The sequence below is a fragment of the Bos grunniens genome, chromosome 15 (genome assembly GCF_055505025.1).
Source record: "Bos grunniens cultivar Pamir isolate PY7600 chromosome 15, Bosgru_T2T1.0, whole genome shotgun sequence".
Lineage (NCBI taxonomy): Eukaryota > Metazoa > Chordata > Mammalia > Artiodactyla > Bovidae > Bos > Bos grunniens.
Genome location: NC_141179.1, coordinates 83,694,031 through 83,824,176, shown reverse-complemented (window position 1 = coordinate 83,824,176; position 130,146 = coordinate 83,694,031). Strand labels below are relative to the sequence as shown.

The 130,146-nt window shown below is 47.4% G+C and overlaps 4 protein-coding genes, 1 long non-coding RNA gene and 7 other non-coding genes across 30 annotated transcripts; 7 read left to right on the top strand and 5 right to left on the bottom strand.

The window, feature by feature from the left end:
• The first annotated feature begins 11,317 nt into the window (after window positions 1-11,317).
• PATL1 (PAT1 homolog 1, processing body mRNA decay factor) lies at window positions 11,318-45,323 on the top strand. 19 transcript variants are annotated; one of them, XM_086341855.1, is made up of 20 exons: window positions 11,318-11,456; window positions 13,343-13,454; window positions 19,231-19,448; window positions 19,695-19,775; window positions 20,593-20,787; window positions 21,169-21,240; window positions 21,720-21,821; window positions 22,281-22,370; window positions 22,610-22,830; window positions 24,409-24,498; window positions 26,639-26,819; window positions 27,280-27,403; window positions 28,202-28,299; window positions 28,739-28,798; window positions 29,821-29,969; window positions 31,397-31,556; window positions 35,128-35,283; window positions 37,148-37,239; window positions 37,335-37,484; window positions 37,798-39,443. In XM_086341855.1, exons 1-20 carry the CDS (start codon window positions 11,442-11,444, stop codon window positions 37,817-37,819), a joined length of 2,388 nt encoding a protein of 795 aa, XP_086197981.1. In that variant the 5' UTR covers window positions 11,318-11,441; the 3' UTR covers window positions 37,820-39,443. The 19 variants fall into 19 exon arrangements, with proteins under 19 accessions (XP_086197981.1, XP_086197980.1, XP_086197985.1 ...); XM_086341854.1 differs by having other exon boundaries at window positions 21,148-21,240; XM_086341865.1 differs by lacking the exons at window positions 11,318-11,456; window positions 37,798-39,443 and adding exons at window positions 11,564-13,252; window positions 45,107-45,323.
• Window positions 45,324-56,369: 11,046 nt separating this feature from the next.
• Window positions 56,370-86,485, top strand: OSBP (oxysterol binding protein). The gene is made up of 14 exons (XM_086341871.1): window positions 56,370-58,243; window positions 62,724-62,932; window positions 65,092-65,342; window positions 70,309-70,504; window positions 70,973-71,075; window positions 71,381-71,435; window positions 71,617-71,748; window positions 76,046-76,291; window positions 76,559-76,679; window positions 81,182-81,285; window positions 82,316-82,411; window positions 83,133-83,314; window positions 84,152-84,372; window positions 84,459-86,485. Exons 1-14 carry the CDS (start codon window positions 57,876-57,878, stop codon window positions 84,599-84,601), a joined length of 2,427 nt encoding a protein of 808 aa, XP_086197997.1. The 5' UTR covers window positions 56,370-57,875; the 3' UTR covers window positions 84,602-86,485.
• A 5,995-nt stretch (window positions 86,486-92,480) lies between these two features.
• On the top strand, window positions 92,481-92,553 carry TRNAF-GAA (transfer RNA phenylalanine (anticodon GAA)). Its single transcript has one exon. It is a non-coding gene; the product is annotated as a tRNA-Phe (tRNA).
• A 4,515-nt stretch (window positions 92,554-97,068) lies between these two features.
• On the top strand, window positions 97,069-97,141 carry TRNAK-UUU (transfer RNA lysine (anticodon UUU)). The gene has a single exon. It is a non-coding gene; the product is annotated as a tRNA-Lys (tRNA).
• Window positions 97,142-97,884: 743 nt separating this feature from the next.
• Window positions 97,885-97,957, top strand: TRNAF-GAA (transfer RNA phenylalanine (anticodon GAA)). Its single transcript has one exon. It is a non-coding gene; the product is annotated as a tRNA-Phe (tRNA).
• Window positions 97,958-98,799: 842 nt separating this feature from the next.
• TRNAK-UUU (transfer RNA lysine (anticodon UUU)) lies at window positions 98,800-98,872 on the bottom strand. Its single transcript has one exon. It is a non-coding gene; the product is annotated as a tRNA-Lys (tRNA).
• A 4,963-nt stretch (window positions 98,873-103,835) lies between these two features.
• Window positions 103,836-115,184, top strand: LOC147358876 (uncharacterized). Its single transcript, XR_015142446.1, has 4 exons — window positions 103,836-104,196; window positions 104,497-104,652; window positions 104,824-104,943; window positions 114,771-115,184. It is a non-coding gene; the product is annotated as an uncharacterized LOC147358876 (long non-coding RNA).
• TRNAL-UAA (transfer RNA leucine (anticodon UAA)) lies at window positions 104,561-104,643 on the bottom strand. The gene has a single exon. It is a non-coding gene; the product is annotated as a tRNA-Leu (tRNA).
• TRNAR-UCU (transfer RNA arginine (anticodon UCU)) lies at window positions 104,999-105,084 on the bottom strand. The gene is given in 2 exon segments: window positions 104,999-105,034; window positions 105,048-105,084. It is a non-coding gene; the product is annotated as a tRNA-Arg (tRNA).
• TRNAV-UAC (transfer RNA valine (anticodon UAC)) lies at window positions 105,363-105,435 on the top strand. The gene has a single exon. It is a non-coding gene; the product is annotated as a tRNA-Val (tRNA).
• LOC147358875 (olfactory receptor 4D9-like) lies at window positions 110,789-121,038 on the bottom strand. Its single transcript, XM_086341848.1, has 2 exons — window positions 120,632-121,038; window positions 110,789-112,572 (listed from the first exon to the last, which is right to left on the bottom strand). Exon 2 carries the CDS (start codon window positions 112,539-112,541, stop codon window positions 111,606-111,608), a length of 936 nt encoding a protein of 311 aa, XP_086197974.1. The 5' UTR covers window positions 112,542-112,572; window positions 120,632-121,038; the 3' UTR covers window positions 110,789-111,605.
• Window positions 121,039-122,655: 1,617 nt separating this feature from the next.
• On the bottom strand, window positions 122,656-126,593 carry LOC147358874 (olfactory receptor 4D9). The gene has a single exon (XM_086341849.1). The coding sequence runs from the start codon at window positions 125,645-125,647 to the stop codon at window positions 124,817-124,819; it is 831 nt and encodes a 276-aa protein (XP_086197975.1). The 5' UTR covers window positions 125,648-126,593; the 3' UTR covers window positions 122,656-124,816.
• Window positions 126,594-130,146: the final 3,553 nt, after the last annotated feature.

Genomic DNA, 130,146 nt, shown 5'->3' with positions numbered 1-130,146 from the left:
CTTCCAAGGAGCAAGCGTCTTTTAATTTCATGGCTGCAATCACCATCTGCAGTGATTTTGGAGCCCCCAAAAATAAAGTCTGACACTGTTTCCATTGTTTCCCCATCTATTTGCCATGAAGTGATGGGACCGGATGCCATAATTTTAGTTTTCTGAATGTTGATGTTTAAGCCAACTTTTTCACTCTCCTCTTTCACTTTCATTAAGAGGCTCTTTAGTTCCTCTTTACTTTCTGCCATAAGGTTGGTATCATCTGCATATCTGAGGTTATTGATATTTCTCCCGGCAATCTTGATTCCAGCTTGTGCTTCATCCAGTTCAGCATTTCTCATGATGCAGTCTGCATATAAGTTAAATAAGTAGGGTGACAATATACAGCCTTGATGTACCCTTTTCCCAACTTGGAAACAGTCTGTTGTTCCACAAAGGTACTGATCTTATAATTTTATGATCAACCCTGGGCTGGTTTCTTTCCTTCCTTCCCTCTGTCTTTCCTTCCCTCTCTTCTTTCCTACTTCCTTCTCTTTCCTTCTCCTTTTTTTCTTTCTTTCTCTCTTATTATTTGTCAACTTGATGGTTTTACAGCAGCAACTATTTATCTGGTTTCCATTTGCTTATTAATTCATCTTTTTATATATTTACAGCCATTTAAATTTGTGTGAGTTTTTTTAAGATGCTTAAAGAACTTTAAGATTTATTTTTGTCTTGGTATTTTAAGTCAACACTTTCTCATATGTGTGAAAAATATTTTAAAATTTTGTTAATGATTATATATATACAAATGTATGATATGTTTATTATTATGGAATTCTGTGTTTAAATTTTGAAATTTTTCCATTTTTACAGTAAAGACATCCTGACATTTTATCCTGAAATCATACAAATATTCATTCATTTTTGTTCTTGCTGCTTCTGTTTAAAATTTCACAAGGAACTGATCTATCATTCTGCTATGTGCTGCGTGTTTATTCTGGTTTATGCTGTGCTACAGGGTTAACTTTCCTCCCAAAATAAGTAACCACTTGCTTTAGTGTAATTTTCTTTTCTTTTCTTTTTTTTTTTTTAGTGTAATTTTCAAACCATGTTTCCTTTATCCGTTGAATTGAGCTGTCATCTTTATCACACAGTAAAGGCACATTTATGTTATGTTCTTGGCTGTTTACTTTGCTCCATAAATCAGTCTGTATATTCCTGCACCGATACCACCTTATTTTCATTCTATTTTATAATCATTTCATTGCAACCCCATGGACTATAGCCCCACCAGGCTCCTCTGTTCATGGAATTTTCCAGGCAAGAATATTGGAGTGGGTTGCCATTTCCTCCTCCAGGGGATCTTCCTGACACAGGGACAGAACCCGTGCTTCCTGCCTCTCCTGCATTGGCCAGTGGATTCTTTACTGCTGAGCCACCTGAGAAACCCCATTTTATAATCATTTACATCATAATATTAGAATCTGTTCATCTCTCCAGAAAACTGCCATGACGAAAAGGTCTGCAGTTTGCCTTCACATAGGCTGTGCTGGTTTTAAAATACATCTACAAATTCTTTGATATATCTCTCTTTACAAGGTGGGGCTTAATCCCACTCTCTTTGAGTGTCGGAGTGTACTTAACTTATTTCTAGCAAAAAGAATGTGGCAGAAGTGATGACAAATGACTTCTGAGGCTGGGTCATAAAAGATATTGCAGCCTCACACTCACGTTACTCACTCTAAGAGGACCTCCTGCGTACTGAGGACAATCAGGAAGCCCCATGGAGACGTCCACATGGCAAGGAACCACAGCCTCCTATGAAGAGCCAGGGAGGAATCGATGTGTTTGGCCAACAGCCGTGTAAGTGAGCCATCTTTGGTCCAGATCCTCCAGCCCCAGGCAGGCCTTCAGAGGACTACAACCTCCTAAAACAATGAGCCAGAACCACCCAGCTAAGCTGCTCCCAGACTCCCAACCTTCAGAAGCTTTGTGAGATAGTAAATGACTTTTGTTTTAGGCTACTCTATTTGGGGGCTATTTTTTATGCAGCAATAGATAACTAACATGACATGACAAATCCCAGTGTCTAGGGAGTGATTGAAATGAACAGGGCAGCCATTGATAGGTTGGGTTTCAGGAGGATTTTATGTGCCCCTTGCCCATATGCCACCATGGAATCAGGGCATACACCTACCAGAGATTTAGTAAGCTCCCAAATTACAAAGATTCCCCAAGCCTCCTCCGAATATATCCCTTCCTCACACACAGTTATAGTAAACACAGGTAGCGGTCCTGGTGGTGGTGGTAGTGACTTCATAAGGGCGGAAACATATTTGCCTTGTGAGATTTGACTTCTGTTTCCAGAGGTTTCTGAGCCTGTCTGATCCAAAGGGCCTGAGTTCCTACCTCTTAGTCCTTGTGACAGATTGTATTTTCCAAAAATGACCTTGACGTCACATCCCTTCCCACATGTTCTCCTCACATGATAATGTTGACACTTTTCCCCTCCAGAAATGGGGTCCGTCTTTCCCTCCAACCTGGATGGACTTGTAACTAAAGCAGAAGTGATGTTTTGTGACTTTCTAGGTTGGATCATAAAAGAGACACACCCCCAGCGGACCCTTCTGGGACACTTGCTCTTGGAACCCAGCCACCATGCTGGGAAGAAAGTAAGAAACTGCAGAGAAAGCCCACAAATAAGTGCTGTGGCTGAAAACCCCACTGGGCCCCCAGCTGACTGGTAGCATCAAATGCCAGACAGTGAGTGAAACATCAGATGATTCCAGCAACCAACCACTGAGTCACCCCCAGCCTTCAAGCAGTACCAACTGATGCCACCTGGAGCAGAGACGGTCCTGGCCAAACTGCAGGTTCATTAGCCAAATCAATCATGATTGTTGTTTTAACCCACTAAACCCAGGATGGTTTGCTACGCACGTTGTATAACCCCCAGTTCACTATCAAATCCTGAATGTCCTGTGTCTTATACCACACGTCTTGTGTTTTCTATTATAGGTATCCTCTCTTACTCAATAGGGAAGAAACGAAAGAAAACCGCAATGCAGACATCTTCCTGGTCAAAATGTGTTCCTGTCCACTAACAAGCGAGGGAAACAAGTGTGCCCGAGTGCTCAAGCACCCTAGTAACTTCATTAGGCTTCTGTATGATTGTTCGTGGACACCGCCAGGCTTTCAGTAGTAGTCGTGCAACGCTGGCAAATTCTCAGGCTTTGTTGAACAAGCTTCTCTTCCTTTTGTGAATTTCGCCCCCCAAAAGGAGATCCAGCCAAGGTCCCTCCAGTAACAACAGGCTCATGAAATAGTCTGAATCTCTCTCTGCTTCTCCCATGTGTCCCCGGAAAAGGCTGGAAACTAGCAGCTAACCTAGCCCTCCTCATTTGTTGCTGTTGTATAGTCACTGAGTCCTGGGACACTCTGTGACTCCACGGACTATAGCCTGCCAGGCTCCTCTGTCCGTGGGATTCTCCAGGCAAGAGTACTGAAGCGGGTTGCCATTTCCTACTCCAGGGACCTTCCCGACCCAGGGATCAACCCCACGTCTCCCGCGTTGGCAGGTGAACTCTTTACTGCCGAGCCACCGGGGAAGCCCAGCCTCTCTCATTTAGGTGTGGGGAAATATGGGAGTCTAATGCCAGAAACATGGTACCACTAAGCTCGGGCCTAGGAAAGCCAAGGTATCGGACAGGAAGTTAAGAGTAGGAGCTGATTAAGCTTTCATGGGATTTGCTCCCTCTCTCCTGACCCTCCCCACCCCCATTTCTTTAGCCCTAGCTATCGCCAGTAAAATGGGCAAAGCTATACTTTGAATGGGATGCTGCCATCCAGTCCAGTTCTGACGATTCTGCAGAAACCACAAGAAATCAAGGGAAGGAGGTAATACTAAGGGGCACTTGAAGAGCATCTGGACCTACAAGGTAGACTGTGTGAAGACACTGCCTATGAACCATCTCTTTTCTATATGTTGGTTTACAACCAAAAAGAAGAACTCAGCAGTGTTTGAACAATTACACAGTTAGGTGCTGAAGCAGGTGCTGTGGAGAGAATGGAATGCTGAATAAGAAACAGTTTCCGGGAATTCCCTGGCTGTCCAGTGGTTAGGGCTCAGTGCCTTCACTGAGTTCAACACGGGTTCAACCCCTGATCAGGGAACTAAGATCCTGCAGACCAAGCAGAAAAAAAAAAATATCTATATCTATATCTATATCTATATCTATATCATTCCTTTCCTGAGTGGTGTAAATCGGGGCTCCCAGCTGGACGGTCCAGCAGGAAATGACCAGCATCCAGTGAGGAAGCTGAAGCTTTGTCTGTGTTTGCAGCTGCTCCCCAGAGCTGTTACCACTGAGCTCTGCCTCCCATCAGATCTAATGAGAATGTAACGCCTGATCGTCTGAGGAGCAGCTGAGGCAGGGATGCTAGTGCTGGGGAGCAGCTGCAAATACAGATCATCATTTCCAGAGAGGCTTGACTCACAGGGACCACCATAAACCAGCTGCTTACACGCTTGTATCAAAACCCTATCAGTGAGTGCGAGTGATGGTGAGTTGTATAATGATATCACAATGTAAGAACAATAAAGTACACAATAAGTAATGCATTTGAATAATCCCAAAACTCTCCCCCTCTCCACCAGTCTGTGGAAAAACTGTCTTCCACAAAACCTATCCCTGGTGCCAAAAAGGTTGGGGACCACTGGTGTGAATGATGAGGGGACTAGTACTCAGAGCCCCACCTCTGCTCTGCAGTGCTCAGTGTCAACAGGAAATAACAGGAGCAACAGCACTGTAAGCGCCCCCTTCTCTCACCAGTTCGGTAAGAGAAACATGTACAGCAAGACTGACTTTCTGCTGTCTTATCCTCTAATGCCATGGTCTACCCCAGCAAACCATCACATTTCCTCACCTCTAAAAGCCAGCCACTCACAGGCTCACACAGGAGATGTCCCTACAGCCTGTTCTTACTGCCAAGGCCTTGTCAGCACCAAGCTGCCCCTTCTGGGACCCATGGCCGGAGGGCGCGGGAAGCCTGCCTGTTTCCCTACTCATTCTCGATTCTCCTTTCAACGTCCCTCATAGTTCCACCTAGTGAAGTCTTTTTTTCCATCTTTAAATAGTATACAGAACCAACACTTAAATGTTAAAATGTTCACTATACCACCAAAACTCATTTTGGATACCCAACAATGGTTCACATATACCACGTGGGGCAGGCTGAAAACTGGTCTCCCAAATGGTTCCCCAGGTCCTAACCCCCAGAACCTGCATGTACTTTATACAGTAACAGGGATTTTTGCAGATGAGATTAAGGATCCTGAGATGAAGAGACTACCCTGGATTATGAATATGCAGACCCCCCGCCCACTGTTATCACAGATCACTTTATAAGAGGGAGGAAGGAGGAAGGGAGAGAAAAATGTGACAACAGAAGGAGAGAGAGACAGATGGAGAGTCTGGGAGAAGCCATGCTCCTTGCTTTGAAAATGGAGGATGAGGCTACAAGCTAAAGGATGCACCAACCTCTAGACACCAAAAAAGGTAAGAAAACAGATTCTCTCCTAGGCATCTCTGGAAGCAAGAACACAGTACTACAACAACTCAAACTACATTTGAGACTCTGACCTCCAGAACTGCAAGAGAATAAATGAGTGCTGCCTTAACCCATTCAGTTTGTGGTAAGTTGTTACAGCAGCCAGTGTAAACTAATACACAACCATTCAGCACTTACCTCATACCTAATAAACCACTCAGGCCATGATCAAAACACAGCACATAACAGATTCTCAGCTTCTTACATAATAAACTGTCGAATGTATCACAAGCTGTTGCAGGTCGTCACTAAGAGGACACGATCATCCGGAACTGGCCTCTGGAGACCGGATGCTCCACATCCCCTCCTCTGTACTCAGAAGGTACCTTCTGCCCACCTTTCCCACAGTGGGAGCTATTTTTAAGGACAAGAGAATAGGATGTTGTTGAGACCACCTGGACGGGATGCATGACGGGACTCTGTTCAGAGCTCTACATCTTTTAAGATTCTGGAAGGTGAGTGCAGTGACCTATTTGTCTTCTGACTGCCCAAGACAGACTCGGTATGTAAGTTCTCCTGCTTTGTAGGTGCTTCCTACCACCTACCAACCTGCAGTGACTCTCTTCAGTCTCTCCTCGTCCTCCGTGTCTGGGGACCAGTCTGTGAACCAATATGAGTATGGGCCATTTATTTATCTCATTAATGAGAAAACCAGCAGGATGGTAAGGCTGGTTTAAAACAAATACAAGAAAACATGTACCAAACCGAGTAGAGAAAAGAATGCTGAATAAGGCTCAAGTGTTAAATATACCAGTTAATATCTGGGGAGGCAGTTAAACTGTCCCCTTTGGGATTACCTTTTCTATCAAAATGAAATCATCTCAACTGGACAAAAATAATTTGCAATTTAGCAATCTTCTACAAAATAACATCTAATTTGTACCGAGTTTGGCACCTCACTAACAGTAAATACTAAGTCAAATAAAATTACCTCCCCAAGAACTTCAAGTTATCCTTAAGCAGGCTCATTAGACAATGTTCTTGTTACAACACAGAAAGGGCACATAGTAACCTTTTCCCTTATTTCCAAGTTTGGTGTAACTTTTCTAAAGAGAATTCCCAGGTACCTATTAGTAGTAATAAACCACTCCAGAATTTTGTGTTTTAAACAACCATTTTATTGTATCACCACAGTTTTATGGGTCAGGTATTTGGGAAAGGCTCAGTTGAGTGATTCTTCTACTCCACATGGGGTTGAATGGAGTCACTCAATGATACTCAGCTGGTAGTTGAGTTGGTCTGGAGAGTCCAAGACAGCTTTACTCATCAGTCTAGTGCGACTGGTGATTTGGTTACAGCTGGACCCCTCTTGCTCTCCATGGAGTCTCAGAGCCTTCCCATGTGACCTCCTCAGCAAGGTAACTAGGCCTCTAACGTGGACCCACAATGTCAACCTTCTTAGAGACTAGACACAGAGCTGACACAGCATGCCTCCCCCCACCTCTCCATTGGTCAAAGCCATCACATCCAGTCCAGATTCAAGGAATCGTGGAAACAGAACTCACCTCTTGATGAGAGAACAGTCAAAGAATCTGTGGGCTCTTTTAATTTACCACAAGTTTTTGTCTTATACATTTTTATTTTCATTATATTGCTAATCTTTTTGTCTAAGGTCTGCCGCACCAAAGGTTCCCGTAACTTTCTAGGATGTCCGTTACAACTTCGTTGACTATGTAAGCAATGACCCTCTGGGCAGCCCACCACTCTTTTTCTCCCTCTCTATAACCCTCTGCAAGCACTCAAGGGTAATAAAGCAGTGGTTCTCAAAGTGTAGTCCCAGAACCAATAGCATCAGCATCACTTGGGAACCGTATAACTGTAATCCTTAGGTCCTATTTCATAACTTCATAAACTCTGGTGATGGGGCCCGGCAGCCTGTTTTAATAAACCCTCTTGCTGAGGCTGGGAACCACGATTGTAGAGCTGTACATTACTTAATGAAAATGAATACAACATCTGAAACTAGTCTTACAAAAAAGTACATTTTTACCACCATGTCTAGAGTCTGTAAATACCACAGTAGATTATTTACAACTTCTGAACAAGGACAGACAATGCCAAAGCATGGCAGTTTTCACTAACTGATGTCCTCTCTCTGATGTCAAAAGCCTTTTTCATACACCTGGCATGAAGGAGAGACTTTTATTCCATCCACTCAAGGGACACTCTCCAGAGACCTCATACTGTATTTCCCCAGAATTACTTGTGAAAATAATTTGTACCTTCTCCATCTTAAGAATGGGCTTGTTGGGACTTCTCTGGTGGCCTAGTGGATAAGACTCTGTGCTCCCAAGACAGAGGACCTGGGTTCAATCTCTGGTCAGGGAATTAGATCCCACATGCAGCAACTAATGCGCTGCAAATCCAAATAAATAAATATTTTTTAAAAAGAAAAGAATGGGCCTGTTATGTAGTTCAAAAAATACACTATTCACCTAAAGGGATTCTCATGAACCTCCATTAAAGACAGGCCTCACAGTGAGGAAAAACAGGTAATTTTATCCATGGTCTCTATGATAACCTTGCTTTCTTTCACTTCTGCTCTTTATAATTTTTTTCCTTATTCTTTGAGATTATCCTATTTTCTATATAAACTGCTTTAGCTGTATCCCCCTTACTCCTTGGAAGGAAAGTTATGACCAATCTAGATAGCATATTCAAAAGCAGAGACATTACTTTGCTAACAAAGGTCCGTCTAGTCAAGGCTATGGTTTTTCCAGTGGTCATGTATGGATGTGAGAGTTGGACTGTGAAGAAGGCTGAGCGCCAAAGAATTGATGCTTTTGAACTGTGGTGTTGGAGAAGACTCTTGAGAGTCCCTTGGACTGCAAGGAGATCCAACCAGTCCATTCTGAAGGAGATCAGTCCTGGGTGTCCTTTGGAAGGACTGATGCTAAAGCTGAAACTCCAATACTTTGGCCACCTCATGAGAAGAGTTGACTCATTGGAAAGGACCCTGATGCTGGGAGAGATTGAGGGCAGGAGGAGAAGGGGACGACAGAGGATGAGATGGCTGGATGGCATCACCAACTCAATGGACATGGGTTTGGGTAAACACCAGGAGTTGGTGATGGACAGGGAGGCCTGGCGTGCTGCAATTCATGGGGTCACAAAGAGTCGGACACGACTGAGCGACTGAACTGAACTGAACTGAAAAATCTCTCTATGTTAATAAGTTTATAGCTTAGTTCTAAATGTTTCCTACTTCCCATTATGTTTTCTCAAGCAGATCATTAATTAGAGGCAGAGTTTTTTTAAATTTCTGATTTCTAATGTAATCATCAGAAAACAGGATCCACAACATCAGGAATCAGCAAACTGTTTCTGTACAGGCCAGATAGTAAATATTTCAGGCTTTGCTAGCCAAATGGCCTCCACTAAGTATGCAACTCTCCCTTGGTTCCCTAAAGCAACCAAGAATATGTAAATAAATAAGGACGGCTGCATTCCAACAAAACTTTACTGACAAAAGCAGGCAGCTGGCCAGATTTGACTGTGGGTCACGATCTGCCAGGCTTCCCGGGTGGTGCAGTGATAAAGAATCCTCCTGCCAGTGCAGAAGACTCAGAGACTTGAGTTTGATCCCTGGGATGGGAAGATCCCCTGGAGGAGGAAATGGCAACCCACTCCAGTATTTCTGCCTGGAAAACCCCGTGGACAGAAGAGCCTCCTGGGCTACAGTCCATGGGGTTGCACAGAGTCCGGCACGATTCGGCACGCATGCATGGGTCTACATGCCACCAATTCTTTGATCATTGTTAACCCACTCCAGTGTTTTTGCCTAGAGAATCCCATGGATGGATAAGCCTGGTAGGCTGCAGTCCACAGGGTTGCACAGAGTCGGACACGACTGAAGTGGTAGCAGCAGCATATGAAATTGTGTAATGTTGTATGAATGCTTGGATTCTAATTATCATCTTATACTTAGCCTGCTCCATTTCAAGCTTTAGGTCTGGCCCATGTAAACATTCGCTTGTAAAACCATCACAGTGATTAAGAGATTGGATTTTTGGAATCAGAGACCTGGTTGCCATTGCTATGTGTGGTTTATTGTTAGTCTCTCAGTCTTGCCGACTCCTCTTTGCAACCCCATGGACTGCAGCCCAGCAGGCTCCTGTGTCCATGAGATTTTCCAGGGAAGGATACTGGAGTGGGTTGCCATTTCCTTCTCCAGAGGATCTTCCTGACCCAGGGACCCAGAGACGCGGGTCTTCTGCACTGCAGGCAGATTCTATGCTGACTGAGCTACAAGGGAATGGTTTAGGATAAATTATTTGACATCTCTAATCCTCAGGTTCCACATCTATACAGAAAATAATAGTACCCATCTCACAAGTTCAGAAGGTAAAGAATCTGCCTGCCAATCCAGAAGACCCAGGTTCGATCCCTGGGTGGGGAAGATCCAAAGGGAATAGCAAACCACCGCAGTGGTCCTGCCTGGAGAATTCCAGGCACAGAGGAGGCGTCAGCTGTAACATGGGTTACAGTCCATGGGGTCGCAAAGAATGACACAACTGAGCGATTAACAGTATCACTATCTCACAAACCGCAATCATGAGGAGTAGTATTAGAATCATCGTGCCATTGAACCGCTGCTCTATGAGACAGGTATCATTAAATGCACTTTACAGAGAAATTAAGCCTCAGACACGTCTAGGTAATTTGCTCCAAATCTAATAGCCAGTGACAAAGCACTGCCTCCCACCCAGAACTTCCTGTTCCAAATTCACAATTTCCACTCCTCAGACTCTGATTAAGCTGGTCATCCTAACAGCAAGGAATTTATGCCACTCCTAAGACGAGGCTGCACTCTGAGACACCAGGGGAAAGGAGTTGCGAAACGCCCTCCTTAATTCTTGGAATTAATTCTTCGCTGTGCGAGTTTAATCCTCGAGGAGAGTCCTGAGGCCGAAAGGGCAGGGCGGGCCGCGCTAGCTGACGTAAATCTCCCCAACAGGCTCCCGGAAGCACGGCGCCCCGGGCAAACGCCTTCCCGGGCTTGATCCTCTCAGGAGCTGGTGTCACCCAGCGGCGCACTCAGCCTCGAAGACCGTGCTGCCCACGGCTGGGCTGCCCTTCTCTGCTCTCCCACTCCGCGCGCCTGGGGCCTAAAAATACCTCTCGGGTGGAACCTCCCTAAACAAGTCCTCGGCCTTTTTTTTTTTTAACACCCTCACCACTTAGACACACATAAATCACAGCCCTGGCCTGCTGTCGGCTCAGCGGGTGACATGCCGCTGCAAGTGGCGACGAACGCAGCCCCTTCCATAGACCTGAACGTCTCCCCCCGCCCCTCCCCCGCATTCGGCGCAAACGGTCAGTCGTGAGGAACGCCCGAGCAACTCGAAGACGGTGTCGGACGTTGGAAAGACAGTCTAGGAATCTCCGTTTTTCCAGCCCAGGCTAACTTAAGCCTGGGACTCTTCAAAGCCCTGTCCTGTGACAATCACAAGGCTTTTCTCCGCCCCGTCGATGACGGAAAACTCGTGACTGGAACCTGAGCGCCGGGCGAACGCAGAGGAGCCGGAGGGGGCGGAGCTACAAGCCTAGACCTCGAGGAAGCCCCCGACGGGCGGCGCGTGCGCAGTCTCTCGCCGCGGGACCTCCTTCCCGCCGCTGAGACTAGGAAGCGGGACGCCAAATCTGTCCCCGCGCAGCCGCCGCCGCCGGGTGCCGAGCGGGGCGGCCGCCCTCTCCGAGGCGCGCCTGCGCACGTCCCCACGCACGCTCCGGCGTACGGCGGCGGCCAGGGGTCGCGAGCCGGTGGAGGACCTGCGCACGGAGGAGCCCGGGGAGTCGGCGCCTCTTCCCTCCCTCTCCCATTCCCCTCCCCGCTCCCTCTCCCCCCCTCCCCAAGAATGTTCCGCTACGAGGTGAGCCGCCGCGACCGGAAGTGACCCCTCCCTCGGTCCCGCACGAGCCCAGCTCTCTTTCAGTCTCTCTCTCACGCGCGTCGGTCCCGCGCTCTGGGGAGGAGGGAGCGGCCGGGGGAACCCGCGGGACCCCGCGGAAGGCGTCGGTTTGGGGTCGCGGGTTTCAGCCGCGGGTGGAGAGCCAGCTTTGGGGAGGGGGGGGCGGGACCGCCCTGTCGGTGGCCGGCGGAGAGAGCTGACCTCTGTGTTGGGCTGGGGCGGGCCGGTGAAGTACCGTGACCACACAGTCCCCCGCCCCCGCCTCGGAGGAGCGCCGAGTAGAGAGCCTTGCACCCGCAGCCGGTGATTCCTGTGGAGGACTCACTCGGGAAAGGCCAGAGACGCGTTTCCCGCCCTGGACACGGAAGCGTCTCCCCCTCACAAACGGGCGATCGTCAGGTCCCGGGGGCCCGGACTTGCCTTCTGACTGGGGCCGAGGACTGTTGACTGAAGAGGACTGGGGGTTGGGGAGGGGCGTGTCCCGCAGGAGTTCCTTGGGGGCGAGCGGACGGAGACGTGGGCTGGGGGAAGGTCCCGGGAATGCAGGACCAGTCGAGAGTCTTGGCGCTGTCGCTAACTCGCCGTGTGACCTCTAGCGACTCCTGATGCCTTGGACAGGGTTTCTGGGACTTGTAGAACTGACAGGGTTGGTCTAGGTGATCCCTAAGAGTCTCTCCAATTTGAGAAGCAGTGATTTGGTTCAGTAGACTTTCGTGATTTGCGAGTGCTTGGAGAAGTTGCCTCTCATGTGGAGGCAGTCGCTTGCTTGTTTCGTGTTGAGTTTGGGAGGACTTAAGATGGGTAGACTGGCCCTTGAACCTAACTTTTCGTTTGGGAACAGCCTCGCTGAGAGGTGGTCAGTCAAGGTATATCAGAAATGTGCCTGCAGAGAGAGTGGATTTCCGACCCTGAGTCTTTGAAAACTGTGGACACATAGACCTTCTATTTGATAGGAATAAGCGATGAGATACAGTAGGCAAAATTCCCAAGAAAACTTGGAAAATTAATCAGTTGAAAAGTGAAATGAAGGGGGAGGGAAGGGAGTGTTTAGAACACACCTAGGTTGTTATGGTGATATCTAGCATTGTTTAGCGGTATCCCGTGTTTGTCTAAAACTTTGCCTCCTTTGAGCCTCACAACACCTCTGAAGGAGATGGTATTGTCCCTGCATTACCACTTAAAGAGACTGTGGTTTAAAGTCTAACACAGCCTGAGACACAATAGGTGCTCAGGAGGTATTGAATGAATTAATCAGAAGGGGTGTGGCTTGTCCAGGTTGGCATCGCTTGTAGGAGTAGAGACTGAGCTTGAACTTGTCACATCACAGTTTTTCAAGAGTTCACTGTGATTGAAAACTTAGCTTTCTCTTTTACCACGGAGTTTGAGCCTATAGGAAAACAAAATGTGTGAAGGAAAATGGAGAGAAAGCTTAATAGTTGAGAACATGACATGAACATGGGAAAGATGAGAATTTCAGTGAAAAATAACTCAGGCAAAAAAAGTGTTCATTTTCAGTTGTCATTGTAACAAGTGATGGAAAGGAAGTTGCAGGCCTAATTTCTTGGTTGCATGAGGAAATGCTATTATTAGAGCCTTGATAAATAGAGAAATGGAAGTTTGGGGGAAGAGGTTAAATAAATAGGAAAGGGAAGCTGAAAGAAAAGGTACTGAATCTTCCAATGTCAGGGAAATTGGGGGATAGAAAAAATGCCGTCTGTACAGAAAGTCATAATGAAGCTATTGTGTAGATTGGTAAGGTAAGAACATTTTTAGAACATTTTGAAAATGAGGTTGTGAACTTCCTGAATACCTAATCTTTTTTTCTCTCTCTTTTTTTTTTTTTTAAGTCTTTGGAGGATTGTCCTCTGGATGAAGATGAAGATGCATTTCAGGGCCTGGGAGAGGAGGACGAAGAGATTGATCAATTCAATGATGATACATTTGGGTCAGGTGCAGTTGGTAAGTGACAGCTTTCTTTTATAATGTCTCGGTCTCCTGCTCTTTTCAAATGCTGTCTTTTATCAGCATTGATACTTTTGTCTTAGCAGGAATATCCTCATTCACAGAGTTGGCAGACTTCTATTCTTCACTCCAAGCATCTACCGTGCTCCTCTGGGCTTCTGTTTGCCTCACTTACAAAACCAGGTGTTTTTCTAAGCCGTGTCCCTCCCAGCTTTATGATCTGTGGCCCTCAGTTGACACTATGAGAAAATCAAGTGATTAGAGAAGTACACATTTTATAAAGGCTGAAAATAATCCTGCTGCTAAGTCACTTCAGTCGTGTCCGACTCTATGCGACCCCGTAGACGGCAGCCCACCAGGCTCCCCCGTCCCTGGGATTCTCCAGGCGAGAACACTAGAGTGGCTTGCCATTTCCTTCTCCAGAAAATAATCCTAGAAGAAGTAAATATTTATTTGTGGAACATACAACTTAACTAGTGGACTAGGAGAAAACTCAGGTTCTGATATGTATGTTTTAAAATTTAGTTGATCAATAGTATATAGCATGATCCTCTGTTGTACTGTAGTATATTCAGTTAAATAGAGGTTTTGATTCCAAGAATTTTGGTGATAGAAAGTCTTCATAAATTAGAAAAGTGCTGTGTACAAATGAGATTTTCTCATCCCTGGAGATAGATAATATTTCAGGAATTGGAAGAGGTTAAAAAATTAAAGAGCCAAACTAAACTAGAGGTCACGGTTATAATTACTGAGATGAGAAATTTAGGGGGCAAGTTTATATGATAAAGTTTGAAATTTGAGGTTCTAGAACAAGCATACTAATAAGTTAAAATTAAACTGCACTTAAAAGATGAATAGGTGAGGGAATTCCCTAGTGGTCCAGTGCTTAAGGCTGAACTCTCGCTGCCAAGGGCCCCGGTTCCATTTCTGGTTGGAGAACTAAGATCCAGCATGTGCGAGGCCAAAGAGAGAGAGGGAGATGCGGCTATCTTTGCTTTGATGGCGTTGAAAAACGACAGTGACCGCATTTACACTGGGATGTGTGAATGTGTGGAGTTTCTTTGAACTCTGTCTAAGCAACAAATATTCAAACTTAAGTAATAAGGAAGAAGAAAAGGAAACTTATCAGTATTGAGTAACCCCAAAATGTTGAATATCAAAAACAAAGGAGGTCTTTAAAAACGTCGTATTGGTTACTGGTTTTGCAGTGACCTAAATGACTTGTTTATTTAAGCTTAGACCGAGTTAACTGGCAAAAATGAAAAAATGTTCTCTGTTCAGTCAGGGTTTAGAGAATTCACTGGAGAGCTAAAACTGCCACTTTTGGGAGCAGGAAGAGAAGTATTTAAGGTGGAAGCAAGGCTCATTACAAAAGGGAACTGAAGACCTTTTGGATTCCAGCCGTAGTTTAAGGGAAGACCTCGTCCCAGAGGATGATCTAAGATGCTGTTCTTTCTCCAGGGAGATCACAGGGAAGGAGGGGAAGAACAGAGAATGGCGGGAGCAGGGGGCTGATGGAAATTGCAGATTATATTTGAAACTTTAGTAAAAACCTATAGAATACAATAAAGCTCCAAACAAGTGTGTGCTTGCTTCTGGAACTCTTTCTCTCTTAAAATAGTGTACCGAATGTTACCATTTTGTAGCAAATTCGTCTGTATTAAAATGAAATATATTAAGACAGGACATAGCAAATGTCCTCAGTTTTGAACCTGGACTGGAGAGAAATAGTCTTGCCTTCTCCCTGACTTCCAGAGTGCTCGACAGTCTTTTTTTTTCTGAGTTTCTCCCAAGATAAGGAAAGTATTGCCCTAAAAGAATTTTAAAGTATGCAGAATTGTATTTTATGGGATGGAAAAGCAAAAAGTGCACACACATTGAAAAAGCCCCTAGGGTTACACAGTAAAAGAACAGGTGGTAAAAAGGTAAGAGCGGCGAAATCGAATGTGGATAGGGCAGCCCGTTTCTGTACCCTGAGGCACAAGGATGGTTAAGGACTTCTTGGTCTACAGAGTCTGTAGTTGAGAAAAGATTTCTAAATGTGAGCCCTTAACATTGAGACAATTGTAAGGTTAAAATCCTAGTTCCTCCTAACACCTTGATATAAATAGTATACAGATTTATAAAAAGAACATTTCTAAGTCCACCTGTGACTTGTTTAATGTACTTCCACAGATGAGTAGAGAATTTAAACAAGGAGGTAGAATGTTAGACCTATGACATATGTTTTGACTTGATGGTTTTTAACTCAAGGAGTGAGTGTCTTGAGTAATACCTGTTAATACAGTAGTTATTTTAAGTCACTGGCTACAAATGCTCTGATGTCACCTTTCCGTAAGAAACTAGTCAGTGTCTTTGCATGGAAAAAAATATTTGCGTCATCTTTGAGCAATAAATGGGCCATAGTAACCTCAACTCATTCTCTAAAAACGAAAGCTTACACTTCCAAGGTACTTATTAGATGCTCGGGACCATTCTAAATGTTTTACATATATTATCAATCCTGATAGCAATCTTATGAGGTAGGTACTATTATTATCGTCATTTTAGCCAATGAAGAAGGAAAGTGTCAGAGAGGTTAAGTAACTATAAATACAATCAGTGTAAACTACAAGTTATGTTTAACAGTATTTGGGGAATCCTTGGAAATCTTCTGCCTCCACGTGGAAGGATCCTCATTGTTTCTTCCTCCTTTTTACTGATAACTGCTGAAATCTTTAGAGACTGAGATTGCTCTAAAGTTAAATTAACTCTACTTCTTTTTATTTTGTTTTTATTCAGATATATCCCAGAGACAGATTTGAAGGGAATTGCCACAACAAGTACGTGTTTATAAAAGCAGACAGGATTTTAGTAACTCACATCTGGGTATAGGTTAATTTTTTTTAACATTTGTATTTATTTGGCTGTACTGAGTCTTAGTTGCATCACATGAGAATCTTCACTGTGGCATGTGGGATCTAGTTCCCTGACCAGGGGTTGAACCGGGGCTCTCTGCACTGGGAGCACAGTGTTAGCCATCAGATCACCAGGGAAGTCCCAGAGTATAGGTTATAGTTAAAGGAAAATAGGTATCTCTTTCCCTTCATTTCTCTTGTTGTTTTCCCCTACCCTTTATCATTTTGGCGAGTGTGGGTTGAGGTCAAACAAACAAAGGCATGTTTAAGTAACTATATTTTTCAGTCATTCAAAGAAGATACAGAGTGAAGTGTCTTTTTACACCAAGGCCATGTGTGGCCTCTGACGTTGCTTCAGGTGATTTTTCACAAAACAGGAAATACATAAAATGATGATGATGGTGTTTTGTGGCATAGATTTCTTTACTTACATGTTTGAAAAAGTAACAATTCACAACAGAGCCTTTCTTACAGAATATGGCTACTAATCAGTGTTTTTTAAATTAATTACTAAGGACAAATAGATAATCGTCTTTGATGAGACATATAGTAAAGCTTCCCTGGTAGCTCAAATGGTAAAGTGTCTGCCTACAATGCGGGAGACCCAGGTTCGATCCCTGGGTCGGGAAGATCCCCTGAAGAAGGAAATGGCAACCCACTCCAGTAATCTTGCCTGGAAAATCCCATTGACCGAGGAGCCTGGTAGGCTACAGTCCGTGGAGTCGCAAAGAGTCGGACATGACTGAGCGACTTCACTTCACTTCATAGAAAAGTTAGTAAATAGGATTATGAGAAGTGAATGGAAACTCTTCTACATTAGAATTAATCCATTAACAAATCAGTTTCTTAAATTTGGGTAATAAATGTTTTTAAAACATCCCATAATTAGGGATCATAGACTCTTTTTTTTTTTCCCCCTTTTTTTTGGCATTGTTGAGTCAATAAGGTTGGAAAAAGCAGTTGGTCCTTCAGAGCATCCTAGCTTACTCTTCTTTAGCAAAGATGACACCAAGTATTAATGTCACAGTTGATTTTTGATTATGCTATTCCTTGTTTTTTTTTAATAACTGATAATTTAGTACTCTAAATTTTCATCTAAACTAGATTTTTCCCTTACTGTACATAGTACATTCAGATCTATCACAGCCCTCCAAGACTAGACAGTGGTTCTGATCGTATCAGATATCCTACTTTGTGTTTCTACTTTTAAAAATTTAACATTCCTGAAGAATTGTGGGGAAGTTTTGCTGAGTTACATATTTGTATAATGTTTAAAATTTTTTTTTTAGCAAACATGTATTTGTAAACAGGAAAAAAGAGTAAAGATACTTTTAACAAGTTCCATATGAAAGTCTAAATCTTTTTTTGAAGTAGCTACCATTTATTACACCCTTAGTATATACCAGACACTTTTTTTTTCTTTGCATGTTGTTTCCAGTCCTTCTCCTTTCTTTAAATGAGATATATAGAAAAATAAAATGGGGAGGATTGTCATTAAGGACAGTTCTTCAGAATTCTGTGTTGTGATGTTAGTTATAAAGAGAATTACCTATTGTCTGTGTTGGATTTGCAGAACATATAAAACTAAAATAAGAATAAAAATATGTATCGAATGCAAGAGAATACATGGGGTTTTGGTGGGTTAGATGAGGCAAAGGTAAGAATTGAAATGAAAAGATTATTTAGAGAAAGCTTCAGTGAGGAGGGAAAGAAAGGTGTCTGAATTTGAATGCTAAAGGTGAAATAGTAGCGCTTTTATGATGGAGGTAGAAGGGAATGATGAGTGATGTGGTTAAGGAGCCTGGAATGAAAGAGGTGATGGAGATGAGGTCTAGTTCTGGAGAAGCTGATAAAGGCTTCTGTAGATTTTCATCTGTGAAATAATCCTCTGTCAGCATAAACAATGAGAAAATAACCTAGGATCAGTGATACAGACTCCATAGTAGTGTACAGAAACGGAGACAGTTAAAGAAGAGAGCTGAGCCTCACCTTTCCCCTGACGTACTGCAGTAGCCTGCTAACAGACCTCCATTCTTCCCGTAGTGCGACCCCCTTCTCCCCAAATCTGTTTTCAGCACAGCAACCAGATCAATTCTTTCAGCAAGCCCAGCCACATCCTGACTTCTCGGGGTCCCATTTCAGAGCAGCTCTAAAGGACCCCCGAGAGCTCCCCCCAATCCACGCCAACCTCATTTTTCTTCTCCCTTCACCCGTGTTCGTTCCAGTCCAAACGCAGTCCTTGCTGCTTCTGAAAATTGTCAGTCTCTCATTTTAAGTCCTCTATACTGACCATCCTTTGCCTGAGACACGCTTCCCCTAGATATCCACGTGGCTAACTTTTTAACTCTTGAATTTTTGCTCAAATGTCACTTCCCTTGTCTGTTTCTTACGGTGATGTATGCCATGCACCTAGAACAGTGTTTGTCACATGATAGATGCTCAAAACACACTAACTGGATGAAAGGAATGGATTTAAAAGCTTGTAAAGAAGATGACAGTTATCTAAGAGAAAGTCGTATGCTAGCATGAGTTTTTGCCTAAAATGTCACAGAATCTCAAAGCCACAGGTTGTAGTACACATATATATCACCAATTTAGAAATCAGTTTCAGAATATAATCTAGATGCCATTGCTAATGTATTAATCTGTTACTCTAAAAGTTTGAATTTTATTCCTGATAGGATGTTTGTTCTCAATAGTGAGAAGCCCACTTTAAATGTGCCCCCTTAATTTAAATCTTATTTCATGCGTCTAGGTGGAAATTTAACTTCCCACCTGTCTTCTGGAGTTGGAATTGTTTATTTGGTTAACAGAAGAATTTCATGAAACTTTTTATTCCAATATGAACTCTGTTTCTTTTTCTGATTTCCTCATAGATGATGATTGGCAGGAAGCACATGAGCGCCTGGCTGAACTGGAAGAGAAGCTACCTGCAGCAGTTAATGAACAAAGCGGCAATGGAGAAAGGGATGAGATGGACTTGTTGGGTGACCATGAGGAGAATCTGGCAGAGAGGCTCAGCAAGATGGTGATTGAAAATGAACTTGAAGACCCAGCTATCATGAGGGCGGTACAGACCAGGCCCGTGTTGCAAGTAAGTGGCTGTGAGGTGATTTACCATACTGAGAGAATTACACATGCCATAGAAATTTGGTGATATTATTCCTTATGATAGCAGTTCTAGAGATGAAGTTGGGGTATAAGGTATTTTCTAGAATGCTGTAGTTTCTTTATCCTCAACAGTTGCAGCTCTTTGAGAGCTTTGTTCACTACAAACTGGTAAGTTCCCCAGAGAGCCTGCACTGTTCCACACTTTGTATGTGTTTTCCTTTCTTGCTAGCCCCAACCAGGAAGTCTCAATTCCAGCATCTGGGATGGATCTGAAGTTCTGAGGCGAATCCGAGGACCACTGCTTGCTCAGGTATTAAACGTTTTCTCATTATATAAAATTCCTAGCATCCGCAGCCTGGCTCCTGTTATTGCCCTTCCCTTACTGGAGTGATGTATAGATGTATGTTCTCTGCTGGCCTCGTGTTGGTCACATCGTCCAGCAGCCATAGCTGAACCTCAGACTCCATGGTAATGCTCACTTGATTGTGCTTTCCTTTGAAATGGTTGAAAGGGAGCCATTGGAACATGAAAATTTTGGCAGCTTATGATCTCAATTTCAATTAAAGTCATTTTAGGGGCTTCCCAGGTGACGCTAGTGATAAAGAATCTGCCTGCAGTGCAAGAGTTGCAAGAGACACGGGTTCTATCCCTGGGCCGGGAAGATCCCCTGGAGTAGGAAATGGGAATTCGCTCCAGTATTCTTGCCTGGAATACACGGACAGAGGAACCTGGCGGGCTACAGTCTGTAGGGCTGCAGAGAGTTGGACACGACCAAGCGACTGAACGCACACAACACACACACACAGTCATTTTTAGGCACAACTGTCAGGACAGAGCAGACCGATGTTGGCCAGTGGTTGAGGGTGACGGGAGAGGTGACTGCAAATGGGCAGCGCTGAGGCAGTTTGGGGAGTGACAGAACTGCTGAGTCTTGATTTTGGCGGCAGGTCCGTGACTCTGCATTTATCAGAATTTAGTCCTATACGCCACAGAGGGTAAATTTTATTGGATGTGAAATAAAACTAAATAAAAATTTAAAAAATAATTTCTCAAGGTATTGGGCGTCTGTAAAGGTGATGAAGAGATTTCAAGCTAGCTAATTTTTTTAACACTACTTCCTCAATTAGGAAATGCCTACAGTGTCTGTGTTAGAATATGCCTTGCCTCAGAGGCCCCCCCAGGGCCCAGAAGACGATCGGGACCTTTCCGAGCGCGCATTACCAAGGCGGTCCACCTCGCCTGTCATTGGGAGTCCTCCTGTTAGAGCTGTCCCCATAGGCACCCCACCTAAGCAGATGGCTGTGCCCAGCTTCAACCAGCAGGTACCTCTCCTCAACAGGCACTCAGCCCAGGATACTGGGAATCTGGGCAAAACTCTTTGGGAAATGTGCTACTGGGAGGAGGGTGGAAGTGTGGGGTAGGCATTAGATTAGAAAGAAAAATAGCCGATTAGAGGAGAAGTTAGCACAAACAAGAGACACATTCCCCAATGCCCTTTGCTGGTGCTGCTCCTGTTGCTGCTGCCTTTTAATTGGGGGAGAAAAAGGGTAGTTAACCACATTTAGTGTAAATATCCGTTTTAAAGTGTTTTACTGGCTGCCCAAAACCTTGGCAGAGAGGTAGCTGAAAGCTGGGGGGAGTGGGGACACACAGCATTGTCCACATCCCTTTTTACCTTTAAGATATCCCTGCTTTCCCTAGAGCCTGTGCAGTCCTGTTCCATAGACTTCCCTCCACCTGAAACCAGCAGCTGGAAAGGAAGGCCAATGTGGAAGGTATGGGGGGAGGGTGGTGTTGGTATGGCCTAGTTAGGCTCAATATCCTCTGAAATGGTGGAGTCACAGTGGACACAAAAGAGCTGAGCATGGCGGCCATATCACAGGGGCTTCAGAATAGGACTTAGTTAATCCTCCAGCTTTCTTATTCCATCTCCCTCACTGCTACCAAAACATATCCTCTTGGAGAGAATTTGCAAGTCAGAGTATCTGCTGGTACCTCCCTCAGATAGCATGGAAGGGTGGGGATAACTGGAGAATTAGCTAAATCTTCCTCAGTTAAAAAGTGGCACGTTGCTTGATATTTGTGAGAGGAAGTGACCGAAGGTTCTACACGTGGACCAAAGCCATAGCAGTTTGCTTAGAAGTAGGGCTTCGCATTGAGTTCTGTGTCTCTGCCAGTACTCGAGGGGAGGGGGTACAGGTGGAGGGAAAACTGGCTTCACTGAGTGCAGTTGTATGTGTGCTTGTCCTTGTAGATTCTGTGTCCAAAGCCTGTCCACGTTCGGCCCCCAATGCCGCCACGGTATCCTGCTCCCTATGGTGAGAGGATGTCTCCAAACCAGCTCTGCAGTGTCCCGGTATGCCGCTCTGCAGCCTAGTGAAGACGTGCAGTGTGTGTTTTCTGATCAGTGCCTGGTGTATCGATACCTCCTAAATGATACATGTTTTTCATAATCTCCATACTTGAATTTCTGGATCTTAAGAGTACCCAGGTCAGGAAACATGGTTCATTGTGTTCAGCTATTTCTTACCTCAACTCATTTCATATCTTTAAAGATCTAAACTTGATATGATCTGGTTTCGTGCTGTTACAGTCCTTCGTTCTCCTGCTTCCTTTTCCCATTACATAATCCTAGTGGTTCGTAACTCCTAGCGTCACTCTCTCTCACGTCCCTTCAGTGGACAGCTCAGCTCTACCCTTTGGGAGTTTTCCTGTCCATGTCTATTCTGCGTTTCTAGTGCGTTCCCCTGTTATTTCTCTGTTTTTATGGTATGACTGTAATGTTTTTGTTTCCTTTTTTTTTTTTTTTTTTTAGAACTCCTCCCTGCTGGGCCACCCTTTTCCCCCTAGCGTCCCTCCTGTCCTCAGCCCCCTCCAGAGAGCACAGCTTCTTGGAGGAGCACAGGTAAGCGTAGGATTAGCTCAGCCCGTAAAGAGCTCACCTAACTTTCCTAGCGTTCACTAGCTCACATCCCCCCCGCCTTTTTTTTATTCTCGCTACTAATCAATTCCTACTGCCTCTTCTTTCTTCCCCCCATTACTTTCTCAAGCAAAGTTATTGATGGAAACAGTATTCACTGTTCTGTGGATGAAAGTAAGGGGACCTGCCAATCAACTAAATCCAAGATCTTGTTCTTCTTGCAGCTACAGCCTGGACGGATGTCTCCCAGCCAGTTTGCACGGGTCCCTGGATTCGTGGGCAGCCCACTTGCCGCCATGAATCCCAAGCTGTTGCAAGGGCGAATTGGGCAGATGCTCCCCCCGGCGCCAGGCTTCCGCGCCTTCTTCAGCGCCCCACCCCCCACTACACCGCCCCCTCCGCAGCAGCACCCCCCTGGCCCAGGACCCCACCTGCAAAACCTAAGGTATACAGAGAAGTGTGACTGTCTGTCCCTGGTCCGCTGAGTCTCTTGATTGTTGACGTTTAGTGATAGAAGGTAGCAGTCTCCTTGCTATTTTCAAATGATGTATTTTGAGCTGTTATTTGATCCTCAAGTTGCCAAACACAGAAATGTTGGATGGTCTCCAAGGTTTCATATGAATCACATTTCCCTCCAGTCATGTGCTTCCTGGGCTTCCCAGGTGGCTCAGTGATAAAGAACTGCCTGCCAGTGCTGGAGAGGTGGGTTCCATCCCTGGGTCGGAAAGATCCCCTGGAGAAGGAAATGGCAACCCCTTCCAGGATTCTTGGCTGAGAAATCCCATGGACAGAGGAGCCTGATGGGCTACAGTCCTTGGGGTCGCAAAGAGTAGGGCACAATTCAGCAACTAAACAACAACAAGATGCTTCCTACTTACATTTGCACGTTAATAATCACCTTTTTCATTTCTTCTGAAGTTTCTTATGTCTCACGTATCCATTCGACACACACACATACATGCGTGAAGTGCTGCTCACCTAACAAGACTTGTCTTACACTACGGAGCAGAGAGGGGAGTCCCTGATGGTCCCGTGGTTAGGACTCAGTGCTTTTACTGCCATGGCCCATGTTCAGTCAGGGGAACTGAGATCCAGCAAGGTACATTGTGCAACCAAAAAAAAAAAAGAGGAACAGAAAAATAGATGCTGAGTTGTCAGCTAATCTCAGTGCTTAGCTACTTGCTTGCTTCCACTGGGATTTTACGATAGAGGTTTAAGTTCCTGCTTCAGTGAAATTGTGTTTTATTATATATCACGTTGTCTCAGGGTTCTCCTAAGAAGCAGAACCAGTAGGATATAAAGAAGATATTTACTTTAAGGCATTGGCTTACATGATTGTGGGGCTAGGAAGTCCAAAATCCGTAGGGCAGGCCAGCAGGCTGGACATTCTGTCGGAAGTTGTGGTTGCAACCTGAGGTCTGAATTTGTAGGGCAGGTGAGCAGGCTGGAAACTCAGTCAGGCCTTCCCATGTTCCAGTCTTGAGGCAAAATTCCTTCTCTGGGAAACTGGTTTTCCTTTTAGGGCCTTCAGCTGATAGGCAAGGCCCACCCACGTTATCTAGGGCCATCTCTCTATCTCTTAAAGTTAGTAATTGTAAATGTTAATAGCATCTACAGAATACCATCACAGCAACATCTAGATGAGTGTCCAAACAACTGGGTGTCTGAGACAAGTCGACATATTAAATCAACTGTCACAGGTATATTCTCAGTGTCATTTCCAAATGTGAACTTGAGTACATTAAATTTAGTTAGAGACCTCTCTTTAACAGTTAGGAGCAAAGAGAATTAAACTCGCTTACTGCTGATTCAGATTTTATGATTGTCTTCTTGGGAGTTGATAATTGTCTTTTGTGGAAGATATGAAAATACAGCTATGTCTTCCTTATGAAAGATCTTCTTAGAGTAGACACCAACATTCTCTTGGGTGAACCTGTGTGAAGTTATCCAGTTATTGACCACATTCTTTAAAGCTTCAGGTCATCAGAAGGACAGAACTGAACATCTTTCCCTTTTTTCTTAGATCACAGGCTCCAATGTTTAGACCAGACACAACCCACCTTCATCCACAGCACCGTCGACTTTTGCATCAGAGACAGCAACAGAATAGAAAGTAAGTACTTAACCTTCTCTTTTGTGGTTTCTTAATTTAGGTTTCATTTTTGACCTATCTAGCTTACTTTTTAAGTAAATTTAATCAATATTGAGCTTATTTCAATTGGCTAAGTCAGGTTATATGTGCTATTTTATGTAACGCACAAGCTTTGAATGACTAGAGCTTATCAACTTATTTCCAAGTTAATATAATTCTGAAATGCAGTTTAGATCTGGGGTGGGGGGTGGTCAACATATTATACTCACTCCTTATCAAATTCTTCCCATAGTTTTAACTACATTTTTATTTACCATCTCGGCTCAGAGGTAATCTTGAAGTATAGTCTCTAACATTACATTGGGGTCTTATGTAAAGCCAACAGCCACTTTATTTTTGCCTCTGTTTCATCCTCATTCAAATATATATTTATATATGTGGCCCCAGCTGTGTACCAGCTACTGTGGTCAGTTTGGGGGATTAGAAGAAGAACAAGACATAACAAGCCCTTGCTTTCATGGAGCTTATATTTTATTATCATTCTTATACATAAAATAAGAGAATTAAACATAACTTTGAAGTTTTTACAGCTTTCCCTTTTATGGTTCTTTGTGTGTAATTTCCTTTTTCTTTCAAAAAAAAAAATTCTGGAATATTTTTTGCAGAGGTAAAAAACTAGTATGGGCCTTTAAGACACAAAAAATAAAAACCATAAAGGAAAAGATTAATAATACATTGACTGTTAAAATACAAGCTTCTCAGGCCTGCAGTTGACATTATGGTATTGTGCATTTCAGAATTTAAAAGGGTAGATCTCATGTTAAGCATCTTATCCCCCCAACTCCTCAAAAAGGGAAGAAGAACAAAGGGACCCAAGGAGTGGGTGTATCCGTCTAGTGCCTTTTTTATGCTGATGGCATGACAAGTGTTTGCATTTTTCCAGACTTACTGATTTGTATACATTGAATTGTATGTTTCTTTGTACAGTAGTTATCACTGAATAAAGGTGTTTACAAATATTTTTTATGAAATTGTAAAAATATATTAAATTTCTGTATAACAAAAGGCATCAAACACAAGCATGCAGTTTTCCAATAGAGGAAACCTACATGGCTCATAAAAATGCAAAGATTTTCAGGCTCACCTGTATTGAGAAGAGTGCAGATTGAAATTAGATAATCATTTTATATCCTCAGACGGCAAAACGACGTCTCTCAACACTCTCGTTGTTAGCAGGAGTGGAATATATGTAGCCTTTGGAGAGAGAATTTGGCAATAAACGATAAGGGTGACAATGTAGGTACATTGAATCCTAACAGTTTGACTTTCTGAACATACCTGGGGTATGTTGTCACTGTGGACAAGCATGAAACACATGATGCTGACTAAGAGTCAAGGAGCAGAGGTCCATGCCTGACTCCATTTGTGTGAAACGGAGCACTGCTGTGTGGCATTTAAGGTGCATGTACCAGTGATACAAGTGTAAAATATTTCACGAAGGATATGTATCAGAGTTGGCATAGTGGTTCCTATAGGAAGGAAGGGAAGCTGGAAACTGTGCTCTCGAGGGGCACAGGTGTGCCTTCAACTGTAAATGTAGCACTGTGTTACTTTAATATCACTTTTTAAAAATCTGAAGCAAATTTGACCAAATAATTTTTTCATTAAGTCCAAATGGTGAATAAATGGATTTTTGAATGTTTGCTGGACCTTTCTATGTGTTTAAAGTATATCATAATTTTCAACAAGTTTCTTAAACGTATGTAGACTTGGAGTCAAGTTGGCCTGTGCTCAGACCTCACTGCTGCGAGGTGTATTGCTTTGGGCAAGGCACCTGATCTCTTCTGAGCTCAGTTTATCGTCTCAAGTGGGGAAAATAAACCTACGGACCTCATAGGGTTATTGTGGGGCTTACACACAAGTCCTTGGGGGAAGGTGCTTAGCTTATGGTGAGGCACCCAGATCTTAGCTTAGTCCTCTGGTTAGGTATTGCATAGCTCTTTCCTCTCAAATTTTGTTAAGATTCTATTCTTTTTCACTCCTTTTTTAATAAAAGCAAAGGGGAATTTATTTTTTAGTTGGCCTGGTTTACTCCAGTATTGTTACAAGGCGTAATTCATGTGTCCTCTCGGAGTGCATGTGACCTGTATTTCTTTTCCAGTCAACATCGGAATCTCAACGGTGCAGGAGACAGAGGGAGTCACCGGAGCAGTCATCAGGATCATATCCGAAAGGATCCATATGCCAACCTCATGCTGCAGCGAGAAAAAGACTGGGTCTCTAAAATCCAGATGATGCAACTGCAGAGCACTGATCCCTACCTGGATGATTTTTATTATCAGGTATGTACTCTGTGCCAGTCTGAAAGATAAGTTTAGTCACTTACCCTGGTGAAGACTCAGTTAAATACTGGTAGAATTTTCTTCTGAGGTAGTCTTCAAGTGGGTAAGAATTTTATACCGTTTTTCAAGCTGAAGAATCTCTCACAATATTCACTGAAAGGTTTGCATATATGCCTTTTATTTCTAAACTTTAGAGACTCTCAAACCAATATTTTCAAATCTTTTTGGCATCAGTAATCTGGTTCTTAAAATTAAGAATCTTGGCAGTCTAATGATGTTTCCATTGATGCTAATTTTGAAGGCGGGATTTTTTGATAAGTTCTTCACAATCTGACAAAAGTTAAAAGCCAGTACATATAGAGCACGAGCAGCATCGCTGCCACTGGTATAAGCCGCTTCATGGTAAAGAGCGGCCGTGTGCTGCGCTTGCTGCAACTGAAACCGTCTTCTCGTGTGGTAGAATTACTTTGAAAAACTGGAGAAACTGTCAGCTGCTGAAGAAATGCAAGGTGACGGCCCAAAAAAGGAGCGCACCAAGCTCATCACGCCTCAGGTGGCCAAGCTGGAGCACACCTACAAGCCAGGTGAGGTCGCGTCCCCACGCCCACGGCGGGGAGGCGCGCCGTGCTGCTGGTGGGACAGCGCAGCAGCAGTGTGTGGATGATGGGATGCAGACGTGTGAGACCGATGGCACACGGCACCGCTGTCCTTGACAGACGAGGAGGCCACCGATTCAAGTGCGGAGTGGATATTTTGACAGATGACCTTTTAAGTCCATTTCTACTTGAGATTCCGTGACTTTTTAAAATGTTATAGTTTCTAGTATCCATAAAATAGATAAAGGGGAAGATACTTCAGACTTTTTATTATTACAACCAAAAAAAAATGGGAAAGGATAGATTTTGTTAAGACATTGCCTTAGATAATACATAGATTTTTGTAGTGAATTTTTAGGTCTGGAGTAAAGACTAGAGAACATAGGACCTCCCTGGCAGTCTAGTGGTTAAGACTGTGCTTCCACAGCAGGGGCTTGAGTTCCATCCCTGGTCAGGGAACTAAAGTCTGCACATGCAGCACAGCGGGGCTGAACCCACCTCCCGGTGCAAGGCACAGAGGAGACACGGGTTCGATCCCTGGGTCAGGAAGATCCCCTAGAGAAGGAAATGGCAACCTGCTTCAGTATTCTTGCTTGGGAAATCGCACGGACAGAGGAGCCTGTCGGGCTGCAGTCCATGAGGCCACAAAGAGTCGGACACGACTCAGCAACTAAACAACAACAGGCGGTGCAGTGGGGCCAGAAAAGAGAGACTGATGATCTTCTTTGAATGCTGTCTGCCTGTGTTGCTGGGTTTTTACTTGTTGGCAATTTTTTGTCCTTGCAGTGCAGTTTGAGGGCTCTTTGGGAAAGCTCACTGTCTCTAGTGTGAATAATCCCCGAAAAATGATTGATGCTGTTGTGACGTCTCGGAGTGAGGATGATGTAAGTAGCCACAGAATTGTGTGTTTAAGGAAGTCTGGGTCAGCACTGCTTCTTTGACGGTCCCTGGGTTGGAATCCTAAGGCAGCCAGGCAGGACCTGGGGTGGCAGGAGCCTTTGAACTGGGTAACCCTGGCTACAAACAGCATTAGCTGTTTATTCCAGTTTTTAAAACTATCGTTTTCTGTGTGTTTAAGATTTTCCTATGATATCTTCATTTTCCATTGCATTCTCCAATACCTTTTGCTTATCTGTGAATTTAGTTAATAGTTTATGTGTGGGTTTATTCAGTCAACTCCGTGACCTTTGTCCACGTTACTTTTGTTTGATTATTAATCTTCACAGTCCTGTCACAAATAGAATTACCTATAGAATTTACCAGCAGTAAATTATTCTTAACATGGTTAAAGAGTTCATATTGAAATGTCTTGTCTTTTTTTAGGAGACAAAAGAAAAACAGGTTCGGGACAAAAGACGAAAAACCCTTTTCATAATTGAGAAAGTAAGTTTTAGAATTGCTAAAGTTGCTGTAGTTAGTTTCAATTAAGCGAACTGTGAAATGTATGTGTACGCAACACGTGGGAAAGGAAACAATCGGTTAGTGTCCTGTGATCTTAATTAATGTACATGGTTGTGTAAAGTACCTATTGTGTACAGGGCGTGCTGGAAGGGAATGTGGTTTACCTCACCTGTGGCCTCATGGAGAAAGCACTGCAGTTACAATTAGAAGTCCTGGGGTTTTGTCCAAGCTTGTTCAGTTAACAGCTGAGTGTTTTAGGGCAGGGCATCTTTCTAAGAAAATGAAAAGAAAAATTGTTCTGCCTGTGAATGGATTGTCTGTTCAGTCAGTTCACGTGTATTTGTTGACCATTCCCTGGGTGCTGGGCACTGTCCCGGGTTCTACGGAGAATCAGCAGTAGGCAGCTCGTGTTGGACCATAAACACCGTGTTGTGGGGCATGGAGTATAGGAGTTAAGAGCGCAGACTCTGAGAACAGGCTCCAAATCACGTCTTTTTCATTTCTCACCAAGCCTGTGACTTGGGGCAAGTTATTTAACCTTTCTGTGCCGTCTTTATCTTTAAAAATGAAAATGCTGAGAGTCTCTTCTCACTGGGCTGTGGTGAGTACTCTGTGAGTGAGTATCTGCACGGCGCTTGGAGCGGGGCCTGGGACCCTGTAGTCGTTAGCTGTTACGTGTTCACAGATAGAGGCATCACGGGACGCAGTGGCGCCTGTTCACGTTACTAACAGTGCCGCTGCTGGAAAATTTGGAAAGTGGAGAATCGTTTCCTCACCATCGCCTGCTGGATTAGCGGTCAAGAAGGGACAGGGAACAATACCTGAAGGCGGTTGTCTTTTTTAAGTTGTTTCACAGTGTTTCTCTGGGTTAAGAGAGCAGGCTCTCCTTCCCGCTGTCACTTCCATGAGCTTTCACTCTTACGTTGTTGTCTGCTCGTCCTGAACGGCCAAGCTGTTCACCTGATGTTCCGAGTTTGCTGAGGCCGGCTTTGTCTCTCCCTTAGACCTATAGTTTACTGCTTGATGTGGAGGATTACGAAAGGCGTTATCTCCTAAGTCTGGAAGAAGAGCGACCTGCCCTGATGGATGAAAGAAAGCACAAAATTTGTTGCATGTATGACAACTTAAGGGGGAAATTGCCTGGACAGGAGAGGTAAGAATTGTGTCCTTTGGTAAAAACGTTAGTCTTGCTAGATTCCTTTGGGCTTTATACATTCTACCCTTACCCTTCTTTACCATTTCAGTAAGCTCAGAGTCTTTCCTTTTGGCCTAACTCAAATGCCACTCCATATAAAACATTTTAGAATCCTTTTGAGCCGGGGAGGAAAATCTCTGTATCTTGAGTTCATTTATTTAGCAAGTACCTCTTCAGTATCTGTTAGGAACAGTGCTGGACACTGGAGACAGTGGGAAACAGTATTTAGTTTCTTTTGTTGAGCTTAGAGACTGTATCTAGTTTATGCTTGTGTGTAGTGTGTGTGTTAGTCACTCAGTCGTGTCCGACTCTTTGCGACCCCACGGACTGTAGCCCACCAGGCTTCTCTGTCCATGGAATTCTGCAGGCAAGAATACTGGAGTGGATTGCCATTCCCTTCTCCAGAGGAACTTCCCAACCCAGGAATCAACCATGTAATCTTTATGTATTTTGTTTCCTACTAAGATAGAAAGTGTAAACATTCATACTTTCTTGGGGTTGCCATACAATTCTTATTTGCTGTGGAAGCCAATCAGTCTTCCAGTGAAGACTAAGCTTCTTAGTATGATTTCTCTGTCTGTCATCTCTCTCCTACCCAGTATCTGGAATAGAATCTTGCTAATGGTAAATGTTCTAGAAATCACAATATTTATTTGATAAATGCAAGAGGACACTCCCTTTGTCTTTGCCCATTCAAGAGAATTGATGATTCTTTTAAGCTAGGACATATGCAAAACAAAACTTTTTGAAAAGGACCTTCTTTTTAGCACATCTTTTCCGGAGTTGGACTGACAGGGAGCTTGGTTGAATAAATCTGGGTTTCTCCATAGATTGGACTGTTAGGCAGCCAGTAAAATCTATAAAGTATTATGTATTGCCATGGAAAAGTGTTCATAAGAAGTTGTCAAGTGAAAAAAGTCAAGTAACAAGCCATATAAATTATATGGATCCCCCCTTTTTAAAAAATGAAAGATAAAAATATATAATACACAGCAAAAATGCCTTCAAAATGATAACACTAGTAAATTATCTCTGAGATTATGAATATTATTTATATATATATATATATATATTTCCAGATTTTGCTGTTTTAACTATGTCATTTGTGTAGTTACTTAAAAGTTAGTAAAGGAAATCAATGCCTATAGTTTGATTAGTTTTTTTAATGTACAGTTTTTGAAATGATTTTCAATATTCATGAAACTCGAAGAATTTACTTTTTATTATTTGGTTGAGAGTTGGTAAAGTAATTCTCACTGCTTTGTAGTACAGATCATTGCAGAGTGAAAATAAATGCAGTGTGTTCATCTAGTAACATGTAAGAGGAGAAAGGGGGTTTTTCTATTGTTCTTGCTGACCTAAGTTGGCATTTTCTTCCCCCGCAGGCCGAGTGATGACCACTTTGTACAGATCATGTGTATCCGAAAGGGGAAGAGAATGGTAGCCCGGATTCTGCCTTTCCTCTCCACAGAGCAAGCAGCTGACATTCTCATGACAACAGCCAGGAACCTCCCTTTCCTCATCAAGAAGGACGCACAGGATGAGGTGACCCGCCACGTGGGGTCCTCTTTCCTTTGGGTCTTCACAGTGGATAAGATTTCTAGAAGCCAGACTTCTTATTTTTCCCCCTTATCCCTTTTGTGTTCTTTTACCTAATCTTTGGCTCAATCATTTGAGTATTTAAAGCAAAAACTTTACTCCAAGCCTGTATTTTTAATGCCACTTCTTTATCCAACAGACCGTGTTCCTAAACATGAGGAAAGCAGTAATTCCATCTTATGTGGCACAGTTGTTAAGCTGTGATCTGTATTAGAACTGCTTTGGAAGCAAATAGTTCAGCCCTACCCCAGACTTGCTGAATTGGTGTTTACAGAGAGAAGACCAGGCCCCCAGCTGGGCCTGACCGCTCACTATTTGCCATTCATGATCCTGGTTACCTTATTGGATATAAAGTATCACTCGTGGGCTGTTATTAGTGGCTTAACACTGACCTGTAGACTTGAATGGTGTCCCACAAGAACTGGGCCAGTGCTTTTAAGCAGTTTAAACTGGGCTAGAATTTGTGGGTTTCATTTTCTTTATTATTAATCATAGTATTTTAAATTTTATTTATGTTTGACTGTGCTGGGTCTTTGTTGCTGCACGGGCATTCCTCTAGTCGCGGCAAGCAGGGCCGCTCTAGTTACGGTGCTCAGGCTTCTCTTGTTGCGGAGCACAGGCTCTCGGGGGTGTGGGCTTCAGTAGTTGGGGTTCACTGGCATAGTTACTCCAAGGCGTGTGGGATCCTCCTGCACCAGGGATCAAACCCACGTCTCCTGAACTAGCAGGCACAGTCTGTACTGCTGAGCCACTGGGGAGCCGTGGGCTAGAATCTGAAGCATGAGTATCAAGTTTGTAAGAACTGTTCTCTGCTTATTCCTATCACGATCCTTGAAAGATTAGCAAAATTCGAAACAGTATTAGAAGTTCAAAGCAAGAAATTGATACGGTTAGCGCAAAGGGCTAATATCATTAAGTATGAGATTCAAAGTAATAGAATTCATGTGAATGAACCCGAGTGAAATTTATTCTTTTACTCATTTATGAGTGAAAATTATTCTTTCTGAAATAATAGAATTGAAAGAATTTCTTCACTCAGCAAATACTAAGCACTTCTATGTCCCAGGCACTGTTATATAGATCCTATAAGTATAGCACCTAATTCTTGGTGCTAGGAGTTAGGAACCCAGAGAGGCCTGCTGTAGTGGAGCTTACGTGCTAGTGAGGAAAACTTGGTTGAATATAGAGGCTAAGATTTTACCTGTATGTGTTAAAGAGTAATAGACCACATCTCTAAATACTGTTTGTTTGAAGTGATAGCAGGTTCCAGGTCTGAGGCATAAAATGTACAAGATAATCATGGAGTATCATGTCAGAAACCAAGAAAGCTGAAAGATTACTATGGTTCTGTGTAAAAGACGCACAGACCAACTTGAAGGAACCTCCTTTCTGTCACAATGGGATAATTTGTGTCAGAAACAAAAATTAACACCAGTGGATTGCTGTAGATCGGATATGTTTAATGAGTTCATAATGATATGAAAAAAATGTAGAGATTGCTTGGTCATCAACTCATTATTCTGAAAAGTGGGAAGTAAAGAAAAAGAAACATTTATCCTGCCTCATTACAGCCAAATGTCAAGGAGACTAGAGTGTTGATATTAGGAAGTTCTCCTTTATAGAATTTCAGCTAATAAATTCCAAAGAAATGAGAAAATTGCCGTTTTACAAGCTCCTAATGGAAAAAACAGTCTGTCTCAGCAGCAGCCATTACTGGAGCTGAAAGCGTGGGCCAGAGGCGAATGGGGATTTTCTCATTTCTTTGGCTGGGGCAGGCTGGCCACACCTGAACCCCCAGACGACCGCCAGCCCCACTGAGGGGAGCAGTGCAACTGCGTGCTTCCTGACCCCGCGCGGAGGGAGCGCTCAGCTCTCCATGGGTGTCCTTGCTGCGCACCGCCCTGCCCCCTCTGCTGAACTCGAGTTCAGTCAAACCTCTGATCCTAATTACTAGTTTTTATGGGGGAAAGACTGAAGATTGGGTCATTGTTAAGTGATACCACAGAGGTGCCATTAGCGAGATTCAAACAATGGGACAAATGACCCAGTTTCTTCAAATAAAATGGCACGAGAAAAGGAGATGGGCAAGTGACAGAAGACCTGTTAACAGATTCTAAAAGCCTTAGAGCCACCATGCAGCGTGTGGATCCGATTTGAATCATCGTTAGAACAAATCGGCTCCTAGACATTTCTGAGACAGTTGGACTAATTTGAGTTTGGAGTGGATATTAGATGATCATTAAGGAGTTAAACTTCCACAGGTACAATAATATTGTGACAGAATTGAACTATTGCTATTTATGACAAAGATGATGTGACATGGGAAGAACATAGATTTAATGAGGTTGGCACCCTGTTACTGACTGAATTGTTGAAGTTGGGTTGTGGGTACGTGGACTTCACTATACCGTTGTGTGCACTTCTGTGTGTGTTTGAAAATGCTCTGGGCTTCCCAGGGGGAACTAGCGGTAAAGAACCCGCCTGCCAGTGCAGGAGACGTGAGAGACACAGGTGCAGTCCCTGGGTCGGGAAGATCCCCTGGAGGAGGGCATTCTCTCCTGGAGAATCCCATGGACAGAGGAGCCTGGTGGGCTACAGTCCATAGGGTCGCACAGAGTTGGACACAACTGAAGTGACTTAGCACGCACGCAAGAATGCTTTAATTTTTAAAGCTCTGTTTATTTAGAATAGTCTATCATGAAAAGGAGTCTTCTCTATTCTTGAATGCTACTTAAAGTAGAACCAGCCTTCATTTTTTATGCTGTGGTCATTGAGTGCTGGAAGCACCCTTGATTTCAAGCGTCATAACCCAGTTACACCAGTAGCTCTGTATTTTAGTTTCCCAGCCTGGGCCTTATGGCAAAGCAGAATGAGTGAACTAGCAGGCTGGAATCCAACAGCCTTGAATTCTGGTTCTGGCTACTAGCTTTGTAACCAAAGTCTGGGTTTCTGATCACTTAGCTTCTCTGATCTATAAACACTGATTGATCATTTCTCTGTTTCCTCATTGAGCTTTTATATAAAGATAAATCAAGATACCATTAAGTCTGAAAATACTTCTCAGTAACTCTCTGACTCTAGGAATTTACCTATGTTAGACTGCCTCGCACAGCAGTTAAGCTGGCAGTTTACTCACGGCTTCTCTGTGTCTTGGAGCCTGAGGGTCTGTCCTGTTCACCATGTGCTTTTAGCCCATAGTGCCGGTACAGTGTGAGCATCTGAGTACTTGTACAGTGAATACCGATGTTCTGTCATGTATCTTGCTCTGTATTTGAGAAGTGATTTTGCCCCCTTGCTTCACACAAGTAATGATGTTCCTGTACGAGTGGAAAAAATTCTCAGCAGTTACCGTGGAATCTGCTGCTGAGATGCTGACAGCATTTGCCAGACTTGTCAGGCTCCTTTGTTACATCTTGCCTGGGGCAGTGGGTACCCCTCCGTCCCTGCCCACTAATGGGTATAGCTGAAGTAGCAGTTAACCAGACTGTGATGGCCTGTCCGTTCTGTTTTTCGGTAGGTGCTGCCATGCCTATTGAGTCCCTTCTCTCTCCTCCTCTACCATCTTCCACCAGTGACCGTCACCAGCCTTCTGCAGCAGCTGATGAACCTACCTCAGAGTGCAGCGGCCCCAGCTCCGTCCAACCCGCACCTCTCTGCCGTGCTCCAGAACAAGGTGAGCCCTGAGCCCTGCGAGCCTTCTCAGTCCGAGGTATGGGTACAAATGATGGCCGCTGTGGCCGTCTTGGCGGGAAACAGGAGGGTGAGGGGGTTGGAGCTGTAACCTCAGCGGGGAGCTCCATTAAGCTCGTGGTGACAGAAGCTGGAGATGGTAGTGATTTTCACAAGACAGGGTGCTCTGTACCTCACGTGGAGAAAACCCGGTGTGTGTCGGGGTACAGACTCCTTTGGTCCCCCGCTGTGCCATCCCAGCAGCAGCTGCCACGCTTGCGTCCTCAGTGGGTGTGGAATTTAGGGCTCCACTCTGCATCAGGAGAGGAGGGTTTAGAGGGCTGAAGGGTGTGGGGGAGCTGGCCTCCTCACTTGGAGCTCTAACCACCAACTTCTACTTAATCTCAATGGCCAGCTCTTAGTCTCACGCCACACCTGAGTGCAGGGAAAGCTGGAAACATCTCTGAGTTCACGCCATTGTCACCACGGGTGAAGTCAGATCTAGTAGGAGGAGAGAGGATTAGGTAGGTAATGAGCAGTCTCTGTCATCAGACATCCCAGTTCATATTTCGTTTATATCAGATTAAAGATCCAGAGACTCCCAGGGGAAGCATAAATACAGAAGGAGAGTGATAAGCTTTTAGACAGAGCAGGTTTCCACTCCTCGTCGGCCGCGTCCTAGGTTTGTGACCATGAACAGATCATTTTGCTTCGCTGAGCCACGGTTTCCTGATCTGTAAAGTGGAGGTGATGGCAGCGTCACTTAGATGAGCAGGCAGCTGTGAATATTGCAGTTTAATGCTGGGTACACAGTGGCGCTCACTCGGGACCATCCGTTAACAGTAAAGGGAAAAGGAGACTGAGGCGGGTTTTCTTCTGGCACCTGAAAACCTGGAGAGCCTGGCTCGAAGGGCAGTGAGCGCCTCAGAGACTGAGAGGGTGGCGGTGCCTTGGGACGCAAGACAGGGGTCCCAAAGTTGTGTGCCTTCCTCGTTATTTGGTCTCTTAGCTTTAATTTTGATAAAGGCAGTCAAAAAGCCTGAAGTCAGACGAGATTATGTAACCTGTTGTTTTTCTGACAGTGACATGAAGGGAACTTTGTGGAAAGGCAAGGTTATCCTCTGTGAGGTGAACTCAGAAGGGGGATGGAGTCCCAGAATCTGCCCAGCTTCTCGTCACGGGCCGCGATAGCCACGTTTCACGCATTTAACCTCAGTTTTGGCCATGTTTGTGCCCCTTTAGAGTCCACGTTTTCTGCTCTTACTGCCCACGGAGTAAAATAAATATTTATATATCTCTCTGCAGCATGTTGCTAAATTTTAACAGTCCTAGATATGGTAGATGAATCTGTTTATCCTCTCTCTTTTTTTATCTTTTAAACTCTCATTAACACCCTCTAAGCCTTTATATTTCCAGATACGTATGTCATTTTTTAAGGAAATGTTTTCTTTATAGCCTAATCCTTCCATTTCTTTTTATTTTCCCACAGGGCTTTAACACCTGTTTTCTTAATTCAAACTCTATTTTTTTGTTTGTTTTTTCTATATACTTTAATTTTCTGTATCAAAATTTGTCTTCATGTAACTTTCCCTTCTATTTCTGTTCTAGTAAATAGGAGAAAAGCTACCCCCTGCCCATCTTGTGGCAGGGAAGAGTCCGCTTTTCATCGAAGGGTGGGATGGGGGAGCCGTTGCCCTTGAGAGAGCCTGAGCTGCTGAGTCTGGAGGGACCCCTCTGGGCTCTGCACGGGCTCGGCGCAGCACGGCGAGGGGTGCCTGCATTCAGCGCCGCCCCCTCGACCGCCTGGCCCCCCGTCGGCCGGCGCGGTGTCTCACGCCCTCTGTCTCCTCTCCTTTCTCCTCTCGCAGTTTGGCCTGTCCCTGCTCCTCGTCGTCCTGAGCCGCGGGGAAGACCTACAGAGCTCAGACGCCGCTTCAGAATTGGCGCAAAGCAACCCATGGTCAGTCTGGGCCATGTTTCTTCTTTGAAGTTCTTTCAGGTCCTCTTTTTCATTCCTTTTCTTACATTATTATTATTATCGGTTTTCCCTGTTAGGACGGAGGTGATGTTTGTGGCAACCCGAGAACTTTTGCGGATTCCCCAGACGGGCCTGGCCAAGCCAATCTCTATACCCACAAACCTAGTATCCCTCTTTTCTCGTTACGTTGACCGACAGAAACTGAACTTGCTGGAGACAAAACTGCAGTAAGTTGGAAACAGGAGAGTTCCACATCTCACTGAAGTCGGCACTTTAGAAGTTACGTTGAGGAGGCTGGGGGTGGAAGGGGCATAAGACGTCATGAATCCAGTGGAAGAGATTAAAGACTTCTGTGAGATACACGAGTGTCTGCTGGGTGTAAAGCACTGTGGCCACAGCAGAACCCGCCCAGTGAAATTCCAGCTGGGGTCCAGATCTCTCAGTGACCGATAGGAGAGGTCACACGGGCTGGGGTTCTGGTGCAGATGACTGCTCTCTGAACTCATTCACACGGGTCTCCTCTCTCTCTTTGTGCCGTAGGCTAGTTCAGGGGATACGGTAAAGGCCTCCACGCACGCCCTGTGCCTCCTCTTGGCTGCCTCCCGCTCTGCTGCCATCACCCATGGAGTGTTGTTTTAAACGAGGGAGGGAAGGGAGCTCACTCCCCAGAGCGTCTGGTGGGACCGAGTCCCATTCACAGGGGTTGCCTCTGAATGCCAGGTACTCCCCACTGCTCTGTGAAATGTGGCTGGGTTCACACTTCTGCTGGTTTTCTTACCTTCCGTGTGACAGTCCTGCATGTCCCACCTTACTCGATTCTTCTCCATACTGCCTTTTCTTTGCCCTTGAGACACAACCATAACCTCTCCCTTCATCCCCCACCACCGCTCCAGCTCAGAGTAGGTTGTAGCCTGCCACAGAATTCCTTCCCTCATCGCCCCTTATTAATATGACTGTAGGAAAGCTGATGAAGTAGAAATATAAGTATACATGCGCGCACACACACCCCGATACGTATGTTTATGTGGTCTCCAAAGGGTCCTTAAAGAATGAGTTTAGACTGAGAAATTTAGTTGGCACACCATCCCTTCTCTAACCACAAACCAGCTGATGTGTTTTTAATCTGTTCCTCATCCATCTTCTGATTAATTTGGTGGGTTCTACTTGTTCTAATAAAATGTAGGGTATGCAGCACGTGTAATAAACTCAGAGCTCTCAGTTGGCCGGTGCCCAGCTCTCAGCTGAGCCGTTCCTTGTCTCCTCCCCACTCGGGTTTCCTTCGGTTCTGTCCACCGCGGTGGAAACGGCACACAGTTAGCCTGGGTCCTGCTCCAGCCGCGGCTACTTGAGCCCGTGCCTTCAGGTGCGCGGAGGCTTGTGGGAGACGGCCGGCCTGGAGCCTGCTTCCACCGCGCAGCTTCAGCGCGCTCGTTCTGTCTTCCTGAGACCGCTGCAGTAAGCCATTCTCTGACGTCTCCTTCCCTGTCTGTACTTGGTGTCCTGGGGGGACCTCTGCACCTCCCAACGTGAGCGCAGGCCGTCGCTCCGCCCCTCAATCCCTCTGCACTGCACGCGGAAGCGCTGCCCTAGCCCCTTGGTGCAGCCAGGGCCTGGGTCTGTGTCCGGCCTGGGCAGCCTGTGCCCCGGTCACCACCTTCTCCTGCTCCGCAGTCACCACCCTCTTCTCCGCAGTCACCACCCTCTCCCCACTCCGCAGTCACCACCCTCTCCCCCCTCCGCAGTCACCACCCTCTCCCGCTCCGCAGTCACCCGGATGCGGGCCCGGGTCACTGGTGATGCCAGCCCTGAGCAGATAGCATCTGATTGATCTCACCCGCCTGTCCTGAGCACACCTCGCTGCTCTCACGTTTCTGAATGTAGGAGGGAGGGGGGCAGGTTACGGTATTTAATACGCGAATGAACGTTTTGCACATAAATGTATCCTGCAGCAGTGAGGCCCTCCTGTTCTCCGCCTGTACTTCTCCCCGCTGTGCCCTGCGCGCCCCCTCGTCCCCTCTGCCATCACCCCCTGCCTTCCCTTCACAGCCGATCAAGTGAAGGCTCGATGATTATCTCTTCTCTTCTGTGCTTTTATCTTTTTTGTTTGGTTTTAATTAAAAAGTTTCTAAATTTACATTTTTATAGGGTATTGTAAATAAAAACAAATTGTATACTTGAAAAAAAAATATGTGCCAACATTCCTGCTTGTTTCTCCTAAACATGCCTTTTAATGTGTTTCTAGCGTATTTAGATAGATCAGCAGACCTCTTGGTGCTGGGGATTGGTGAGGATGGTATCACGTGATGTTTTTATCTCTTATTTTGTCATAAGGGAGACAGATAAAGATCTTAAGTTTACATAGCTTTCCTTAAAAAACCTAGGGTGTGGGCCTCCCCTGATGGTTCAGTGACTGAAACTGCAATTCCAGTGCAGGGGAAACGGGTTCGATCCCTGGTCCAATCCTGTGTGCCACGAATAAATAAATGCATATTTTTAAAAAGAAAAGCTAGGATGCTTTCAACAGTCACTGCCCCCCACCCCCAACTTTTAACTGCAGAGCAGAATTAGAAAATTCAGTGGATAGACCACAGTTCACCTTCCTCATCTCTAGGCAGCTGAGAGTTTAGTTAAGAAACTTCACAAAGCCCAGTTTGACCTTAAGCTGCCCTCATGGTTAGTATTTCCTTAGCTTTCATTTATATCTTCTCAGAAGAGGTAAGAAAAAATTGGTAATTCTTTTTTTTGAGGGGGGGTAATTCTTTGTAGTAAATTCATGTTAGCTGTTTCAAACTTAACACAGCATCATTTGTAATAGGAAAATTAGAAATAACCTAAATGCTCACTAGTGGCTAAGTAATAATCTATGTGTCATGGACAGGTATAATATTTAATCATGAAAAGTGTTTATGGTCTAGTGTGGGGGAATGCAGAAAGTATATATGCTTGGAATGCAGTTCTTTTATGAAAATGTATATGTGATGGGGAAGAAATTGGGAGAATATGCTTCCCAGGTAGCTCAGTGGATGCAGGAGATAGAGATTGAATCCCTGGGTCGGGAAGATCCCCTGGAGGAGGGCATGGCGACCCACTCCAGTACTCTAGCCTGGGGAATCCCATGGACAGAGGAGCCTGGCGGGCTGCAGTCCGTGGGGCCGTGGAGAATTGGACGCGACTGAGCGAGGGCAGCGCTTCTGCAGGTGTTCCCCTGAAGACGTGCATCTCTCAGCGGCAGGACCACGGGGAGCTTCCTTTTGCTTTCTTTTTTCTCCAAATCTTCCGTAGAGAGCAAGCATTGCTTATATTCTGAGAAGAAATACTATTTTTGAAGAGCTTAGTTACATCAGAAAGCACTTGGAGTATAAAATTGAGTGTAAGTAAGTCCCTTATATGTATATGACTTCATACGGGCACGGGGAATGGAAGAAGGGATACAATCCCGGGCGATTGGAGGGCGGTGGCTGCCTCTAAGGGGGAGGCTTGTGGAGAATTTAGGTGATGGTTCCTCGTTTCCATTGTCCAGATTGTCTTCAGTCTTCATGTATTGCTATTAGAACCAAAAGGGGGTTATTCTCTAAAAACTGCTAAAAATCACAGCCCCCTACCCTCTAGTGAGAAGTGCTAGTAGGGCAAGAATGTCCGATACAGTTGTGCTTGATTTCAGAGCCTGTGTATTTGACTTTGAAAGATGAATGGGCTGAAAAAAGTGTGAAAGCAAGGCAGTTATCTTATGAGGCGTGGTCAGGTATTGCACTGTTAAACGCTTAAAAACTCCACTGTTAAACAGTTGAGGAATCAAAGGACCACTTTAAGTCCAAGCCATATCTCCCAGTGAGTTTCTATATTTACAGAAATTGCATATTTTCCTCACTGACTGCTGAATCAAAATGGGTGGGTCTCAGCTCCATCCACACAGAAAATCTGCTCAGGTCCGTTGTGGCCTGAGTACCAGCCAGCTGGCTTTCACCAGAGCTACCCTGTCTGTCCCAGGAAGGCCACGATGACCTTCTGAGTTTGATGCAGACCACCAACTGCCCTCTCCCTGTGGAGAGCAGTGAAGTCCTTTGTGTGAAAAGTCCAAGTGGGGAAGTAGTGGAAGACATCTTTACACTTCTCCTCACCCAGCTATGTTTAGGTATGTTGGCATTGTGATCCTTAAGAAAATAAAACGGGTTTCAGGCAGCAGGTCTAGTGTGTTAAGGCCACAGGTCGCGTAGTTTTGGCCATTAACCTTGAAGTAGAGGCGCAGTTGTGAATAGATTGCAGGTCACCTAACAGCCTCAGCTTTGCCTTTTATCTTGAGAATGTGGCATGAAAGACTTCCAAGGAGCCTGTTTACTCACCGTGACTCTAGCTCTGCAGTTCAGCCAAGTTCGAGCCAAGGTAACTGTTAACCGAAATCAAGCCCGAGACCTAGGAAACGTCTAGACGGGGACAAGGTAATCAGTGATGTGTGTACTTTCCCTGTTGTGAGTAGAGCATCTCTTAAGTCGCTTACGATTTAGTACCGATCTAAAGGATTCCACCCCCAGAAAAAGCCTGGCTGACAGCCTGATACGTTGTCCTCCAAGTGGTTTCTCGACGCACATGCAGTGCACATTGTGGTAGATGCTGGGTTTCCCTGACGCATCGTGGATGTGCTTACATGTCCACAGAGAGGCACCTCGGTTTATTTAGAGATTGCGCGGTACTCCGCCGCACGCCGTACTTTAACTGCTCCCCTGTTAACAGATTCCATCCTCAGGTAGTTTCGCCAACTCTTTCTTGTTCGTCCAGCAGTGAGCAGAGGTAAACCCACAATGGCCGTTCAGTTGCTCAGTCGTGTCCGACTCTTTTCGACCCCATGGACTGCAGCACGCCAGGCTTCCCTGTCCATCCCCATCTCCTAGAGCTTGCTCAAACTCACATCCATTGAGTCAGCGGTGCCATCCAACCATCTCATCCTCTGTCGTCCCCTTCTCCTCCTGCTGTTAATCTTTGTGACACCAGGGTCTTTTCCAATGAGTCAGCTCTTTGCATCAGGTGGCCAAAGATATTAGAGCTTCAGCATCAGTCTTTCCAGTGAATACTGAGGGTTGATTTCCTTTTGGACTAACTGCTTTGATCTTGCAGTCCAAGGGACTCTCAAGAGTCTTCTCCAACACCGCAGTTCAAAAGCATCAGTTCTTAAGCGCTCAGCCTTCTTTGTGGTCCAACTCTCACACCCCTACATGACTCCTGGAAAAACCATGGCTTTGACTATGCAGACCTTTGTCGGAAAAGTGATGTCTGCTTTTTAATATGCTGTCCGTGTTTCTATAGCTCTTTTTATAGTGTACAGAGAGCACTGACATTCATTTTATAACTCAACTCTTCTCTATTACCCTTTGAAATATTAGAATGGGCAGCTATAATTGTACAGTACCCAAACGAGATTAGCAAGACCATCCAGCTAATAAGGGCTCCGGTTTAAGACCGGAAGTTTCAAACTCCATATCCAGCATCGTGGCTACAAGAAGGCTCCTGCTTCTGGATAAATGTTTCATGGAGCAGCAACTGAGAAGCTGCAAGCATTTAAGGACACATCTGCAAACTCTTCTGATTGGGTTTTAATGCCTTCATTTCCAGTAGGCAGATTAAATAATTCCCTCTCAGTAGTGTCAAAAGTGTGATTCAGGTCTTAACTATCGGGGTCCATTACAATATACAAGGATCAGAATTTCAGAAAGGCAGCTGTCCGGCATCTGTGTGGTCCTTTTGGTTTAAGCGTTTTGAAGAGGAGATTTTAAAAAAGATTTGCTCCCACACTTCCATCTCAGTATTTGGAAATGCATTGTTTATATGAGATACATTCAGCCCCAGGCAGTCAGTTCACTTGTCAGTTCCCTGCACTAATACGGGAGCTCCACGAAGGCACCAGTCCTCATTCCCTCCCGCGCCCCAGTTCCCAGCACACAGGCCACACCAAGCAAGCGTCCAACTGACATCTTTTCATAAAATAGTTGGGCCACAAAGAAACAGCTTGACAGGATTATTCAGATCCTCAAAACCAAGAGGACAGACCTTAATGGTGTGAACTCACCTGTGTGTGCAAGGCCCATTCCAAACACATTGTCACTCACTTTATCACAGCAACCCCTAGGTCGGAAACAATGTGATACAGCAAGCAGACAAGCTGTTGTGAATGTCCAGCGTTACTAGGCACAGAGGTGACAAAGGCTCCGCTCTGGGGGGTCGTTGGTGCCAAGCGCTAAAAGGAGAGCGCAAGAGGATGGAAGAGTGCAGAGATGGGGCTCTGTACTGTAGACAGGCCGCGGAAGGCCTGGGCGAGAAGGTGACAATGAAGCAGACACATGGACACTAAGACGACGCCACGCGGAGGGCTGGGCGGAGCATCCCAAGCAGGATGAAGAAGGTGACCTCTGCCCGCGACGAGAATGGATGGGGAGTTCTCAGGACCGTGACAGGTTAATGTCGCTGGAATGGAGTGACCACACTGCCTTGAAGGGCTTTACTCACATTGCCGCGGAAAGCCTTCGCAGAGTCTGTAAGGAAAAGCTTGGCAGAGTTTTTAAGGAAAAGGACAAAACTATTTTTAAAGTCACTTTGCTGGGTAGGGGCTGGGGAGGAATAAATTAGGAATTTGGGAATAACATGCACACTACTGTATAAAATAGATAAAAAAAAAAAAGCCTACCATATAGCATAGGGAACTACGTTCAATATCTTGTAATAATCCATAAGGGGATAGAATGTGAAAAAGACGTTAAGTACATATGTGGATGTGTATGTATGCATGTGTCACTGCTTCAGTTTTCCTGTGCTGCAGAAACAACACTAAGTCCCTACCATTCAACAACGGCCACAAAGCCCAAGGTGTGGCCCTAGCACCCCGCCTCAGCGTGTGACTGTCTGGGGACAGCACCTTTGACAAGGGGTGGAGGGGTAGTCAGGGAGTTTGAGGTGGACATGTACAAGCTGCTGTATTTAAAATAATAACCAACAGGGACCTACTGTTTGGCACAGGGGACTCTGCTCAATGTTCTGGGCCAGCCTGGATGGGAGGGCAGTCTGGGGAGGCTGGACCCATGGCTATGTGTGGCTGAGCCCCTTCACATTCACCTAAAACTCACATCATTAATCAGCTACACGCCAATACAGAATAGAGAGTTCAAAAGAACAAAAAAAGATGAATTTGAAATGAAGTCATAAGTAAATAAATGAAGTCATTAGGGTGAGTTCTAATCCCGTATGAGCAGCGTCTTTACAGGCAGCAGTGATGGGAGCACAGGCACAGGGAGCCTGCCTGTGAAGACCCCAGAAGACGGCCATCTCCACGGTGAGCCGTCGGGAGAAACCAGCGCTGCTCACACCTGGACTTCAGACGTCCAGGTGCCAGAACTGTGAGGAAACACACTTTCATTGTTTAAGCCACCCTGTCTGTGGTACTTTGTTAGGACAGTCCTGGCAAACTAGCAAGTGTCAAACATCTTATCATTGACTTTTTTTTAATTTTTAAAAATCCACAGGATAGTAGAAGAATATATATCCAGCTGTTAACAATGGTCATGTCTAGAAGGTGTGGTTAAGGAGAATTTCCTTTTCTATATTTGCATTTCTGAACCCTTGTATCTTTTATAATGAATAGATTTTGGTTTGTATTTAAAGGAAGGAAAGGGAGAGAGCATGGACATGATTTGTCCAACACTGTAGTGAGTGAGTGGCAGAAAAAGAAAACCTGAATCACAGTCATTTCCCAATGTTTCTCCATCTAACAGAGAAGCAGACACCTTGTATGGAACTTCCAAAAATGCTCCTTAAAAGAAAGGAAATACTTATTTGTCCTCCTTTCTTTCCTCTTCTTGCTGCCTAGAATGCAAATACAATGATTGGAGCTCCAGCAGCCATCTTGGGGCAAAAAATAATCTCAACGACAGTAACAGTGCACAGTGGAGCAGAGAGAAGGAGGCTTTGAGAAGACTTCAGTGAACTACCAAACCAATCCTGAGCTGCCTACCTCTGAATTTCTTTTGTTATTATTTTTTAAATGTCTTTAGGTGTGAGAATAAACTCTTCTGTGTTTAAACCAACATAAGTTGGGCTTCTGTCCCCAGTGACTCAGCGGTAAATATCCATCTCCAATGTGGGAGGTGCAGGAGACTCAGGTTCAATACCTGGGTTGGGAAGATCCCCTGGAGGAGGAAATGCAACCCACTCCAGTATCCTTGCCCGGAGAATCCCATGGACAGAGCAGCCTGGCGCACTGCAGCCCACGGGGTCGCAAAGAGTTGGACACGACTGAAGTGCCTGCACTTGTACTTGCAAATAAACCTAATCTGAATCATTACAAAGGATTTTTTTTTCAGCCATTCAACATGAGAGTTCATTAAGTGCTATTGGGGAAAAACATTTTTTGAATGATCTTTTACAAAAAATTATTACAAATTTGAAGGAGTTCTTTACACACAGCCTCCGTTTTCTCTGAAGTACAGTGCATGATTAGCTGGTATGCAACAGAAGGCTCTGTATAGCCTGAAGAGGTTGGTTAAAATCTTAGTATATGCCCCTGGGAGAAAGGGGAACAGAGGCAGGCTCATGATACTTTTTAAAGATAAAAGTATCACAGTAGTTCTGTTACATTTAAACCAAACACCAGTTTGTTGTGTTTATGAAGCCAGATTTAATTCTTTGAATAGTTTCTGTCCTTAAGAGAAGAAAAGATTCCCAGGCACCAGTTATATGAAGCCTGCCAAGGCTGAAGACCTTTTCGTATCTACGTTGGAATGCTGGCTTTGCTTTTATAAGATATTTTGCTTGTTTGATTCTCGGTTTTTAAAATTGTAGGTGGGGCGGTACAACAACTGGCACAGTGACAAAGAATAAAGGAAATTGCATTTGTAGATGTGCTTAGCATGCAGTAAGAGTCGACGCTCGCTCGCTCTACTCGTCTGTTTGCACTTCATATGAAGCCCCAGTATTTGCAGGTTTGTCATACCCCCAGGAAGGTGTGTGTGGGTCCCACTCGGGTGAGTCACGTGCTGTAAAGATAGACTTGTGGTAATGAATACGTAAGGCCCCTACGTAGGAACCTTTAAGTTGTGAACTTTCAAAGACATGAATGTGCCCAGGGGAGGGATGGAGAGAGACAGGAGGAAGAAGAAGTGAAGAACCCAGCAGATTCAGGACAGGAAATGGCCAGGGGATTGCCTTTGTTTGAGCCACAGTGTTAGTTTCTCGGGCCCTCGGGCCCAGGATCCAAACGCAGAACGGTGCACAAGGGCTGCCACAGGCATGCAGAATGTAATCCAGCACTGCCGCGTCACCTAAGACGGGGAAGAGAGACCCCCACAGCCCTGGATCGCTCTTCTCAAGAGGGTAGGTATGAAATTGAATCCAGCGAGGAACCAGGACCCATGCCGTCAAGGTCAGGCATGAACATGCTTGCAGCTCGCCCCTCGTCTCCTACTGCTGCCCACCCTTCAGCTCTGCCGTCTCCACCCTCATCTTCCTCCTCCGTCAGTGACTCTTCCCGCCTGTTCGCTTGATGCCAGCCCCTGCGTGCCAGCTGTTGTTTACTGTACTACTGTACTGGAGGAGGAAATGGCAACCCCCTCCAGTACTCTAGCCTGGAAAATCCCATGGATGGAGGAGCCTGGTAGGCGACAGTCCGTGAGGTCGAAAAGAGTGGGACATGACTGAATAACTTCACACTCACTGTACTTCTAAGGTACTGTACTGCACTGCAAGATTAAAAATGTTTATTTTTGTCTTTGTTTTTTATGAATTATTTGTGTGAAAAGTATTATAAACCGACTACAGCACAGTATGACAGCAGATTGTATTAGTTGAGTACCTAGACTAACCGTGTTGTACTTACAAATTGGATTTACAAATGTGCTCTCAGAACAGAACTCACTTGTACGTAGGGGAATTTACTGTAGTGTTGATCAGTCAATAGTGCCCCCTGCTAAGAAGTTAGGGATGTGAATTTCCCCAGCTAATATGCAGCTCCCCTTTTAAAAATTTACAATCAATCCCTGTGTGATTGTCTGTAAAATACACAGAGAATGTGGTCTTTGCTCTCTGGTCGCACCCAGTTCCCTTGTAAACCACAAGCAGAGAGTTGAGTGACCTCCCCCGAAGCCCCGCTGGGGAATCTGTCCTCACTTCTGCACTTTCCTAGTTTCAGTAAATTTCATCATCCTGCTGCGCAAACGTGAATGCGAGATGAAGACCAAAGGGCTGGGAGGCAGTTCTGGCTCCTTCCACGTGCCCCGCATGCTATGACTGTTCTGCGGAATAAGCACCCAGCTGTTTTGTCTCAAGATTGCACATCTGCAACAGACCAACCCAAGTTCAGATTTCCCCAGAGCTGAGGCTTCTGTTGTAAGTGCCTCTTGGTTCAACTTCTCCCTCTGATCCTGTTTCCTTCACCCCCTCACAGGTGTTGTCCCTGGGAGCATGCCTCAATTAACTTACGAGGCGAACCTGACTTAAACAAACTAGAATTTCTGCTTCATTTGGTTGGGGGACACAATGTTGTCCTTTGAAATCACGAATTACTTTTTTCCAGTAAGAATTTTTTGTTTTGATTATAAAAAAGGTAAAACTGGGAAACCCAATACCTGGACTGATCACACTGATAAAATCTGCATATGAAACTATTATTTGGCAACAGTTGGGAGAGCAAGCCAGTGACAATGTGGAGAATGATGGAAAAAAAAAAGCATGAAAGTTACCCAAGTATGTTTAAAGCTAAATCCACACAAAAACATGCACAGTAATGTTTATAGGAGCTTTACTCACAATAGAAAAACTTGGAAACAACCAAGTTGTTCTTCAGTAGGTGAAAAGATCAACTGTGGCCCATCCAGGCAATGGACTATTAGTCAGTGCTGAAAAGAGATCATCTATCAAGCCATGATGGGCTTCCCTGGTGGCTCAGTTAGTAAAGAATCTGCCTGCAATGCAGGAGACCCAGGTTTGATCCCTGGGTCAGGAAGATTCCCTGGAGAAGGAAATGGCAACCCACTCCAGCATTCTAGCCTGGGAAATCCCATGGACAGAGGAACCTGGCAGGCTACAGTCCATGGGGTCACAAGAGGTCAACACAACTTAGGGACTAAACCACCATCAAGCCTTGAGTAAAACTCTGCAGGATCCATAAGACAGGAAAAGTTCTGTTTTCACTCCAATCCCAGATAAAGGCAATGCCAAAGAATGTTGCAACTACCATACAATTGTGCTCATTTCACGTGCTAGTAAGGTTATGTTTAAAATCCTTCATGCTAAGCTTCATCAGTACTTGAATCAAGAGCTTCCAGATATACAAGCTGGGTTTAGAAAAGGCAAAGGAAAATAGAGATCAAATTGCAACATTCATTGGATCATGGAAAAAGCAGGGGAATTCCTGAAAAACATCTGCTTCATTTACTATGCTAAAGCCTTTGACTGTGTGAACTGCAACAAACTGGAAAATTCTTAAAGAGATGGGACTACCAGACCACTTTACTTGTATCCTGAAAAGCCTGTACTCGGGTCAAGAAGAAACAAAACCAGACATGAAACAACTGACCGGCTCAAAACTTGGAAAGGATCATGGAAGGCTGTGTGTTGTCACCCTGCTTATTTAACTTCTATGCAAAGTATATCATGCAAAATGCCCGGCTGGATGAATCCCAAGGTGGAATCAAGACTGCTGGGAGAAATACCAATAACCAAAGATATGCAGATGATACCACTCTAATGGCAGAAAGTGAAGAGGAACTAAAGAGCCTCTTGATGAAGGTGAAAGAGAGTGGAAAAGCTGACTTAAAGCTCAACATTTAAAAAACTAAGGTCATGGCATCTGGTCCCATCACTTTACGGCACATAGAAGGGGGGAAAATGGAAGCAGTGGCAGATTTTTTTTTCTTGGCTCCAAAATCACTGTGGACGGTGACTGCAGCCATGAATATGAAGACGCTTGCTCCTTGGAAGGAAAGCTATGACAAACCCAGGCAGCATATTACAAAGCAGAGACATCACTTTGCTGACAGTCTGTCTAGTCAAAGCTATGGTTTTTCCAGTACTCATGTACGGATGTGAGAGGTGGTCCATAAAGAAGGCTGAAGAATTGATGCTTTCTAACTGTGGTGCTGAAGAACACTCTCGAGAGTCTAACTGTGGTGCTGAAGAACACTCTTGGGAGTCTCTTGGACTGCAAGAAGAAGGTTAGGACCAGTTAATCCTAAACCAGTCGAATCAGTCAAACCAGTTGATTTCCAAGGAAATCAACCTTGAATATTCACTGGAAGGACTAATGCTGAAGCAGAAGCTCTAATACTTTGGCCACCTGATGCAAAGAGCTGACTCATTGGAAAAGACCCTGATGACGGGAAAGACTGAGGGCAAAAGGAAAAGGGGGTGGCAGAGGATGAGATGGTTAGATAGCATCACCAACTCAACGGACATGAATTTGAGCAAACTCTTGGAGATAGTGGAGGACAGAGGAGTCTGGCTTGCTGCAGGCCATAGGGTTGCAGCAAAGAGTCGGACACGACTTAGCAACTAAGAAACAGCAACAAAGCATCAAGCCATGAAAAGACATGGAAGAACCGTAAATGGATGTAACTAAGTGAAAAAGGCCAATCTGAAAAGGCTGCATATTATGTGACTCCAACTATATGACGTTCTGAGAAAAGGCAAAACCGCGGAGACAGTAGGAAGATCACTGGTCACCAGGGCTCCAGCAGGAAGGAGGGAGGGATGAACACGCACAGAGGATTTTGAGAGCAGGGAAACTGTTCTGTATGAAGAGGCAGGTTTGTTTGACTCGGCCGCACCCCAGGGCACGTGGGCTCTTAGTTCCCCCGCCCAGGCTACAGCCTGTGCCCCTTGCCTTCAAAGCATGGAGTGTTACCCACTGGGTCGCCAACAAAGTCCCAAAACTATGGTGTATGAAACTATAATGGTGTATACATGTCGGTACATACTTGTAAGACTCACGGAATGTACAGTATCAAGAGTGAAGTCTAGGGATTTCCCGGGTGGTCCAGTGGTTAAGTCTCAGGGCTCTCACTCCCAGGGAGCCAAGATCCTACAAACAATGCAGTGAGGCAAAAAAAAAAATTTAAAAACGGGGTCACTGTCCTAACCCCGGGGCTTCCTAGGCAGTGCTAGTGGTAAAGAACCCGCCCGCCAAAGTAGGAGACAAGAGACACGGGTTCCATCCCTGGGTGGCGAAGATCTCCTAGAGGAGGGCGCGGCAACTCGCTCCAGTACTCTAGATTGGAGAATCCGGTGGACAGAGGGGCCTTGTGTGTCACAGTCCATCCGGTTGCAGAGCGTCGCACACGACTGAAGTGACACAGCACGCACGCTGCGCACCTTTAGTTGCTTCCCTTTGCTCCTGAAATGAAGCCCACGCTCCTCAGGAGGCCCTGCAGGCCTTTCGCACCTGCCTTCTCCACCTCTAACCCCTGTGCCTCAGGTACTGCCTCTCTTTTCTTTCTTCACAGAAGAAAGACTATCCCCATCCTTTCATTTCTAAGTCCTCTCCAGCCCCCAGGTGCTTCAAGAGAGTTTATCCCTGTTTGGGACAGGTTGCACCTGCTGTTCTTTCCCAGCGCCCTGGTGGTCCTCCAGGTTACTTCAGGTATATTGTTACCGTCCATATTTTCTCTGTGCAAGTGTGTGCTTGTGCACGCAGTCACGGCCGACTCTTTGCGACCCCATGGACTGTAGCCCGCCAGGCTGCTCTGTCTGGGCAATTTTCCAGGCCAGGAGTACTGGAGCGGCTTGCCATTTCCTCCTCTGGGGGTCTTCTTGACCCAGGATGTAGCCCGCATCTCTTGCATCTCCTGCATTGGCAGGCAGATTCTTGACCACGGCATGACTTGGGAAGCCCATGCAGATACTGCATATACTATATATATTCATTTGTATGCTTCTGGTTTAATACCAGAGCGTATCCATACATTCATTACTCTGCCCCCAACACTTGACGAAAGCCTGGGGATTATACGGGAGATGCCCAATTCATATTTGTGAAATGATGAACCTGCTGGGCTTGAGACGGAGCAGGACTCTATTGCCTCCCCTCCAGCATGCCTTTCGCCTGTGGAAAACCTTAGTCAAAGAATATGTTTAATCAGAGAAGTGAAAGATGTGAAAACAAAGGGAAACAGTCAAAGGAGACTAAAGAATAACAATGTCATTGAGCAAAGTCAAGGACTTTAGTTCTTTCTCAAGGGCTACAGATAATATTCAAAGCCATATCCTGTGAGCTGTCTTATCGATACTGAAACACCAGTTGGAAACTGAAACACCAAGTTAACTACACGATGATCAGATTGTACCCAGGACGTGAGCAGCCACAGCTCCGAAAACTGGCCTCAAAAAGTGTAGGAACAAACGGAACGGAACGGACGATTAACTGTACCTAAAACAACAAAGATGATGCTGCTCAGACCACCGATGAGCAATCTGAAGAGGACTGTTCGAGCTGACTGTGCTGTTTCTGCATGTAGCACGCCCGGCCCCCTGCTCTGTCTATAACAGCTCTCACTCCCTGCTTGTAGGGGCGGAGGCTGGAGAATCAGCCTCTGGACAGATGTCCACCGCCCTCCCTGCACCCCTGGTCACTGGCATCTGAAATAAAGCAAACTTCCCTTTCCACCAACCTGGCCTATTTATTGGCTTTTGTTCGGCAAGCAGCCGAACCGCTCACCCACTCGGTAACAGGCTCTGGGCTGTCATGAGGAAACCAGAGATGAAAGAGATGCAGGTCACACACTGGGGGAACTCACCCCGAGGAGGGGTGGCATGGTAGGAACACAGCTACAAAGCAAGACAGTGAGCATGACAAGGAATCCCGAGTCCCGAGGAAGCGGTGGTCTTCTGGGCAGACTCTGTGGAGGGAGGGAAAGGAGAGCGCAAAGGTGGTGCAGACACAGGGATCAGCTTGGAGCATGGAGTGCATCAAGGCAAGAGAGGTGGAGAGGCTAGAAAGGAAGGGACACCAGCTGGTCAAAGGCGTCTCTTGGCAGGCAAAGAAGTGTGGGTGGTGCTCTGGAAGCGTTGGTGGGCAACAACATTAACTCAACTCAGCCTTTTAAAACCTTTAAGGAAATGTTTTCAGATACACAACAGAAGTAGGAATAGTAGTACAATACACACCTGTGTACTTCTCACCAACATTCAACAATTAACTTTGTGTGCGTGTGCCAAGTTCCTGCAGTCGTGTCCAACTCTTTGCGACCCTGTGAACTGTAGCCCGCCAGGCTCCTCTGCGCCTGGGATTTCCCAGGCAAGCATACTGCAATGGGTTGCCGTGCTCTCCTCTGGGGGATTGAACCCACTTCTCCTGGGGCTCCTGCATTGCAGGTGGATTCTTTTCTGCTGATCCATTGGGGAAGCCCAACCTGTGTCTACTTGCCTTTATAAAGGAAACCAACCCTGAATATTCATTGGAAGGACTGATGCTGAAGCTGAAACTCCCAATACTTTGGCCACCTGATGCAAAGAAGAAAAGATCCTGGTGCTGGGAAAGATTGAAAGCCAAAGGAGAAGGAGGTGGCAGAGGATGAGATGGTTAGATAGCATTACTGACTCACTGGACGTGAATCTAGGCAAATTCTGGGAGATAGCGGAGGACTGAGGAGCCTGGTGTGCTGCAGTCCATGGGGTCTCAAAGAGTCGGGCACGACTTAATGACTGAACAATAACAACAGTCTGCTTTTATATATAGGTATATAGATGTGTTATGCTAAGTTGCTTCAGTCATGTCAGATATACAGGTACATATATGTAAATGTGTTTGTGTGTGTGCATATCAAAGTTTATTACTTTGGGAGGGGGGGCTTTCTTTCCTGTTCTTACCATTTCAGAAGAAATTTACAGATTCTTAACTTTTCTCCAAAATCTGTTTCTTTTCGTTCAGTTTTATTGAGATCTAATTAATACAGAGCACTGTGTAAGTTTAAGGTGTACAGCACAATGATTCAACTTACATACATCATGAAATGATGACTACAATAAGGTTAGTTAACATTTGTCATCTCATAGATACATAAGTAAAGAAATAGAACAATTCTTTTTTCCTGTGATGAGCACTCTTAGGAGTTACTCTCTTAACTTATATGTAAGGTAGAGCAGTATTAATTATATGTGTCACGTACATTACAGTTTCTAGGACTCATCTGTCTTCTAACTGAATGCTTGTAACCACTGGCTACCTTCACCCTAGTCCTCCCCCCGCCGCCACTGCCCCCTGCCACAACTGTGATCTGCTTTTCTATGAATTTGTTCTTCAAGTGTAATTGACCTCAACACTGCTAGTTCCTGTGCAACAAGATGGAGATTTGATACTTCTATAGATTTCAAAATGTTCGCCACAAAATGTCTAGTGACCATCTGTCACAATACAAAGATGTTACATAATTACTCTATTCCCCACACTCTGCACTTCATACCAATGACTAATTTATTTTGCAACTGGAAGCCTGAACCTCTTAACCTCGCGGCTCATTTCTTCCTTCCCGCTCCGGTCTCCCTCTGACAGCCACCTGTTTGTTTTTGTATCTGTCACTCTGTTTCTGTTATGTTTGCTCGTTTTTTTAGATTCCACAGGTAAGTGGTAACGTACTTTCTTTCATGTCTTTCTCCATTTACTTCAGTAAGCAGAATACCCTCTGGGTCCATCCGTGTTGCAAAACCCCATCCTTTTTATGGTTGAGTAATAGTCTATATTTTCTTTATCCATTCATCTCTCAGTGGGCCTCTAGGCTGTTGCCATGTCTTGGCTATCGTAAGCAATGCTGCAGTGAACATGAGGCTGCAGATTTGTTTTTTGAATTAGCGTTTTCGTTTTCTTCAGATAAATATCCAGAAGTGGGACTGCCGGCTCAAATGGGGCTGTTCCACTTTTACTTTTTTGAGGAACTTCCATACTGTTTTCCATGGTGGATGTACCAGTTCACATCCCCACCAACAGTGCACAAGGGTTCCCTTTTCTCCACACCTTTGCCAGCACTCGTTACTTGTTAAATATTTTTTTAATAATAGCCATTCTGACAGTGTGAGGTGATAAAACATGGTGGTTTTTATTTGCCTTTCCCTGATGATTAGGGATCATCAGGGGAAAAGATGATATTGAGCATCTTTTTACATGTCTGGTGGCCATCTGTAAGTCTTTTTGGGAAAATGTCTATTCAGAGCATCTGCTCATTTTTTAATTGGGTTGTTTGGGTTTCTGAAGTTGAGTTGTAGGAGTCCTCTGTATATTTTACATATTAATCTCTTACCAAATATAGTTTGCAAATATCTTCTCCCATTCAGTAAGCTGTCTTTTCATTTGGTTGCCAGTTTTCTTCGCTGTACAAAAGCTTTTAAGTTTGAGTAGGTCCTATTCGCTTATATTTTGTTTCCCTTGCCTGAGGAGACATACCCTCCAAAATATTGCTAAGACTTATGTTAGAGAGCATACTGCCTAAGCTTCCCTTTAGAAGTTTTATGGTTTCAGGCCCTACATTCAAGTCTTTGATCCGTTTTGAACTTCTTTTGTAACATGGTATGAGAGTTTGTAGTGGTAGTCCAGTTTGATTCTTTAGCAGGTAGTTTAGACATGTTCCCCAAAACCATTTATTGAAGAGGGTGACATTTCTCCAGAGTCTAAACATGCTTTCATTCATAGCCATCATACAGTATTACATTGAACAAATGTAATAACTGCCTAACATCATCTAATACTAGTCCATTTTCAAATTTGCCCAGTTATCCTCCGATGTCTACAAGAACAGTTTTTTTGTTTTTGTTTTGTTTCAGAATCAAAATAAAGTCAAGCATTTGTTGGGGAAGTCTCTTTTAAAAACATTTTTTTTAAAATTTACAACAATCACCACATGACTGTTACCACATCATTTTTCCTTAATCTTTCTATCTTATCTTCTGTAAAACCAGTTGTCTTATAGACTGTCTCACATTCTTGATTTATTCAATTGTCTCCTTGGGGGGTGTTGTTTAACTGATTCCTCCAGCCTCTGTAAACTGAAGGATAGATCTAAAGGCTTGACTGGACTTGGGATCAAGAAAACTTTGGCAAGAAAACTTAATTAAGTGGAGCTGTATACCTCATGCTGCAGCACACAAGTTCAGTTCAATTTAGTTGCTCAGTCATGCCAACTCTTTGCGACCCCACGGACTGCAGCACACCAGGCCTCCCTGTCCATCACCAACTCCCAGAGTTTACTCAAACTCACGTCCATAGAGTCGGTGAAGCCATCCAACCATCTCATTCTCTGTCGTCCCCTTCTCCTTCTGCCTTCAATCTTTCCCAGCATTGGGGTCTTTTCCAGTGAGTCAGTTTTTCTCATCAGGTGGCCAAAGTATTGGAGTTTCAGCTTCAACATCAGTCCTTCCAATGAACACTCAGGACTGATCTCCTTTAGGATGGACTGGTTGGATCTCCTTGAAGTCCAAGGGACCCTCAAGAGTCTTCTACGACAACACAGTTCAAAAGCATCAATTCTTCGGTGCACAGCTTTCTTTATAGTCCAACTTTCACATCCATACGTGACTACTGGAAAAACCATAGCCTTGACTAGATGGACCTTTGTTGGCAAAGTAATGTCTCTGCTTTTTAATATGCTGTATAGGTTGGTCATAGCTTTTCTTCCAAGGAACAAGCGTCTTTTAAAGCAGCAGATAAGGGATCTCATAAAAAATGTTGGCTGTCCCAGGGTTAATGATAACCCAGTTGGTTAACTGGGTTAAAGTGGGGACAGCCAGATTTTCCTCAGTGTAAAAGTATGTGTTTCTCCTTTGTGGTTGGCAAATAAACAGAGGGATGTATTTAGCAATACAACTTACATTTTGTAGCTGTTTAGTTTATCAAATATGTTCATATATGCATTTAATCAGAACAATATCCCTATAATGTTTTATTCCTTTTTAACAGAAACGAAAACTGAGGCTGGGAATGCTTAAGTAACTTTCCTAGTCAGAGGGCCAGTAATTAGCAAAGGCATGACTCAAGCATAAAGGGGTTCACTTTAGTTGAGTTAAAACAATCCTCTAAGCTACATCTACTGCAGATTTTCAAAGTGCATTTTATCTCCAGAATTCAATAAATGTCTCTTCTCTTAAAAACGTTTTCTAAAAAAGGATATTTTTATTTTCCTGATACCATGAAGCACATTGCCAAGAAAAGGCGATTTGTTTTCCAGCCAGCAGCTATTTCTATTGTCCAGGAAAACTAGCAAAATGTAACAGACGCCAGGTTCCCGCAAAGCTCCATTTGCTAACAAGAGTTCTAAATGTTAAATGAGTTACTTAAGTTGTGACTTTCACAGATGTGTGAACAAAATAAGTGTATCTAAAATATTCTGTGCAAAGTTAAGCGTACACATCTAAAATATTCTGTGCAAAGTTAAGCGTACACACGTGCGCTTATGATGCTAAAACCAACAAGGGCCTTTAGGACTGTTAGAGACGTGTCCAAGTACAAATAAAGTCAGGTCCTGGCAAGTCTACTTACGCCTCACAGCTGGGTCAGCAACTAGTGGGACAAAATCAGGAGAAGCATATGACAGTCTAGAATCAAGAGACAAGGTGTGTGGTACTATGATGAGCAAACCAGGAAAGGGAGTTAGGATGGTGGATTCTGGAGGACACTGGGGAAGCCATTTCTGGGGTCCCCAGGAACTCGGGCCTCCAGCTCGCAGGGAAAAACTCAGGCAAAGGCCGACTACGCAGAAACACTCTAACAAACTGACGATCTTACTCAGAAAGAGCGACTCCAACACTGACACACAGCATCAAAACACGCGTTAGAGAAATCCACGGGCTTTGGCCACTCATAAATTTCCCCGAAGGCGGAAGCAGGTGGGGACGCCCCCAATTGCTCTTCCCGGGTTTTACTGGCTGCCCTGGCCTGCCCCGCCCAATCTCTCAATCGGCCTCTTTCATTGGTCAGAAGTGTCACGCTCCAGCGTTCACAGACAATTCCAGGAACCAATCGCCTCCAATCACCGCCCCGGCTCTTCGCCGCCTTGGGTGTGACATCCACTCCAACCAATAATAAATGAGAGTGAAGATGTGACGCGTAGACTCCGCCCCTTTTCCCTCAACGCGTTCAGTGAATGGTAGTAAAGGTTGAGTAGCTGATATCAACCACCAATCCGTAAGGGCGGAAGAGGGCCGCGGAGACGACTCATGGGAGGAGGTGACGTGGCGGTGACGACTGCACTATGTGAATGAGTGGCAGAAATATTGGCCAATCGACAGCTACACGGGCTGGGCGGTCTGCATTCTCGAGTCCTCCCCGAGCGCCGGAGACTTCGGGAAAGCGCCAATGAGCTTGACCTGAGTCTGATTGGCCTTCACCTGCACCAATCGGCGGCGGGCCTGGCGGAAGCGTCCCTCCTCGGACGCTCACTGGGCGCTGTGGCATGACAGGTCCCAGAGAAATGCCAATGGCCTAGGGGCCCTGCGCAAGTGACACTCGGAGGCACCAATCGACTTTCTTCCTCCCCGTGGCCGGCCTGGCGGGGCGGGGACGCTGCGCGGCGGCGGCTGAGGCGCTCGCCGAGTGGGGCCCTCCAGGCGGCGACGGCGGCTCTCGTAGGCGGTTCCGGTCGTGTATCAGCGGGCGGCGGCGGTTCATGGCGGCGACGGAGCTCAGAGGAGCGCTGGGCCCGGGCCCGGCCACCATGGCGGCCCCGGGCGGCGGCGGCGCCGGTCCCCCCGGTGTGGGAGGTGGAGGCGCCGGCGGCCGCGGAGACTCCGGGCCGGGCTCCGGGCTCGTGCCGGGCGCGGCGGCCTCGGTGGCGGCGAGCGGCCCGGGCCCTGGGGCCGGAGCCGTGGCGGCGGCGGGCCCGGCTCCCGCGCCGCCGGCGGGGGGCTCTGGCGGCTCGGGCGCCGGGGGCTCGGGCTCGGCTCGCGAGGGCTGGCTCTTCAAATGGACCAATTACATCAAAGGCTACCAGCGGCGGTGGTTCGTGCTGAGCAACGGGCTCCTCAGCTACTACAGGTAACTGCTTCCGGGGCGCGTCCCCCCGCCGGCCGCCACACAAGCCCACCCTCGCGAGAGTGGGCGCGCCGGGACGTACGGCGCCGCCCGCGTGCCCCGCCCTCGGTGCCCCCCGGCCCCCGGCCCCGCCAGTTGTCCCGGGAGCATCGCTTCTCCTCTTGAGTTGTGTCCCCAGCCGCGCCTCGGTGCAGTGAGGAGTCCGCAGGGAGGGCGCCGGTGTCGGTGCTTAGGGGGCAGAACCCGGGCACCGCTCCCGGGGAGCTTGCTGTCAAGAGTCCCGAGGCTTGGTTTTCTGTGCCCCGGCTCCAGAATTCAGGGTTATCAGCGGCCCTTGACGTTCCCGCCGTTGCTCCCTCTACGTTCAGGCACAAGGACGCCACGCACAGGGTGGCCTCGGGGTCTGTTCCCGGGCCTTATCTCCTCCAGATTCGCCTCAGCTCTCGCCTTTGCACAGCCCACCACGGAGACGCGCCCTCCAGGGTTTCTGGTAGTTGCGTCCGCCCCCGCGCCCTCCCGAGGGGAGATCATTAAGTGTTCCAGCCGGGATTGCTGGGGGCCAGCCCGTTAGTTCGGTCCAAGTTTCCTCAAAAGAAGAGTCCACGTCTTTTGTTTGACTCCTGTTAGCAGCGCTTGTGTTGGGACGTTTAATACACGCTTGTGGTGACTCACAGTCTTGCCATAACATAGCATGCTTTTGGCTACGAGCATTACTATAGATAGATAGGTTGGGATACTGGATCTGGGGACAAGACAAACATTTCCTGAGTGCTAGACAGTTTGGACAGGTGTGTTATGTCCAGTATTTGACTCCCAACGGCAACCTGGAAGTTAGGAGATCTCCCACCTTACCAGTGAGGAAACGGAGACAGCGTGGGCAGCTTTCCCAAGGTCTTGAGTCAGGATTTGAAACTAGTTCTTTTCATACCAGCACAGCCTAAAACCCAGGTTAGTGTTACGTGAATCAGTCAGATAAAGAGAGAACTACTTGTCTACAGCAAGTTTATAGATAAGACACTCTGTGTGTGTTATACAAAATGTATAGAAGTCTTTAAGGAAGATTTTGTTTAATATAGTGGAAAATCTAAGTGAAATCTTTTTATAAAGACCATTCTATTTGAGACCCGAAAGATTGTTGTTAAGACTGTATTTCTTGCCCTCTGCCAGGAGTCGCTTTGCCACTGGGACAGTTTGGGTGAAGGAATCTCTTTTCCCTCAACTTCATTGTCTTGACTCTTAAAGAATCTTGAAAGGAATTGAAGACTGGAGTTGGAGGTTGTGGAAGTAGGAGCACATTCTTACCTGGTCTCTAACACGGTAGAAAACGCCTTAGTGCAGCCTCACTGCTTAAGTGACATTAATCGTGAACGTTTATGTGTATCATTTGAATTATTCAGAATTGATTTTCGTTTTTAATTTTCCGTTTTAGTTATTCGTCCGGGACTATCAGTTTAAGGTTAAATCACAAATCTAAAGTTTTCGTTTGTTCCAGAGTTTTTCCCCTGCTCAAGTTCATATTTTCCTGTTACATTGACCATCATTGTAATGTTAACTGATTCATATCCTAGCCTGGCTTATAAGTCAGTATTAACACTGATTCCCCATTTTTTAATAGTTGTGTATCAGCTGAGAGCCTTAATGTGTGGTCATTTTTCCTCATGCAAGTTTTTAATCAGATCCACTTTCCAGCCCAGTTTTGTCTTTAATCAGTACCTGTCTTGGTCAATATTGATCTTGGTTGGACAGTAATAACGTATATGTTGTTATCTCTTAAGTACTTGTAACCACTTTTAATTTCTCTCCTACAAGAGCTAGTGGTACCTGTCTGACTACAGCTAGAACGCCTTCCCAAACATACCAAACCATGTATTGGGAAATATGCCACGGGCCTGTCCTTGCCAGCCAAGACCGTTCCACCCACAAACCAACCAAGGAACAGCATTCGGAATTATCAAGTCTACACGCTACCCTCAAAATCACATTGAAGTCCTTTCTATCAACCAGTTGGTATTCTTCCAAACTGGTTCTTTGGATCCCCATGTTCTTAGGGTTCATTTAGCCAAGTCATCTTGGCTCCTGCTTTTTATGCCTCCAAAACCGTCTCCTGTATATGCCTTTTACAAAATACGGTTTTGTTTTTAACCAAGTGCTTCCTAAACCCATCTTCTGATGAACTGTCCTAATAGGTTTTGGCAAACCTTCTTTTTACCTATCCTGTTCTTCGTTATATACAAAGTTACACAGCTGTCCTGTTACTTAAAACCATATGTAGAATCCCAGCTCTCCCAGACACATAGTGACAAGCCCGTAGTATTAGTTTTCTTGGCTAGCTTCTAGAGATGGAGCTACTATTTTGGCTGGCCTTTTCCGGGAAGAACACCACCTAATACTGTGGTGCCTGAAGAACTCCTCTTGCACCCTGAAAAGCATGTCTTTTGAAATACTTATGCACTAATCGTTTATAAGCAGAGGGATATCTGCTCGAGCCCAAGAGCTCTAGAGTCAAGCCTGCCCAAACTTCCAGAGTCCTTTGGTATTTTTACAAGTACTGTAGACTGTATGATTCAGGAAACTTTTTTAGTTGATGGACATGACCTGAGCAGAGGAGATTCCTAGGAAGCGGCCTGTGGAAAAGCTCAGCGCATTGTGAGGGATGTGGCAGAAGGTCCGAGTTGCACCTTTGGAGTAGAAAGTGAGGGTGAGCATAATGTAACTGCAGCGCGGGGTGGGGGAGGGGACGAGGAGTCGAAAGAGCAGGGGTCACGTAACAGCATGGCAGGTGCGGGAGGTGGAAAATGGCCTGGTTTATTGAGACGCCGGCCCTCCCCACCGGCGATCCCAGGCTTCTAGTCTGTGCATCTGAGGAGGAAAAACCAGTTTCATGTGACAAACCGAACAATAGCCAAGCTGTCTTCCTAAGCACAGCAAACAGGCTTTCTCAAGCCTACCCCAGTCTTGGTTTCTAGAGATGGAGCGAGTGTCATCGTTTCCGGCATGCAGGAATTTGGGATGTGCCAGGTGTGTTTGGCCGCTTGGCACTCGTGAAAGAGAGACGGCCCTGTTTTGCACGCTGGCAGTTGGCAAAGGACTTTGACCTCTTTCTGTTCCAAGTTGGTCAGGGAAAACTGCAGTCTCAACATACAGGTCCCCTGGGCAGGTCGGCGGGTGGCTGGGAAATGAGTGCAGGTCGCCCTGTACACTCGGCTGCGCTGGCAGCTCTGTTTCATGCCAAGTCTCTTGTAGCTTGTTGTCACCAAGCAGGGCTGTAAGGTTCAAGAGTTAGCCTATTAATAGAGCTGTCAGTCAGTAGCAATGAAGAAAATTTTTACACCCAGTCCTCTGAGAAGAGATTTGCTGAATTTCTCCTAGCTATTAATAGGGTGGCTTAGGAGTTCCCACCAATAGAGATCAGTGGACCTTAGGAAAGAATATATTCCTGAAAGATTATACCACCCCGTGCTCTTTTAATGAATATTCTTTCTTCACTGCCACGGAGAGCTAGTGACTCCTCTTTCATATCATTTAAGCTGTAGTCAGTATTTAACGGCTTCCCTGGTGGCTCAGTGGTAAAGAATCTGCCTGCCAGTGTGGGAGATGCGGTTTGATCCCTGGGTTGGGATGATCCTTTGGAGAAGGGAATGGTAACCCACTCCAGTATTCTCACCTGGGGGATCATCCTGTGGACAGAAGAGCCTGGTGGCTACAGCCCATGTGGTCGCAGAGAGTCAGATACCACTTAGCAGCTAAGCACACATGGAATATTTAATACTCTAAACATCTAAGTGTGCCTTACATGTCTGCAAGATGGTTTTAAGAGTGATATGACAGTTCTCACTGGGGCTGAGTTATAGTGGACTGGGGGAGTGGATTGTTCAATATTTGTAAAATGGAGTTATTCTTTTAACTTCTTTTTTTTTTGGCCACACCACGTGGCATGTGGGATGTAACCCGTGCCCCCTGCCCTGGGAACACAGCGTCTTAACCGTTGGCCCGCCAGAGAACTCCTTCTTTCTCTTAGAGAATGAGATTATTATACAGAATTTGGTTGCATGAATTTATAAAGCACCCTTTGATAATTGTATCTTGCTAAATGAAAGGTAGCTCCTGACTGCAAAGGGGCCTGAGAGGACTCTTGGGGGTGATGGAAGTGTTCTCCATCTTGACTGTGGAGGTGGTTGCACAATTGCTTACATTTGTCCAAACTCACTAAATTGTACACTTAAAATTGCTGGGTTAATGCTGTCTGTAGTTCGCCTTCAGTGAAGCCTGTTTTCCCAAAGCTCAGGGTGAGGGGGAGAGCGGAGCAGTAAACTCCAACTCAGAACTCGCTCAGGCTCAGAAGGGGAGTCCCTGCTGATTGGCTTTCTAATTGGAGGGAGCCGTGCGAGGGGCGTATTGGAACTTGCTGCCTGCTGAGACTGCGGCATGTCTGAAAGGCTGGGACGCGGTTGCGTCCGCTCAGCTGTCTGGCTCGCTCTTGCAGGTCCAAGGCAGAGATGCGGCACACCTGCCGCGGCACCATCAACCTCGCCACGGCCAACATCACGGTGGAGGACTCCTGCAACTTCATCATCTCCAACGGGGGCGCGCAGACCTACCACCTGAAGGCGAGCTCGGAGGTGGAGCGGCAGCGCTGGGTCACGGCCCTGGAGCTGGCCAAGGCCAAGGCGGTGAAGATGCTGGCTGAGTCAGGTGGGGCGAGCCCCTGGGGACGCTCCGCTCCCCCGCACTCGCAGCTCTCCTTTGCCCCCACTGTCGTCTAATTACCAGCTGTCCGTTGGCTGCCTGGCAGGCAGAACCTCTCCTGGAGGGCTGGTTTTCAGCCGGGCAGTTCAGCCCCTCAGGGGACGTCTGGTGATGTCTGGAGACGGCTTGTTACCACTGAGGGGGGCAGTGTTCCTGACACGTGGGAGCAGAGGCCAGGGCTGCTGCTGAAGCTCCCACCAGTGTTCAGGAGAGCCCCCCGGCCACCCCTCCAGAGGCAGCTGGCCCCAAATGTCAGAGCGGTTGAGATTGGGAAACTCTTGTCTTAGAAGCATGGCAGTTAGCTTTTGCCTTTTAATGCTCACTGACTGCCTTAAAATCTTGAGAAAGGATGATTTATTGATAAATCAGTTTTTATTTATTGATTTTATTGATAAGCCAGATCAATTCATCAAAACCGATGAACTCACAGGTTGGCTCTGTCCTTACTGTTTCCTTTTCTCCTGACATCTTCTTACTTAACTGGTTGTTTACTTGAATTGAAACCAGCAATCTCCGTAGACTGCCAAAGCATGATGTGTGAACCCCCTGGCAGTGGGCAGAGACCCCTGATGGAGGGGTTGCTCTCACGGGTTGGGGCAGAGTAGCTCCAGCCGTCCCTCATCCCTGCCTGACACCTGGGTCGGGCGGCCGGAGCTGTTTCATGCCTGAGACACATGGGAAAAAATTACTTGTGATATTTTCTGTGAAAAATCTTTATTTTGGTACCATAGTGTCACTAAAAAGCACAGTCTGCTTATGTTTTGGTTTTTCTTAAAGGAAAGTGGTAGTTTAATCATACTGAGCTTGTTTGCTTAGAGCTGACCGTGCTGCTCACCTGCTGACTTCTGTTCATCTCTTGTTCTTATCTCTTGTGGTTCCCCATGCTGTTTAATGTCTCTTAAGCAATGAAAGCCAAGTTTCCTGCTTTATAAATCTCTGCGTCACAGGTTATTTTCTGACTCTGGCCCTGCCCCTCTGTCTAGCAGATATAGACAGGGCAGGTCTTTCCTCGTTTGTTTTGTTTTGATTTTAGTGCCGATTTTAGCTCCCCCAGAGGAAGTGACGTGGCTAGAAAAGAACTGTGCAGTTACGCAGCGTTAAGGACAAACCTGCCAGTGAGAGGCAGGCACAGCCTCTCTGTGACTTGTTATTCAGGAGGCGTTTAACAGAAGGCCTTGCACGGCTTTCCGTGCAGCGGTGGCTTCAGTGTCGGATGAATTCATCGTGAGGTTCCTGAGTCCTCCTGTAGGAAAGAGGAATTCATGTGCCCTTTGAGGATGTGAGTGTGGTTCACAGACGGCTGGGCTGCGACTCAGCCCAGGACATACAGGGGCCTGCCAGTCACCCAACAGATAATTGTGGGTTGGCATTCACAGTCAGATTGACTGTTTTGGGACCCTCACGCTATGGTTAAAGGCTCAATAATTCATTCCCAACCGTCAGAGCCATTTAGCTTCTCCACCCTGACCTCTCGTCACTAGTTCACAGACCTCAGTGTGCATCAGAATCACTCAGGCAGCTTTGCGAAGTACAGATTCCTGGACCTTGCCTCACACCAGCCGGATCAAAGCCTTTCTAGGTGTGGGGCCAGAGACTCCGCACCTTTAGGAAGAACCTCGGGTGGGCCCTGAGAGGGTTGGTGAGGGCGGTCCAAAGGTGCGGGCCTCCAGTTAGAAGGCAAGTAAGTACTAGGGATGGCGTGGACAGCACGTGACTGTGATGAGCTCTGCTGTGCCGTGTGTTTGAAAGTTGCCAAGAGAGCAGATCCTGAAAGTGTCATCGCAGGGAAAAGCCTTCCTTTTGTGTTTGTATGAGGTGACGGAGGTTAGTTACTTTAATCATTTCCCGATAGATGTATATGCTGTGCACCTCAAACTTAAAACAGCATCGTACGTCAGTTACACCTTGATAAAACTAGAAAAGCGGGAGCAGGAGAAACGCCGATTGTTACCTGCCTCCGTGTCCGCCCTAGCGGGGCCGAGGACCGGTGCTGGAGAGCCCCCTGGCGGCGGTGAGCCCGGCTGGTCACGCCGTGGGTGGACCGGGAGAGTTCCGGCTCTCGGCCCTGGGCCTGGAGTCCCATCGCTCCCCTTCTCGCCCCACAGATGAGTCAGGAGACGAAGAGTCCGTTTCCCAGACCGACAAGACGGAGCTGCAGAACACGCTGCGGACCCTGTCCAGCAAGGTGGAGGACCTGAGTACCTGCAACGACCTGATCGCCAAGCATGGCACGGCACTGCAGCGCTCGCTCAGCGAGCTGGAGGCCCTGCGGCTGCCGGCCGAGAGCAGCGAGAAGATCAAGCAGGTCAACGAGCGTGCCACACTCTTCAGGATCACGTCCAACGCCATGATCAACGTGAGCGCCCTGCGGGAAAGGCCACGCCCCCTCCCCACATGCTGGAAGGCTGTAATTGGCCAAGTGTAGACCACAGGTCCTGCCTCCTTGTTCAGGGGATTTGAGTTTCAGTGTCTGTTGCGTGAAACTGAATAGGGTGGATGGATAGAATGACCCTCCGCGCTGCCCTGCTCGAGCCATCAGGAGGGCTTCTACCCCAGCAGGGCCTCTGATGGAAACGCCGAGTCCTTCACCTCTCGGGGTTGCGACTCTTTCTTTGTCTCTCTTTTCCTTTCACTCTTTCTTTGTTTTTCTTTCTTCCTCCCTTCCTCCTTATCTCTTTTTCTTAACTCTATCGGTTGGAACTGAAAGATCTTCATGGGTCCTTTCCACCTTTCTGTTCTTTGAGATTTCCGTTGGAGTCTGACCCCTGCTTTGCTAGTGCATGCTGGCCTGCAGTGTGGTAAGTGGGGGGCTGGGTCAGGTATTACTGAGAACCTTGGAATCTGGGTGAGTCTCACCTTTAGTCTTTGAGAGGTGAGAGAGCTCTAGGTGATAGAGCTTTCCTGGTGGCTCAGCTGGTAAAGAGTCTGCCTGCAATGCAGGAGACACGGGTTTGATCCCTGGGTCCGGAAGATCCCTGGAGAAGGAAATAGCAACCAACTCCAGTATTCTTGCCTGGAGAATCCCATGGACAGGAGCCTGGTGGGCTACAGCCCATGGGATTGCAAATAGTCAGACACAAGTGAGCAACTAATACTTCAGCACACTTCCAGGTGATGAGATGACATAATCAACCTTGGGCACTTTTTTTCAAAAGAAGGGACCAGAGCTTCTGTCCCCTTGTGACTTGTAGCTCGGGTGACTGTCATGGGTCTGTGGGATGCTTCGGCTGCTTGGAGGCAGGGCTCCAGGTAAACCCAAAGCGCCACTGGCCCTGGTGATGTGGGGCAGATATGGGGGGATAGGTATGGAATGAGTACACAGTCTGTAAACAGTGCCGCGCTTCCTCTGCTGGAGACCGACCCTCACCTGGCAGGTTGTGTTAGTCAGCTTCCAGGTAGGAACACGAGAGCATAGTTCTCAAGGCACGTGAGAATCTGTGAGAAAGGACTTACACGGTGGTGCTTTTGTTTCCTGTCTACTTAAATGGGAGGAACTTAACACTTCCTGATAGCTCAGCTGGTAAAGGATCTGCCTGCAATGCAGGAGACCCCGGTTTGATTCCTGGGTCGGGAAGATCCCCTGGAGAAGGGAAAGGCTTCCCACTCCAGTATTCTTGGGCTTCCCGTATGGCTCAGCTGGTAAAGAATCTGCCTGCAATTCAGGAAACCTGGGTTGGGAAGATCCCCTGGAGGAGGGCATTGCAACCCACTCCAGTGTCCTGGCCTGGAGAGCTCCATGGACTCAGCCCACGGGGTGGGAAAGACCTGGACACAACTAAGCTACTTTCACACTGCCTTCAGTAGGGCCAGATTTCTTCCCTGTTGAATAAGTGATGATGAGGCTTCTGTTTAGAACTAGTTTAGTTCGTGCGGCTCTCAGAGATCGAAAGTCTTTTCCTCTGACCAAGGGAAGTTTTACTTTCCTGCATTTAAAACCCCATAATAGAAGCTATTTTTGTGCCCTGTTCTGAAACACTGAACACTCTTGCGTGCTCTGACTCACACAGAGGCGAAGAGGGAAGCTGTTCTGTCCATTTAGGGGTTGGGGGCAGGTCAGCGCCTCCCAGCAGCACCAGTCCGCGTTCCGCGCTCCAGCGCGGGCACCTTTGTCTCTGACGTCCGGTCCTGTGCTCTTTCCAGACTCTTCCACTCTCGGTGCCTGCTTTTCTGGTCCTCCTGTGATCAGGAAAACTCATGAATCATACAGGGCATTTAATCAATAGTACATAAATGTATGTATGAAATAGAACAGCTTAGGAAACAAATGTCTGTTGCCTTTTATCCAAGTCTGCAGAAGGCAATGGCACCCCACTCCAGTACTCTTGCCTGGAAAATCCCATGGACGGAGGAGCCTGGTGGACTGCAGTCCATGGGTTGCGAAGAGTCGGACACGACTGAGCAACTTCATTTTCACTTTTCACTTTGATGCATTGGAGAAGGAAATGGCAACCCACTCCAGTGTTCTTGCCTGGAGAATCCCAGGGATGGGGGAGCCTGGTGGGCTGCTGTCTATGGGGTCGGACAGAGTTGGACACGGCTGAAGTGACTTAGCAGCAGCAGCAGCTCCCATGACAATTTTTTCTCTACTATGATAAATATTTGCTACATAAAACACCTCTTGATTTAAAAATGTCTCATAAAACTGAAACTTTATCTTGAACTTTTTTCTTGAAAATATGCTTGTCTTTGTTCCTGGGGAGAATTCTTTTTCCCTGAGTTCTAGGTATCCAGAGCTTGTGTCCGCTCTCACTCTGTTCTCCAGAGTGCACTGTCTTTGCCCCTTCTGTAGCCGGTCACTGCTGGAAAGGCGTGTTTTCAATCCATGTGTTGTTCCCTAGGGGATAATGGCAAGGCCTGAGAAGTGCTGTGAGCACATCACGTCTCAAAACAGGCAGTGTCAATGCAAAGGAAGAGTGCGTGAGTTTCGCTCAGCTGCCTGCTTGCTTAGGATACAGCTTTTCTTGCTGCCAGAGCAAGTCTCTAAGCAGGCGAGTGAATTTGGCCCTGTGTTAGTGTATCCATTTTCTACTTCAGTGAACACGGTTGAGCACCTTCTGTGTTCTAGGCCCGGTGCTAGAGGATATGGCCGTGGTCCCTGCCCTCGGGGAGATTACTCTCTGTTTAGGGGCCGAGAGTTGAGCAGATGATTATGGAGTGTGCTGAGCGCCCCGACAGATGTGGGCACAGGCTGCTGTACTATAATCCTTGGGGGTGTCAAGCTCAGACCGGGAGGATTTGAGAAGGTAACACTTCAACTAAATGCTGGAAGACCTGAGAGAGTCTTCCTGTGAAAAAAAGGCACCCCTGATTCGGGGCCGAGGAGCCCAGTGGCCCCAGTTAACCGTCTCTATAGCTGGGGGTGCCTCCTTCCTCTGTGACTCCAGTTCCTTTTCTGTAAGTGGCGATGGTCCTGCTCTTGGGGTGTGGAAAGGCTTTCATGAGCTCATGGGTGTCGAGAGGTGGGCACAGTGCCCGGCATGCCGTCTCCTCTTGCTGACCAAGTTGTCGCTGGTCTTGGGATGCGGGTGAGGGTGCGCATCCCTGGTGTGCATCGCTGCCCAGCTGCCCAGCGTCTTCGGGGAGCCTCTCCGGTGGAGGAGGGAGCTGAGAGAAGGCTGAAGAGGCGCTCAGGTGGGCGGGGACACTGTGTGTGCAGATCCCACATGGGCTTGGCAAGGGTGGGTTAGGAGGGGATGAGACCGACTTTGGTGCAGGCGTAACTGTAGTCACGATCGCCTTGTTGAGTGATGACTCTGAGCCGGGTCTTGCTGAGAGCTTTCCCTGTTCCTGTTGATCGACGCTGTGAGAGTGCTGCGGTGGTCATTCTTCTTTCACAGATGAGGACGGCGAGGCGCTTCTCGGTTCAGTCAGTTGCTAAAGAGTCCAGTTAGACAGCGGGATGGAGCTGTGACGACCCAGGGTATGTTCTCCGTGCCGCCTCGAGTACGGAGTTTGGAAAGAAGTGTGAAGATCCCAGCAGTATCAAAGAACAGTCCGTGGGCTCTGATCGTTGGACTTGGGGAGGGAGGAAGACTCAGAATCCAGGAAGCCCCTTGCTTCCCTGCCAACGAGAAGCTGCCTAGTCGGAAAGCGAGCCTGCTAATGTTGAGCTTACTTTGAGCTTTCTGGTAGGCAGTTGGGTAGTCTGATCTGCAGTTCCCTGAGCACAAAGCTGGAGTTCCTGACCCCATAGGCCTTAGTCCATAGGTCAGGGTTGAAACCACGGCAGCAGACACTCTATTGACCTTTTAGCTTCCCTTTAACATTGTCTAGACCGTTAAGCTTCCATTGCTTCCTCTCTCCATTCATTTATTAAGCGAGCTTTATGTGTACAAAGCAGCCGAGTTAGGAGCTGGGGATAAGCGTGTGAATAAGCTATAAATGGTATCTTCAAGTCACTCGCGATCCATCTGGAGAGAAAGTCACGATCGGATGCTGTGGATGCTGAGAAATAGAAATATGTGCCAAGTGCTGCAGTAGCAGAGGAGAGCCTGGCTCCTTTGGGCTTGGGGGGCAAGGGGTGTCACGGAGAAGTAACTTTGCCATAGGTCTCAAAGAATAAGGAGCGCTTAGCCAAGTAGAGGAAGGCGGCGGAGGGCATCCTAGGCCGCGCGAACAGCACAGGCCCCGTCCGGCGGAGATCTGGCGGAGATCTGCGTGTCTGAGAAGGGTGCGCGGCCGGGGGCTCCGTGGCGGGGCGGGGCCGCCGGGGCCCTGTGCGTCCGCAGCCAGCCTTCCGGCCTGGGTCTGGAACCCACGCGGAGCCTGGGGCGGGACTGAGCGCGGTCGGGTTTGTGTTCTGTCTCGAGGTCACATAGGCGTTGGCTTTTTGAGGTCTGTGGTTCTCTTAGGGACCGAGATAGAAACCAAGGAAGTTCCTCGTGTTCCGGGTGATGCGGCTCAGGCTCAGGTGCCGTCGGCGTTGAGTTCCTCCGCGGGCGGCGGCTTGAGTGTGGTCGGGAATGGGTCGAAAGCCACACCCGGCGCCCCATGCCTTCTCTCCGCTCCGGGTCAGCCGGCCTCCTCTCGAGCAGCCCCCAGTCTGGGTTTGCTGCTCAGCAGGCACCCGTGTGGTCCTCGCGACCAGGAGAGTACTAAGCCACCGTGACAGCCACACTGGCGGTTTTCTGTGTCTTTCCTGCGTGGACCTTGGTTGTGTCACGGAGCTGGCTGTCCCCGACACTGCCGTGACAGGGAAGGCCGTTCACTGTGCTTCGCTGGCTCGGGCTCCCAGAGTGAGCTTACTCCGCGGGCGTCCAGAGGTAGGGGGGACTCTGACTGGTCGAGCTGAGGGGACCCACGAGCGCTTTGTCTCCATACAGGCCTGCAGAGATTTCCTCGTGCTGGCCCAGACCCACAGTAAGAAGTGGCAGAAGTCCCTGCAGTACGAGAGGGACCAGCGCATCCGCCTGGAGGAGACCCTGGAGCAGCTGGCAAAGCAGCACAACCACCTGGAGAGGGCCTTCCGGGGGGCTACGGTGCTGCCCGCAGGCGCGCCCGGCGCCGGCCCCGGCAAAGGTGGGGGGCCGGGGGGCTCGGGGGGCGTCCAACCGGCCAGCAGCGCTGGCTCCAGCAAAGGTGGGGGGCTCGGGGGGCTTGGGGTGGGGGGCGTCTGACCGGCCAGCGGCGCCGGCTCCGGCAAAGGTGGGGAGCTCCGGGCGGGGGGCGTCTGACCGGCAGCGGCGCCGGCTCCAGCAAAGGTGGGGGGCTCGGGGGGGCTTGGGGTGGGGGGCGTCTGACCGGCCAGCGGCGCCGGCTCTGGCAAAGGTGGGGGGCTGGGGGGTGGGGGGCGGGGGGCGTCCGACCGGCCAGGGGCCTCGCAAGGCGGACAGAGCAGCCCCGGGTCTCACGCGAGCTGGGATTCAGCCCTGTGTGTCTCCTGCTGCCCTTGTTCCCGTGTGTGTGGTTCGTGTTTAGAAGGTCTGCCTGCCAGGTTTCAATAAATGTAGCAAAGTGAACGAACGCAGCTTGTCCCCCTCCCGGCAGATCAGTCCTGCTCTGGCAAAGGAGACCTGAGTGATGAAGACGACGAGAACGAGTTTTTTGATGCCCCTGAGATCATCACTGTGCCCGAGAACTTGGGCCACAAGTGAGTCCGGCTTGACTGCCCTCCCCTGGCCCAGCCATGAAAGGCAGGACGTGTTTCAGTGGGGATATCCTGGTTGTTGCCCAAGGCCTGGACTCTTTGCCCTAAGTACCTGGGAGAGCGTCTGTCTTTACGTGAGCAGCTTCTCCAGAGACGCTTATTCCTACGCACGCTTTTCTACCTGTTGTCTCTTGGCCACTCGTGAATAAGTTTGTGCAGTGTCCTTAGCGTTCTGCTCTGTGAAGACGTGGCGAGGACCACCGTCTAGTTCTGATCTTTATTCTCATCCCCGTTTCCCGCCCGTGTAGACGCACCGGCAGCAACATCAGCGGAGCCAGCAGTGACATCAGCCTCGATGAACAGGTACCTCACCTGGGGTGATGAGCAGGGGCGGAGTGAGTGTGTTCCAAGGATGTGCTTGTAAAGCACGAAGAGGAACAGGAGACACTGACTTTTTGTTTTTTAGCATGGGGGAAGGGAGGTCTAGAAATCCTGGGTTTTCTGTTCTCTGCGGGTCCCTGAATGTCTTTGTGTTTACGCTTAGTACAAGCATCAGCTGGAGGAGACCAAGAAGGAGAAGCGGACGCGGATACCTTACAAGCCGAACTACAGCCTAAACCTGTGGAGCATCATGAAGAACTGCATCGGCAAAGAGCTCTCCAAGATCCCCATGCCGGTGAGGGTCTCACACGCCGGGGCCCCTCAGGCCCGGGGGTGCTGCCGGGACGGCCCTGCCCTCCCGCACGGCCGCCTGCGGCGTGACCCGTGTTATCCGTACCATCATAGACCATCGCCTAGGACCAGGGGCCTCGATTTCGGCTAGGTTCCTGGTATGCTTCCAGATCAGCGAGAATCAGATGCGTTGTTCAGAAGCAGTGATTTATGAGCAGATTCCTAGGCCAGATGTGCTGGGGCCGTGCAGAGATAAATTCAGCATCGTTTCCGTTTTCACAAACCGTGTAGTTCAAGAGACAGGCGCGAAGACAGGTAGAGGACATCGCTTTCTGTGACCGTCTGGTGGGCAGTGCTGCACGCACAGAGGCTTGGGGAGCGCAAAGCAGGGCAGTTGATTCCAGGCAGGAAGCCCGGGCCCATCTCCGGGGGAGGATGTCCCTGCCTCCCATCAGGCCCACTTCTGTCTGTCCAGAGTGCTTTAGAAGGGGATGGGTTTAGGATTGCAAACGTCCTGTCGCCGCTTCCCTGGGAATCCTTTGCTCGCTGCTCCCTGCTCTGAGTGGAGCCCAGCTCCCTCGGGCCTTGCCCTCCCCCCAGGGAAGTGCAGGCAGTGTGCCCACGGGGGGAGCCACCTCAGGTCTGCACCGGCTCCTCCGTTTGCCCCCCGCGGCATCTGCCCATGCTACTCTCTCTGCCTGCACTTCCCTCAGCTCCCACCGCCCTCGCCACTCTGCTGTTACCCTGGCTGGTGCCTGTTCTTCAGGAGCTGACTGCAGAGCCCTGCGTCAGCCCCCTTCACTCAGGCGTCCCGTCAGGGCGAGCCGTCTCAGCCCTATGTTCCAGCAAGTGCCCCCGTTTATTTCTGGGCAGTGGGTTTCACTTCCTCTTTCATTCCCCGAGCATTTACTGGCAGCCAAGCTGCCCGGGGCTGATTCAGTTAGGTATAGGTTCAGTTTAACGAGTCCAAAATATGTTGGTTTAGACCACGGGTCAGCGGACGGTGGCCTTGGGGCAAATCTCGCTGCCCTCTGCACAGCTCACAAGCCAGGCATCGTTTTCATATTTGTAAATGGTTGGAAAATGTCAAAAAGAGGCTAATATTTTGTTATCTGAAAATTATATACAGTTTAGATGTCAGTGTCCTGACGGTTTTATTGGAACACAGTAAACGCTCATTCACGTACCGATTGTCTGTGGCTGCTGTCCTCCTAGAACAGCAGTACTGAGTAGGTGTGACAGAGGCCATATGGCCCTCACAGCCCAAATATTTACAGTCTGGCCTCTCACAGAAAAAGCTGGCCTATAAATATGAGCTTCAGTCACCATCATGCTGGAGTCCAGAAGCAGGTGGTCGGGTTCTGGTCGATGCTCCTGCTGCTGTGACCAGGCTCACCCTGGCCCGTGGCCCTGCCCCGTGCTGCCCCGTGGCCTCAGTTCCTGGGTGCTGGGTGGCTGCTGCAGCCCTGGCCCTCAGGGGGAGAGGAGACGGCACGCCTGCCTTTTCGGGGTGCTTCCTGCAAACTACGCGAACCATCCCCTTCAGTCTCTTTATTTACTCTGAGCTCAGTTACATGGCCTCAGCTAGCTGGAGATCACGACTTCTGTTTTTGGTGGTGTGGCTGATATGAGAACTGGGGATTCCGCTGCCTGTGGACGAAGGGGAGAGTGGAGTGTGGGGGGCTGCAGGTTCTGCCCGCGCGCCGTCCGGAGACAGAGGCTCCTGGCCGCTCAGGGCCTATGGAGCAGTGAGTGGTTCCGCCTCCCGTGGACAGCGCTCTGCCCAGACCATCTTACCAGCCTTCATACCCCTGATGCATAGCAGGGCCTGGCACGTGTATATCATTCAGCAAATGTGAGTCTTGGAAAACAAATAGATTTGTCTGTAAGCGTGTAGGACTTTTGGTAGAAAAAGACTCCTCTGCAGACCAGAAGGGCCGTGAGTAGGCACGGTGCAGAGAAACATAAAAGAATTGGTTCACAGGGTGGGGCGGGGGTCTTGAAAAGAAGCCCCACTTTTTTAGCCCAGCGCCCTAAGGAAGTGGTAGGAAAGGGGGCTGGAAAGGCCAGTCATCACCGTGGAAGTTCAGTTCCTGCTCAGAGGAGCATCCACGTCCAGGTGGCCCCCGTCCACCTCGGTTCCTGCTGGTGCTGCTGCAGCCTGGCCCTCACCCCTCACCTGCCTGTGCCGAGTCACAGGAGCTGAGCCCCTGGGCGGTTTCTTCCTCGTCTGTGGGCTGTGCCGGCCCCGGATGCCCCGGGCGAGGCCCTAGAAGGCGTCTGGAGTGGGCGGGAGGAGGGAGCCACCCCAGGGTGCTCCCCGCGGCTGTGTCCTCCTGGGCCACGCTCCCGCTGGACGGGCCCAGAGGCCTCAGGTCCTGCACGGGCCCCTGCCTCTGTGTGCAGTGACCCCGTGCGTCCCTTGGTCCCTGCAGCCTGCCGAGGGCTTCCTGCTGCTGTCTCTGGGCTGTCTCTTACGCTGCCCTGCCCTCCATCAACCGTGTCGCTAATGCCTGCTCCCTTCCACTTCAAAGTCTCAGATTTCTCTGTCCCCCATGAGGCCTCTGAGTGGTAAAAAAGACCAGGAGGGAAAGCCTGCCTGCTCTCGGGGACGCTGTGGGTCCTGGCACAGCTCTCGGGGGCAGAGCCGTGCGTGTGATGAGTGGTGATGACCTGAGGATGTGCCGTCCCCGCCCCACTTTGCCCAAAACGTATGGAAGTGTGACTGCACGTCGGCTGCAGCTCAGCCCCTGAGAGGTTTTGTCTGCGTAGTTAATCAGTGCTCGCTTTTGAAAGACCTGGAGGCTTCACGCTCTGCCCGTCCGCTTTCCCTCCGTGTGCACTTTTCTCATCACACCACTCTCCTCTCCGTGGACAAGGTGGCGCTGGAGTGTGGTACTTGAAGACTTTTAGTTGAGGCATGGTAGATCGTCCTTCCCCATTGGGAAAGTTTCACAGAAAAATGCTTGGTTTATTTTTTGGGAAAAAACAGGCCCTTTTAAAAAACATATAAATGCATAGAAAAAATATGAAACTATTAAGGATAGTTATATTTGGGTGATGGTATTTCAAGTAGATTTTTTTTTCCTTTAAACTTTGTTTCTCTAAGTGTCATAGTGGAAATTACAAGATATTTCGTAATTGGCAGGACAGTAAATATTAGGGTAGTATGTGACTCACAGAGAGTGGCGGGCAGAAGGTTGGATAAAAGTGCAGAAAAAGACAGGAAAAGAGGTGGGAGTCTAGGAAGAAAAGGTCATTGTTGCTTGTTTCAGTAACCAAAACGGTGCTTTCGGTCAGCTTCATCCAGTACAAAGGGCGTTTTTTTCTTCCTCCTTCTCTTCTCTGGACTCAGCACTTGAGCTGCTGGTTTTCAGGCTTGTTTAGCTGTGCTGCTGACTAAACAGCGTTATGGGCTAACCTGGGAACCTAACCTCTTTTGATAAGAAGTGTTTAAATAGAAAGTCATGATATGTTCCAAACAGTCAACCTAGAAGCTGACTCTTTGGGGTGGGGAGAACAAAGTCTCTTCTGCTCACTTCTCTGCCCCCAGTGGGTTGTGTAGGGCCTGGCACCCATGAATCTGTGGCGTGCGTGGACACCTTCTCCCGAGAGAGGCACACACAGACACACGCTCGCTTCATCCTGTAGTCTAGTGTCCTCAAGTTGGCTCTTAAACTTGAAGACAGGAGCACGCAGAGCCCTTTCCCTGCCCCTGGTGTGAGCACTCCCGGTCCAGAAATGCAGCTGTGCAGCCTGAGAGAAGGCAGCACCTGGCCTGATGGGGCACTGAATTGAGTCCAGTGATGGCCAGGTGTGGAGCGGAAGCTGGCCCCTGTAGCGTGCTCCCCGTCAGGACTGCCTGCTCCTGGACTCCGCTAGCTTTCCTCTCCTCCTCAGAAGGGTTACATGCCCAGCCTCCTGTCTGGGTGTCCCTGTGCTCACGTCCTTCCCCTTTCATTGACTCATTTGATGCCTGTTTTATGAGTCTCCCGGGGCCAGGCGTCCGGGGCTCTTGGATATGCAGTGCTGAACAAAAGAGGCGTGGTTCCCATCTCAGCTTTCAGCTAGCAAATCAGTGCAGGTGGAGATTGCCCAGTGCCAGACGCAAGCAGCTCACCATGGAGAACAGGCGTTCTTTGGCGTAGAGCGTCCCCATGGAGCAGAGGCTGCTCTCCCCAGGGATCTGCTTTATCGTCTTGACGTCTCAGTGTGTGTCTCCACCTGCGGAGAAAGAAAAGAAGAAATGGTGTGGTGTGGCTGTGCAGGCAAGGCGTTTACATCTGCTCTTTTCCTGACAGGTGAACTTTAACGAGCCCTTGTCCATGCTTCAGCGCCTCACTGAAGACCTGGAGTACCACGAGCTGTTGGACCGGGCCGCCACGTGCGAGAACTCTCTAGAACAGCTCTGTTATGTTGCAGCTTTCACCGTGTCCTCCTACTCCACCACTGTCTTCCGCACCAGCAAGCCGTTCAACCCACTCCTCGGGGAGACCTTTGAGCTGGACCGGTTAGAGGAGAATGGCTACCGATCCCTCTGTGAGCAGGTGAAGGAGCCTCAGGACTGTAGCACGCTTCCTGTTGCAGGAAGGGGGGGTTCGGGGGGTTGCTCCCCAACCTGGGTGTTAGTATTTGCAGAAATTCCAAGCCCCGTCACCCCAGACTGCCTTCCTTTCCTTCAGGACTTCAGCCCTGGAGGCCCCGGTGTTCACCTCCTGCTGTGGGCGTGCGAAGTCCAGCGGGAATCTGGGGCGTGACTAGGCAGCATCTCCTCTCCTGACTGCCTGTTCATTTGCGCTCCCGGTCTCTTCCAGGTGAGCCACCATCCCCCCGCGGCTGCACACCATGCCGAGTCCAGAAACGGATGGACGCTGCGGCAGGAGATCAAGATTACCAGCAAGTTTCGCGGCAAATACCTCTCCATTATGCCCCTCGGTAAGGCCGGCGCCTGGGTCAGGATTGGTGCTCCGGGAAGGAAAGCCGTTTTGGTGGAACGGAGGAGGTCGCTGGTTCCGGGGTGAATGAGGGCTGAGAGACTCTGTAGGGACACTCAGTCACAGGTTCTCTGTCTTCTTAGCTTACGTCTAATGCGTCTTTATTTGGGGGCTTCCCTGGTGGCTCAGATGGTGAAGAAACCGCCGGCAGCGCAGGGGAAGCAGGTTTGATCCTTGGGCCGGAAGGTCTCCTGGAGAAGGAATGGCGGCCCACTCCAGTGTTCGTGCCGGAGGATCCCATGGGCTGAGAAGTCCATCGGGCCATAGGGAGTCGGACAGGACTGAGCGGCTAACGCTTGGACACTTCCTTTTACTTTTAAGTACTATTTTAGGATATACATTTCAGCTTGCATTTTAAAAATTGTCTTTAAACTGGTGGTGTTGCCTCTCATTCCCTAGCAGGCAGTTTCTCTCCATAGATCAGAACTCCTATGACTGCAAGGTTATATAGGTTTCCTGGTAGCCCCTCCCCCCCTCCACCAGAGGGGTTAGGTATCATTTATGTAACAGCTAAACTCCAGGTAAGGTGAAACTTTGTTTTAAAAGATCTTATTGGATTACAAGTTAATTCTGCACCAAGACCTAAAAGATCCGGCCTGGGAATAGGAATCCTAGTATGCCGCGTTAGCATGTCTGGACTTCAGGAGTCGGACAGGACTGAGCGGCTAACGCTTTGACACTTCCTTTTACTTTTAAGTACTATTTTAGGATATACATTTCAGCTTGCATTTTAAAAATTCTGTCTTTAAACTGGTGGTGTTGCCTCTCATTCCCTAGCAGGCAGTTTCTCTCCATAGATCAGAACTCCTATAACTGCAAGGTTATATAGGTTTCCTGGTAGCCCCTCCCCCCCTCCACCAGAGGGGTTAGGTATCATTTATGTAACAGCTAAACTCCAGGTAAGGTGAAACTTTGTTTTAAAAGATCTTATTGGATTACAAGTTAATTCTGCACCAAGACCTAAAAGATCCGGCCTGGGAATAGGAATCCTAGTATGCCGCGTTAGCATGTCTGGACTTCAGGTTATTCAGAAAGTGTAGCAGGCTCTTGAATAACCTGAAGTTCAGCGAGAGGAGCCACGTTTGACCCTGTACGTGTTGAAGAGCGAGTGCTGGTCTGCAGGAAAAGAAACCCAGAGCAGATGGAGAGACCAAGTAGCCTGGAGACGGCTGGCAGTAGGCGCCTGAGCTCGTCTTTCAGGAGGCAGAGCTGCAGGGCTGGGCTGTTGCAGGACAGCTTTCTGCTGGCTCCACCCGCTTTCCCTCAGAAAACACACAGTGTAGCAGGCACAGTGCAAACTGGATGTGAGGAAAAAACCCAAGGATGTTGGAAGTGAAACTGAAGTGTTAACTTTATTGCTTCATGGTTAATATGCAAGAAATTGAACGAAGAGTTGACATAGTGATAGGAACCTGAGTACAGAGTATAAAGAGGGGTTTCCGGACGTTAGCCCCGAGGATGGCTGCACTTAATATTTTTCATCCGTGACTTGGAAGGAGAACTGTGCAGTGTCATTTTCACATGTTCAGGGATGTTCACCTCTCAGAGGGTAAATTGTTAAGCGATAGACGTCACTGGTGAAAGAAGTACAGACAGGGTTATAAACGAGGCCAGACAGAAGTCTGAGTCTTCTTGTAAAGTAGACTGAAAAGGTTAGAGTTCTTGCAATCTGGAAAAAAGAGCGCTTCTAGGAAATGTAATTGATGTTTGCAAAATCATGAAGACTGTGGTAGAGGATAAATACGAGTCTACTCACCCACTCACTTTGGAATTGAGTGGCAGCTTGCAGTTTAAAGAGGTGCACTTAAATAAGACTCTTCTTTCACAGCTTGGAGTTCTCAAGTCTGAGGAGAATCACAGCCTGAGACTGAACGGAGCCAGTGCTCAGCTTGTTGGTCTCTGTGGCAGTGACTGCTGGGCTCCACGTACCTTGAATTTGCTCCAGTGGCACTTGGGTCAAAAAATCCTCCTTTTGTATTTTATCCATTTTTCCAGTTTCTACTTTTTGCTTAGAGCGATTAATCCATCTATATTTATTGATTAGGTAGGGTTTACATCTGCTGTTTTGGTATTTTGTTTCTGTAGATCTTACGTCTTTTTTGTTCCTCTGTTTGTCCATTACTTCCTTCTTTGTATTAAATAGGATTTTTCCAGTTTACCATTTTAATTCCCTGGTTATTTCTTTTACTGTGGTTTTTAAAGATATTTTTGCTGTGGTTACCCTGGTATTAAAACCTTCTAATAACCTAGTTCAGATTAATACAGCGGAGTTTCTACAGTATAGGAAAACTTTGCCCTTGTATGGCTCCGTTACCTTCTCCCTCCTTCGTGCTTTTATTGTCATACAAACCATTTCTGTACATTGTAATTCCATCAACATTGTTTTATAACTGTTGCTTTACATAATTGTCTTTTAATGGTGGCTCAGATGATGAAGAATTTGCCTGTAATGCAGGAGACCCAGGTTCGATCCCTGGGTTGGGAAGATCCTCTGGAGAAGGGAATAGCTACCCACTCCAGTATTCCTGCCTGGAGAATTCCATGGACAGAGGAGCCTGGCGGGTGACAGTCCATGGGGTTGCAAAGACTCATACACGACTGAGTGACTCAGCACTTACTGGTCTCTTAATTTCTTGAGGTAGATTTAAGTTTCTGTCTCGTGTCTTTTCATTTCAGCCTGAAGGACTTCCTTGAGTGTTTCTTGAAGATGAGATCTGCTAACGATGCATTCTTTTGGCTTTGTTTTCTGGGAATGTCTTGCATTCTCCTGTGTTTGTGAAGGATGGTTTTGCTGGACAGGGCCTTCAGCCTCTCGGCTGTGTCCTGCTGCTGCCTCTGCCCCGTGGCTCTTCGGCCGCTCGCTCGCTCGCGCTGCGGCCACTCCTCTGTTCCTTGAGGGCATGGACGATTCTCTCTGACTCTTTCTCATTTGATTATGGTGGGTTTGTACCTGGTTCTCTTTGAGTTGGTCCTGCTTGGCATTCAGTGGACTTCTCGGATGTGTAGATGAGCGTTTTTGTCAAACCTGGGGAATCGGGCCATTATCTCTTCAAGCGCTCCAACTGTTATCGCCACTTCTGGCAGCCGTTGTGGTGAATAATTGCCTCTGATTGTTTTGATACTTGCCCCAGGAAAGAAGCTTTTTGAGGTGAGCTGGTGCTGAATCAGATCCAGTAAAGATCAGCCCTGTGAGTGGGACTTAACAGGGGACTACCAGACAGGTCAGATAATGACAGTACTTTGGAGCTGGGTTCTGGGGGGCTTCATGCCGCTCTACCCGCTCCGGTGTTTGCTGGCCTGCTAGCTGGTCTTCCTGGTTATCATGACGGTGAGGCTGCCGGTTTCCAAGGCTTCTGCTGAGCTGGGGAGAGGGTAGTAGGACAAGTTACAATGCCACACAGCTCATTTTGCTGCTGAGATTCAGCCCTTTTTCTTGAATAAATGCTTCTTGGATTACTGTAAGTCTTTGGTTAATTTCCAGAGTTACAAAGAAGTTGATTCAGATCACTTTTGCTGTCCAGGGGCCCAGCTGAGGCACCTCACTGGCAGACACCTCCAGGGCCCTCACGAGTAACAGAGACACTATCACTTGGGAAATTGCAAGGGTTTAAATGTTGGACAAAGACCAGACAAATTCTTTATTATACGACACAGGCTTACACAGCTAACGAGTGGTGGAGCCAGTGAACCAGTTCTGTCTGATTCTAGAGCCCTTGGTCTACCCACTACTCCTCTTTGTTTTTATTTTTTTACCTATTAAGACTCAAAGGTAGGGACCCCCTAATGGTCCAGTGGCTGAAGCTCGGCTTTCCAGTGCAGTGGGTACGGCTTCAGTCCTGGTCTGGCAGCTGCGATCCCACGTGCCTCGAGGCCAAAAGACCAGCATGTAAAGCAGAAGCAGTTTTGTAAAAGATGCAGTAAAGACTTTTAAAAAAATGCTAAAGGCTTATTTTTTTTAAAGGCCCATATATGGACCGGTGACTTGCCTAAAGTCACACAGCTAGTGACTCACAATGGGGCTTGTCCTCAGTACTGATCACCAACGTGCTCTTTGCCACAAGGCAGTTTTTTTTTCATGTTGGGATAGATTTGACCTGTTCTTGTTAATTTTGCTGCGAGTATGGCAGGCCCAGTTAGTGAAGACTGGGGTTTGCTCCATTTTTACCTCTGTTGTTGCAGAATACCATTTGTCAGCTAAGTCGCACCAGTTGTCAGTGTTCATCATTGTTAATTATATTTTATTCATATTGAACAAGTTTAAAAATCTAGTGAAAGATTCAGTACTTTCAACATTTGTAAAGATTATAAGTCCTTTCTGATGTACTGTTTTCTTTTTAAAAGTAAGAAATATTGATAGAATAAAATCAACCCATCATTATTTCCAGCCAGCACGGTGCTGCTTTTCTAGCGTTGGGCTTAATGTGTGCCGCGCTCTGCTTCTAGGGAGCATCCACTGTATTTTCCATGCGACTGGGCACCACTACACTTGGAAGAAAGTGACCACAACGGTGCACAACATCATCGTGGGCAAACTGTGGATTGACCAGGTGAGCAAGGGGCCTCTGCGTGCTTCTGAAGCCCAGAAGCGCCCTCGTGTCCATCTCTGCAGGGTTTAGGGCGCGGGACCTGGACCCAGACTGCTGCTCCTGCTCTGTCTGTTACCGAAGGGCTTCCTCTCCGGCAGCAGCCACACTCCCAGCTGCTGACGTGCTGTACCACAAATGACCATCTGTAAATGACCAGGTCACCGCATTCATTCGGTGACTGCTCTCCTAGGACTGGGTTAGGCACCAGGAAGGCTCCAAGAAAGTAGTAAGCTCGGCTCCCAGCCTCCGTCATGTGATTACACATCAGACATTTATTGCCGGGCGGAGCGCAGGGTCTCTGGGGTACCAAGTCAGATGGGGCATTGTCCCTCAAGAGTTATTTTATCATTGGAGACTTTTGACAAATATGTGTAGGATGAAAAGTATTTGACAAAATGACCCACATAAGAGGTGTACTAAGATAATATCTAATTAATTATCAATTTGCTCTTAAGACAACGGTTGCAGTAAACTTAGGAAAAAAGAGGGAATATTGTCCGAGCAGTGGGAGAGGCTTCACAGTAGGTATGGGAATGAAGCTGAGTCTTCAAGAGTGGATTGGGGTTCACAAGATAGAAAGGAGGAGAGAATGAAATGAATAAAATACAGAAAGGCCCACCATGTGTAGTCTTGAGACTGTGAGTAGAATCCTTTGATTTAAGCACAGAGTTCATGAAGACTGAGTGGAGGACTGCTTTGGGAAGGTAGATTATTATGTGAATGTCAGTGTGTGTGCTGAAGGTTGGATTACGCCACCTAACTTGGCACACAGTTTTTTTTTTTTTAAAGTCATTTGGCCTTGATTCCAACCAGGAATACCAAGATGATAAAAGCATTTCACAGCATCTCAAGAATGACTGAGACTTGAATCTTAAGTGTACAAGCTCTAGAACGTAAGACTGAAAAGAACAAAATTATGAGGCGTGGGGCTTAGCATATATCCAAGTCATTCAGTCTTAATAAAACAATCCATGGTTCTTTCTTTTCATAGTCTGGTGAAATTGACATTGTGAATCACAAGACGGGAGACAAGTGCAATCTCAAATTTGTTCCTTATAGCTACTTCTCTCGGGATGTAGCGAGAAAGGTAAGAGAAGTTGGAATTAAAGTGTTTTTCACCGAGTGTATGTCCTGTAGAAAGTCTGTTCCTTTGGAGCTGGCACAGACGGGTGTGTGTGTGTTCAAAAAAAGGAGCGGTAAAGGAGAACCTCAGCAAAAGACAGTTAGAAAGTAAAAGTCAAGAGCAGTGAGAGATTAGAATTGGCCCAGTGGTGAGGGGGCTTTCACTGCCGTGGGCCCAGGTTTGATCCCTGGTCAGGGAACTAAGATCCTGCAAACTGAGCAAAGGTGGCAAACAAACAAACAAACAGACCCACGAGAGACTGAGAATGGGGGGCGCTGCGGCAGGACCAAGGGAAGGGCTGCAGGGAGCAGGCGCGGCAGCGAGGCCCCTGTGAAGTCAAGCCAGGCGTCCGTCACCGCCGCGGCGGAACTGTGCCGGGGATTGTGTTGGGAGAGTGAAGAGGTCCGTCTGTGGTCTCTGATTTCTGAGAAGAACACAACGTAATCCCCAGTATGGTCAGACCCTTCTGCATACATCGTAGGACAAAAACCGCTGTACCACCGAATGGTGACGAAGCTCCCATTCATGACGCTGTTCCTTTGAGCAGTTCAGGCACACGCTCCCGGAGTAAGTCAAGCGGTCCCCGGAGTCTGTGCAGCAGGGTGCGAGCAGCATATGCCCCAGGGCCAGGGCGTCCGGGGCGCGGCCTCTGTGCAGCCCTCCCGAGCCTGCTCTCCACCCCTAGGTGACGGGGGAGGTGACCGATGCATCGGGGAGAGTTCACTTCGCACTGCTGGGCACGTGGGATGAGAAAATGGACTGCTTCAAAGTGCAGCCGGTCCCCGGGGAGAACGGGGGTGACGCCCGGCAGCGCGGCCACGACGCGGAGGAGAGCAGGGTGCTGCTCTGGAAGCGGAACCCTTTACCGTGAGTATCTCGCCGGCCCCTCCCCTGCCCTCCGGCTTCAGTCTGCGCGGACCAGCGCCATGGTGGACGCCTGCAGAGGACCCCAAGGCGGCCCTGTGGGGTGGGGTTGTCGCCTGCTTTGTCCCAGGAGAGTTCAAACGACTCAGACCACACCTGCCAAAAAATAATTTGGTGTCTCCTAAAGGTCCTTTGGTGGACAAGGAAATGGCAACTCAGTCCAGTGTTTTCTTGCCTGGGAAATCCCGTGGACAGGGGAGCCTGGCAGGCTGCAGTCCATGGGGTCACAGAGTCAGACACGACTTGGCAACTGAGCATGCACACACCCAGAGGTCCTTTGGATTGTGATTCAGAAGAATATTTTTCTGTAATTTAGAGCAAAACTGTTCAGAAACGGCCAAGGGATAAAGATGCCTACCACCTGTGGCCTAAAGGCTTATGGCAATATGATGGTTCCTGAGATAATGTCCAGGACGTTGGAAATAATTAAGACGGAGACCATTTGTCTGCTGTCATCATTTAATATGTTCAGTCCTTAGTGATAGCCAAGGTTATCCCAGAAAGTGGTGAAAAAAAAGCAAAAGGAAACAAGCTTGAGGTTTTATTTAGTAGAATGTTTCAGTCTTCCTAATTTCAACTGAGCATAACCCACACCCAGAAAACAATCCAGCTAGGGGGCCCTGGGAGGGGAGGGGATGGTCCCGCCCGGTCTCAGTTAGGCGCGCCGACAGGCTCTGTGGACACCTGGGGCTGTATCCCTGGGGCGAGCTCAGCTGTGCTCTAGCTCACGGGGCTCTGGGCTCTGGCGTTGCCCGTCCCTTCCTGACCCCTGCCCTGCAGGAAGAACGCGGAGAACATGTACTACTTCTCCGAGCTGGCTCTGACCCTCAACGCCTGGGAGGCCGGCACTGCGCCCACCGACAGCCGGCTGCGGCCCGACCAGAGGCTGATGGAGAACGGGCGCTGGGACGAGGCGAACGCGGAGAAGCAGCGCCTGGAGGAGAAGCAGCGGCTTGCGAGGAAGAGGCGCGAGGCCGAGGCCGTGAGGGCCACGGAGGACGGTAAGGGCGCCCCGCCGCGTGTCCGCGCCCCGGTTGAGGGAGGCGCCCGCGGCCCTGATCCCGCCTCCCCGCCTCCTGCCCGACAGGCGCGGCCCACGACCCCTACAAGGCGCTGTGGTTCGAGCGCAGGAAGGACCCGGTGACCCGGGAGCTGACGCACATCTACCGGGGCGGCTACTGGGAGTGCAAGGAGCGGCAGGACTGGGACTCGTGCCCCGACATCTTCTGAAGGAGCCGCCGGGGAGGAGGAGCCCGCGGACTGCTGCCGGGCCGCCGCCGAGCTCGTCTGTCTTAACCAATCACTTCTTGTTCCGAATCAGTCACCAGAAGCAGACCCCGTTGGTGGTGATTGGCTGGTTGCCTTAGCTGATTGACCCTGAAATCAACATTCTGACCCCCGCGTGCGTGTCGGGGAGGCGCCCCCCACGTCCCCGGAGTCGGGGGGGCCCACTCGCCCCCGCGAGATGCTGGCCCTCACCCCCCGGAGCAGCCACTCAGCCAGGCCCGGGGAGCACGCTGCTGCGGGGCGCCCGGCGCTGTGCAGTGGGAGCTGATCCTAGAGGTTCCCTCAAAAAAGAAACACGCTCAGACTTGGCGACGGACCGTGGTGAGCGCCCTGGTGGAGCCGAGGTGCGGCCCAGGAGACGCCCGGGGTCGCACGACCCGCAAGAGGTTCGTCTGCAGGACCCGCACGCGCAGAGGCCATGCTTGGAAGGAAGTGACTTCGCTCGTTGGCACAGCCCGCTGCTGTTCTCCGCCTTCCCTGACGGCCGGGCGCAGAAGGGTCGCCTTGTCCTCACGGGGAGCTTTACGGACTCGCTCAGGCAGAGAGCTTCGGAGAACCCGGAGCACGAGGCCGCGTGGACACGGCTGGCCGCCGCGCTCTCCCGCCCCCTCACCCCACCGTCCCCGCCGCCTTCTCCTCTGTTCTCCTGGCTGCTCACTCTCTCTTTCTGTCTTTCTGTCTGTCTCCGGGCACAGTACCCGCTTAGGTTTGTGCCCCGAGGGACAAAGCATTACCTGCCCCGTTCTGACAGACTTCAGAATCCGAAGGAAGGCGTTTATCCCGAGTGAGTTTTCACCATCTCTCAGAGCCCACGGACTGAAGCCACTGCTGGAATAATGTGTTAATATCTGTATATTATATATATGTAGAGAAAAGGCCGAATTTTCTGTTTGATTTCCCTCCCTCCCGTTAAGACTCTTGCTCTCGGATCTCACTTGTCTCCCCGGGACTCTCGGTCACCCGGCAGGGTCTGTGTCCGCGGGTCGCATCCTGGGCGCCCACTGCAGTCTCAGCTCCGCTCCCCTCCTCACCCCACTCTGCAGGACAAAGCCCTGCCCCCTTGCCCAGCGTTCTGTCCTCCTCCGGGGACAGAGTGGGTAGATGGGCAGGAGGGGCGTTTCCCGCTGCAGCGCCGCGTAGCTGGTCCTCCATCCTGGGAACTGGGGCTGGGTAAGAGAACCGCGCCTGGTTGGCCCCGGTTTCCTTCTTTTTTTGTTCCGTGTTTCGTTTCAGTTGTCTTTGAAATCTGACCCCCGTGCCGCCCACCCTTGGTGAGGATCGCAAATCGAGGTGCCTTCCTTGTCTGCTCTTCCTGAGTGTTCTGTTTGTGTTCCCTAACTGCCGAGCCTCAGCCAGCATGGGTCCCTGGGGGGAATCATTCCAGGGGAAGCCGGCCCCGCAGGGAAACTGGATTTCTCCCGGGGAACCAGGCCTGCTCCTACCCCGCCCGCCCCCTCCCTGGCGGCTGTCGGGAGCTGCCTCCGGGGACTCGCTTCCCAGCACGAGCGAGGGGTTACGGCAGGTCTGCTGCCTCCAGGGAGGCCCACGAAGCAGCGACCCGCTCCTGGGGTGGGTGCTTCGGCCGGTGGGACCCCCCGGAGACTGAACTCCCTGCTCTGTCGCCCCACCCCTGCCTCCTCCTCCATCTGCACTACGTTCCCAGCCTGATCCTCAGATTCCTGCTCAAGGAAGAAGCTTCGAGTCCTTCAGGTGAAATAGTCACACGGAAGCAAAACAAAACTATATATATTTTCTTTTTTTTTTTTTTGCCTTATTGGTTTTTTTTTTCCAAGAAAACTACTAAATTAAATAATTTTTAAAAAGTCAGATTGTCTGTCTGATTCACTTCTACTTAGTAGGAGGCAGCGGAAAGAGGTGGAGAACTGGCCTCACGGTGATTTGTTTTTCGGGAGTCAGGGAACTTGATCTTCATGGGAAACTGGGTGAAAAACTCGGCATGGGTTTCCAGATGTTTGAATTTAATTTCACCCGCCCGTATAAATTCTCAGAGTCTTAGCTGATCCATGCAGGGATTCAAATTCTGTGTTTTGAAGAATAAGCAACTGAGAGGTGATTGGAAGACCTTGGAAAGACGTAAGGACGCTGAAAATGCTGGTTTAGGTTTTCTCTGAGAAGTTCAACGGGGGAGAAGCTGGGCACGGTGGGGGTGGGGGTGGGGGGGTGGAGACCTTGGAGGAGGGCACCGCCAATTCTGGCCTGGGGGAGCGGCCCCTGTCTTCAGCCTGTGTTTCTGTGTCCAGGGTCCTGAGACTGGAGCGCTCAACGTTGCCTGACTTCCACTTAAACAATTTTTAAGACGTTCATGTTAGTCGTCAAGCTGAATATGAAGAAAGACGCCCAGAAAATAAACTAATTTACTCAAGGTCACATAGTTGATTGGTTAGTCACACCACTGGAATTCCAAGCAGGGTTTGTTTAACCCTGGAGTTTGCGACCTTTGCAACCTTGTGTTCTGTGAGACACTGGGCTGGAAGGCAGTGGGTAGCTAAGTCATTTCCTCCTTGTGGGCTAAACATCGTGAAGACATGGGTATCTGTCTTTCCAGAAGCTTCTTAATGTGGATAATACTGTGTGGGGAGTCCTACCTGAAGGAAGGAGCGTTCTTGAAGTTCGTCCTCCTGACGCCTTCACTTCTCAAGGCTCTCATGCCCACAAAATCAGTTGCATTGTCAGGGTTAACTTTTTCGAGCCTGGTTCTTGGGAAGGCCACTGATCTGGCACAAGTCATTTGCCCGATTCCCATTATGGGCTGGGTGTGAAGTATCAGCAGTGGTTTTTCTGGCAGCTACAGCATGGTAGTAGACCCCTGACATTTGTGAGGTTGCATCCTGCAATCTTGAATAGCAGGTGGTGTGTAATGTCCTCCAATAAGGGCAGTCGAACGTACCCAAAACATTTCAACATCCTTCTTCATTTTTTTTAACTTACTATTTTGTGTTGGGGTAAAGCTGATGAACGATGTGGTGAAAGTTTCAGGTGAACAGCCGAGGGATTCAGCCATGCACATACGTGTATCCATTCTCCGCCCCGCCCCATCAAATCCCCTCCCATCCAGGCTGCCACATAGCATTCAACAGAGTTCCGTGCGCTGTACAATAGGTCCTGTTGGTTATCCATTTTAAATAAAACACAGCGTGTGTGCATATCCATCCCAAACTCCCTAACTGGCCCTCCCTGCACCGCTCCCCACACAACCCTAAGTTCATTTTCTAAGTCTCTTAGTCTCTGTTTTGTAAGTTCATTTGTATCCTTTCTTTTTAGGTTCCACTTGTAAGGGACGTCATATGATATTGCTTTTCTTTCTTTCTTCACTCAGTGTGAGGCTGTCTAGCTCCATCCTTTCAACATCCTTCCTTCAGTCCTTTAAGGGGCTGCTGTGACATGATGAACTGGGGCAGAGATCCCCCGCAGTCTACCTTCCTCATGATTCACAGTTATATATGACTCAGCAAAATGACACAGTATTGCATCTGTCAGGGAACTCTGCCCAGTCACTCAGTCGTGTCCAACTCTTTGTGACCCCACGGACTGCAGCCCGCCAGACTCCTCTATCCATGGGATTATCCCAGGCAAGCATACTGGAGTGGGTTGCCGTTTCCTTCTCCACAGGGACCTCTGAAGTCCCACAAAAACATTAAACCTCTACATTTCAAGGATCTGCTCTACTTGCAGCAAGACAAATGAAAATCAACTTATAGTCCTAAAAGGAAGTGTAGAAAAATCACTACAACGTATTCACTATAAGGTATATATCTTGTGAAGCTCTTAACATTGTTATAAAAACTTAAGAGTTTGCTTCTAAAGGTTTATAAAGCTTTTGCCCAGTAATATGCCCTGCCCTGTGGGAAGCATTCCCGAAGCCGTCCATGGTTTTCCGTTCCAAAGTTCATAAACGGTGGTTACATTCTCCTCAGGCTTTCCTCCCTACTGTCTTTTCAGGTAAAGTGCTCCTCTTGGGGTTCACCTTGATTCCCCAAGGGAAGCTAACAAGCTGATTAGATGCAGTTTCCTTAAAGGTGAAAACTGGAGATCTCAGATTCTTCTATAAATAGCCTTGTGGAAGTCACACCTGAGTTTGATCAGGTGATTTTAGAAGTTAGTAAAGAACCAGATGTTTGAGCTTCCCTGTTGGCTTAGACGGTACAGAATCTGCCTGCAATGCAGGAGACACCGGTTTAATCCCTGGGTCGGGAAATCGCCTGGAGAAGGGAATGGCAACCTACTCCAGCATTCTTGCCTGGAAAATTCTATGGACAGAGGAACCTGGCAGGCTACAGTCCATGGGGTCGCAGAGTCGGGCACAACTGAGTGACTAACACACACCAAAAAACCAGTTGGCCCTGAGATAGATATGGCTAAGTATGTTTTCATTCATTCATTAAACACTGACTTCCAAGTTGTTACATAATATACATTAGGGATAACGAGCTCAGATAAATGGACAATTACAATCTAGGTTGATAAATGGCACTGTAGAGAGGCAACACGCCTATAGGGAGTAGGGAGGGGGGATAAAGACGTTCACGGAAGCCTTCCACAACTAGGAGAACGTATCTGAGTTGAGAGTTGCAAGTTAGAGGAAGAGCAAAGTATAAAGTGCTGCATGGACCAAAAATTAAGGACCCAAATCAAGGAAAGCATCCTGAGTTTGGACGGCTATACGAATGGCTGGAGTTTAGGGTCAGGGAGAGGACGCTGATTGGGTGATGGACAGAGGTGAATCCCAAGTCATGGAAGTCTTTATATACTTTGGTGTTCAAAGAAGTCTTGGTTTTTGTTTTCAGTGAGGGAGCCAGAGAGAGATCTGGAAGCAGGATTGTGAGTCCCAGTGTGGAAAATGAGTGATACTCAATCAATTAAGAGGCTGGAGAAACTGTGAGAATGAGAGGTGCAGGAATTCCAGGAATATTGAACAGGGATGAGTAGCACTTGAGCATGACTACTGGTGGGGAGCAGAGGGAAGGAGGAAGGAATCTGTGTTTTTCTGGCTCTGGAAACTTGGCTGGAAGGTGGCAGCTAGCTAAACAAGTCTAGAGGAAAGACAGGTTCACTTGGGGCATTCCGAGTTGGAGGAGCCTGTGGAGAGCTTAAGGAAGCAATTTAAAACATGGGCCCAGATTCACTTTGCTGTCCACCTGAAGCAAACACAACATTGGAAATCAACTATATCCCAATAAAAATTAAAGTCATCCAACCAAATGTAATGGCTACATTTTTGTGAAGACTGAGGAATGAGATGCTGAGAGGCTGCACATTGAAATCACCTGGAAGTTAAAAATATATATAATTCTTAGCCCCATCTGCAGAGATTCTTATTCAGTTAGAGCTTGGGCTAGTGCAATTTTATATATATATAATATATGAATGCAAAAGGTCAAAAATTATGAAATGGGAGAAGGTGGGCTAAATCAGCATATTAGGGGATATTATTAAACTATAGATTGCTTCTCAGAGTTTGAGAGGTCTGAGTCAATTCCACTTGTTGACGATGTCTGTATGTTTCAAAATTTTTAAATGCCAAGATGAGATTACAACAATTGAGATTTTGTTGTTCAGTTGCTAAGTCATGTCTGACTCTTTCCGACCCGATGGACTGCAGCACACTAGGCCTCCCTGTCCATCACTATCTCCCAGGAGTTTGCTCAAACTCTGGCCACTGAGTCACTGATGTTATCCAACCATCTCATCTTCTGCACCCCCTTGTCCTTCTGCCCTCAATCTTTCCCAGCATCAGGGTCTTTTCCAAACAGTTGGTTCTTTGCATCAGGTGGCCAAAGTATTGGAGTTTCAGCTTCAGCATCAGTCCTTCCAGTGAAAATTCAGGGTTGATTTCCTTTAAGATAGACTGATTTGATCTCCTAGCAGTCCAAGGGACCCTCAAGAGTCTTCTCCAGCACCACAATTAGAAAGCATCAGTTGTTTGGTGCTCAGCTTTCTTTATGGTCCAACTCTCACATCCATACATGACTACTGGAAAAACCATAATTTGACTACAAGGACCTTTGTTGGCGAAGTGACGTCTCTGCTTTTTAGTACTCTGTCTAGGTTTGTCATAGCTTTTCTTCCAAGGAGCAAGAGACTTCTAATTTCATGGCTGCAATCACCATCTGCAGTGATTTGGGAGCCTAAAAAAATAAAGTCTGTCACTGTTTTCACTTTTACCCCATTTATTTGCCGTAAAGTGATGGGACCAGATGCCATGATCTTAGTTTTTTGAAGACTGAGTTTTAAGCCAGCTTTTTCACTCTCAGCAAGAGGCTCTTTAGTTCCTCTTCATTTTCTGGCATAAAGGTGGAATGATCTGTATATCTGAGGTGGTTATTTCTCCTGGCAATCTTGATTTCAGCTTGTGATTCATCCAGCCTCTCATTTCACACGATGTACTATTCATATAATTTTAAATAAGCAGGGTGACAATATACAGCCTCAACAAAATTGAGGTACACTTTAAATGTTTAGATTTAGCAAATCAATGCTTTTAACATACAGATACCATGATATTAAAAAGTAGAGACATTACTTTGCCAACAAAGGTCTGTCTAGTCACGGCTATGGTTTTTCCAGTGGTCATGTATGGATGTGAGAGTTGGACTGTGAAGAAGGCTGAGCGTCGAAGAATTGATGCTTTTGAACTGTGGTGTTGGAGAAGACTCTTGAGAGTCCCTTGGACTGCAAGGAGATCCAACCAGTCCATTCTGAAGGAGATCAGCCCTGGGATTTCTTTGGAAGGAATGATGCTAAAGCTGAAACTCCAGTACTTTGGCCACCTCATGGGAAGAGCTGACTCATTGGAAAAGACTCTGATGCTGGGAGGGATTGGGGGCAGGAGGAGAAGGGGATGACAGAGGATGAGATGGCTGGATGGCGTCACCGACTCGATGGACGAGAGTTTGAGTGAACTCTGGGAGTTGGTGATGGACAGGGAGGCCTGGCGTGCTGCAATTCATGGGGTCGCAAAGAGTCGGACACGACTGACCAACTGAACCATGACCCTATGTATAATACTTCATCGGGAGGTAATATTGAAAATTTACATTGGAAATCTTTACGAATGGCCTTCCTAACTGTTCTCTTCCATACATGTCTTGAAACCACTTTGACAATATCTGAAAAATTCCACATGTTCGTATCTTTTGGCTTTGTGAAATCTGCCTTCTCACAAGAAAAACAAATACAAAAGGATAGTCATTACAGTATTGTTTTTAATAATGAAAACTGAGGGACAAATTAAAATGTCCATCATTAGGAATTTGATTAAGTGTATGTGTTATATCCACACAACCAATACGGTGTAAGCATTAAAAAGAATGAAATATGTCTACATAGCTAACATGAAAAAAGTCCATGATTTATTTTTACATGAGAAAAACAAATAGCAAGGTAGTTAGAAAAAGAGAAAAGTAAAATTATTACTTTTAGCTTATAAACAGAGGCCTTGCCTGCTGCTAAGTCACTTCAGTCGTGTCCGACTCTGTGTGACCCCATAGACGGCAGCCCACCAGGCTCCCCCATCCCTGGGGTTCTCCAGGCAAGAACACTGGAGTGGGTTGCCATTTCCTTCTCAAATGCATGAGAGTGAAAAATGAAAGTGAAGTCACTCAGTCGTGTCCGACTCCTAGCGACCCCATGGACTGTAGCCCACCAGGCTCCTCCATCCTTGGGATTTTCCAGGCAAGAGTACTGGAGTGGGGTGCCATTGCCTTCTCCGCTACCTCCCGCTAAAAGTATATCCCAATCCTTCTTTTGCTACAATGGAGCAGATATTTAATTACAGATTCGAGGAAGCCACTTTCCGGAAGTTGCCGAAATAGCTCAGTTGGGAGAGCGTTAGACTGAAGATCTAAAGGTCCCTGGTTCAATCCCGGGTTTCGGCAGTGGTTTTAGGCGTCACCACCAACGATATTCCCTGAATACCCCCTATGGTTTGCATCCTCGTCTCCCCCTTCGGTGAGGGGAACCTCATTTGCCCTTGGATCGACAGGAAGCACTGGTCCCTACACCTTTGCTTTTAAGCTGGTCAATATCAAGTCAGTGTCCCTTTCCCTGCCCTTAAGTGTGTGAGGAACCAGCTCTCCCCATGCACCACGGGCCCTTCGCTTTTCTTTAAATTTATTTTTAGTTAGAGGATAATTGCGTTACAGTAGTGTGTTTCTTTCTGCAGTCAGCCGTAGGCAGACATGCCCCTCCCTCGTGAACCCCCCTCACTCCCACCCCACCCATCCCTGGAGGCGTCACAGCACGGATTTGAGCTCCCTGCCTCGGCCGGCCAGTTCCCAGCGGCTCTCTGTTTCATATGTGATAAAGTGTATTTTTCAACGTTACTCTTGGACTCTTCCCTCCCTCTCCTCCCCCGCCTGTTCCCTCTGTCTGCGTCTCCACGGCTGCCCTGCAAAGAGGTTCTTCAATACCATCTTTCTAGAGTCCACACACACGCCTTAACATACATTTGTTTTGTCTCTTCCTGACTTACTTCACTCTGTAAAATAAGCGCCAGGCTCTTCTACTTTATTCTCTTTCTAGTTCATCCTGCCTTCCTGGTTCGGACCACGCTCCGCGAGCTGCGGGAGTTCCAATCTTCCCCGCGCGTCCGGGGGCGGCGGCTCCCGGCTCTGCAGGTGGGTTTTGCGGGCAGGGAGCCGCCACGTGCGGGGTGGGGGGCTGTCCTCGGGGGTGGCCACAGCCTGCGCCCTCTCTCTGCCAAAGAGATCCTCAACTGCAGCTTGGTTTGACGACACAAGGACAGCTTTCGGTGATGGTGGCGGTGGCCGGGTGAGGTGGGGTGAGGGGTTGGAATTCCTTTCTGGTTTATGTCTGCACTAGGGTTACCAAATCAAATACACGGCGCCCAATTGAATTTAAATTTCAGAGAAACAATGACTATTTTTAGTATAAGCATGTCCCAAAGAGCGCATGGGACATAATAATTACATACTCGTTATTTTGCTGAAATTCAAATTTAACTGTAATTTTATTTGCTAATCGCAAATCGCTGTTGTCCATCCCATATCCACACCGCTCAGACTTGGATGCGCCCTCCCACCCCCACCCCGCCCCCACCCCTATCCCGAAGGCGCCTCGGCAAAGATAGTCAGAAACTCTCATCAGCAGGAACTGGATTTCAGAAGAGACTGGTAGTTTCTTGTTCTTAACAACTCGCAGGTTTCAAAAGGCATCAGTTGATTTGTTCTCATCACCACCAGACAAGACCTCGGGTGGGGACCACCAGGGAACACCCCAGGAATAGCCATCTTACCGGGTTCCAGGTTTCCAGTGCTGCCCACATTGGTCTGGGATGGGGGCATCAAGGAAAGGGAGATTTGAAAGCTCTGGACTGAATCTTGAAAACAAACAGAAAACATCGAAAAATTTGTTGAGATAATGAGCCACTTCATTCAAGGCAGTGCAATGGCACACACAAGTAAAAGTGTTAGTTGATTCAGTCATGTGCAACTCTTTGCAACCCTATGGACTGTAGCCCATCAGGCTCCTCTGTTCATGGGATTCTTCAGGCAAGAACACTGGATTGCCATGCCCTCCTCCAGGGGATCTTCCTGACCCAGGGATCGATCAGGGGCCTCTTACTTCTCGGGCATTGGCTGCAGGTTCTCTGCCACTAGGCACCTGGGAAGCCCCATGGACCACCCTCTCTCAGGCAAGGCTCCATTTTTCGCCAGCTCCCAGGCTGGGACACAGGGAGAGAGGCAGGAGGCCTACACCTCACGTTCTGAAAACTCAAGATGTGATAAAGTCGGCATGGAGGACCTGTGATTTGCTCTCCCCTTTCTGTTAACCTGTGCCAAGAGAGCCACTGAGGAGGAGCTTCATCCCCCAAATCTTTGTGCTTTTGGGTGGAAGGATGCATTTTGATAAGGGACTCTGAAAAAGTCAATGATGATCAAAGAAAGGAAACAACAACAACAACAACAACAACAACAGTGGATTAATGTCAGGCAGAACAAAGTTTGCATGATTTATGTCAATGTGTGTAATAGTGGATTTGATGTGTCAATATAGCAGCTCTGGTACATAAATGCCGGGTGAGATGGTGCTATGAAGGTATTCTTTAGATATTATTAACATTTAGATCAGTAGACTCTGAATAAAGCAGTGGAGTACCCTCCATAACGCAGGTGTGCCTCATCTAATTATCTGAAGGTTTAAGAACAAAGATTGGGATTTCCTAATGGAGAAGGAACTCTCCTCAAGACTAACATCGAAAACCTGCCTGAGCCTACAAATGGCTGCCCTGCTGAAGTTGGCCTAGAGACTGCAAAATCAACTCTTACCTGAATTTCCAGCGTGTTGGCCAACCCAGTAGATTTTAAACTTGCCAGCCCCCACAATCCCCTGAGCCAATGAAATCATGGTCTCTCAGTCCTGTGTGACTCTTTGTGACCCCGTGGACTGTAACCTGCCAGGCTCCTCTATCCATGGATTTTCCAAGCAAGAATACTGGAGTGGGTTGTCATTCCTTTCTCCAGGGGAAATTCTCAACCCAGGGATCGAATCTGGGTCTCCTGCATTGCAGGCAGATTCTTTACTGTCTGAGCCACCAGGGAAGCCCTGATAAAATAAGTCGTCTCGATCTATCCACCGGGCTGCTGCTGCTAAGTCGCTTCAGTCGTGTCCAACTCTGTGCGACCCCAGAGACGGCAGCCCACTAGGCGCCTCTGTCCCTGGGATTCTCCAGGCAAGGACACTGGAGTGGGTTGCCATTTCCTTCTCCAATGCATGAAAGTGAAAAGGGAAAGTGAAGTCGCTAGTCGTGCGGACTCTCAGCAACCCCATGGACTGCAGCCTACCAGGCTCCTCCGTCCATGGGATTTTCCAGGCAAGAATACTGGAGTGGGGTGCCATTGCCTTCTCCAGATCCACCGGGATGGCAGGCTTTAAAGTGTTACACACAGGTAAGATGGAAGGATGAGATAGTAGTTATTGCTCCTGAGGAAAAAGTGCTCTGAACAACGTCAACCACCTCGGGACCATGAGGGTGGGCATTATATTCCTAGGAAATGTTGGGCCTTTGCCTTAAAAAGGCAAATTCTTCCCAGTTTCTAGCCTGAAGAATCTCTTCCAGAGGTATTTAGATAGAAACAAGAGGCCCGGGGAAGACAGGTGTTACTTGCCTGCAAGTAACAAGCTTGAAAGCTTGGCACACTCCTACTCGCCTTTCAGGGCACAGTTCTAATTCTCCCCGCACCCCTGTTGGCAGGTCCTTCTCTCGCCTTCTAAGCATTCCTCTGTGTTATCTGAGCACTTCCATCTTCCTGGATTAAAGCATTAATTACACGGCTCCAAAGGTCCCTAGACAGCATATTAGAAAGTGGAGACATTACTTTGCCAACAAAGGTCCCTTCAATCAAAGCTGTGGTTTTTTCAGTAGTCATGTATGGATGTGAGAGTTGGACTATAAGGAAAGCTAAGCACTGAAGAACTGATGCTTTTGAACTGTGGTGTTGGAGAAGACTCTTGAGAGTCCCTTCGACTGCAAGGAGATCCAACCAGTCCATCCTAAAGGAAATCAGCCCTGAATACTCATTGGAAGGACTGATGCTGAGGCTGAAACTCCAATACTTTGGCCACCTGATGCGAAGAACTGACTCACTGGAAAAGAGCCCGACGCTGGGAAAGATTGAAGGTGGGAGGAGAAGGGGATGACAGAGGATGAGATGGTTGGATGGCATCACCGACTCGATGGACATGATTTTGGGTGGACTCCGGGAGTTGGTGATGGACAGGGAGGCCTGGCGTGCTGCAGTCCATGGGGTCGCAGAGTCGGACACGACTGAGCGACTGAACTGAAATGAATTGAAAGGTCTGCTCCCAGCTCTATAGTGGACCCACAGCGCGGGGGAGGGAACACCAAGGATTGGGTGGTCGCGGCGTGACGAGCCCACAGGACCGAAAGGGCGCCGAAACACGGTGTGTACGAAGCCCAGAGCGTCGCCCTCCGCTAATCCGTCTCGTGGGCCCAGGACGGGGACAGGGAAGTGCCGCGTGGCGCTTCTTGGGCGAGGAAGCGGCCTCAACCCCGCCTCGCGCGCTGAACCGAGGCCTCCGACCCCGCGCGCTCCGGGGTGAGGGCGCCGCGCGGGGTGGGGCCCTGAGGGCTGGCTTCTCCGGCCTCAGGAAGCACGTGTGCCAGGGCTCTCTACAGGAAGGCGCACCTCTTCTGTTTCACTGCAGGAACCTGCCTTCGGCTGCCAGAGAGCCACCTAGTCCCCTCCCCTCCGCCCTCCCCACTTGGCCGCGCCCGGCCGCGGAACCTGCAGACTGGAACTGAGACGCTCGCTTGAGGAAGCCGGAAACGCCCGGAGCGCCTCGCCCACAATCCTCAGCGCCAGCCTTCGTACGGCTTTCACTCATCAGAGTGTGCTTCCGAGTCGTGAGCCCGGATAGCTCAGTCGGTAGAGCATCAGACTTTTAATCTGAGGGTCCAGGGTTCAAGTCCCTGTTCGGGCGCAATTTTGACTTTTTAACAAAAATACCGGGATTTTTGAAAGTGAGAGCCAGGTATAGGAGCCTCCGTTTGTTAGCCTCTTTCCTTTGGAAAAGGGAGTGAGATGTGGCGCGTGTACGCTGCGCACCCAGTCGCTTTCGGGGGAACAGCCCCGCAGACCCCGCAAGCCCTGGTTGCGCAGGCCCCGCGAGACGCGCCGTGCGTCGCGGACGCTCTAAAGCCCGGGTTTCCGGGCAGCCGCCGGCGGGCGACGCGGCCCCGCTGCTGAGGTGGACGGCGCGTCGGGCAGGCCGGGGCTCCCGCATGGCCGCCGCCCTCCGGTCTCACCCAGAGTTTGGAGCGGGGCAGCCCTGCTTGGTTGTGGGTGCTTTGAGGGCAGATTAGTGAGTTCAGGTAAAAGATAGCGTGTTCTGCCACCCTGACGGCGGGGCGGCGCCTGAAGGGACCCGCGTCGGTCGCGCGCTGGGCACTTGGTGGGCGGCTGTCGGTCCTCTCGTTGGCGTCCGGGGGAGAGGCCGGGAAGCGTCAGGGGGCGAGAAAAGGCGGCCTGGGACTCGGCGGGCCGTGACTGTTCTCGGACGACAGGAATGCGGTTTCTTCCTCACTGCTCTGGAAAGCTCCGAGCTAAAAGCGGCGCACTTTGGAAGGTGAGGTTGGCAACTGAAAAAGCAGAGACGAGAGAGGAGTCCTTTTACAATTTTTCTTTAGAATTTTCCTTAACAGGGTTGAAGACGCAGCCAGCGTCGCCGAAATAGCTCAGTTGGGAGAGCGTTAGACTGAAGATCTAAAGGTCCCTGGTTCAATCCCGGGTTTCGGCAGGGCTTTTGCTGAGTGGGTCTGGAGTCCTTTCCTTTCTTTCGTGCCTTTCCAAAGGCAGGCCACCACACACGGTGAAGATGCTAAGAGCTTAAGCCTTTAAAGAAACCTGGACCCGGTCGCACAGTCACTCCACTTACACACTGTTGGATGCTGGGTCGCAGCCGTGTGGCCTGACTCATTTATAATGTGGTCAGCTCAGGTCTACAGGTGGAAGGTCTTGGGTTTGATGCCAGATATAATCACGTTGGGCTTGCAAGTTTTTCTTATCGGAGGCAGACATGAAGACAGTGTTCAAAAACGTTTGTCTCTACAGCAGGACTGGCAAATCAGGGTCCCACCAGTGCATTAGAAGAATGGTCGGGATGGTTCCTGGCTGGAGAGGTAATTTATAAGCACGTGTCACGACCTAAAATATTTCTTGCAATCTCAGTTTTCTCACCTCTCTTCTCATAAACCGTGCGTGAACTGTTACTGCTCAGAGCGAATGTTTGCAAATTTCCTGTCAGGAGCATTACCATCGTTACTCTGACGACAGGGATGCAAATGTCTTGGTTATGTGTTTATTGATGTTTTGAAAATAAACTAATTCTACACACTAGTTTTAAGATAAAAATATCCAAAGACCAAGTATCTATCATACAAAGGCTGTAAAAGACTGAGGTTGGGAGAGAAAGTTACTGGGCACTTTCCTCCCCTTTCACTTTTTCTGCAAAACCCACCCCGGTCTGGCCTGCCTGCTGGGTTGTAAACTCCGGACTGAATCAAGTGTGTTTTGCACAACCTCACCTCAGAGAGTGGTGTGGACGCATTCCAATTTGTTTCACGATTTTAAAATAACCGCCGCCCGAACAGGGACTTGAACCCTGGACCCTCAGATTAAAAGTCTGATGCTCTACCGACTGAGCTATCCGGGCTCCCTAGAATACTTCCTCTCCTAGTCTATCCACAGAAAATAGACCGCGCTGCCGTTCCTATTGGATTAAAATTCTGAGTCTTTTTGTTGATTTAGTGAGTGGTGAAACTGCAAAATCAGGTTGGAGCAGGCTCTTGGTGGAAGTCTTTTCTGATCCCGTCACAGACAGACTATGAAGAAAATATTAGTAAGTGCCGGCCAACCCCTGCTCCGACCAAAGGAGGATGCTCTTCCCCCTCGCATCTCAAGGAAACATCTCAGGAGGAATTCTGATTTAGGACCCTTGGGGGGCCTCCTGGGGAGCTGGGCATTAACCCAGTCTTGGTCTGTGAAGAGCCCCAGAGCATCTTGTGGGTGGAACCTTATGAATAATTGATTAGGTTTCCTGTCTTTATTCATCAGAACCTATTCAGGACCAAGACTCGGTGGGCGTCCTCAGTGAGGCAGGAAGACACACGAGATAGATATCAAGCGCTTGGGTGGTGGGAAGCCGGTCAACACAGGAAGTTAAGGGTCCTAACTAGTCTTCCAGCGGATGATGATTGCCAGCTGAGCTGCCAATGGTGACTGGGGGCCTGAAGGCTCAGGAAGAGAATCCTGAGCAGAGGGAAGGGCAGAAGGGAAAAGACCTCCGCTAGGGAATCTGAACATTTTCCTTGAAGCTCTCATTGAAAAGTTTCAATCAGGCTGAATTTTATATTTTTAGGAAGTCCTATTACCCTGGAGGCAACCCATGTTGCCTACCGTTCTATCAAACACTGATAGATAGCCATCTATCAAGCCATCAGGCCATCAGGCACTGCAGCCATCAAGCCTTCAGGCACTGCAGCTTCCCTGTTGTGTACTCTAAGGGGAATTCAGAATGGATAAAAAACAGGATATTGGCCCTAGATAGTTAAGATGCATGTCAAAGGAATAATTTCAATAATTTCAATGACGATTGCATCATCCCATACTTAGGAAAGCACTAAAATAATTAACTTGAGATGTATGTTTTTCTATGTTTAGCAGTAATCTTTTAATGTTCAATTATATATTTTTTTCCCCTCCAGAAAAAATCCCTATATATCCTGGGTCCTGCCTTACTTTCTTTGAAACAGTTCCTCAGAGCTACCTGAGAGTCTGCTTCTCTGGCTGGTCTTCAGTCAGGTCCTTGAATAAAATGTGACTCGTAAGTTGTCGGTTGTGTGTGTGTGTTTCAATTGTCAATAGTAGGCACCCCCCCCCCCCCCCCCGCTTTTTTTTTCTTACTTCTGCTCCTTCATTGCCATGTTATTCATCGAGGCGTTGGATAAGATCCCTTGAAAGAGAAAGGAAGGGAAGGGAATTCTATGGAGTAGAGCCTCATAAGGGTTTTAGCTGTCCCTGGAATTCAGACACCTCCTCTGTTGGGGAAGAATAATTGTAGTTCTTTTATGGAGAAATGTACCACGTAACTGAGCAGGATCCTAGGGGGCCTTCCTGGGACACACTCCTCCCCCCCACTACAAAGCTACCTGTCTCTTGTTTGTAGAAAAGGTTTCCTCTCCCAGGCCTCCCAAAGGCTAGCTCTAGAGGTAAGGATTGGAAACATGTAAACATCTAGTAACAAAAGCTAGCAGCTGGGCCAGGAGTTTTTATTCAGTCACTAAGTCCTGTCCAACTCTTTGCAACCCCATGGACTGCAGCACACCAGGCTTCCCTGTTGTTCACTGTCTTCCAGAGTTTGCTCAAATTCATGCCCACTGAGTGGTGGTGCTATATGATCATCTCATCCTCTGTCGCCCCCTGCCTGGGCCAAGAGAACTGGTAACAATGGAAATAGATCAGCCACATAAGTCACAGAATCTTTAGTTCCTCCCTGAAAGACACAGATAACAGTATCTGATGCACATTCCTGAGGTGGTTTGCAGATGCTAAAACCACCACCAGAGGGAAAAAGCCAGCTGCACAGAGAGCAGACTGTAGCCTTGACACAAATGACTCCATCTTGAGCGGTACCAAATCTGTGGCTTGCATACTTCCAGAAATTTGCCTCAAGAAAGTGGAACCAAACTGACCCTGGAGTTGAAGATTAACTGTGATTAAAACAAGACGAGTCCAGCCAGACCACAGCGTTACTCATTTTGAGACGACCGTCAGAGCTGGCTGTGCTGTTCTGCACACAAGACCCACTCGCTCACCCCAGACACTTCCTGGTTTTTCCCTATGAAATCTTTTTCTCTCCATCTGAAAACTTGGAGACGGTTAGGGGTACACCCGTCTTCTATCTTCCTAGGTTGCTGGCTTCCTGAATAAAAAGCTTCTTTCTTTTCCCACCAGTTCTTGTGTCTCTTGAACATTGACTTTTGAGTGAGAGCAGCTGCACCTGAGCTCATTTCCAGCTCCTGCCGCTAACCTCAGGAACTACGAACAGAGTTTGAAAAGTAATCCAGTATGGAAAGACACTCAGGTTACGTTGGACAAAAATGACAGAAGCTGCCAGACAGCACGTATGCCATAATGTGCGCGCAAGAGCCGGGGGTGTGCACAGGGATAGAACACGTATGCCGTAATGTGCGGAAGAGCCGGGGGTGTGCACAGGGATAGAACACGTATGCCGTAATGTGTGCGGAAGAGCCGGGGGTGTGCACAGGGATAGAACACGTATGCCGTAATGTGTGCGCAAGAGCCGGGGGTGTGCACAGGGATAGAACACGTATGCCGTAATGTGTGCGCAAGAGCCGGGGGTGTGCACAGGGATAGAACACGTATGCCGTAATGTGTGCGCAAGAGTCGGGGATGTGCACAGGGATAGAACACGTATGCCGTAATGTGCGGAAGAGTCGGGGATGTGCACAGGGATAGAACACGTATGCCGTAATGTGTGCGGAAGAGCCGGGGGTGTGCACAGGGATAGAACACGTATGCCGTAATGTGCGGAAGAGCCGGGGATGTGCACAGGGATAGAACACGTATGCCGTAATGTGTGCGCAAGAGTCGGGGATGTGCACAGGGATAGAACACGTATGCCGTAATGTGCGGAAGAGTCGGGGATGTGCACAGGGATAGAACACGTATGCCGTAATGTGTGCGGAAGAGCTGGGGGTGTGCACAGGGATAGAACACGTATGCCGTAATGTGTGCGGAAGAGCCGGGGGGATGTGCACAGGGATAGAACACGTATGCCGTAATGTGTGCGGAAGAGTCGGGGATGTGCACAGGGATAGAACACGTATGCCGTAATGTGTGCGGAAGAGTCGGGGATGTGCACAGGGATAGACATCCTTTACATGTGCGTGTCTGTGTATATACGTGTTAAACATGTGCAAACGTGTATAAACGCATACGTGTATTAAATATATATATTTACATATTTGTTTTTTGCATATACATGAGATGTTTAAGAATAGAAAACAATCTAATAAAAATGACCACCTTTAGAGGAACGGCTTTGAAGTGTTTCCTCTAAGTACATCTGTATTATTGGGTAAAAAAAAAACAAGCGCGTATTGTTTTAAATAATAAATGAAGAAAAAATGTATCAGATTATTCTATCCTTCAGAGATCACATAGGCAGTCCTTCAGATCAAAGCGTCCCTGATCCTGTGTTTTCTACAGACCCCAGCAGACAAAAGAGAAAAACAAATTTCCCTCCCAGTAGGAGCTGGGTCCAGAGAAGGCGATGGTACCCCACTCCAGTATTCCAGACACTCCAGACACGACTGAGCGACTTCACTTTCACTTTTCACTTTCATGCATTGGAGAAGGAAATGGCAACCCACTCCAGTGTTCTTGCCTGGAGAATTCCAGGGATGGGGGAGCCTGGTGGGCTGCTGTCTATGGGGTCACACAGAGTCGGACACAACTGAAGCGACTTAGCAGCAGCAGCAGCAGCAGCAGGGGCTGGGTCTCCCTCTGTGCCTCAGGGTTTTGGAGGGGAGTTACTGGTGTCCAGGAGGACTTTTCCCCTGTATCCTTCTTAGTTCTTCTGATGGTCTAAGAATTAAATTGATGAGACATACTAACAGGAGAAAATCAAAGAAAAGTTGAATAACATGTGTACATGGAAGGGACCCAGAAAAATCAGTAACTTGCCAAAATGTCTGAAACCCTCACCACAAATATCTTCAGCTAAAGCCAAAAGAGGATGCTCGGGGTAGTGATTTGGGACCTCAAAGGGGAAGAAGGCAACTGACATGGGGATGGAAAAGCAAATGTGTGCTAAACCAAGGTTTGCTGGGCCATGCAGAGGCCACGGGGGGGCGGGGTGGGGGGTGGGGGGTGAGGGGGTGGGGGGGTGGGGGGGTGGGGGGGTGGGTAGGGACTTTTAATGCAGAGCCTGTGCTGGGTGTTTCCCTGTCTACACACCTGTTGGGGCTCCTGCTGTCTACAGCGATAGCTCCCTGCCTGGAACAGGTTCTCCATGGCCTTTCTTCAGGCGGTCAGGGAGAAGGTCAAAAGTCACACTTTATTCTCCAGCGTTTTAGACTTCAATTGTTTTCAGCTTGAGACAATCCGCATGCCAAAGACACATTTTGAGATGGTGAATTTGCTCCCCTCCACTGGTAGTGAAAAATCACCAGTGAAATTAGAAGCATCTTTCACAAATGAAGGTGTGGATCCCTACGAATTATATGACATGGCTTTAACCAAGAAAAATAAAAGCAGCTCCCCCACCCCTGCCTCAGGAGTTCCCTGTCTGATGAAGTCAATCCTCTGAGGAGCTGGTGAGCTTTTGGCATAACCTCGGCTTCTACCACAGCTCTGGGTTCAAAGCTGAGTTCGGCTTTGAATGCAACTGGGGGAGCATGAAGATCTATTTGCTGTTCTCCTAAGGCAGACTAGATGGACAGGCACTGAACACGGAGAACCGAAGTCTCAGAGGGCGAAACATCAAGTGTTGATGGTGTGGAACTGGGTTGCTTGGCACAGAGAGAGTTAACTGGAGCTGTGTGCAATCTCATTTAACAAACTGTAGTGTTTCCCTCCCCCCCCCCCCCCCCCCCCCATGTACTATCCCTCCATCTTTTCGTCCTCCATCCTGAAATGCCACCGTCTTCCCACTTTCCAAGTTCTTTGGTTTGGGAAGTTCCCTCCAGTCCTTAAAGTCAGGGATCTCGCCTGTCTTTGCCACAGAGATCCCGGCTTGATCCCTTCCAGAGGGCGTCCGGTCCTGAGGACTCTTAGACCGTCGGTATTGCTGCGCCCACCACAGGCAGGCCCACCTTTGTCCTGAAAAAGTTCTGTGGCACTCTATCGTGCCAGCCCACTTAATTGTGCATAGCGCTTACCACCATCTGGAATTCTATTTGCTGGTTTATAAACCATCTCTCCCCTCTCTTACTCTACTCTGCAAGCCTGCTGGTAAGGACCTTGTATATTTGTTGCTGTTCATGTTATTTTCTGCTTATTTATTTTTTTAATCTTCGCATGCCCACAACCTCGGCGTTCAGAACGGTATTTGGCACATAGCATGATCTTAAATGGCGACTGCTTATTTTATTTTTTAATTTAAATTTATTTTGGTGACTGTTTAAAAAAGCGAAAGTTTTTACTGCACACTGCCTCCTGCCCACTTCTCTACCAAGTGGCATAGCTTCACGTTGACGTGTACTTTCTAACTTTCCAAGCCGTAAATTCTGAAGTTATTGCTACATTTTCCAGGTCTGCTACAAACTTTCAGATTAAAAGGTCATCGCGCCTCAGGCTGGAAAAGCAGGACCCGTTGTACCAGAAGTGGGGTTCGAACCCACGAGGATATAAATCCATTGGATCTTAAGTCCAACGCCTTAACCACTCGGCCATTCTGGTATCTGCCAAGTAAGTCTTATTTTTACGCAAATTGAGTCATATTAAGCTACTGCTAAGTTGTAAAACAATAAAACATTTTATTCCTTTTAAATTTTATTCCTGTTGTACAAGAACAACAAGGGAATGGGAGTGGGGAGGGGCCGCTCAGCAGCTTTCACCACGGCCTGTTAATTTCCTCAGGTCGAGTTAGCAGAGGCTCTGGAGCCACATCAAAGCGATGGGGAAGACTGAAGAGGCAGGACTCATCACAGCGAAGTGGGATGGGACCCTTCCCAACGTGGGCGAAGGTCGCTGGACTTGGTAGGTGATGTGTTTATCTCCCTCCGAACTCTTTCCTCATTTATCAAAAGAGAAGCGACTCTGGTGGGACTCGAACCCACAACCTTTGAATGCCTCCGTCTATCTAGAAGTCCAATGCGCTATCCATTGCGCCACAGAGCCCGGTGCTCAGGCCCCCTCCGCGCAGCTGACATCAAGGCAGAGCGGCGGCGTCTGGGGGCCGCCACGGGCGCATCCAGACCGGCTGTGTCCCGGACAAGTGGGGGCGCTCGTGTCGCCGAGGACAAGTGCGGACGGGACTTGCGGGGAGAGGTCTGAGGGCCATCTGAACGCTTCCCTCCGCGGCCGTCACCGGCCTCCACCCTCCGCCTCACTGTGCGGAGGAAAAAGTCTCTGCGCGCGGTTTCTGTATCCTATCCTGGCAGAGCTCTGCAGCGCGCGGTTCCATAGTGTAGCGGTTATCACGTCTGCTTTACACGCAGAAGGTCCTGGGTTCGAGCCCCAGTGGAACCACGAGGCGGGGGTCGCTCTCTTTTAGAAGCATTTTAAGTTGAGACTTCTTGGGGCCAGCCGCTGCTTGAGTTTTAACTCGGGAAGTGGCGACTGCGACTCCCAACGGGGCTTTGCCCCGAGCCCCAAGCGCAGACTCGCGCCGAGGTGCCCGTGCAGACGGGCCGCCGAGGCTGCCCCTTCGCGGCGTTTCTAGGAGCGTGCGGGCGGCCCCGCCCGGCTCAGGGCGTCGCACGCCATTGCGCCTGCGCGCTCGCGCCTGCCGGTGGGTCGGCCTCCGGGTCCCTGAGGGGGCCGCGGGCGTCGCGCGCCATTGCGCCTGCGCGTTCGCGCCCGCCAGTGGATCTGCTTCCGGGTCCCTGAGGAGGTCCGCGGGCCCTGCTCTGTCCACGCCTGCTTGGCCGCGAGGGACATCCCTACGGTCCCCTCCCTTGTTTGTTCATTACTTCGCGTCCGCTGACCTGTTGCTTCATTTAAGTTTACAGTACTTTTTGAAACATTGTGTGCTGATGGTCGTGGACTTGGGCAAACCCTGGGAGACAGTGAGGGACAGGGAGGCCCAGCGTGCTGCCGCCCCTGGGGTCGCAAAGAGTCGGAGACGACTGAGCGCTGAGCAGTAACACGCGGATGCTGGAGAAACCAAACCAGCCCCTCTGTTTTTACAGTGTTGTTTCCCCCGGTTAAGAATTTCTCTTTGACCAAATTGTAGCCGGCCCCTCTGAGCCCTTGTCTCAAATAGCCGGCTTATAAGGCTTGAAGAGACAGTAACACTAGTATTGCTTTTAATGAACTGTGGTGTTGGAGAAGACTCTTGAGAGTCCTTTGGACTGCAAGGAGATCCAAGCAGTCCATCCTAAAGGAAATCAGTCCTGAATATTCATTGGAAGGACTGATGCTGAAGCGGAAACTCTAATACTTTGGCCACCTGATGCGAAGAGCCGACTCATTGGAAAAGAGCCCGATGCTGGGAAAGATTGAAGGTGGGAGGAGAAGGGGACCACAGAGGATGAGATGGTTGGATGGCATCACCGACGTGATGGACATGGATTTGAGTAAACTCCGGGAGTTGGTGATGGACAGGAAGGCCTGGCGTGCTGCAGTCTATAGGGTCGCAAAGAGTCAGACACGACTGAACTGACTGAATTCAAGGCTGCAGCCCCTAAAATGGCCCGACTTTCAATTACAGAGTCTGCCTGAGAAAGCTGAAGGCTGCCGCCCCGTTCCGCCTTTACTGTTTGTACCAGACAGGAGCTGAATTTGCCCTCATTGCCTGTGTCTCCTGCATTAGGCGGGTTCTTTACCACTAGCACCACCCAGAGCCCCTCTTCGTAAAAGACTTATGATTATTGTACAAAAGGTAGCATGCCATAAGGACCTCTCCCCCGCCCCAGCAATATCCTAGAAGTCTTTCTATTTCCTTCTTAAGCCTTCACTCATCCTTTCACTTCATGGTTTGGGTATAGCCCAGTTCTTTAATCTGTGCCTTTTAATGAGCGATTACATTGTATTCAGTCTTACAGACCATGCTCTAGTGGGTTTCCTTATGTGTAGGTTTTGGAGTGGATCAGTCTGTAGAGTACTAATAGCAGAAATCTTGAATGGTCACTATTATCTGACCTATTTTACAGATGAGGAAGAGAAAGAACAGGGAAGTTAATTGATAGCCCAAGTCTCATAGTGCCCTAGACAGTCATGGTACACATCAGAGCAATGATTCCATTGAGCCCAACTCTTGCATCTTCCCGTGCATAAAAAAGGTGCGAAATTCATTAACTTGAGATGTCTCTTTAATTAGCAGTAATCTTTTGATATTTGACTTTTTGTTTTTCTTTTCAAAAAACTCTTACATCCTGGTCCTCTCCTCTTCGGAACAACCCTTCAGAGCTACCTGAGAGGCTGGACCCCAGCTTTAAGTCCTCAGTAAGTCCACGGAATAAAACATAATTCTTGATTCTTAGGTTGTGTGTCCTTGCACACCCCCCCCCCCCCCCCCATTCAACATGGGTTTTCAGGCCTCATCTCTGGAAATAAAAATCTGAGTTAAACTCTTACAGGTTTGCCAAAGGGAGGATTATGGAAAATGAATGTTTCCCTCTAGTGGTGAGAAAACATTATGAAACATTTTGCTCTGTAGACTCTGCTCCTATTGAAGAGGTTCTTTAGAAATATAGCACACCCCCACCCCCCACCCCGCTTCAAAAAAAAGAAGGAAAGAAATACAGCTTCCCAGGGTGGGAGATGTTGAACAGTTTAGTCAAAATACAAATACCCTGTGTTAGAACTCATATGTTAAACAATTGTTGTCAAGCAACATGTTCTTATCACACTGAAGGAAGAGAAACACATTTTTGTGAAAAATATTTTTTTTTTTTTAAAGCACAAACTTATTTAAAAGAACTTGGCTACACAGAAAGCTGGGGATCTTAGTTCCCCGGCCAGGGACCGAACCTGCACCCCTGACAGTGAAAGCTCAGAATCTTAACTGCTTAACTGCCAGGGAATTCCTTGGGAAAACAGATTTTAATGTATACTATGTCTCCAAAGTACCATAGTCTTTTAGGAACCCAGTAATTGATTAATTGGGTTTCTCTGGTGGCTCAGATGGTGAAGAATCTGCTTGCAATGCAGGAGACCTGGGCCCAATCCCTGGGTAGGGAAGATCCCCGGGAGAAGGGAATGGCTATCCACTCCAGTGTTCTTGCCTGGAGAAACCCATGGACAGGAACCTGGTGGGCTACAGCCCATAGGATCGCAAAGAGTTGGAAAGGACTGAGAGGCTAATACTTTCACTTTCTTTAAAATCAATTGTTTCTTAAAAGTAAATGTGTGGGTGTTTGTGTGTTTATGATTTTGTGTGTGTGTGTATTTGGAATCCTCAATTCACTGTCTCTAGAAAGTAAATATTAAATGCTGAGAAAAGGTATGAGGAAGGGAATTTTTTTTTTTTTTTTGTATAAAAATTGATTTACAAGGAACCAAATAGCTATTGGTGATAAAGCAACATACTGATTATGGGAGACTATGATTCTGTATTCTTTGGTTTGAGAGGAAGTTTGAATTGTTCTTGACTTTCTGTTGTTGTTCTTGATGTTTTTTCATGTGGGTTGCTGCTGCTGCTGCTAAGTCGCTTCAGTCGTGTCCGACTCTGTGCGACCCCAGAGACGGCAGCCCACTAGGCTCCCCTGTCCCTGGGATTCTCCAGGCAAGAGTACTGGAGTGGGGTGCCATCGCCTTCTCCATTCATGTGGATAGCTAGGTACAAAATTCAAAGCTATAGTCAGGAATCTGGTGAATGATTTTAATTATAGTCAGAAAGTAACAGTCACCCCAAAGAAGCAAATGTAGATTTTTTTAATGTAGAGTTTTAAAAGTCCAGGATCAGATATGAGTGTATGTGAATTTTGTCCATAGCTTCTGTCTTGTGTTGCCCATCACCTGGCTGAAGTATTTCACTTGTCTGTACCTGGGTCTCTCAGGTTACCTCTGACACCTGGGCTTGGACGTATCTCCCTCATGTGCACCCTCTGCAGTTGTCCTGTCCTGTATCTCTTCCCCCGTGAGATGACACCTGGAGCCATTGAGTGGGCCAGTAGACCACCTGAAGTTAATCACTAGTGAGACACTACTGAGAATGGGCCTGCAGATGCCCTTTCTACACCGTAACCACCAGAAGATGGCCATGGCCTTCCAGAAATGTATCTAACTTTTGTAGTGATGGTGAAACAGGAGGGAACTGGTTCCAAATCGGGAAAGGAGTACGTCAAGGCTGTATATTGTCACCCTGATTATTTAACTTGTATGCAGACTACATCATGCGAAATGCTGGGCTGGATGAAGCACAAGCTGGAATCAAGATTGCCAGGAGAAATAGCAATAACCTCAGATATGCAGATGACACCACCCTTATGGCAGAAAGCAAAGAAGAACTAAAGAGCCTCTTGATGAAAGTGAAAGAGGAGAGTGAAAAAGTTGGCTTAACACTCAACATTCAGAAAACTAGATCATGGCATCTGGTCCCATCACTTCATGGCAAATAGGTGGGGAAACAGTGGCTGACTTTATTTTTTTGGGCTCCAAAATCACTGGAGATTGTGACTGCAGCCATGAAATTAAAAGACACTTGCTCCTTGGAAGAAAAACTATGACCAACCTAGACAGCATATTAAAAAGTAGAGACATTACTTTGTGGACAAAGGTCCATCTAGTCAATGCATGCATGCTAAGTCACTTCAGTTGTGTCCAACTCTGTGCGACCCCATAGACAGCAGCCCACCAGGCTCCTCTGTCCCTGGGATTCTCCAGGCAAGAATACTGGAGTGGGTTGCCATTTCCTTCTCCACCATCTAGTCAAAGCTATGGTTTTTCCTGTAGTCATGTATGGATTGTAATACACTAGTATCTAAATGACATACCCACAGGCACCATGACAATTCTCCTAGAGGAGGAAATGGCAACCCACTCCAGTATTCTTGCCGGGATAATCCCAAGGACAGGGGAGCCTGGTGGGCTACAGTCTGACTGGTTGCAAACAGTCAGACACAACTGAGCACCATGTATCAGCATCATTGGTCTTTGATGGTTGGCCTCGGAATTGTCATGGTGACTGTGGGTATGTCATTTAGATGCTAGTGTATTACAATGAGTGCATAATGAGGCTCAAGGTCCACTGGAAGTCACATCTTCTGCCATCTTGGACCTAGTCGGTTCTAGCCAGTTTGTCATATCCTCAAGGCCTTGTCATTCATTTAAAGGCTGTGGCCTGCCCGCTTCCCTCCTCCAGGGGATCTTCCTGACCCAGGGGTCGAGCCTGCATGTCCTGCAGCTTCAACCTTGGCAGGCGGATTCTTTACCATTGTGCCACCTGGGAAGCTCAACACTCCAATAGAGGATAAATAGACGAGCTTGTTTCAGATGCCATCAAATCTTGCCTGAGGCAACAGGAGTAGTCAGACACGCATTTACCTGAGGTCAGATATCTCAGATCTAGCCTTGTCTCAGCTATTTATCAATGACAACAACTTTGATAAAATATGAACCACCTCAGCTTCTGTAAGGAAGACCCAGAGGTTTCCTTAGAAAAACGGAACTGACATCCTCAAAGTGGGCAATGGGGATTCTCCACAAAGGGCAGAGCGATGGAGTTTATAGGACGGACTCTGGTCCCTAAGGGTCATTTTACTAATTGTTGCTTGGGCTGCAGAAGGTACAGCCACACTCAAGAACTGAGAGGTAGTTTTCTTTCAGAGTTCATTTCCTCACCTGTAAAATGAGGTGCTTGAGTGATATAAACTTTGGAGTTCCTTTAAGATTACAGCATCAAGTCCCATTGCTTCATGGCAAAAAGAAGGGGAAAAAGTGGAAGTAGTGACAGATTTTATTTATTTGGGCTCCAAAATCACTGCAGACAGTGACTGCAGCCATGATATTAAAAAATGCTTGCTTCTTGGAAAGAAAGCTATGACAAACCTAAACAGCATATTAAAAAGCAGAGATATCGCTTTGTTGACAAAGGTCCATATGGTCAAAGCTATGGTTTTCCCAGTGGTCATGTAAGGATGTGAGAGCACCAAAGAATTGATGCTTTTGAACTGTGGTGTTGGAGAAGACTCTTGAGAGTCCCTTGGACTGCAAGGAGATCCAAACAGTCCATCCTAAAGGAAATCAACCCTGAATATTCATTGGAAGGACTGATGCTGAAACTGAAGCTCCAATACTTTGGCCACCTGATGGGAAGAGCCGACTCATTGGAAAAGACCCTGATGCTGGGAAAGATGGAAAGCAAAAGGAGAAGGGGGTGACAGAGGATGAGATGGTCTGATAACATCACTGACTCAATGGACATGAATTTGAGTAAACACTGGGAGATAGCGAAGCACAAGGAAGCCTGGTGTGCTGTAGTCATGGGGTCACAAAGAGTTGGACACAACTTAGCAACTGAACAACAACAACATCATGAGCTAATGGCTTTTGGATCTGAGACTTAAGTAGCAGAAAATCTCACCATGACAAATCCTTACTGAAACAATTATTTCAGACCATCTTCGTTAGAAGATTCTGCCATAGGGTAAAGATGGCCTCATCTGGCCTCACGATGGTCTATTGATAAGGGTCTTCTACTGTGTGTGAGAAAATACTTTTCAGTTCTGACTCTTCCATTCCAGACTGCATGGTATCTATTCCTTTTCAGAAGGTCCAAGTCTCTTCTTCAGTCTCTTCATGGCTGCCTTCATCTCCTGGTTCCTCAGGGTGTAGATCAGGGGGTTCAGGACAGGAATGATGACAGTGAAGGTGATGGAGACAGCTCTGTCCATGGGGAGGGCGGAGAAGGGCCGGGCGTAGACGTAGATGCAGGGCACGAAGTGCAGGGTGACCACCGTGATGTGGGCGGTGCAGGTGGAGATGGCTTTCCTCCTGCCCTCCCCAGAGTGAGACCTCAGCATCATCAGGATGACTGTGTAGGACACAAGAAGCAGGACGAACCACAGGGTGGTGACCAGGCCATTGTTGGAAATCATCAGGAGCTCAAGGACAGCAGTGTCTGTGCAGGCGAGTGTGAGCACCTGGGGGACATCGCAGTAGAAACCGTCCACAATGTTGGGTCCGCAGAAAGGGAGGGGGAGCAACAGGGAGATCTGCACGATGGAGTGGACGAAGCCCCCCGCCCAGGAGGCCACTATCAACCCAATGCACCGCCCCCGACTCATGATGGTCACGTAGTGCAGGGGCTTGGAGATGGCCACGTAGCGGTCAAAGGCCATCACTGAGAGAGAGAAGATGTCTGCGCCACCGAGGAGGTGGAAGAAAAACATCTGCGTGAGGCAGCCACGGAAGGAGATGGTCTTTCTCTCTGAAAGAAGGTCCACCAGGACCTTGGGGGCGGTGATGGAGGAGAAGCAGATGTCCAAGACGGAGAGGTTGCGGAGCAGGAAGTACATGGGGGTCTGGAGGCGAGACTCGAAGCTCACAGTGACCATGATGAGGAGGTTGCCCAACACGGTAGTTGTGTACACCAATGATAACAAAAGAAATAAGACCCGGCTCAGTTCTCGGGACTGGGTCAGTCCTTGAAAAATAAATTCTTTCACCCTGCTGTGATTTCCCTGCTCCATTGGGTCATGTTTTTTCTTCTTTCTCAACTTCCTGGAGAGAAGACAGAAAATGGAATACAGAAAACATATCATTAAAAACCAAAGGAGTATGAATTATATGACTGGACTGCCTTGGGTGTTACTTTTGCAGTTATTTTCCTTTTGGGGAAAGACGCCAACTGCCGTAGATGGTGTTTTTGAGTTATCTCAGAGCAAAACAAAGAGTGGGTTTTCAAAGGAGTATTTAGTTAAAACCTTTTCATACCATTCATGGGGTTCTTGAGGCAAAAATCCTGAAGTGGTTTGCCATTCCAGGGGTCTTCCAGTCATGGCACATAGCAGGGGGAAAGTGGAAGCAGTGACAAATTTTATTTTCTTGGCTCCAAAATCACTGCAGACAGGGACTGCAGCCATGAGATTAGAAGACGCTTGCTCCTTGGAAGGAAAGCTATGACAAACCTAGACAGCATATTAAAAAGCAGAGACATCACTTTGCTGACAAAGGTCTGTATAGTCAAAGCTATGGTTTTTCCAGTAGTCATGTACAGATGTGAGAGTTGGACCATTAAGAAAGCTGAGCAGGAGGAACTGATGCTTTCAAACTGTGGTGTTGGAGAAGACTCTTGAGAGTCGCTTGAACTGCAAGACAATCAAACCAAAGGAAATCAACACTGAATATTCACTGGAAGGACTGATGCTGAAGCTGAAGCTCAATAGTTTGGCCACCTGATTCGAAGAACCAACTCATTGGAAAAGACCCTGATGCTGAGAAAGACTGAAGGCGGGAGAAGAGGGCATCAGAGGATGAAATAGTTTGTTAGCATCACTGACTCAATCGACATGAATCTGAGTGAACTCCAGGAGACAGTGAAGGACAGGGGAGCCTGGCGTGCTGCAGTCCATGGGGTTGTGAAGAGTAGGACATGACTTAATGAGTGAACACCAACAAATTAATTAAAACACCTTAATTAGTATGTTATTCTTATTAAAAATTGTATGTCTCATCATTTTATTCTTGAAAAACCACTGAATGCTCTGAGAAGTGAAGAGACTAGCTTTGTTTTTGTTTTCAATGAACACTCACGCATCCAGTTGTTAGGAAGTGGGAAACACGCGGAGGGGACGGTATAACGCACAGTCTGTGGCTCTAACGCAAGCTCGTAGCCTCTCCTTCATTTTCTCCCACCGGAGACAATCTACTTGGCATAGTCTTGCTGGATCTTCATGATACCAGTGATCAGCACTAAATCAAGGCCAGAAAGACAGTTTCCATTTTACTTTCTACTTAGGACAAACAGCTTTGCAGCAGCTAAGACAATTTAATTGGGTGCATCTCTCTTTCTTTTTTTTCTTCTTTCCTTCCTTCCTTCTCCTCTTCCTTCTTCTTTTCCTTTTCAATCTCCCTTCTCTTTGGTGTCTTGCTTTCCTCTGATTTCTGTGGCCCAAGATCAGGACTTGGCAACTACAGTCTCTGCTTTTCATAATGCTGTTGCCAAAGACCTCACCATCCTGGCCCCTGGACCAGTGCTCTTCCTTCCTCAGTCTCCCTCCCTTTTGTCACCTACATTTGTGCGTCACTTCGGTATTTGTAGAGGCTTTAGTTTTGCACAAAGAGCAAAATGTTAGTATCACACCCTGCTATATTTAAAATGGGTAACCAAAAAGGACCCAGTGTACGGCGCAGGGAACTCTGCTCAGTGTGCTGTGGCAGCCTGGATGGGAGGGGCTTTGGGGGAGAATGGATTTTGCTGCGTGTGTGCGTGTGGCTGAGCCCCTTTGCTGTTCACCTGAAACTATCACAGCATTTTTAATTAGCTGTACCCCAATACAAAATAAAAAGTTCAAAAGAAAAAAAAAGATGTTAGTATCAGCAGACCTGAATTTGTGTGTGTGTGTGCAAATTTACTCTACTGAATGTGGCTGATCTACAGTGCATGTACATTTCTGCCGTGCAGCAAAGTGACTCAGTTACACACATATTCAGTCATTTGCATTATGGTTTATCACAGACTATTGAATATAGTTCCGTGTGCTGTACAGTAGGACCTGGTTGCTTCTCCATTCTGTGTATAATACGTTTGCATCCGATATTCCCAAACTCCTGATTCATCCCTCCCCACCCGCATCCTTGGCAAGCACAAGTCTGTTCTGTATGCAGCAGACCTGAATTTGAATGTAGATGCTGCCACTTAATTGGCAGATAACTCTTCATCATCAGTAAAACTGAGTATCATCGTGTTTGTTTTACAGGACTGTGGACCTTGAGGAGACTTGCTGAATACAGTCAACCTGAGGTGACACAGACCACATCTCCCCCATGTATAATACACTTAACATTTTGCAGGGTCAGTCGTTTATACATTTTTTTTTGAAAACACTGACAAAAATGCACTTTTATACTTCTGTTATAAAATATGGTTCTTTGAAATAATTGCAACTATTATCTAATCTAGCATCTCAAAAGCAGATATGTTCTGTACAATGAGATATTATTCAGTGATCACAGGAAATGAGGTACCAAGCCAGCAAAAGATGGGGATGAAACGTTATTCATAGTACTAAATGAAAGAAGCTGATCTGAAAAGGTGTTTACTGTATGATCTCACTATATGACAGTCTGGAAATGACAATATAATAAATCATAATTGAAAGATTATAACACAATTATAATAAAATATTAATGGCTGCTGGGGGCTGGGTGTGGAGGCTGGGAGGGATAAATAGGTGAGACACAGGGAATTTGAGGGGCATCCCTTGTGGCTCAGAGGGTAAAGAATCTGCCGGCCAATGCAGGAGACCTGAGTCAGTCCCTGGGTCAGGAAGATCCCCTGGAGAAGAGAATGCCAACCCACTCCAGTCTTCTTGCCTGGAGAATTCCATGGTCAGAGGAGCCTGGCAGGGTATAGTCCATGGGGTCGCAAAGAGTCAGACATGACTGAGCGAGTCACACACACACACGGGATTTTTAGGGCACTGAGCAACTCACACACACACACACACACACACACACACACACACACACGGGATTTTTAGGGCACTGAAGCTAATCTGTATGCCGCTCAGATTGCGGGTACACAGCACCGTGTAAACCCATAGAATGTACAACATCGAGTGGCGTTTAAGATCAGGGTCTCAAGCTTTCAGCGGGTCATGATCAGACTTTTCATGTGTGTGGAACACCTTCATCTTGCACAAGCACACATAACATTCTTGCTTTCCAGTATGTGGAAGGATTTGGGTCACACACTTGAATCAGTTACTGCCAGGGGAAATTCTACACTGAAGCCAAATTTGCACTCATGATTCAGGTTAGCTTAAAATATTATAAGTTGTTATTCTAAAGAGCTTTAAGAACACTCTAATTGTCATGCTATCATTGTTAGTGATACTTAAAGAATTTTCAGCAAATGCTTAAAAATCATTTAAATCATGCTTTTAGGAAATACGGCAGTTATTCAATACTAGGTCATTGAAGGGTAGATCTACTTTTTAAAAAACATTACTAAAATCATGCAAGTACTATACTCATCTTATGACATATGTTTTATTATTCTGTTATTATTGGCAGGAAAATGGAAATACTCAGCACTAAGTGAGTTAATGGATAAAAGTGAATATCCATTATCTTTTATGGATAAAACCCATAATCTGTTTTTATGATTAAGCTGTTAGCACTATTTGAACTATTGTTTTTTTATCAGAAAGAATAAGAATGTGGTAAGTGTCTATTTTCCTCCCTTTTTAAAAGTAATGCTAAAGTATCAGTATTGTAAACACATCTAGAATATGGAAAACTGATTGCAACCAATTTTCCTTTCCTCATACTAAATGATCATGTATGGCATGGAAAGGAAACTTAAAATTTCCTTTTTTCTTAACAAAAAGAGTTGGCCCTCATGCAAACAATGGATTTCAGTTAAGAATAATGTATCCATCCTGGTCTGTCAGTTTTTACCCAATGGAGCCCACTGTGGACAGTGGGAGTAATAGGGGCAACTGGGCTGGTAGTGGGCAATGGTAGTTGATGGGAGCTCTCTGTACATTTTGTCCAATTTTTCTGTAAATTTAAAATTGTTCTAAGAAATAAAATCTATTCCTCTGAACCTCCCCGCCCCAACACATATACCAAAGGATAAAACAATTTAGAACATTTCTACTTTGCAAAGGAACACAATTTTTAAAACGCTTATCACCGAGCTTCATTTGCTGATCCTAATTTGTTGCTGTTGTCCTGTTTCCAACCCTGTTTTAAAGAGAGTATTTAGAATGAATTCTAGTTTGGGTGTTAACAGGCATCAGTCTATTGTGATTTTACCAACAAAAAAAAATATCCTTTGCACCTTTTTTCTTTTTTTAAAATCAGCTTTGTTGAGGTGTAACTTACTTGCAATGAACTACTACACACATTTAAAGGTTTGATGAGCTTTGACATATACATACACCCATGAAACTATCACTAAATTAGGATAAGGAACATCTCCCTCAGCCTGAAGTTCGCTTGTGCCCCTGAGAACTGCGGAATTTTGGCACCTAAGGACTCTGTCCAAACCTGCAAAAGAGATGACCAGACCACCACATGGCCTCTGGAGACACAGGACAGTGTCCTTAGGATGACCCCAGGCCCTCATTTAAAATGCCTGCCTGGGAAAGCACAAAGCTGCCAGGAGAATTTACTGTTTGTTCCAGCCAACATCAGAGGTGGCCCCCGATCTCCCTTGCTTAGAGCATTTACGGACCAGTCCTGGCAAATGTCGGAGAAGACAATGGCAACCCACTCCAGTACTCTTGCCTGGAAAATCCCATGGACGGAGGAGCCTGGTAGGCTGTAGTCCATGGGGTCACGAAGAGTCTGACACTTACTGAACGACTTCACTTTCACTTTTCACTTTTGTGCATTGGAGAAGGAAATGGCAACCCACTCCAGTGTTCTTGCCTGGAGAATCCCAGGGACAGCGGAGCCTGGTGGGCTGCCGTCTATGGGGTCGCACAGAGTCGGACGCGACTGAAGCGACTTAGCAGCAGCAGCAGCCTGGCAACTGTGATGTGTATCTCTTGCAACTTACAAGCGTCTCTTTCAAGGACCAAGAGCCATTTCCTTGAATGTGATCATGATGAAGGAAGGAGCCTCTGTCTCCCAGTCTGTGTAGGGGGTGACTTACATAAATGCCGCTGGCAGACAAGCCTGACTGCACTGGCACCGACCACCGCTGCCACTTTCTGCTTTTTCGACTCTGCCGAGCCCTAGCTTGTCCCCCTCCTTTGCGCCCTCTTTGATCACTCTGGGCAAATGGGCGCGGAGCTCAGTCCTTTCACTGCTGCTCTCACGGACGTCGGGCTGTGTTCACCTCTGACACTTCTTTTTACTTCTTTCTGTGTCCTTCCCACTTTGAAGCCATCCTTTTGTTCTGCTGTTGCTGTTGCTCAGTCGCTCAGTTGTGTCTGACTCTTTGTGACCCCATGGACTGCAGCATGCCAGGCCTCCCTGTCCTTCACTGTCTCCCAGAGTTTACTCAAACTTATGTCCATGGAGTCAGTGATGCCATCCAGCCATCTCATCCTCTGTCGTCCCCTTCTCCTCTAGCCTTCAACCTTTCCCAGCATCAGGGTCTTTCCCAGTGAGTCAGCTCTTCACATCAGGCGGCCAAAGTATTGGAGCTTCAGCTTCAGTTAACGACTCAGATCTTTGGATCCCACTGTACTTTATGTCTTTGGATCCCACTGTACTTTATGTCTTTGGATCCCACTGTACTTTATGTGTCATTTTCTCATCAGAACAGAACTTCACGTTGTGAACTTTCCTCCTATTCTCTTTCCTTTGAAGGCCAAGCCAAGCAAAGCTAATTTTCTTGGCTTACTCCCAGTGACCTACGAATCCATCAATAACTCCCCAAAGATTTCATCCCCTTCAAATGCTTTCTGTTTTTAAAAGGGCCACTTATTTTTTTTTCCAGAGTAAATATTTTAAAAGATTTTTGAAATAAAGTGATCAGAACATAGGCAGCTTTTTAGTTTTTTAGATAACGCACAGAGGATTTATTTTTTTAAATTTTAAACTACAGTGGGAAGTATTGTGGCTCAGAAAGAAGATACCAGCTTGGGAGATTTGAACTCTGAGGACTTCATGAAGCCACAGTGGAAGTTTTAAAGGCGTCTAAACTCCAGGATGTGTAGTCTTTTCATGCGTGAAACGGGAGAACACGCTGCCTCGAGTCCCTTTGTAAGCGGGCAAGGTCTGCCCGGCATTACACAATATTAAATGGATCCATCGGGCCAGGTGATTTCCAGACCTTTGCAGCTTTTAAAAAAAAAAAATTCTTTTCATTTTTTTAAAAAATTAGAAATATTTTTGACTGCACCGTGCAACATGTGGGGGCTTAGTTCCTGACCAAGGACAAGCCTGTGCCCCTTGCATGGAAGTGTAGTCTTAACCAGTGGACTTCCAGGTAAGTCCTTTGGAACTTTTTAAAAATAAATATATATTAAATTATTTTTTGTTTAAGTATAGTTGACTTATCATGTTAGTTTCAAGAGTATAGCAAAGTGCTTCAGTTTTATATATACATGTATGTAAATATCTATATTCTTTAAAAATATTTGTTTCCATTATAGCATTATAGTTTATTACAAGATATCAAATATAGTTTCCTGTGCTATATAGTAAATTCTTGTTTATCTATTTTAATATATGACAGGGTGCATTTGTTAAACCCAATTTATTCCCACCCCCTACCCCTGCTCTAGACCTTTGGAGCTTTAATTCTCGATTGTTTTAAATAGTGTTGCCCTCAATTATCTTGTGATGAGTCTAAGATTGTATTCTGTCTATTGCTTACCAGCATTTGAATCTCAGTTAACCTATAAATCTCAAGTGTGTCTTGGAAGTTAACTGATGGCTGATTGGTAGCAAGAAATGCCAGGGGCAGTTCGTCCTAGTCGTGAGAAGAATGGGCTTTGAAACCCAAAGGCACAAGATTCTGTGCAGGAGGGAGTGGTCAAAGTGATCATTGATCCAACTGAAAAATGCTGAAAATGCTGCTCCTCCCTCCACAGGGCATTTGCCCAGCTAAGAGTAAAGGCGGAAAGGGGAAGACAGATGAGAGCCTCTGTGTATGTGTGTCTGTTTGCAACAGGAGAGAAGGAAAGAAAGCAGAACATTACTGTTTATGTTTGCTTTATTTTTTGCTTTTGGCAAGAACGAGTTCAAGACCCCAAGAATTTCTTTAGAAGTAGGTCCAGGGACCAGTCGAGAGGGCAGCATTGACATACACACCACTATGCGTAAAATAGACAGCTAGCGGGGCTGCTGTGCAGCGCGAGGGCTCAGCGCGGCGCTCCGTGCGGACCTGGAGCGTGGGGTGGGAGGGGATGTATGCCCACACGCGGAGGGTTCACTTTGCTGTACTGTGGACACTAACGCAACATTGTAATTATGTTTCAATTAAAAAAACGAATGTACTGCTCACAAAAGAAACCCTCATAAAAGCAAAGTGATAACTTCTAAAGGGAATATTTTAATCTACATAATAAAGTTTAAAAAGAATAATAATAGTAATAAAGGGCCAGAGAAACCCATTCTGATAAAACAGGCTAGGGAATTCCCCGGCCGTCCTGTGATTAGGACTCGGTGGTTTCACTGATGGGGCCTGGGTCCGAACCCTGGTCAGGAACCTAAAGATCCTGCGAGCTGAATGGCTCAGCTGAAATGCAAAACAACAGTAGCAACCAAACAGCAACATCCCCCCAACCAAAACAGGCTTAAGGAACGTCATGGAACCCCCAACTTGAGGGACTCCTCACCCCCTCAATTGTCCACCAAGCGTGTGCCCCTTGGGGCCCTCTTGACAAGCTGACCTCTCTCTGCTCCTCAAGGACCCTTCCGAATACTGAAGGGCTAATTGCGCTGCGTCTCTGAAGTTTTGAGCTTTAACGTCCAGCATCCTCTACCTTTCAGGAGCATTATTAACATTCAAAGTATTTCTGAAATCCACAATAAGATTTTCCAAGCTGGTAGTGCATGCGCACACAGGCACAGACGTACACTCAGACACACAGGCCCGCACCCCAAAGCCCCCAAATAGAGCCACTTAGAGCCCCTGACCTCTAACTCCTACCTGAGAAGTAGTGCTGGCCGTCCGGCGGCATACGCTGATCTTAGGAGTCATGGATGCTCATCAACAGTCCCCTTTAAGGCGGACGTGCAGCTGGGGGTTGGCCGCACTGTATCTTCTCTCCTGCTACCGAAGGCACATGGCGGGCTCCAAGAATCGCCTCCGCGTCGTCCTGCCACCCAGCCGCAGGTGTGGCTGCCCCGAGTGCCAGTCCCTCGGCTCCGGGTGTGCTTCCAGATGTGATTGTTGAACTTGAGTGGCCAGACTTTCCTAATGGGATGCCGTTCCCTTGAGTCTTATTAAGAAATTGAACACGTGCCAGAAAAGGTATGCGAACGCGCACATCTTGGTTTTGAAATTCTCCTAGTGCGGGGGAGGAGTGACTTCTCTTCGATTTCTGATTAGAACCCGAGGATCTTTGCCTGAAGGGCTCACGGGGACAGACAGGATTCTGTCTCCTTAAGAGATGGAACTCAGGGAAAATGAACAGAACTCCCAGGAGAGTGTGTGCAGCCTGTTTCATTTCTTTCTTTTTTTTTAAGGCAGGTAGTTTGCTTGTTGTCCTGATAGTATACATGATCAGATGCATCATAGAGACTTGGAGATGCGTTTTTTCTTGTTTTCCCCCAAACTTCTCATACAAAGAAGGCAAGTAAACAGACAAAGGATGGGTTGGTACCATTCATCTCTAAATATTTACTGTCTCCCTTGTTCCAGGCCCTATGAGCCCCAAAACTCCATTTCCCCCCTCCTCTTATTTTCAATATCATTTTTGAAACCTTGTCTCTCACCATATACCCATGGCTTGTCTCACTTGGATATAGGGCACACCTACAACTCAAAACGTCTAAAATAGATCTGATCATTGCTCTCAAGAACTAAGTACTTCCGGCACTTCCCTGGTGGCCCAGTGGCTAAGACTCTGTGCTCCCAAAGCAGGGGGCCCAGGTTCAATCCTTGGTCAGGGGATTGGATTCCACATGCAGCAACTAATTCTTTGCACGCCACAACCAAAGATCCTGCATGTTGCAATGAAGACCTAGGACAGCCAAATAAATAACAAATATTTTTAAAGAACTAGGACTTCCTTGGTGGTCCAGCGGTTAAGAATCTGCCTGCTAATGCAGGGGATCTGGGTTCCATCCCGGATTTGGGAAGATTCCACAGGCTGTGGGGAGCTAAGCCCGTGGGCCAAAGTACTGAAGCCCCGGAGTCCGTGCTCTGCAACAGGAGAAGACACAGCAGTGAGCAGTCTGTGCGCCACAGCTGGAGAGTAGTCTCGACCTTCCGCAGTAGAGAAAGGCCGAGCACAGCAGTGAAGACCCCGTGTAGCCAAAAAAAAAAAAAGAACACCTCAATCCTTCTTTCGGTATACCTGGCACTGTTATTCTCCTTGTCACAAGGACTCAGTATCTCTGAAATACCTCTGATACTTCCTTTTACCCTTTTTTTTTTTTTTTGGCAGGGAGGTCTTTTGTAACTCTTCCTGAATCAATTGCTTTTAGGTTTCTTTCATCATTTGCAATCATTTTTTCCTAGTTTATTTGGAGAGCTTGTCAGTTCCTGCTCTAATATTCATGCTCTTGTGCCATCCCCTTGCCTTGTGTGTGGACTGGACTTAATTAACTTGCTTCTAAAGATGAGACGTTGACAAAAATGATAGCCTGCCCCTTTCCAGATCAGGCTATAAGAGCCCGTGACTTCTGTCTTGCTGACCCCCACTTTTCCTCCTTGTTTGTGCACTCTGGTGAAGTAAGGTGCCCTGTGAGAGAGGCCCTGGAGGGTTAGAACCTGGGGATAACCTCCAGCCACAGCCAGGAAGGAACTGCAGCCCCCAGGCCAATGGCTCACGATATGAGTGAGCTTGGAAGCCGACCCTTCCCTAGTCGAAACTTGAGATGAGACTGCAGCTCTCAGCTCATGCCTTGACTGCGGCCTTGTGAGAGGTTCTATGCAGAAGATGTAGCTAAGCTGTGCCCGGATATCCCCAACTCACACAAACTGTGACTTAAGAAATGTGTGTGGGACTTCCCTGGGTACAGGGGGTGGGAATACCTACCATTGCAGGGGACACGGGTTCTGTCCCTGGTCGGGGAAGATGCTATGTGCCACAGAGCAAGTAAGCCTGTGGGCCACAGCTGCTGAACCCACACTCTGGAGCCCTCAGGCCTCAGCGACTGTGCCTGCTTGCTGCCACTGCTGAAGCCCGTGAGCCCACAACAAGAGCAGCTGCCACAAAGGTGGGAAGGCCGCCCGCTGCAGCTAGAGAAAGCCCATGTGCAGAAACGAAGACCCAGCACAGCCATAAATAGATAAATAAAAAGAAACGGGTGCTGTTTTAAGCCACTAAGTTTTGGGTAATGGGTTGTACAGCAATAGCTCACTAACATCGTACTGAGCTGACAGTCTGTTATCGAGTAAGAGCCATGTGGACAACACTCTCTTCCAGACTCGAAAGACAAGTTACGCAACAGTATCGACAGCAGAACTCTGCAGATCCGTCCAGGGTAGAGTTTTGTGGCCGGAATCTCACGGTTGCTTCAGTATAGTCTCTGTGGTGCTGACCCCATTAGCATCTTGGAAACTAAGCTGAAGCAACCTGACTCTTCTTTGAATTTTTCAAAGACATCCAGAATGACAGGATCACCCCTGAATTAACCCATCCGTGTATATAGATACATTTATTTGCTTATGAAAAATATCATGGGAGTTTAAAAAATCAATGTTTCTGGGGTAGGAAAAAACATCACAAATGATAGGGCCAAATATATGGAATGTATGTAGAATAAACTAGAATCAGCTCAATATCTAATTGTTCCTTAAGAAAATGTCTCTACTTGGAGAAAAAATATGTATATATATTGATCCAAGTAAGTATTTGATGTCATGGTGACAGACAAGTAAATTTAACGGTCTTCTGAGTTCAGCTGCTTTTCCTCACTGTTTTATGAGGTTGTTTTGCATGTTGCAAATGGTCCAAGTCAGCTTCGTGAACAACTTTTGTAGGTTACAGTCTTTCGTGGGGTCCTACACTTGGGAACAGGCTTCCCTGGTAGCTCAGCTGGTAAGGAATCTGCTTGCAATGCAGGAGACCCCAGTTCGATACCTGGGTTAGGAAGATCCCCTGGAGGAGGGCATGGCAACTCAGTCTAGTATTCTTGCCTGGAGAACCCCCATGGATAGAGGAGCGTGGGGGGCTGCAGTCCATGGGGTTGAAAAGAGTTGGACAGGGCTGAGCGACGCACGCACACTTGGGAACACAGACTCTGATGGTATAGATCTTTGATTATTTAAAGTTTTGCCCAGTCATAACAGTTTTGCTCAAGGTAAAGTCAACAGAGAAGTAGGGGGAAAAAAAAGACACCTTTGTGAAAAGTATAGAGGAGCTGGAGAACAATGGTACCAGAGTAAAGATGGAACCAGGCAGTAAAGGAGGGTTTACTCTACAGATGGATCCAACTGAAGACAAGTTATGTCTTTACTGGGACTTTGATGCTTGGAGGAAGAATGTCTAATATTGGAAAATAATTCAGAGCATATTTGAGTGGTGGAAGAGAACAGAGCGCTGGAAAGGACGGTAAGAAGACGACGCCCATCTCTATAGCAGCCTCTGTATCAATAAATGTCGGCTTACAACAGGCATTCCCGGGGGCGCTGCTGGTCGGGAATCTGCCGGCCAATGCAGGAGACGCTGCTTCAGTCCCTGGGTCAGGAAAGTTAGATTTCTTCATCTCCTGTCTCTTTCACTTCAGCGTGGTTCTCTGTGCGTTCCAAGTGTGCAGTACTCCTTCCAGCAAACATTTCTATGTATAAAGAGACTCCTTAACACAATGTTCTAGTCCCTGTACTCTGATCCGATCGTGATTTCTTAGCCGTGAGTCATAAATGCCAAAGAGATTTCTATCGCTCACTGTTTTTCATGATCTCACCTCTTCTTTCTGGGTGCAGAGCTGGATTACATTCCCAACTCCCTTGCAATTAGTTGGGGCTGTAGGACTAAAGGCTGGAATACAGTCCACTTTCAGGACTGGCTCAAATGGACCCCTCTCCTGTGTATGCATATATATTTGGTCACATGAAGCAGCTTTCAGGATCTTAGCTCCCCGACCAGGGATTGAATGACAAGACTGCCAGAGAAGTCCCTAATATTTATCTTTGAATTCTGGTATTATCTTGTCCTCATAGACGCTAAACCCTTTCTGAATGCCCTAGCTGTTTCTTCAGTCTCTGCATGGCTGCCTTCATCTCCTGGTTCCTCAGGGTGTAGATCAGGGGGTTCAGCAGAGGGGAGATGACAGTGAAGGTCACAGAGACGGCCTTATCGGTGGGGAGGGCGGTGAAGGGCCGGGCGTAGACGTAGATGCAGGGCACGAAGTGCAGGGTGACCACCGTGATGTGGGCGGTGCAGGTGGAGATGGCTTTCCTCCTGCCCTCCCCGGAGTGGGACCTCAGCATCGTCAGAATGACTGTGTAGGAGACGAGGAGAAAGAAGAATATGAACCAACTGACTAATCCATTGCTGGAAATCGTCAGGAGCTCCAGAGAGGAGGTGTCCGTGCAGGCGAGTGTGAGGACCTGGGGGACGTCGCAGTAGAAAGTGTCCAGGACGTTGGGTCCGCAGAAGGGGAGGGGGAGCAGCAGGGAGATCTGCACGATGGAGTGGACGAAGCCCCCTGCCCAGGAGGCCACGATGAGGGCAGTGCACCGCCCCCGACTCATGACCGTCAGATAGTGGAGGGGTCTTGAGATGGCCACGTAGCGGTCAAAGGCCATCACCGAGAGGGAAAACACATCCGCTCCCCCGAGCAGGTGAAAGAAGAACATCTGAGAGACACAGCCACTGAAGGAGATGGTCTTCCTCTCTGAGAGCAGGTCAGCCAGGACCTTAGGAGCTGTGATGGAGGAAAAGCAGATGTCAAGAACTGACAGGTTACGGAGCAGGAAGTACATGGGGGTGTGGAGACGCGATTCCCGGGTCACCGTAACCATGATGAGGAGGTTTCCCAGAAGAGTCGTCATGTAAACCAGAAACAAAAAGACGAACAAGACCCAGCTGAGCTCTCGAGACTGGGTAATGCCCAGGAAAATAAATTCTTTCACCCTGGTATAGTTTCCCTGATCCGTGGCGTCACAGACTATTTTCCAAGTACATCTCTGGAAGAAATAACAGCACAGTTAGAGGATGTATTAAGAGATCTACCCTTGGCTTTTCTGTCGCTTGCGTTTTGCTGTTGGCCTGGGAGGTTCTTTATTTTCTGGGCAGGCTCTGTGCCTGCAATTCTGTACGCCATCGTGAGGGAGAAGGTGACCCAGGTTTCTGACGGGAGTCGTTCAAGCAGGTCGGTTCTATCACTGTGGCCACTGAGACACAGGTGACCGCTGTGGGGACCTCTTCAGTTCTCCATGTACTGTAGCAAGTGACACTTGCCGCGATGAAGAGCAAGCATGCGCTGTAGGACGCGCAAAGAAAAGACGCCACTATGAGAATTAAAAGAACTCTGAAATGGAAGAAGACACAAGACTTAGAGCTGAGAAAAGACCGACCTCCGGAGTATGTAAACAACTTCTGCAAGTCAGGAGAAGAAGGCAGATGAGCAAAGCAGAAAATGGCCAAAGACAGGAACCAAAACTTCACCAAAGGGCTTTTCCTGGTGGCTCCGTGGTGAGGAACCTGCCTGCTAGTGCAGGAGACATGGGTTTGATCTCTGGTCGGGGAAGATCCCGCTCGCCGTAAAGCAACTAAGCCAGTGAGCCCCACGTATCGAGCCTGTGCTCCAGAGCCGGGGAGCCGCAATTACGGAGCCCGAGCACCCTAGAGCCCAGTGCTCCGCGGCCGGAGAAGCCGCCGCCAGGAGGAGCCCGCACACCACAGCTAGAGAGGAGTTCCTGCTCTCTGCAGCTAGAAAGAGTCTGCACAGCAGGGAAGACCCAGCATGGCTGAAATAATAGATGCACATTTAGGAGAAAAAAATTCACAACAGAGTATCGAAAAGCGGATTCAGCTTCATTAATTACCAGGGAAATGCGAATTAAAATCACAGCAAGAAACTGCTGTGCATACACAAAATGGCTAGGTTAGAAAAGAGGAAAAGTATCAAGTGATGGTGAAGCTATGAGACAGTTGGAACCCTGCTGGTGGGGTGTCAAATAACCATTTTGCTGTTTGATTATATCTGCTAATACTAATACCTATATCTTTGCTGCTAAGTCACTTCAGTCGTGTCCGACTCTGTGCGACCCCAGAGATGGCAGCCCCCCAGGCTCCCCCATCCCTGGGATTCTCCAGGCAAGAACACTAGAGTGGGTTGCCATTTCCTTCTACGATGCATGAAAGGGAAAAGTGAAAGTGAAGTCACTCAGTCGTGTCCGACTCTTAGCGACCCCATGGACTGCAGCCTACCAGGCTCCTCCATCCATGGGATTTCCAGGCAAGAGTACTGGAGTGGGGTGCCATTGCCTTCTCCGATATCTTTATTAGCTATTATTTTAAGATGGAGATCTATATGTATCTCTCTGTCATCCATCTACCTATCTCCATCTTAAGAACAATCTGTTGTTCTATGTGTCCACTGGAAGACACAGCCTAGAATGTTCATAGCACTGTTTGTAATTGCCTCAAACTGCAGAATGGCACAAATACCCGCTAACAGTAGGAAAGATAAACTGTTAAATCCACACACTGCTACGTAGCAATGGGGAAGATCTCACTACATGTAACAACATCCACGAATCTCACGAATACGTGGAGCCAAATGATCCAGGCACAAAAGATACACACACTCCCGTGTTGTTCACATAAAGAACCGAGGTGTGCAAAACTAAAGGGAGCGTGAGGGAGGCTTTTGAGGTGCTGAGAATGTTATGTTTCTTTGATCTGGGTACTTGTTGCAAAGATGTATTCAGCTTGTGTGGAAGTTCATCAGACTCTAGGCTTATGTACATTTTTCTATATGTATGTACATCGTACTTCAGTAAAGTGTTAAAAAATATAAACGTGGTAATGACTTTATAATATTTTAGCCTCATGTGTAAAGGCTGCATTTCATTTCAAGGAAAATTTAATTGACTACTCGGGATGATTCCCTGGAGAAGGAAATGGCAACCTGCTCCGGTATTTTTGCCTGGGAAACGCCAAGGACAGAGGAGCCTGGTGGGCTACACACAGTCCAGGGGTCACGAAAGAGTAGGACCTGCCTTAGTGACTGAACAACAACATTTTCATAATTATTATTTTATAACAAATAAAGCCTTTATCAAGTAGAACATGAAAATTGTCTTGTCTTTGCCTTGTTTATTTACTTTAGGTCCTCCCAGAGTCTTGCCTCGTGCAGTGGCCCTGCTGTGGCTTTTTCTCTGATTCCGGTTTTAATTCCTCACACCCCCATCCCCACTCCTTTTGCTTTTCCAATCTCAGAAAGTCTTATAAGGTAGTCGCTCAGTCGTGTCCGACTCTTTGCAAGCCCGTGGACTGCAGCCTGCCAGCCTCCTCTGTCCATGGAAATCTCTAGGCAAGAATACTGAAGTGGGTTGCCATTTCCGTCTCCAAATCTTAGGAAAAGATCCTTTAAAGAGCACAGTTCCCCAGGCAGCATTCTCCTTTTATTCACACAGAAAAATAAGAGAAGAGCCCCCTTTTCATTTCATTGCTGTTAGTGCTTGTTGTTTATGTCAACAACATGGAGTGATGAGAATAATGTTATTGTGGTAAGAATAAATGTTCAGAATCATGAATACAGAAAATTTTGGCTCTCAGGAATCCTAATATTCCCCACACTAACTACTTACCATAACCAATGGAGAAATCATCCTCAAAGTCTTTGGTTAATCCGGAACGTAGAAGTATTTTAATTGACGACAGCATCTTATTCTAGAATCTTTCTTTCGGATACTGGAGTGATAAGTGAATGGTTTTCAAATCTGCTCAGGAAACCACTGTGACAAGATTAAAAGCTTCTGCGTCAACTGTTCTCCCTTCCTTCTTGCTCCTGTTTTTCTTCTCTATTTCTGTTTTCTTTCCTTTCTTTATATACCATTTCTAGGGTTCTCTAGAAACCTAATACAGAACCAATAAGATCTGTATTTATATCTGTATCCATCACATATATGGAGCTTCCGTGGTAGCCAGCCAGTAAAGAATCCAGCTGCAATGTAGGAGGCCCCAGTTCAATTCTTGGGTTGGGAAGACCCCTTGGAGAAGGGATAGGCTACCCACTCCAGTATTCTTGGGCTTCCCTGGTGGCTTAGCTGGTAAATAATCCACCTGCAATGTGGGAGACCTGGGTTTTCTTTTTTTCTTTCCTTCCTCTACGTACCATTTCCATGGCCGTGTTAGGGTTCTCCAGAAGCAGAACCAGTAAGATCAGTATTTATATTTGTATCCATCATACGGATATAAGCATATATGTACATATATATACACACACATATGCACATTTAGTGAAAGAATTATTATGCAAAATTGACTCATGCTGCTATGGAGGCTGAGAAGTCCCTCAGTCTGCCTTCTGTGAGCTGGAGACCCAGGAAAGCTGATAGTGGAATTCAGTCCTAACTCAACGACCTGAGGACTAGAGGAGCCAATGGTATAAAATGATGAGATGGCCGAACTTGAGCTGTGAGGCCAAAATAAGGGTCCAAGGACTTCCCTGTCGGTCCAATGACCAAGACGCCACACTTCCCCTGCCAGGGGCGTGGGTTTGATCCCTGGTCAGGGAACTAAGATCCCACATGCTGCACTGTGTGGCCAAAAATAAATAATAAAATGGAAACCAGAACTTTTTTTCTTTTCTCTTTTTATCTTTCTTTCTTAAAAAAAAAAGAATGGGGGTTCCATTTCTCCTTCCTCCACCTCTTTTGCTCTATTGGGGTCCTCAACTGGTGGGAGGATATCCACCTACTGGGGGACGGGTGACTAATCTGATTTACTGAGTCCCCAAATCCAAACGCAAATCTCATCTGAAACAGCCTCTCAGACACACCCAGCAACCAGTTTTAATCTGAATCCCTGTGGCCAGTCCAGTTGACACATAAAAGTCATCATCCTAATGACATCGAGGAAATGGTTACTCTAACACAGATCCTCTCCTGAAGGCATTTACAGTTAAGACAAGAAGCATGTTGCAGCTTGTGGAATCGGCAGAAAGAAAAGTGAGGCGGTACAAAATCAGGGGGAGATATATGAAAAACCACCCCACTGGACATGGAATATCTGCAAACCTCGTCCAGGAGGCCTGCTGGGGCAGCAGCACATCCTACACTCGCTTTTTGGATACACCTTTGTGGATCATCTGGAGCATGTATGCCGTTTGGGATTGACCACTTCCTAGCTGCTTTGACTTTGGGCAGGTTACTCGATAATAGTACCAAACTCATGAGAAATACATGTGAGGGTCACAGGATGTGAATTAGAGTCAGTTCTCAGGCTGCACCACTAGAGCTGATTTACAATATGGTGACAGTTGGGCATGAACTCAGGCAAACTCTGGGAGATGGTGAGGGACAGGGAAACCTGGCGTGCT

Coding starts and splice junctions, on each gene's coding strand:
- OSBP (XM_086341871.1), top strand. CDS start 57,876: ATGGCGGCGACGGAGCTCAGAGGAGCGCTGGGCCCGGGCCCGGCCACC. Junction 62,933..65,091: donor GAAGATGCTGGCTGAGTCAG/GTGGGGCGAGCC, acceptor CTCGCCCCACAG/ATGAGTCAGGAGACGAAGAG. Junction 65,343..70,308: donor CGTCCAACGCCATGATCAAC/GTGAGCGCCCTG, acceptor GTCTCCATACAG/GCCTGCAGAGATTTCCTCGT.
- LOC147358874 (XM_086341849.1), bottom strand. CDS start 125,647: ATGACGACTCTTCTGGGAAACCTCCTCATCATGGTTACGGTGACCCGG.
- LOC147358875 (XM_086341848.1), bottom strand. CDS start 112,541: ATGGAGCAGGGAAATCACAGCAGGGTGAAAGAATTTATTTTTCAAGGA.
- PATL1 (XM_086341850.1), top strand. CDS start 13,203: ATGCCGTCTGTACAGAAAGTCATAATGAAGCTATTGTGTAGATTG. Junction 19,449..19,694: donor AGACCAGGCCCGTGTTGCAA/GTAAGTGGCTGT, acceptor CTTTCTTGCTAG/CCCCAACCAGGAAGTCTCAA. Junction 29,970..31,396: donor AAATTGCCTGGACAGGAGAG/GTAAGAATTGTG, acceptor CTTCCCCCGCAG/GCCGAGTGATGACCACTTTG.